The sequence below is a fragment of the Diadema setosum genome, chromosome 8 (assembly GCF_964275005.1).
Source record: "Diadema setosum chromosome 8, eeDiaSeto1, whole genome shotgun sequence".
Lineage (NCBI taxonomy): Eukaryota > Metazoa > Echinodermata > Echinoidea > Diadematoida > Diadematidae > Diadema > Diadema setosum.
This window is the reverse complement of record NC_092692.1, coordinates 4,059,120-4,163,514: the sequence shown is the minus strand read 5'-3', so window position 1 is coordinate 4,163,514 and position 104,395 is coordinate 4,059,120. Positions and strand designations below refer to the sequence as shown.

The 104,395-nt window shown below is 37.7% G+C and overlaps 2 protein-coding genes across 2 annotated transcripts; one reads left to right on the top strand and one right to left on the bottom strand.

The window, feature by feature from the left end:
- Positions 1–3,161: 3,161 nt before the first annotated feature.
- On the bottom strand, positions 3,162–20,381 carry LOC140231417 (ubiquitin carboxyl-terminal hydrolase 1-like). The gene is made up of 8 exons (XM_072311541.1): positions 20,352–20,381; positions 16,608–16,849; positions 11,446–11,809; positions 10,518–10,621; positions 8,253–9,538; positions 7,448–7,640; positions 6,189–6,401; positions 3,162–4,973 (listed from the first exon to the last, which is right to left on the bottom strand). The coding sequence occupies exons 2-8, from the start codon at positions 16,736–16,738 to the stop codon at positions 4,778–4,780; spliced, it is 2,487 nt and encodes an 828-aa protein (XP_072167642.1). The 5' UTR covers positions 16,739–16,849; positions 20,352–20,381; the 3' UTR covers positions 3,162–4,777.
- A 24,030-nt stretch (positions 20,382–44,411) lies between these two features.
- Positions 44,412–98,473, top strand: LOC140231458 (3-phosphoinositide-dependent protein kinase 1-like). The gene is made up of 14 exons (XM_072311587.1): positions 44,412–44,605; positions 72,392–72,637; positions 73,998–74,040; positions 75,964–76,101; positions 76,495–76,639; positions 83,327–83,433; positions 84,878–84,953; positions 86,147–86,215; positions 88,184–88,280; positions 89,011–89,181; positions 91,869–92,096; positions 93,312–93,409; positions 93,756–93,810; positions 95,323–98,473. The coding sequence occupies exons 1-14, from the start codon at positions 44,579–44,581 to the stop codon at positions 95,422–95,424; spliced, it is 1,602 nt and encodes a 533-aa protein (XP_072167688.1). The 5' UTR covers positions 44,412–44,578; the 3' UTR covers positions 95,425–98,473.
- Positions 98,474–104,395: the final 5,922 nt, after the last annotated feature.

The window sequence follows — 104,395 nt, the reverse complement described above, 5'->3', positions numbered from 1 at the left end:
TGGCGAAGGAGTGGCATTTTGTAGCCAGTGTACAATATAGGTCAAAAATCAAGGTCAAAGGTCAAAGAAGACAAAGGTCAAAATTCTGTGTAGAAGTTTTGAAGCCCTCACCTAGTGCTATCACATAAAGCAAACGGAATTGAAATCGGGTTAGAAATGGCGAAGGAGTAGCATTTTGTAGCAAAATGCACAATATAGGTCAAAAATCAAGGTCAAAGGTCAAAGAAGTCAAAGGTCAAAATTCTGTGTAGAAGTTTTGAAGCCCTCAACTAGTGCCATCATATAAAGCAAACGGAATCGAAATCGGGTTAAAAATGGCGAAGGAGTAGCATTTTGTAGCAAAATGTACAATATAGGTCAAAAATCAAGGTCAAAGGTCAAAGAAGTCAAAGGTCAAAATTCTGTGTAGAAGTTTTGAAGCCCTCAACTAGTGCCATCACATAAAGCAAACGGAATCGAAATCGGGTTAGAAATGGCGAAGGAGTAGCATTTTGTAGCAAAATGTACAATATAGGTCAAAAATCAAGGTCAAAGGTCACAACTGAAATTCTGTGTAGCTCCCATGTAGTGCTATCATATAAAGCAAACAGAATCAAAATTGGCTCATAAATGACAGAGAAGTAGCAAATTGAACATTTTGATCACACACGGACGCACGGACGGACGGACACACACACGTACGGAGCCCGTTTCATAGTCCCCTGCTCGAACTCGTTCGGCGGGGACAAAAATATGTTTCACCAACATGTACATACATGTATCTGCACTTGCACAACAAAGCACATCAACAATAAAACAACTCTATTCCTACACTTCCACAAATACATGTATCAAAAGAAATGTCGGAAGTCAAACAGCTGGACACTTTATGCTGAATTGCAGTACGTAACACTTTATTAGATCTGAAGAATATAAGAGTAGAAAAGTGAGAAAAAAAGCAACCTGTGCAAACGTACATGTAGAAGATACATACACCTGTATGAGGAAAGCATTACACATACGTAATACATTTTATTTCCATCAATGTTAATGCCAGACACATGTACATAACTATACTCTCCATTTGTAATACATCTACAGTAAAAGATGAGTATATTATTAAAAAATTGACTCTGATTATCTAGCAGTATGACCAAGGGGTATAAAACTAAGGCTGTTGTATATATACTCTACACATTTACATATGTACACTACCTTCTCTCCTTTTCTACATTTATAATTTGCCTTTTAATAGGAACTTACTACCAAAGTTGCAGCTGCTAACAAGACTCCAGTTTATTAAACAACTGTCAGATTTTGTGCTGATGTTGTAAAAAGCACACAAGAGATATTTTCTTAACCATCCATTCTAATCTCATTATTGCTCTTTTACAGATTAACTAGTCTGTGAAATGTCTACAGAGGGAATGAGAGCGAGAGTGAAAACAGAAGAACCTCCTAGATTCAAATGTTTCCTTTGCAAGTCACAGTACGTAAAATTACCTGTGTTTTTCGTGTTTTAATATTTTCTCTATTCCTCCACCTTCTGTCTGTCTCTTTCTTTCTAAACTCTCTTGCCCTTGCCCTTCAACTTTTAAAGTTTTTTTTTTCCATCCTTAAATACGCGGTTAAGACTTCTTTACCTACTAAATTTAACCTGATTGGCACAGAAAACCCTGTAGCTTTGTGTAAAATGTCCAAAGTCAATCACACTGAAAGGGTTAACGGCACTGGGATATCTCGCCAAGTGTTGTCACCAGAATTCTCCTATGTGCCACTAACACATCCTATACAGCTACATGGCAGAGATATAATTACAGAGAGGAATACTTGTCTATCTGCCCGACCAAAGTGGTCACTTTTAACACTTTGAGCTAAATACAATGTCAGTATTAAACAGTGACTGCTAAACTCTGCCTTCAGTCACAATTTACTATGAAATATGCACTTTAGACACTCATATCTTATAATAAGCCACTCAAACTTACATACACTGTAGAACATATGCAGTCCATATTCTATATCTATAACAAATTAACATTCAATTCACCACACAATATGTGTGAAGCGGCAACACAAATTTAGGCAGCAATAAGTTATCATTATTTTACAGTAATAAGTTATCATTACGTCATATTTGTGCACACACACAAATTTCCTCTTTTTTTGGCACATGTACAGTTATATGCATGAAAAGTTATATGTTGTGGTTGCTAATAGCAACAGCTACATCAAAGATGAAAGCCGGGGATGGGGACATACTTGGAATACTCCTGCTTTTAATTTGATATTTTAAAGTTTGTTTCTTGACACAATATAAAATGGCAATAAGTGCACATCATATCATTACATGGTACAATATACAGACAATAAATTTGATGGACTTTACTCCCATGGTCTACATTGACAGTTTGGCCAAGCTTCAGGGCATGTGCCTGAAGAATTTTCTCCACATGATATTGGAGACTACAAACTACCACAACTTAAAACTGGAATGTGCAGTATGTTGGAATGACTAGTTTGCAACCTGAAACACACAGTTGCGATAAATCCATTTCTCTCCCTTTATTACAATTACAGTAATTCAATATGCACAGCATCATTGAAAATAACCTAATTAGTAACATTACAACTTCTGTATAATAGCTGTTGGCTTCAAACTTAGTTTTCAAAGAGATGTCATCCATATTAACAGTGCAATCATACAGTGTTTTAAACTGTCAGTTTTGAATATTGTGCATGACACACACTTTAGATTGTTGGCAGTGTATGCAGCTCAAAACATATCAGTAATTGACAGGACAATGTTTGGCTCCAAAAGGAAGAGATTAGCTGACCTTGAGAATTTGCTTTTGCAAACTGATGGAACACAGTCATGCTTTTAAAATAGAATTTATTACTGGTGTTCAATTTTTCTGTACATTATTATTTCATTAGTTGTAATCTATCAAACATTGTCATGATTCATTTGCCATATTTACTACTCATAAGTTACTTTTTCTTTTATCATATTAGCTGAATTTTTGATCAAACAATTTCATATTTATTGTTAATTCATTTCTTATTTCATAAAAAAAAAGGGACATCTGCAAATACTACCTGAAACTGGATTGTACAAAAGTACAATGTCAATGATCCAATGTTACATATTATATCATTCACTAAGACTTGAATAAGCTCACATAATTTCTCCTCCCAATGAACATGCACTCTTGAATATGATGACAACAAAATCCTGTCCTATCATGTACACCATGTTGGCTGCAATGACTACAAAGGAAGAGTCTTTATTCTGTGGATCACACCATCAATTCAGTGCGGTTTGTGAGATGTTTCAATGTGTCGTGATGAAAAGTTGACATTTCTGTTCGACATCTTAAGTGCCATGCAAAAACAAAATGACAACATCCTTGCACATTTACAAAGACATAACTAAACTTGCAAACAAGTCAAATGTATCTACGAAATGACCAAAATCTGACTAAAGATTTTTTGCTTTTGTTTTTAAGTCCTCGCACTACAGCTCATTTGCCGTGGTCAAGTGTTAAAAAGAAATGGGGTTAAGATATCAACCGAGAGACCTAGAACCCCGGGCCTATCCACAATGGACTTAACGCTCCTCGCGTGCACTTTACGCACATATGATTCACACACAATATCAAGATGCCTTTCCATACACCAGGCTTAGATGTCAGCTCATGGCCCACCTTACAGTTAAACAAAGCACAAGTATGGCGAACAAGAACATTGTATGCAAGTCTAGTTGAAACCAAGTAAATATGAGGTATGATCCACAGCAAATGGCAGATACTACCATGCACAGACAAGTTGTCCCTACGTGATAACCTCTGCAGCTGCCCACTCTAACTCACAGCACAAAGATTGGGCTATATCAAAACAACCATTATATAACATAAACCTAAACTATAATCCCGTCTTTTCAAACACAAATGGAAAATCATCAACATGCACAAAACAGAACTGTCCACTGGTTAGAATAATGTTCTATGTAGTGTCTTTACCTACAATGACATTAAACAACAACAAATTAATAAACAAAGACCTCATTGTCGGATGAGAATCTAGTATGTGATTTGAGAAATAAAAAATGTGTTTACCCTTTGGAAAGTGTATGTGGTAAAGACCCATTCAGTTTTCATTGGCTGGAAAGGTAAATATCACATCTTATGAAAAAGACCAGTCACTATAAATATCATCTCATGCATCATAACAAAGGATAAACATACTGCTATCTTGGTCTCAAGATCAGCTACCTACTATGTAACAACTTCAAGTACTGCATAGTAAGTCAAATATGTATTGATTGATTTTGTGCTTGTTGTTCACTCCCTCTAATTTGACATCTTTAAAGCCGACACCAATTAAATTGACTGCGAAATTTAGACTTTTGGACAATGTTTAATCATACTAGGATCAGGTTATCAGTATGACATTGTATCAAGTTTTTGGCACTGAAAGCGCTATGAAAATGTTTTCAATGAAATGCTCTTGATTATGAACTGAACACTGAGCTACATATATGGGCTGAGTTGTTTCTGACTTCAAATAAAACAATGCCTTGTTAGAGATTCACTCTTAAGGATCTTTTATTCAGGACTGCCCTCTTTTTGATAAACAAACGTAACAAAAAACCTACACCCCCTAAAAAAACCCAACAACTATCAATGGTACATGCCCCTTTGAGGGTACACCCAATCAAGAGGTTGTCATGGAAACGACCAAATGTACTCCAATACCCGATGACCAAAGGTTAAGGTATCAGATGTCCTTTTGTAATTCACTTCATCTCAGAGGTTTTCTGCCGATAGAAAAGGAGGTATGGGGTGGCAGATGTCTCACTCCCTGGAAGGGGGTTGAGCAGCGACGAGAAGTCGTCCTCGGACATCACGTGGACGCGGTCATCATCAAAGTTGGCCCAGGACGGGCCGGGGGACGTAGCTGCGGCTGGACCTTGGCATGAGGTAGAGGAAATGCTAGACAAATGTTCAGCTGGTCCTGAAGGAGAGACATAAGAAGTTCACAAGTCATGATAATATCTTCCCCTTGGCCTTTTGCTTTTTTAAAGAAGTAGTAGACTCTATATTATGTGTGATATGAAAACTAAAGAAAGAGGATATGAAGAGAACTTCACTTCCAATAACCCCTTAATGTAACATATCATGTCAGAAACTTAACATGTGAATGAACATCACAAGAACACAAAATAATGTTATAATGATGTATGCATGGATGTATATGTACTTGAAAAGGTAAAAATTACACTTTTGATAAGCAAGGAGAGTGATTTTCTGTTTGAAAACACATATTTTCCACTTCAAACCAGAAAAATCACTCGGAGAGCGCAGACCTCTGCCAATCACTCGGAGAGCGCAGACCTCTGCCAAGCAGCTCATTTCCACCCATGAACGCATGCCGACAATCGCGATCGTCAAATTTCCCAAGATAAAGAAGCCTTTGTTTACCTCATTAGCTTTCTGCGTGCTGTGCAGCGCCTTAAGCAGAGCATATGCTTTAGTGCGCGTATGCAAACCTCAAGTATGCGCAGCTTGAATTCCCAAGTTCATTGACCCTATTGGGCAAAAGACAAAAAAATCCTTTAAAAATTAATAAAAATTCCCACATCACTGCTAAAATTTAATAATCTGTTCCTTGTGTCATTATCAAGTTTTCCTGTAAGTTTCATCCAAATCCGTTCGCAACTTTTTGAGTTATATTTACAAACAGGCTAACTAACAAACCTAAGCCAATAAAAACATAACCTCCTTGGTGGAGGTAAAAAGGTGGAGGCATTTCACTTTAAAAATTGGCTGAAAAGCAGACATCATTTGGACTTTGTACATATGCAAACAAAACCAAAATCTTAAAAGATTCATGGCTCTTGCATGAAAGTCAAAGGGTCCAAAATGTGTCACTGTCCACTCAAAGCACTCGGCTATCCATCACTGGAAAACTTGACAATGGGTGTGACCTGAGACCACATTTGTCCATGATCGAAAACTGACCAATGGTCAATACTTATAGGGGTATGATCCCACAATCTAGCAAAGGAGAAAAAGCTGACCCACACATATCATGGAAATTGCACAATCATATGAAATATGTGAAGACAGTGCTACACAATCACATGAAATATTTAAAAACTTATATGAGGGTAAAGTTATAAGAGTCCAGTCCGATGTGACGGACACTAACCTGATGGAGTGGTGGTCCTTTCTGGCACCCTGGCATAGGCCATGTAGTGACCGCTGGAGCTTGAGATCCCGCTGTGGGCGACCACGGCGCACAGTTCAAATGCCCCGCCCCTCTGGCTACATGAGCTGGCACACCATCTGGCCAAGCTGAGGGTCAACGGCACTGCAAGATGGTCATTGACCTTCGTCACAGAGCCCCCGGGGGAGAAACTACAGTGAGAACAAAGATTACTGGTGTGAGAAGTAATCGATCAAACAGCAACAAATATCAACATCTTCCATGCTTTTACTGAATTTAAAGGCATAATTTACCATTTGCTGATGAAACAAAAACCCAGCAATAGTGCTTCAAAATAGTTCTAAAATGTGAGTTAGCGATACAAACAACCCAAGTAAAAATTTGAACCAGTATCATCAATATTAAGTATTGTTAAATGTACAAAATGTGAATAGTTATAACAAAAATGTTTCCAGACTAAACTGTCTACAGTTATAATTTAATGAGAAAAATAGTGATATCTCCATATATTTCAGGCTTTGTTGCAAAAATTTCATATGGTAGGATGTTTTGTGATCCAACTGACATACACATATGCACAAAAAGTGATATCATGAACATTTGTAAATTACTGCTCCCAAAGGTAAACAGGACCTTTAATACAGATATTACCAAATTTTTACCATTAAATATTAAAAGCTGAAGTTAGTGGCTGAGAATAGCATTTGTATTAATGTTAGAGTACAGCGACCATTGACCTTGACCTTTGACTTATTACCATTGTCAATTTTTGGCATTCTCACTTTTTTTTTCACAAGCGGCAACCAGCAACGCCCATCCCTTTACTGAATTCATGTGCTCACGTCTTGTAATCATTGCATTTGAAGGACTTTATGTGAAATTGGAAATGAAATCTGTACTGAAATGAACAAATGGAATTTTTAATTTCTGATTGATGTGAAACATAGTTACCACATTACTTTCAAACCTCAGTTTTGGACAGATGAAGGTCTGAAGTCATCATAAAAACAACAACAACAACAACAACAATCCCTGAAAGATCAAAATTCTGAATATTAAAACCCCATACATGTGATATGGTTGTTCATATGCAGACAAGCATTGCAGAATCAAGCTCAAGTTGTCCCATTTCCATTTGGCAAATGAAACAGGACAGTGCTACACAAAACAACACTATCGGCAGAGAACAAAGTACCAACCAGCAAAACCTGTGCCTTCACTAAATTTGCCTTCTCACCAGTTGATGAATGCACTAAACCGCTTCAGCTGGATGATGAGCACATCGGGGAGCCGGCCGAACAGGACAGATCGTTCTGCCTCTGTGTGGTGGTGGCAGTGTTCGCAGTAGTACTTGTTGTCATCGGTCAGCCGTTCCACACTCGTGAATTCGGACAGCGCCCAACTTAGGGATAGGCTGGGTGGGTTGACATCTGGAGGATTAACGTGGAGACACAAAAGATTTACAGTCTTCACTGAACTATTGTCAGGTAAAAAGACCCTCATACAAATAGGGAGATAACTCATGAAGAATTTTCACAGCAGGAGCCAATCAGAGAGAAAGGGCAACATGTAAAGGTCGCTATAGAGTACCAAAGTGTGATGTCATAGCCATTCATCACCAAGGAAACTGGTTATGAACAACCTCATCCAACCTGGGTGTTTATGCGCGCACCTGATTCCAAGACACACTAAAACAAAAGACAGTGACAAAATCACTTTGGTACTATATGGAAAAAACATTTTCTTATACAGCTGGTCACTCACATAGGTCTTATTAATAGCATGTATACTAAACACATGTACATAGGTTATGACTGTGCCTCATAACCTGGCTGTGTTTCATAAAGTCTGTGATTGATATTTTTGAGCATCTGTTCAAGACAAGGGAACTGTTTAGAAGGAGAAATGATTATAATGCAGTTTACACCATTCTGTTATGCCTTTGATATACGGAAGACTATTTTGCTCCAAAAGATCACAGTATGGATGCTTTTTTAAAAAAACAATTTGTATCATTAATTTTTCAACATCAGTGTGCAAACCTGGCTCGTGGTCTTCATCGTCACTCTCACTGCTGCTGGGAGGGATGCTCTGCACCGGCACGCTCACGTCCTGGAAGTCTTCCCTCTTCTCCGAGCATGACTCGCACTCTTGGCATCTCGTCTGCAGGACCAGCGTGCCCCGGAACATCCTCTCCACCAGCTCCATCTCGCTCTCCTCACGCCTGGCGGTCTGCGTCACCTCCTTCTCCTCCATTGCCGTATCATTCACATCCTGTTCAAGCCCGCAGGGATTCCCATCTGTTCTGATGGGATTCTCTCCTGTACGCATTTGCTCATTGTTCTCAAGGATCAACTGATTCGGTTCCTCCTTAGATATTTCATTAAGATGGATTTCACTTGATACAGACTGCTCCTGCATGTTTTCACTCAGTTCCTCATTGTTGTTGGAATTATTTGTGGTGGCATTTCTCTGAATGTTCATTTCCGAGGTCCCTTGTAATTTAGAGGTGGAGTCAAGATCTGTAGAATGTCTTTCTGTATCTTGAGAAGTCTTTGAGGTGCGAGAACTGTCCGTTTCGTGATTGTCGCTGGGCTCACTTTTCTCTTTCTTCGAGACAGTGTACTTGAGGAGAGTAGACTGGTGGATGCGTCCAATCCCCAGACGTTTTTTCTTTGAGCTCAAGCAATCACTTTCTCCATTCTTGTCACCATGGTGACCCGGGGATGAGGCACTTCCATTGCACTCATTTCCAGGGGCATGTCCATTACTGAGACCACTCTTTTTATTACCACGTCTCCTCACAGAGTCATTACTGGGAGATATTTCTCCTGGCTGATTTCCGTGCAGTCTTTCCAGCTTGTTCTTGGATTTTGGCGGAAGGCCATTTGAGAGTTTGTTCTTGAGCTCACTGGGAGAGGTGATGCCATCTTTGCTGCCGTTGCAACTGGAGATGGTAGAAGAGTTGCCCTTACCATTTTGTTGACCCTTTCCCCGCAGGGCATCTTGGTCACTGTGGTTAATCTTCTTGAAGCAGGAACCCTTATCCACACTTGTGCGAGCTCCTCCCAACAGCCTCCCATCTCCCCCTCCCGCCATCTCCAATGGAATGCAGTCTCCCGTTCTTTCCATGTCCAGCTTCCTCACGGCCTTCACACACGGATTTGATGGAGTGGGGATCGGTAGTGGGTCGCTGCCCTTCCTGTGAGGTGTTCCCTGCTGCTGAGCACAGAGCCGCTGGCACGCCTCCTGGACATTGCTCAGGATACAACACAGCAACTCTTGGGCATCATGTTGGAGGTAGCCTTTGAACATAGGGTTCAAATCCCTGGATAAAAAGACAGAATTATTTATGCCAGACAAAATAAATAAATAAATAAATAAATAAAATAAAATGACCATGACGAGGAGGGCCAAAGAGATGCTGGGTACAGTACACAAAGCAATGAAAATCATCTCACTTTGTTTCAGAGGGGTTACAGAAAACCTCTAAATGTGAGAGCATTTTGTATGACACTGCATATCCAAATGTTACAATAAACAACCCTGATCTCACTGGACCTTAATTTCTCTTGCCTTAGTTAACTTGCTGCATGGTCAAAATGCAATACTCAATTGCAGGGAAGTTAGGTCAATTTTTTGACACTGCTATAGCTTCTGACCACCCGAGCATTGAGAATTAAGGGTTTGTGGGACAAACATTGTACTAGGGCTTTCTATAGCTCAGTCGGTAGAGCACCGGTCTGGCAATCCAGAGGTCTCGGGTTCGACTCCCGATGGAATCCCATTTTCTTTGCTCACTTTTCCACTAAAAGACAATAAGTTTTTGAGATACAAGAATGTTGAGAGTGAGCATAAACATTTTGTATCAATATGAATATGTGTGAGTGATATTGAGTCAAAAGCAAAGCATAAATATGTTCCAGGAAGACAAAGAAGCCAACTTCAATAGCTACACATGCAAGTGGTCATGAGATGGAGTAACTGCCTCAATGGAGCAGTTTGCCAGTATGGAGTAAGATGATGAAGATTTCAAATGCAAAATGATATATCCATTTTCATTAACTTGAGATAATTGAGATTAAAGCTGCTAAAAACAGAGAAAATAAGTAAAATATATGTGATCGTTTTGATATCACAATGAATTTTTGTTTTGTAACAAGTTGAGTACCATTGCAAAATTATTATCTTTTTTTTCTATTTGATGATGACATTACCTCAAAAACTTTGAGAATGAATCTGTTTTTGAATTTTTCAGATTAAAGCAGATAAAAGCATAGAGAGGTTGATAAGGCTGATGTTCGTACCTGATTGCTTCTAGGATGTCCTCAGGATACATGGCCAGCTCCTGGCCCGAAGGCATCATCCGATCCAGGTAGGACCGCTCCTTGTCTGACATGGTGTTAAACAACTAAAAATAGAAGACAGGAGACCAGTGAGAACAAAGTTGTGAGTCTGGCTGAATCTGTGATGTCATAATCAGCTGAATCGGTGATGTCATAATCAGCTGAATCCGTGATATCATAATCACTTGGATCACAGCTAGTTTTCACTATGCACACAGTTCAAATGTGCCTCTCTTTGATAAGCTGATCTGGTCATCACAAATCAGAATGATCCATTCACTACTTTTCAGCATAGAGAGTGAAACCTACATTTCCTACCACTTGAAAAGAAATTAAACGTTATTCATTTTGTAAATGCTTATTTGGATTAGACCCCAAAGAATGCATTTCGTTTTGTTAACATGTTTTGTTTTGTTTCTTCTTTTTTTTTCAAATTCAGGCCTGCAAAGAATCACGATCTCCATATTATGCAAGTTATTACCTTTCCTGATTACTTGAGTAATCATTCTTTGACTGCTTGATTACAGTGGAGTAATTGTACCAATCACAAAGTCTGTACTCAATGTCATTCAATAATGATGCCATGACTGCCAAGTTAACATGAAGAGACAGTAATTTTACAAGCTCAACTCTAAATAACAGACAGTAGCAGGGGCAGATCCAGGAATTCTGTAAATGGGAGGCAAAGAAGGGGCACGTGCCCAGTGCGCCCCCTCTGAATCCACCACTTAGTTGAGAAAACAAGCAATTTAATCTGCAAAATGTCATTACACCTTGTTTGTTAGTGATGAAAACACATACACACACACACACGCACACATGCACATGCACACACACACACACACACACACACAAAACAAAACATACTACCAAGGGGAAAGGCACATACCACATTGAGCTTGTGGACCAGCTTGAGTTGGCCTAGGAACTCCTTCCTGTTCCTCCTGGCCCTTTCCTCCTCCTTGGATGCAGCCTCCTCCCTCTCTTGGTCCTCTCTGACCTCTTGCTCCTTGACCTCTATCACCTCGGCAACTAGCCGCGACAGCCTCTCCATGTTCTCCGAGAAGCCCGGGCAGTAGCGGAGAACCTGCAGCACACTGTTCAGGTAGCAGGTGTTGCCCAGGTTGTGCAGACCCGTGTAGGGTGCCACTGTGACAACATACTCGCTGGGGATGCACGAAGATGATTCTGCCGCTGGTTGAGGTAGACCAGCCTCAGGAAAGCAAGGCTGGGTGTTGTCATCGGCCTCAGATCTACAATAGTAGTCCACACACATATATAAAAACTTTACAAAAGAAATCATTTTTCTTCAAAATAGTACAAGGTGAATACTTAATAGCATCTGAGAGCAAGAACATTTCAAAGATTTCTTTCATTTTATAAGTGAAGAACATACACTTGATTCTGTGGTTGCCTTTATACAACTGATACAAGCAAGAATTCCGGCAGCCAAGGGGGGTAAGGTTGCATTGGAATGTTATAGTTTTTTTTTTTTAATTGATATGACTGTTAAGACCTTCTCTTTTAACAATCCACATGCTGGAGCTCTGTCAGCATTGAGCAATTTGAGATATACGCGGAAATCCAAAATGGCCGCCGGCGGCCATCTTGAAAATGCTATTTACTTTCTTTTAATCCCCCTAGTACATCAAAAATGGGCATTGAATGTTTTTAGGGATGGAGAATTCATATCTGAGGTTAGTATCAGGATATTACTATGTTTTGATGTCTTAACCTATTCTAACTGGGGGGGGGGTCAAATTGACCCCCCCCTCGACGTTTCGCGCCACGATTTCGCAACGCGCAAAGATTTTGCCGCGTCGTTTCCCCGACTTTTTTCATTGAAGTATCCCGCATATTTTGAGACCAAAATTGCGACGTCCGGGTACACCGTTTTGAAGTTACATAATGTTTTGCATATGCATGTCAACCAAAAAACAGCTCAAATTCACGATATCGTGTGCAAATCCAATGCAAATTGTGTTTTTTGGTTAAATTGATATAAATTAGATTATTTCAACTTTTAACCATTGAAATTAATCAATTCTAGTGTAGATAAGCCTGAAAGAGTGCCTGCAACAAATTTTGGCAAAAAAACAATAGAAAACAAAAGGTCGAAAAAACAATAAAATACATAAGAAATTAACAAAACAATAAAAAACAAAAGAAATTGATTTCGATTGCGCTATTTTTGTCACCAAAATTGTGTGATGTGTCTTGAGGAATTCTGACACAAAAATTAGCAATCCTCCAGTCTTTTTAATGGAGTTATAGGTGAAAATATGATTTCATGCACAAATTTGCATAATTAATTTATTAAAAATAGAAAGGTAATATTTTTCGATTGTATGACCATGTAATCTTGGAGTTGACATCCAGCTCTATCTTCAGGCAAAATTTCGCGGCGATCGCGCGATCGGCGGCCGAGATCTGAAGGGGGGGTCAAATTGACCCCCCCTCAGTAAAAACTTGGTCTCAAATAGCCCAGTTAGAATAGGGTTAAAATAAAATGGCGGCCATTTTCAAGATGGCCGCCATATAACATACTGTAATGTAGACTACGTAGAATCGCGCAAAGACCTGACTTATCATTTAAGTTTTCCCCTTTTTTTTTTTTTGGACAAGGGAAGTGAATAATGTAACAAATTTATGAAGATTAAGGCCTGTAAAGCTTAGATTCATTGATAAAAATAATACAGGTTACCTGTTATAACGAAGTCGCTTATAACGAATGACCGCTTACAACAAAGCAGTGCTAGCTGAGGTCCCGATTCTCTGTACATACAAACCTATAGCACAGCGATTCGCATACAACGAAATTCGCTTATAACGAAGTATTTTATGTGATCCCAAGCATTTTGTTGTAACAGGATTCGACTGTAGTATTACAGGGGCCGCGGAACCAGGGGGGGGGGGGGCTGCAGCCCTCCCCCCCCCCCACACACACACACATACACACACATACTTTTGGTTCGTGAAAAAAAAGAAAAGAAAGAAAAAAAGGAGAAAAAAAATCGGGGGAAAATCAAAATTCCCATGAATATGAATATCCCAAGATCCGCCCTTACATAAAGTTCCCGTCTAAGCACCAGCATAGCAAAAGCGGGGGGAGGGGGATGGGGGGGGGGGGGATGTGGCAGTCGCCCCTTAAGATTCTGAATAATTCTGAGTGCACAAGACTTATCACTTACATCCCGAAAAAAATCAAAGTTCCGTCATGTACAAGGGGAATATCCCCTTTTAATCAACCCTTTCCTCTCGGTTCCCCGATCATTTTTTTAAAATACTTTCCCAAATATTCCATCATATGCGTATACGAAATATAGATCTCAATTTCAATTTCAAAAAGGCAAAAGCTCCCTGTACGGGGAGGGTGAGGATAGCACTCTCCCACGCTTTCTCCCCATCCCCCCCCCCCCCCCCCCCCCCCCCCCCCCCCCCCCCCGTGCAAACAAGTAGACTATGGCTTCACTTCGAGTTTTCCAAACATATACGTGTACCACAAAATGTGTACACAAAAACATTTAACTGCAATCAGAAAATACAGAATCTCCCTCATGTAGGAGGGAGAATAGGGCTTATCCCCTCCCACATCATCCTGCTATGTCTCCTTCTGTAGACTTGCACTTCTCTATTTGACAAATTTTCAGATATGCCAACAGAAGTGTGCGCCAGATTGTTGAATTTCAGTTCTACAAATGAAAAAAAAAAAAAAAAACCTCCCTCGAATATGGGAGAGGTATCTTGCCACCCTCCCGTTGATTGGTCCCCTTTATAGACTAAGTACACTTTGGGGAATGGCATTTCCGAATTTCCCACAAAAAGTGTGCTTCAGATCGCGTTATTTCAGTTTTAAAAACTCAATAGCTCCGTCGAGTGGGAGGGGGCATCCCCTTCCCACACCCTCCCCCTCTAGACTTTGTACATACACACAGGTGATGCACATACGGAATAATAGCTAAATCCCGTGATTTTGCTATTAACACTTCCCTGAAAAAAGCCCTAATTGTTTCCATTATTCTTTTTTTTTTGGGGGGGGAGCTAGAAAAAACTCCAAGTATGCAACAAAAGTTTGCACCAGATCGCTGAATTTCAGGTCTGAAAATGTAAAATCACCTAGCAGTGTGGAAGGAGAAATATCCCTTATGTACACCCTCGACGTGTGCATGCCTTTTCTGTTTGATTGCTTTACAAGAGACAGCGTTCATGAAATTCATTAATTAATACAAGAAGTTTATTCAAATGCTACCACTAATGTCTTTATAGGCAAGTTGTTCAATAATAATCGACATCTAAATATCCTGCTACCTTAATCAAACAAGTGTGGCCGTTTCAAGTCCATAAGACGCGCAAAAACATGCATCAAATTGCGCCATTTACAACATAAAAATGCAAAAAGTTCTCACCCTGGGAGGGGGACACACCCTCCCCCTCTTTTCGCTCGGCTCGCTCGGCTCGGTCATTTCGCTCCCTCATAATACAGCCGCCCCCCCCCCCCCCAAGAAGGGGGGGGGGGTGGCATGACCTTGACCCCCCCCGTCTCGCAGCGCCCCCCCCCCCCAAAAAAAAAAAAAAAAAAAAAAAAAAAAAAACTGGAAAACGTTTTCAAGGTATCTTTTTGATATGATTTTTTTAGATACTTCTTGATTGTTTTGAAAGTGATCTCTTTTGAGTGATACAATATAATGATCAAACTGGAACCCTAATGACGGTTGAAGATGTTTTTTTACATCACCCTGCTGTTGGAGGATCTGTCCTTGCTGAAGAGTAGTGAGAAACAATTCAACAATCCTACCTGAATGAAGTGCTTGTTCCTTGTAGTGTCACCATTGGTTATACTGCTACAGGCAGAGGTGATAAAACAGATCTTCTGTTCTAGCAAGAACCAAATATTTAAGTTTGTCTACTACTTTGTTTGGTTCAGATGTATGGATCATGTTCCTGAATATCAGTCTTTTTCCTGAAGATACTGTTTATGCATCTATTTCATCTGTTTCTTCTGGATGGCTGGTAATATCTCTTGTCTCTCTCGTTTGGCCATTGTGACAAGAATATTGAGCCGTTACAGAGCAGAAGTATTCAAAAAAATCATATCAAAAAGATACCTTGAAATTATGTGTATACCAATGTATACAGAAAAGCAACATGACTATTTTGAAATACTTCTGATAATACTACAGTCGAATCCTGTTATAACGAAATGTTTGGGATCACATAAAATACTTTGTTATAAGCGAATTTAATTGTATGCGAATCGGTTGTATTTACAGAGAATCGGGACTCAGCTAGCATTGCTTCGTTGTAAGCAGTCATTCGTTATAAGCGACTACGTTATAACAGGATTAACTTGTATTGTTTTTTATCAATGAATCTAAGCTTTAGGCCTTAATCTTCATATTTTTTTTTTTTTTACATTATGCACCTCCCTTGTCCAAAAAAAGGGGAAAACTTAAATGATAAGTCAGGTCTTTGCGCGATTCTACATATAAAGTCTACACTACAGCATGTTGATGGCGGCCATCTTGAAAAATGGACGCCATTTTATTTTAAGACATCAAAACATAGTAATATCCTGAAACTAACCTCAGATTTGAATTCTCCACCCCTAAAAACCTTTAATGCCCATTTTGGATGTGCTAGGGGGGTTAAAAGTAAGTAAATAGCATTTTCAAGATGGCCGCCGGCGGCCATCTTGGATTTCCGCGTATATCTCAAATTGCTCAATGCTGACAGAGCTCCAGCATGTGGATTGATAAAATAGAAGGTCTAAACATTCAATATCACTTAAAAAAAAAACTATAACATTCCAATGCAACCTTAGCCCCAAAATCAGGGTTTGGCTGCCGGACTCAACTGAGTGCTTTAGGTTCAACTAATTTAATATGTTGATGTTAAAGCAGGTGTATGATAACTACTAATTAAGTAATTTTACTTATGCTTCCACAAACTCAGGCTTCATCTTGCTTTGGAGGTTATAACCAGTCTTTGCTCCTAGAATGTGTAATGGGTGGTACACGAAACAGACTATGCAGTTTCAAGGAACCAACTTACCGTGTGCCCTCGGCCCTATCATCTTCAGTAGGTTCTTCCTTTGGCGTAGGGTGAAGCTCCTTGCGGATGAGCTTAAGGGAAAGCTTGGCTCTCTTTCTCGGGGGACTCAGAGGATGGTCCGAGGTGGCCATCCTCCCTCATTTGAGCTGACCTTTGGTTGACTATGCACCAAGACTGTGTATCAGCAGCTGACAATCTAGCACAGATTCCTGGGGCCACTTTCACAGTGGAGGCACCACCACCTATGAATACAACATCCTGAATAGAAAGGGGGGGGGGGGGACATTCACTACAATGTTGGTCACAATCAGAAAGCCACTTTTTTTTTTTTTCACTTACCACTGGATGATCTTTTTATCCCACTAACGCCTAACCATTTCTTTCGTTTATGTTCATGGCATTGTGCAATTGGGTATTGCTGTAACAGTATCTTTTAGAATCTTAACTTGATGACATTACATGAAGAAATGTACATTTTTTTCTCAGGCATTACTATTCCTTGAAATAATTCATAATCTCTCAAACTGGCAACATTGCAGGTCATGCTTTAATATACAGGAGACAGAGAGACACATAATTACAATGCATTCTGTGTATCAAGGTTGAGGAAGAAATGGTGAATGGGCAAACTGTCACATCATCAGCCCCAGAACACCTGTGCATTTCTATGTGAGGCTCATCGTGATAAACCCTCATCACCTTCAATCTACAGAGGGACCAAGGATATCATTTCACAGGAAAATATCTCTTATTTCTCTGCATTCTTCAGTATGTATGTTGTGATACTGTGACCATATATTTCACAAGTCTAAATTTTCACGAATCTGGAATTCCCGACGATTTCGCGAGTGGTTAAATTCGCGATCGAGGAGTCCTGTACTGAACGGAGAAGTGTACAAGCGTATGTCAGATTCACATCGGGATCAGACTCAATATTTTCTTGTGTCTTTAATTTCGCGAATAGCACCTGACTCGCGAAATTCACGAAAGTAAAAACCTCGCGAAATATTCGGCGTTTACAGTATGAGTGTGCATGAATAATAATAATTCTCTAACGTGAAATTTAAACTGAAAAGGAATATGGCCTTCACAATGACTGACATGATTTAGACATCTAGTAGGGTAAATTTGCCAGTATTCGGTCACCTACCGGAATTCGGTCACTTATCACTAATTACAAGCCAGCAAATTCTATTGTCACAACACACACAAATCACATCATATCCCATACTGGCACTGTTGTTCACAACAAGCAAGTCCCTTAGTCACCTCCAAAAATCCATCCAAAATCCCAAATTTCACTGTAAACAATGCAGAATCTGAGCAACTCTTCCAAAGTGCGCATGAATTAAGTCCATTGTAAAGAATCAGGGTCACTGAAAAAAGGTTAAAATTAAGAAATACACCGTTCTCTTGCGAGATTTTTTGCTTAAATTACAAGCTCAGAGTGTGATGGTATCCGCAAAATTGCAAAAGAAGAGCAAAATTTCTGTACATGCCAATGCAGTGACTACATGTACAGGGGTTGAATGCAAGTGCTGACTTGCCAGAATTCGGTCACCAACGGGTGCCGCAACATCCCCAATGCAACGCAGTGTACCACTGCAAAGTGATGAAGTATTAATAACCTCATTCAATATTATCGTACCATCTAGACAATTCCTTTTCTTTTTTTCACATTTCTAAACTCTCTTCTCATTTTCTTTATTTGATAAGCTAGATCAATAGCAAAGTTACAGTTGATTTGGGACTTTAAATACAATTGATCATGACGCATCGTTGGATCGTATCGAGGCTTCAGCTCTGCATTATTATATCATGTGCTTTTCTTTTTTTTTTACATTTCTAAACTCTCTTCTCATTTTCTTTATTTGATAAGCTAGATCAATAGCAAAGTTACAGTTGATTTGGGACTTTAAATACAATTGATCATGATGCATCGTTGGATAATCATGACGCATCGTTGGATAGTATCGAGGCTTCAGCTATGCATCATTATACTTCTTCTACTTCTACGAAGATACTCAGCAGGATCCATAAGTCAGGATGTAGTGCTAAGGAGTTGAACTTAGGTGCTCATTTGCAGTGCATGCTTGTTGGTGCATTAAAAATATATGGTGCGAGTAAAAATCCAGTTCCTCAGTCTAGATGCCGAGTGGAAGAGCTCCCTTGAAGGCCTCCAATGAAGTGGCTTCAAGGCGTTTTTAGGAAGCCTATTCCAAGCAGTTACTGTGCGTGGAAAAAATGAGTTCCGATAGAGTTGGGTTCGGGTAGGAATTGCCAGCAACTTGTTTGGATGGTACTGTCGTGTGTTGCTAACAATCATGGGTGATGTGTAGTGCTGTGCATTGATGGCTGCCATGTTGTGCTGAATTTTGTACATGAGGAAGAGGCTACAGGTTGTAGCAGCATTTCTTCTCCTCTCCAGACTTTCCCATTTAAGTTGTTCAATCATGGCAGAGACACTGTCTGGACGGTGATACCTCTGGAGGGTGAATCTTGCTGCTCGCCTTTGGATGGCTTCTATCATGTGCTAGCGTAGCGCGCTGCATGTGAGCAAGCTTCTCGGTAGCTAGACATGTGAACGGGTATTTACACACGATCATAGCTTAGCAGCGCCGCGAGACATGTACTGTGCTCAGAGCACAAAAGCACCAAAATATGCGCATTTAATATTCTCTGCCAAGGCAGCCGGCGAGCTGGGCTGTGCTGGAGGAGCATGGCTGCTCTGGCTGTGCTGCTGGCCATTGATTGTGGAGTTGGAATGGAAGTAAAATTTTTCAAAAAAAAAACATACAATTAAAACAGCTGAACATTTGTGACAAGAATGAAAAAAAAAAAAAAAAAACAAGGAGAAAAGCCAAAAAGAATGAATTTGAAACCATTTAAAGAAAATTACACAGCTTTGAAGTTAAGGAAAACGGAAAACTAGGTTACTTTCATTCAGAGCAGCACTTACTTGCGCTATCGGTACAAGTTAACTGTAAGCGGCCGAAGTCACGATGTTGGCACTAGTGGTACATCGGCCACTAGAACTTAAGTCAAGAAGCACCAACGATGTCAATCCGAAGTCCCCTAACGTTAGGCCTACCTAATTTTTAATAGTGACAATTGTAACTTTGCTATTGATTTTAAACCCATCAAAAGAATATGAGAATCATGAGAATAGAGCAAAAATACAAATTGTATTTGCAAGAAAATAACATTAGAAGGTACACTGTATGAAAATGAGGTTACTTTAATTGCTTTGCGAGACAAGAGCTGGTTGTGTGGCGACACCAGTCAACACGTCATGGGGGGGGGGGGGGAAGATCATTCCACGCGATCCACGCACCACTCCACCCACCAACACTAACCCAGTCCCATGCATAATAAGCCGTATGACGTATCGTTCCGGGCAGAAAAGAGTCTGTTATGGACTCAGTTATACCGATTATTGTAGGTATCAGGTGTGAAACGCCGACTTTAGCGGTCAGAGTTTCTGAGCTTGGTTAGTAACTGGGGATTCCCCTTGCCAAGGCTTTGCTTATGAATAAGGAAAACTGGCTACTGCGTGTACATTTACCCTTACACAGGAACGAATACATGGGACCGAATATTCCACAAAGAACCTGCACAAAACAACACGTGAATTCAATCAATAATAGCCCTCTACACAAATCATAATTTGCGGTTTTGATAGCCATTAAAATAGTATGTGGTGATGAAGAGTTCCGATTACTATGTAGTTTATGGGAAACTTACCTCTAAACTGGGCAGTTCAATAAGTTTCTGTCGTCCTTTGCACCGAACTCGTAGTGAAAACATTAGACGAAATTTAGCGCCAGGATACAGGGATGGCGGCCTCGCACTTTAGAGCATTGCATTGCGCATGCGCGAAGGAAACAATAATTGTACATATAAAAAGTGTGTAAAAACAAAACAAAATAAAACAAGACCGCTTTAGACAAAGCACGGAGCTTCAAACAGCTCCTTGGACAAAGGCTCACGACAATCATGTGTAGTGTACTATCAAGGAGCTTGAAGCTCCTTGGTACTATACTAGTAGTAGAAGAAAGCAAATAGTTTACGGTGATGTAGGGCCTACGTTTAGAGTGCGAGATGTAGGTGAAAGAATGAACATAGTGTAAGTGAATGACTGGCGAGTATTGTAGATAGATTGATGACAACAAAGCAACGTTTGGGCGTGCAGTGTGTTTGTAGCGTATCCGGGCAATTACCCCCCGAGGGCAATTACCCGCGGCTACATACTGGTTAATGGTAAGGTTAGACAGTAAGTCAAGTCAAGGTAAGGTTAGAGTAAAGATTAGGGTTAGGTTTAGGGCCACGGGGAGGGTCCGGGGTAATTGCCCAGGGAGTAATTGCCCTAAACCCGTTTGTATATAGGTATGTGCATGTTGAGAGGAAAGGTTCGTATGCCATATGGCCCATTCTCAGTAAAAGCGTTCAAATACGGAATTTTGGTGTCGCCGACATTCCATGACAGTTTGCGGTTCCCTGAAACCTATTAGATACTATTTAAATGTTTATAATACATCACGAGGACTTTATTTGTTAAAAATAAACACGATCAAATGCGGTTGTCTGCCTTTTTGTATAAAATTTTGCTGTTAAACTTCGTTAAGACCCCCAAAACGCAGTGTCGCCGGCTATTTCAGAATTATGTTTTATTGCTCCTCTCCGTCCACAAACACACTTTCCAAATATTATTTTCATGGACGATGAGCATATCATGTGTGCTAATCACAATACTCAAAAAGTTCCAAAATTTTTATTGACTTCTTTTTTTATAGCCTTTTGAAACCTGTCGCCAAATTCACCGCCAGATATGTTACCAGTTTCTTTCGTGTTACAGCATTGCGAAAATAACAAGACTATGCAATGACCCTGTGTATATGAAACCCTGAGGATATACTTCATACATTGCAAGTACTTAGATTTTTTGTGCAACAGCTCTTTTTTTAGAATACGGTACAATGTTCAAATATCGGTTTTCTACACTTTTATTTGGACAGATATAACGTGACATACTTTTCACGCCACCCACTGCGACAGATATTGCAATGTCAGACAAATTGTATGTTATACATTACTCCTCGGAATGACGCATCGATTCAACATTAAAGTTTAGTACAAGTGAGAAATATTTGGTAGATATCGCTCTCATAATAATATGATCGACCATATACGTTACCACAGATACGTTACCCCAGATACGTGACCGAATTTTGATGATTGGTCTTGTGCTTTCTGGGGATCAAATCTGGTCAAAATTCATCCCTACACATTACATGCTTCGTTTTGTTGGACCTCAGGATTATATTCTTACACCAAAAGGACAGAGAGGTGAAAAGATCAACACTTCCACATGATTTTTCTTGCTGCGTCAGTGTCTCACAATTTAATGCCAAGTTTTCCGACAGATACGTTACCACATAATCAAAATGCTGAAAAGAAATTGTAAATGTTTTTACAAACAAATCGTTGTGTGCTCATAAACTCCAAAGTTCTGTTCTATAAAACCCAGTCACTTTCATATTCTATGCAACAACTTTGAACGTTTATTTTACAGGACGAAGCTAAGATTCAGCATATCAGTTTTTTGCTTTTCAGATTTAACAGATACGTTACGTATAATTCAGGGCACCCACGGTGGCAAATAATGTTATGTAAAACAAAGTGTTCATAAAACAATTCTGCATAGAATGACGCTTCCATAAAAAATTAAAGTTATGTTCAAATGAAGAATATTCAGTAGAAATTGCTTTGTAACTTCACCGACAGATTCATTTACGGTACGCCAGATACGTTACCAACTTTGAAAGAGTAAAAAGTAGTTTATGAAACGCTTCCGAGAAAAGTTTCAGTGTTCTGTTGCATATTTATTCTAGTGTTTTTCAACATATGAAGAACTACTCAAGATTCATTGATAAGTTGAACAATTATTTATTCATTTTCATTAAAAGGGATGAGCCAAATACGTTACCATAGGTCAAACAACTGTTTAGCATATCGAGTTCATAGAGACTGTACCTACTTCCTTCTAAATGCCTGCAAAAATATATTTTTTAAACCTTGTTTGCATTATCCATCAAAACTTAATGAATATTTATAGTCAGATGGATAAATACATTCAGACGTAAGATGAGAATATTCTGTGAATGAAGAAATCAGCTTTCACATTTAGGGGTCTTTTCCACTACATTTGATAGTTTAAATATTACGTACAATGTTTAAAATGGTTAATTTGGGCTTACATCATTCATTTTTACATCAGTTCATGAGGTAAATAATTAAACAGGTGATATTTATTAATTCATACACAACTAAAATTATTACTTATATTTTACCAGATACGTTACCAAAGGTGATTCGATGTTTTTTAATAGTTATTTCCCTAGGAAAGCAATTCATATTTGTTTCCTGTGAAATTCCAAATAGGATCGTTCCCTTTGCATGATTTGTGGGATTCGAAACTTTATTTGTAAGCGAAATTTGCTAAAAATACAAAGTGAATCTTAAGGTTATATTTCATTTCAGCAAAAAGCATATTTCAACCAACCACACAGAAATAATTTCTACCAATTAGCAAGGGATGACAACATCTTTACCTCTTGAAAAACCCCAATATCTTTAGGGGGGACAGATGTCTTTTCCTAAACAGAAATTGGATCAAAACAATAAATTTAATTCAGAGTTAGGAGTCCATTACAACATGTAAATTTGCGGTAACGTATCTGATTGGTGATCAAAAATCATATATGATGCTCTATTTCAATTCATTTTTACTCAATGAATGGCCATCATTTAGAATGTTCCACTTTTTGTTTCGTATTTGACCGGTTTTGAAGTTTCCGAAAACACATCTTTGAATGTATTACTTTGTGGTTGATTTTTCGGTTTTACTCACATGGAATTGAACACTTAATCTGAGAATGGCCCATATGGGAAATTATGAGGTGCTTGACAGATCAATAAATTGTGTGCTTGCCGAAATGACAGGTACAAAACACAGAAATGAGGCAGTGTTGTCTGTAACCTCACCAGCACAAACTGCACAAAAGTGATGATGCTTCTGAAGACGCAAAGTAATAGGTTATCCACCCCCCCCCCCAAAAAGAAACCCTGAAATTGATTATGGTAAAAGTATATCACATTGCTTCCTTTTGTTTGTAATTATTGTATTGGTTCAAAGCATTGTTTACAATTTAACCTTTTATCAGAAAGAAAGGAGCCACATTTACTAGTAGATTCTTTCATGACATCATGCAGTCTTAGATATCTAGAGTGAGACTGTTGAAGAATGTCCAAATTCAGTCAGACAAAGACTACATTGTCCTAATATACTTATGCTGTGCGGCCATCACTCACTTGGAACAGCAGTATGATATAGGTGCCATGGAAACAAAATGCTTGTAGATAAAATGTGAAGAGAAATAGGTCTACTCATGCAATTTGTGAAACAGGATATGTATAATCAGGGAGGGTTATATAAACAGGATATTACATATCTATAATCAATCACCTCCCTGATACAATACACACACACACACACACACACACACACACACACACACACACACACACACACACACACACACACATACACACATACACACACGCAAACCTTTCTATAGCGGCCGGTAACATTTGCATTGGCTCCTTATTTTCTCCATAAGGACTTTAGGGCTAGGGTTATGTTTGTGTGTATAAGAATTTTGTTTGGCTTATCATGCACATATTTCATGGCAGCTAACGTAGCAGGAGCAAATGTCAAGAAACCAAAAGCGGCCACCCAATAAAGACGAAAAAAGTGGCCGTCATGTAAACATACTTAATATGACTATAGATTTTACTTACTTTTTATTAAACTTACGTGGCCAAAGAATATCTTATAATCATATTATGCTATATGATATTATGGTAATGTTTCTACTATCTTTTTCAGATGACATGGATACGGCCACACACAAACAATTTTCTCGCTTATATTTTCCCAGCGTCAACATCAGACAAACTGTCAATCATTACTAAAGTACCAGGATTTATTTCAGATAAACCTCGATCGTTACACTGTAAATTGACGATTCATCCACATTTACATCATGAATGATAAACGAAATGCCTTTTTATCTACAGTTTTTTTTTGTTTTTTGTTCTTTGTCTGTCAAACACTATATACAGAGAGTACATGTAAGAGTTTTCCTGGATGTAACCATGGTAACGACACTCATTGATTCATCATTTCCGACAGAAAAAAATAGTTCTAGTGCATGGGTCCAGTGCAAATTTTATTGGGATCTCGGTCGGTCAAAAATCAGTCAAAAATGTCAAGCCATGCCACAGCCTTCAGGCATGCACAAATTTAATTCACCGTTATGGTAAAAAAACAATCAAGAAGAGTACATTAATATACACGGTCATCTCTCTCCCTCTCTCTCTCTCTCTCTTTTAAAGGGGCATCAATCAAGAAGATTCATTCAATTTTCATCTCGATCCCTAAAACGATAGGATTACATTGCATTCACAAAAAACAAAATACAGAGAAAATTAAGGCTTACAACTTGATATACAATAAGCACGATAATTTTCAAAGTTATGAATGTGCAAAGTTTAAAAATTTGAGCGTTGATCTGCACACCGCCAGTTTACAATGAAATATAACTTCTGTTGTGCGTATTATTTTGTTTTAAGTAACGTTTCCGCGCTTCGAGGAAGATGGCGACAGGTATGGCTAGATGAACGGCTCTGTTTGTTGTTTGTCATTTGGCACTGTATAAACACACACACACACACACACACACACACACACACACACACACGCACGCACGCACGCACACACACATACAGATACAGTTTCTTGGCGGAATTACAGACATGATGTTTATCAGATTACCATTCAGGCATCGAATACGGATACCAGGGCGTGTCAAATACCCTGATGACCAAACGAGCGCGCTTGCGATGTTCGCGCGTGTACGTACAGTATATCACATCCCAACACCCAGGAGGGCTAGTCGACCTCGATACCTTGTGCTGATAATGACAGCTGCATCTGTCAGACGATTGTGACATTCCGCAAGTTACAGCGCTATCCGGGAGAGTTATTGGGAATCGTTTTAACACTGTCTGCCAGCGCATGTCCTGATTGAAAAAAAAAGGATACATCGTTGCCGATATCTAATGTCACCAACTCAGTCCAGAGCGACGGAGGTAGCTGTATTTCATTTGTTACCAATCCAACCAGGTGAGAGGATTTATGATTAATAATTCTTTCGACCGAATTTTCACTATACAAACATTATGTTAGGCTAGCAGAGTAGGATGATGATTTTAGGGTATAATGTGGTGATGTGTATGCTTTTTGTTGTATATCAAGATCGATACAATGTATTATAATTATGAGGGATCGTCATAAATTAGAACTCATACACCAGGAGCATTATAACACTGCCGAATTATAATCATTGTGTAACTAACATGACTAAGCGTTACTTAATATTTTCACTTATTTGTTTTCTGAGTTGTTTCGATAGCTCAATCATCCCCCTTTTTTTCGTTCGCTTTAGGTTCTCTACCTTAAAGTTTGTGAAGATATTATGATCTCGCCCCAGACCGGAAGAATGGCGAGTCCTCGTTCGAACTCGTCGCTGAGCAGGCAATCGAGTAGCAGTTCACGACCGGGTCATCCCATGTCGGCCGGAAGCTTCATGCTCCATGCCAAGGAGGAACCTATCCGGCTCACTCACACCAATTTTACTGCTGCCGCTCCTCTCACACCACCGCCGCCGGCACCTCCCCCACCATCACCACCGCCTCCACCTTCCACGGTCCCTGCAACTAATCCGGTGAACGTGTGGAAGGTCCGGTGCTTGGTCTACACTGCATTGGCGTTCGCGTTCGTTGGAGTTTGCCTCATCGTGGCCGGAATCGCCTTCCAGATCGACTCGTCGACATCGACGTCGAGACGGCATGGAATCGTCCTGCTCGTTATCGGCATCATTTTCCTGCTCCTCTCCTTCATCGTTTGCGGCCTTTTCTACGGACTCTATAAGCGGATGAAGGAGAAGGCAGAGAACTCAGTGGTTCTGACATCGCTGGTTAAACACAGGAGCCAAGAAGATCAGGAGAGGGACATCCTAGAATCTTCTCGATCTCCGAAACGCTCAAACGGTCGTCCGGATCCAGGGCCGGTTGTGATTGTAGACCGGAGCTAGGACAATCTGCGTCTTTTTTTTTTTTTAACAAGTTCAACTGGCTGCAATTATTATTACCATGTGGATGTCCATGAACACAAACCACGGGTGAGTCAACCATCCGAGCAGTGAATTCTGAAATTCCTAAACCTGACGCGAATGTTGTCTTCCGGCCCGGTGCCATAATGTCTTCAACTAACATCAAGACACAGAAAATCTTGCAGATTTTGTGTGGTCCGTAAAATCGTCCCCTTGATATGATAGCAAATAGATGATACAGAATCAAGATTTTAAATTGGAATAATGCCACTTGTATCAAAATTTCTCCGCCTTACAAAGACAGAGAAAATCGTGCAGATTTTGTGTGGTTCGTAAAATCGTAATGTCGTAATGTCATAATGTCTCCGGCTTTACAAGGACACAGAAAATCTTGCAGATTTTGTGTGGTCTGTAAAATCGTTCCCTTGATATACTAGCAAATAGATGGCATCCCTTGTGCACACGTTCAACTATGTTTACTGCTTTCGTTTTTTGTATTGATGTTATTTCTCTTGTATATCTTCATGCCTTATAGTCTGATGCTTTCGCCGCTGTAGTGGCAGACCACCATCAGTCAGAAAATTTGCCAGGAAGTTTCTAAAAATCATAAGATTAAATATCAAAGTTTTGATAACAATAACATTGCAAAGCACCAAATATTGTAAGATTGTAAATCACAGGAAATTAAAGGTTGTTATCATTGCAACCTTTTCAGAATAGATATGGGTGCATTAATCCTCGGGAGATGGGGCGATATCATTTCAATGTAAGGCTTGTTTGAACAACATACAACATAAACATTAGGATTTGAATCAGCACCCCGTGGAGTGCAGATTCTCACCCTGAGGTATAGTGAGTGAGAAATGAAATAGCAAGTTCACTTAAACATTTATAGGTTATTCACTACATGTCATCGGAAACTGAGCTCATGTTTTGTCCAAGGATGTGAAGACCTCACATCGGTAGCAATGAGAATCACTATCTTGTTGACAATGTCGTTTGTATGGCGCATCTCCTGTGCGCACGCCTCTGATGCGCAACGAGAAACATGACGACGAACATAGTCTTCCGCTCGGGGAGATCTTGCCCCTTGCGAAGAGTGCAACCGTCACCCGAGACCGACTGAAGTTATCCGATACCAACATGCGATTAAATCCGTCATCATTGTCGGCATTTCATACTGAGTTCAATATCGTGATAGTTTCAGATAGTGAAAATGATAGGGCTTAATAATTGCTGCTAATGTGCCCCATGCACTTACCACTGCGTAATACTTATCTTGTAAAGGACAGTCCGCCCATGAACAATGTTCATTACAAACACATCAGCGTTTTGTTATGGGAAGTGCTATCTGGCGTAGATGGGAAACAATAAAAACCTCAGAAACTGCTGAGCAAACAAACTTAAATAACGATTAGTGTCTTTTGATAAGAGGACGCACTTAATCCACCGATTCCTAATACTTTTATGGTATCCCATGTAATCTAGGTCAAGGATAAAGTATATTTATCACTGAATTCTTCGTTGTACATTCGTTTTTGGTTTCCGTTTAAAGTTTCGTTCCGTTTCCCGTTTTCAAACGAATCTGAATTGCTTATTCTTATTTTGCAACAAAATCTTGGAAGATCAAATTCTTATTTCTGTGCCAAATATTGGCAAATTTCTCTCAATTTCTTTCTTATGCTGTGCAAAGTTGATAACTTACCTTTTTTCATTAGTTTTTCTCCAAGATGTGCGGTGAAATTTAGAGTTGCCAAATGAGTAATGACCAAATGAAAAATTCTGCAGCCAAAGTATTCACAGATTTGACGAGTTAGGGCATTCATTGTGTTTGAGATTGGTTCATCAAGCATGTTGCTCAAACAGAGCGTGTGGTCAGTAAATTCATGATGCTGTGTCCAGAATCGAGTTGGTCAAATAATGAATGACCCTTAAAATCGGCCCGCAAAACATGAAGGGAGATGAGGGAAATCCGGAGATTTTATAGCATTTTGAAACGTTTTGACAAAAAAAAATAATAAAGTAAATCGGTCAGGAATAAGGGGTTTACAGCATCAATGGGTGGCAGCAGTAAGTGTCAGCGGAGTGGTGTACAACTCTTCTTTGTTGTGATGAGGGAAAATTCATGTTTGTCTCGACATTCAGGCTTAATCTATTTTCTTGAGCAACAACATGCACACCGTGCAGAAGTTCATATTCTCCGCATCATGACGATTCATAAAGTTGAACCTGAAAACAAGACTTGATGGAGAAGAACAAACCAAGCTTGTAATTACATTTTGTGTACAAAATTGATTAATACATGTTAACATCTAGTCACCAGCTTAATTAATGATCATTATTTATGGGACGATTCCTTGGATCTTGCCCGATTTTTCTTAAATTGTCAATGGTTTATTCAAAAATTGTGTGTGAACTAAACAATGAAGGAACGCTGTTAAAACGCGACGTTTGGTTTCTATTCAACAACATCGCGACGAATTCATTCGCGTTGTGACTTATAGCCTGACATTTTGAATGTCGTACTGCCAATATAAGAATGTGACATCGGGTAATTTATAGCAATGCATCAGGCAATTTGCAATTGTGTCGACTCGATTTAAGGAATTTTCTTCTCCGTGTTTCCTGTACACGGTACACAGAGAGAGAAAAAACGAAGGGGAGAAAGAGAAGGTGGCATGTGATACTCTCTCTCCCGCCTTCTCTCTTTCTACTCCAGTTGCATTAAATTTGATGGATCTTAAATTCTTCCCATTTCAAAATGCAGCCTAAACAATAAGAGAGGCGAGATGTAATGTAGGACTCTGAGATGAGCGAAGTACACCTAAAGCTCTTCACTGGATGCGCTTCCAAAACCGACACGGGGATTTTCCAATCTGCCTGAAAGCAGGGAGGCATAAAAGTCGTCTCACCTCCCGTTGAAAGCAATGAAGTCATCCACTAACACTTATATAGGGGTAGAAGTGAAAATCCCGCGCCATGTTCAAGCTGATCTGACAGATAGAGATGATATTATCCGGAGAGGCAGAAGCGAAACAGTGAGAATTTCGCTGAAATCATGCAGTATGAACAATGAAAATATTGCGAGAAAAACATAAAGAAGGTTCTGGTAGGCCTATATTACAGATTGTAAGAGTGACATCGAAGGTAACAAGTAAAATAATTTTGCAAATTAGAAGAAGATGATCAAGAAAACAAATATGTGCTACGTAGTCTCGTAAGTCTTTTATTCGCTTTAGAATACATTCAAACTGTTTCTGTATTGACAAGAATTGGAAAAGACTTTAAAAGTATATTAACGTTTTTTCTCACTTTGAATATGATCGCTCCAGAGTTGTCATGGTTAAGCAATGCTGTCTTGTTTCAATTTGAAAGGCTCATGATGGCAGAATAATTGGCAAAAAGAATGAGTGTTTGACATTAGTTTCACCTTACAGTCAATTAGGACTGTTGTAAACCGTTGGTATCTTCGCCTGGTGCGATTTCTTGTTGAAATATCATTAATAAAAGATTTTGATAGCATTTTTTTTTTTGGATAGCATTGTTTTTGCGAAGCACGCTTTTGAACTTCCATGATATAAGAAGAGTTTTTGTCTCATTTCAGCGACAATCTTTCTTTATCAACATCAACACTTCATTGCATTCAGAGTTTGATAACAAATATATAGTCCTTGTTCAAAGTAGGCCTATGTACACTTGTATACGCGGAATAGATTTATTTACCCTTTAAACGAGGATCCTCCTAATCCAGTTCGTCTGAGTATGTTCAGTTTGAAAAATTCGTGTAATCGCTTCGTAGCTCAGTTGTTTTATCGACTGACTCGTTCGGAGCTATACTTTGTCGTATAACCACTTTTGGTGTAAGAATCGAAGTAACATCGGCCCACTGTCTACTTCCGATGTTATACAAACGTACTTAATTTGATGTTTGGATTGGTCAATTACGAATGCATTTTGTATAGACTCCGTGTAACCGGTCATTGAATTATGTACACCTAGAGTTATTGAATTATACAATGAAGCAGGAAGTAGATTTGCTGACATATGAAAATCTATCAGCTCCATGGCATACGTGATGCTTAATTGGTAACCCTTCCTATACCCTCTGGCGGCTTTCTCTATAACGCAAATGTTCATTAATTGTATTAGATGCTAATCGTGATTGCTTTTGAACGCTCACCCAGGGGCGTGTTAACCCTTGTTACTCCCTCCCCATAGGCGCCAAAAGCACGACGCACAGCACGTACGATATTCTCATGCATGAGCTGTGTTCGTCTCTCGTTCGTCGAATGGGGGGACGGCCGGGGTAAGCTTGTGTGTCATGGTATGCATGTGGCGGATTGATTTACCACCCAACGGGGTAGGTTCATCACCGACAACATGCCGTGTCCTGACAACGTGATATCGCCCTCCGGTGAACCCCAGAAGATATTAAAGGGTTCTTCTCCCTCACCCCTCCCCTACCCTCCACTTCACATATCGGTAACAACGTACATTGAAGGGACTGCTTGGAGGAATGGGCGACATTGAGATTAACTCAGTAGGGAGGGGGCATGCAGGGATAGGATGGGGATGATGTTAGATGGGTGGTTCTTAATTTAAATGATAACTATCCCTTTCTGCCTCGTTTTTAATGACGTTTTCACCCAATTGATGGCATTGTATTTAACATGGTAGAATAACGCAGTTGGGTATTTCAAAAGCACGTAACGAATCGGCAAAATATAATGGAGAATATCACAGTCATAACCACACCTATCCATCCATTATCTCTAGAGTCATTTCATAAGATTGTGACCCAAGCACCCTGCTGACAGTCAGGTGAAACAAATTTCCACAAATTTTGATTAAGTTTACTTCCAGTTTGGTCATTGGCCGGAATTTCCTCTGTAGTTTCGTAATAAGTGTACATGTTATTATGCAAATTCGACTTCGCCATCACGCGTGCCCGACCATAACTCGTACTCTATAATAGAGAAAACTTATATCATGAACGCGCATGATCAAGGTAGGCGTATACACTTCGCGCTTGTTTTGTTTGAACGAGTTATCAAGAATTCCATAAAGAAATGAGTAATTTGAAAATGTGTGTCTTGATTGAAATTATTTGTTAAGCGGATAGATTTTATTTTCGTCGGTGCCGATATCTTACGTAATCTTTGCCAAGATCACGGTGTTTCAAGATACTAGTATAGTGCCTGAATTTATCAGACGCTCGAAAATTTACAAAGATGTTCGTCAATTCAAAAACAAAAATGTAAATAGAAATGTAACTAATAATGATTACAGCTGCCATACCAACCACATTTAAATGCTTAAAGCTGATTGGTTGCATTCCGACTGCCACAGTAATAACTGCAATCAATGCCGCTTATACAGGTAATTGTAAACATCTTCATGCTCTTGACACAGACTACATTATGCATAGCAAACCTCTTTCAGTCTTTATGCAAGACCTGTGGGAACAATTTTCATAAAAAGTTGATATGATAACAACTCTTGCCGGAGTGTCAATTGTCATGGTAACAACAAGAATCCATCTTCCTGATCGGCTGTTGCTATTGGAAGCTGCCATTCCAGCAAGAGTGACTATCCTAACATCTTTCATGAAATGGGACCCAGATTTGTGGCGTCTATTTAAGAGCTAGTCGACCCTTTAAGGATGGCACAGGCCTATTTGGCCATCGTAATACGTGTGGCTCAATTTCTCGGGGAGCTGACGGCATGTGGTGCTCGCATAGCCTATCAGAATGCCGCAGCATCACAATCCTGCATCCTCTCCTTTTCCCACGTGCTAAATTTGTCATGCATAGGCCCCTTCATTAAGTGCACGCATGGCAGGGCAGTATACCACTATTCGCTTCTCTTTGATCCCGTTGCTGTACAGGATCTTAATGTGTTGTGTGAGGTATATAAATATAATATTTGCGCATACTATATACCGCCTGTGTGTATTGTCCACAATGCATGATGACTCACGACTGTATGTAGCAAGAACAGTCACGTTACTTGATTTTACTCTATTATATAATTATAGCTTTAGTGCATACTATTTTTAAACCTTTTCCGATCGACATGATTCGTTATTCCAAACCTATGATACCAAAAAGTAACCCCGAATATCACAATCGACAAAAAATGAAGCCGAACTCATTCAGGATTTAAGAATATCATGACGCCCTGCGTCCTGCCGCCTTTGATCAAAAAAAGATATCGCTCGAAAAGTATCAATGTTGTTAATGGAAGAATATCATAATGGGTATATGGTTTCCCTAACTCGCATTAGTGTGTGTTGCCCATCATTTTCATTGCCTGGTTAGGTTTAATCAAGGGATACAGCTTTCTGTTCAACAGAGTGGATTTCGACCTAAGCTCAATAGCGATTCAAGGTTTCTTTTAAAAGGAATTTGATATCAAGGGTATGGATAATGCAATTTTCTGCATTAACAGAGAACCATTGATATTTTTTAGTGTCAATCACCCCCACCCCTTATTGACCAAGTCATTAGTTGCAACAAGATTTTAAGTGATAAAATTGGTCATGATATCAGCTTAAAAAAAAAAAAAATGGGTTTTTTTTTTTTTTTGCTGTTTATAAAGTTTCTTTATTCGTAGTTTGTCTATGTCTAAAATTGAATTATGATTCCCTTGAGATGCGTTTGGACTACGACTCTATAATTATCGTGAATTTCACTGACGTCAGGAGTGCGGAAATTTCTTAAGTCTTACACCAGATTAGATGGTTTACTTGGGACTTGACCTATAGCTATCTGCGATACTGCACATGTACCCAGATACTGATGATGATGTTGATGCTGCTGCTGCTGCTGCTGATGATGATAATAATAATAATAATAAAATGATGATAGTCACAGGAGCAACAACAACAATGATGATAATAATGATCGTAATAATACAAATAAAAAGATCCTCTTTATCCAGGTTTAGCCTCTTCAGTGTTGACACTGTAGGGCGCCATGCCATCAGTTCAGATCTCAGCAGCGTTTGAAAAATTCGCCTGAAGCGTCGCCATGCAAGCCCACTGCAGCTATATCCATTCACTAGATCGAGAGGGACATGGAGGGAAGCGCCTTGTCCAATATTAAGCGCTGTTCTGGATTCGTACTCGGGTGCTCTGATTAAATATCAAGAGTCTTATCCATATGCCACAGTGCCCCTATATAAAAGATGATCTTGTTGTTCGTTCGATTAGGCCATAATCTCAAGTAAAGTGATGCTTAGTAGACCGTTTCTGTAATGTATTACAATAGTTTTATCAATAGATTTTTTTCCCCTGCAGCCTACTAACGAAGCATTTCATTCACCTGCTCCTTCTCAATTAAGTTCCATAGGCTAGGTAGGGCAAGCCTCCGCCAAGCATTGTTGTTGTTATCGGCAACTTTTTTTTTTCATAAACAAAGCATGCATAGAATTCCAAATACACTACATGAGAATAAAATAAATCACATGTAATCACTTAATCCTCTTATCATTATTAAGGACCTATTCCTGAAAGTTTCAACAAAATCAGTGCATTCCTTGTTTGAGTAATATTGGTGAGACAAACAATACCACAACGCATCCCAGAAACATAAAATAATAAGCAATTCAAATTAAAAAGTTGCGGGTTGGTTTATAATTCGTTTGCTTAGCATGCCCTATTATAATATAGTACACTTGTACATTTTTTTCTTCCTCGTCAGTGAATACGATGCATCATTTTGTGAGACAGAGAAAGTCATTTCATGTTCGTACCATCCAGGGACTTGGGAGCATCGGGGCATGGTGAGGATTCCAATGAAGTCACTCCGTTTATGCCGTTTATTGTCTGAGACATTAATCATCCCCTTAGCAAAACATGTAATCAAATTTGGCAGTTGCCTACACGTGGTCTGTCTGTTCGCCGCGATATATTTCATTTTGTGCACATCCTCAAACTCATGCTCGTTTTAATTCACGTAATTTATATTCTTCCCATGACACTTCCTTTCGGCGAACAATGCGATTTGTTATTCTGCTTACGCTGATTAATAAAAGTAATTGTGATATCATGCCTTTAATACCGAGGGTTGCTGCTTCGATATCAACACAGTTCCCCCAAAGAGGGCTCCCTGTAGCATCGTCACACTGACTGGCAGCCTCATTAGGGCCGGTTATAGGGATAAAGCAAAGCGAAACAAAAGAGCAGTAAAGGTAAAAATTAAACCGTCAGAAATATATATATATATATATATATATATATATATATATATATATATATATATATATATATATATATATATATATATATATATAATTATGTCACAATGATGTTCTTTTGATTTCCTATACGTGCGTGCAGAGTGTGTGTGTGTGTGAGGGCTCCCTATAGCATCGTCACACTGACTGGCAGCCTCATTAGGGCCGGTTATAGGGATAAAGCAAAGCGAAACAAAAGAGCAGTAAAGGTAAAAATTAAACCGTCAGAAGTATATATATATATATATATATATATATATATATATATATGTCACAATAATGTTCTTTTGATATCCTATACGTGCGTGCAGAGTGTGTGTGTGTGTGAGTGTAAAAGCCTGTGTTGATTTTCTTTCGGGGAACCTACTCCTACAAGCATCTGCTTCTATGTAGGTTCCCTCCACACACAGTTTTATTCATCCGTCATGAATATATACCCTTGAGAATAATTTCAACTGATATTGTGCTATGTAAATGCTTTTGTATATACTGAACTTATAACTTATAATTTATGTGTCACTTTACATTGTCATTGATGGATGTTGTAAACACAACACTGTATGATTTGTGTGGAAACCTAATAAATGAAATGAAAATTAAATATACCACAATTGCATTGGTCATGGTTGGATTATGCTGATCCCCCCTCCAAAAAAGTTATACTTTTGTTTATTGCATTATTTTGATTCACCTCGTTCCGAACTTTACTTGCTTTGTTTATATCAGTATTGTTAATCTGAAATGTGGAAAGTGTGGAGATAATGTAGAAGTGGTAAGTATGCAGCTGGAATTGAGGCTTTCTAAAAGTAATCTGTTCTGGGATTTTTTTCTCTCTCTTTATCCTTTATTTCACAGGACGGACTCATTTTTGAACTATCTACCCATGGCAAGGTTCTACCAACATTTGCAACATTTTTGTCGATGTCCAACTTTATGCAAGCGCCCTTGAACAGAATTTCGCTTCCTATGAGGGAAGAACTCATCTTTGTGGTTTTACAGTCACTTCGTTTTTATCATTTCTAGCAATGGCAATTATGATAAACATAACGACTTATAGCAGTGTATGGTTGCTGCAATATTCATCTTCGTGTGATATTTTCTTTACAAACCTTCGATGATTTGATACGAATGATGTTACATCTTACTCTTTTATCGATAATTTTTAATATTGGAAAAGATCTGTTGTGTACGGTTCACAGAAACTTGTTTTGTAATGACCGCTGTCAATTTGAATGGTTGTGACTAATTACCTGAGATTTGTGAAAAAATGGGGAAGTTTGCAATTCCACAAGGTTCCTACTTTATATACGAGTTTGATGCCCCCCCCCCCCCCGATGCCCCCCCCCCCCCCCCCCATTCTGGTCGTCTGGTTTATCTACGTTCATTACAGCTATACAGTGAGTATGTACGCATCGTTTTCTTGGTCAGTTTACTGTAACTGGTGCCAAGAATCCGTAAAAACACACAAAGACAAAACAAAACAAAAACAGCATGGGTGTGTTCCACTATCGCGCCACCAAACGTAGATGGCGTGCGTCGTAATCACTGCAAGTCAACCAAGGAAGTATCTTTGTCCAACACAGCTGCTCGATATTGGATAGGGCCTACCCCTTTTCTTTTCCGTATGCTGAAATAAATATCAACCATGATCAACCAATTTGTACAACTCTGTATTCAAGTTTAGATCTATCAATCATTGTTTAACTGTGTCAGTTTGTTGTCATTTATCACAAATCTGAAAGGAGCTGGAGGCTCACGTCAGTCACAATCCTTAACACATTGGTGCCAAACTGAAGAGGACTGGTGCACGACATTAGTCTCTCCTGCACTTTTTAGCTGGTTTTGAAAAGAATTGTGGCCAGCCTTCTACCCATCAGTCATTGATGTGAAATATGATACGGCATTACATTGTGTTCCATAAAGAGTATATGGATCGTAAGGGCTTTTTTAAACCTTACAATTTAAGTGAAACTCTATCATGAATTTTAGTTGACTTTTTTAACTAGAGCAAATTAAGACAAGCGCCCAAATTTCCAGGAAATCTAGCAAACACTGTGGGCAAAATAGCAAATGTAGAACATTGAGATGTCTACGCAAGAGTGATATTGGTCACACCAACTAGATTAAATTAGACAAGACGATGATGGAATTCCTTTACAACTTTATGTGTGCAAACGAATAGGCGGACATGCTCTTACAATTTCATGTAATTGATAAATTTTGCATTATGTAACTGTCTAGGGAAACGTTCAAAGTTTTAGATGTGATTAATCATCTATCGCTTATCTGATTTTGATGAAAGTTTGGCAAACGAGAACAAATATTCTAGCTTTCGGATTCTGTATCCAGTGAAGGTAACGTTGGAAATGGATTTCCACTTCGGTAGAGCTATAATTTAATGAGTAAAGAGTTGTGATTTAGTGTGTGTGTTACTTATATAAAATCACTGTGCCTTTCAAAATGGTTTTGTGTAATTCAAACCTGAAAAGCATTTTTCTACCACTTGAGCATTGATTGGTAATAATTGTATGTCTATAGATTTTACTTTATCATTTTGCTTTCACTTTGCTTTTATTTTGTAAAAATTATTTATCTCCTTCATAATGGGTTTAATCTAACCATTGTTTCTATAATTATTATAAGCTTGGTATTCAATCAACCAAGGACATATAGCCAATATAATAAGATGTTTTTATGTGTGTTTGTAAATAAGAGTATGCATGCAAAATAAAATGACAAACTATCATGTGCATTCAATAGGTGTACCCGTGTTTTAGTGACATTGCGGCTACAGCATTAGTTTGCGTGATATAAAGTATATGACAGTAATAACAAATACCAAGCATACTAGTATACAATTACTAAATCATAACGACGGGATTCGTAATCATTGTAGAGAGTATGATATATCACCCTATCTCTCTCTCACTCTCTACCTATATTTGATGTACATATATATATATATATATATATATATATACATATATATATATATATATATATATATATATATGTATATATATATACATATATATATATATACATATATATATATATATATATATATATATATATATATATATATATATATATTGTATATATATATATATATATATATATATATATATATATATACAAACATATTGAGAATTCACGTATTGGCTCCAATATAACGAAGAATCAAAAAAATAAACTATAGTAATGCATAAACACAAATTGAACATTTGTGTTTTGGTACCGTTATTCCACGTCGAGACTCCTGAGGAAGGTGGAGGCCACCGAAAATTCGAGTACAATAAACTCATTCTTTATTGGAAAAAAAAAATGCATTGCTAGTTTATTTCTTGATTCTTCGTTTTATATATATATATATATATGGTGGTTCAGGAGTTACCTGCAAAACCGAAAACAATATGTATCTCTGAACGAGAATAACTCAAGTTTCAAATTTATTAAATGTGGCGTCCCTCAGGGTAGTATATTAGGTCCTTTACTTTTTATTGTTTACATCAATGATTTTTGCAGGTCATCTGATACACTCTCATTTATACTTTTTGCTGATGACTCAAATGTTTTCTTTTCCCATCAAGACCCAGTTACTTTAATTGACACCGTCAACTCTGAATTGAAAAAAGTGACTCAATGGATAAGAGCTAATAAATTATCACTTAATCTCCAGAAAACTAAGTATATGCTTTTTAGTAAATCCATAGAAACATTAAGCACAGATCTTATTTTTGATGGTACTCAATTAGAACGTGTATCCCACATAAAATTCCTTGGTATTACAGTGGATGATAAGCTTTCGTGGAGGCCACATATTATCAACATAAGTAAAATAATTTCACGAAATATTGGTATTATCAACAGACTTAAGTTTCACATTCCATCGTCGTCTTTGTTAACGTTGTATTTTTCTTTAATATTACCTTATCTTAATTACGGAATTTTAGCATGGGGTAGCGCCCATCAAACTTTATTAGATAAATTATTATTATTACAAAAGAAAGTACTTCGTATTATTTGTGGGGTTTCGCCACGTTCTCATTCAGATTCATTGTTCATTGAATATAAGATTTTAAAAATTAAAGATTTGTTTCTTTTTCAACTGGGCCAGTTCATGTTCAATTATAACACAAATGCTCTTCCCAATATTTTTAATTCAATGTTTCCACGAAATCAATCTTTTCATGATTATCCTACTAGGAGCTCTAATGAGTTTCACTTACCCCTTTTGAGAACCTTATTAGCTCAGAACACATTTATATACATCGGCCCTAAATTTTGGAATTCATTAGGTCCTGAAATAAAAAATTCTTCATCGTTATACATTTTTAAGCGTAATTTGAAATCTTTTTTGTTAAATTCTAGCTAAGATATTTATTTTCATTACCTATACAGGTTACAGCAAACATGAGGGTCATCATCGGTTATTTAATTCATTATTACGCAGTGAAAAACGGCATTGCTAGGCAATGAAATACGGCGTGTTATTTGCATAATTTCTACACAGCTGCGTGCAGTCACCAGCTGTTCGAAGCACCTCATCAATTCTCTCTTCCGTTTCTCTTGTTCAGCGTGTAGGCATTCTCTATCTTTCCTCTCCCTCCCTCTCCCTCCCCCTTCTCTCTCATTTCTCTCTCTCTCTCTCTTTCTTCCTTTCCCTTTCTTCCACTAATTCTTTTTTTGTCCCATTCCGTTCGATTGTATCTCCTTAGTTTAGTTATGCCATGTTGTTGTGCATATGTGTAATGTATTTGTAATTGTATGTGTATTTTTGGAAGAAATTCTTGAGTGGTCCACAATCTACAAGCACTGCTTTTTAGTGGACCTCTCAGTTCTCTTTTTTTTTTCTCCTCAAAATATAACTTTGTATTTTCCCGTATGTATACATGATTCATCTCTATTAGTTTGTTGGATATCGTTAATCCTTCGCACTTTGTACTGTATACATGCTTATGATGGATTTTCTGATTTACCTCGTGTTATGTTTTGTTGGAAAGAAAATGAGAATGAAATAAATGAATTGAATTGAATTGAATTGAATTGAATATATATATATATATATCAGGGCTCCACACTAACTTTTATTTTTGGTGGCCCAAAGGCAAACATCCGACCGTTTTTGGTGGCTCGATCAGGCCACCAAATTCTTCATTTCTGAAATTTTGGTGGCCCGACGTGCGTTTTTGGTGGCCCCGGGCCACCGGGCCACCGTTAGTGTCGAGCCCTGTATATATATATATATATATATATATATATATATATATATATATATATATATATTGAGATATTACGTATTGGCTCCACGAAAAAATGAAGAAACAAACTGGTAATGCATTTTTGGCCAATAAAGAATGAAGTTATTCGCCTCGAATTTTCGGCGTCAAACGCCTTCTTCATTGTCAAGACTCCTGAGAAAGGCGTAGGACGCCGAAAACTCGAGTCGAATAAAGTCATTCTTTATTGGCCAAAAATGCATTACCAGTTTGTTTCTTCATATATATATATATATATATATATATATATATATATATATAAGAGCTAATTTTTTTCTGTGAGATGTGTAGTGGCCTGAAATAAAAGCAAATACAACAATCCATTTCGAATCTTAGTTGTGCGATCGGAAAACCGAAATATAACTTTTTGGAAATTTGATGGTCCGAAATTAATATCTAGTTGCCCTGACCTGTAGTGTAGTTAGTATAGTTTTGGTTGAGATGGGACTTTAGGTTTTAAAGGGGATGGCTAGTAATCGATCAGTGGGAATCAGTGGGAATGCTGGGAGATGATTGTTCCAATCCTTGTGGGATTCATTTAAGAGGACATTATATATCTACTGTTGTGTGAAATTTATTTGCTTCAGAACGGTCTCATATTCAAGTAATGTGCAGATTAATGCCCCGTCACTGACCAGGCACGCTAACCTGGAAACATTAAACTGCACATTACTTGAATATGAGACCATTCTGAAGCAAATAATTTTCACACAACAATAGATATATAATGTACTCTTAAATGAATCCCACAAGGATTGGAACAATCATCCCCCAGCATTCCCACTAATTCCACTGATCAGTTACTAGCCATCCCCTTTAAACCTTTTGCAAGATAATAAGAAACCACTTGTGAAATACTAAAGAGCATTATTCTTAGAAGAATTTAAAGTTTATTTAATAAAAATCGATTTTGAAATGGGTGACATATCCAAAAACAAAGTGGTCACAATAAAAGGTAGGTCCCACCACCATCAGTTTTAATAACGTATTACAATCATGATGACATTGAATTCGTTAACATAATTCAATTCAATTCAATAGTTTATTTATTTCCATCATCACAAAGAAAGAAAAGAAAAAGTTGACATAATCCAAAGTGATACAATTTTTTTTTCATTTCTCTTACACTCGTCCGATAAAGGATTTTTTTTTCAATACAATATAAAGTATATTATACACGAATGGTGTCGTAAAAAGAAACAATGCACTTTGTCATGGCAACAAAAATAGTAAATAATCACAATGATGGAAAACAGTGTTCCACTAAAAAAGCCACGCTTGTAAAACGTGGAACACTGGAACAAAACAACAACAGCACCAATTTGTTATACCAAATAGACATATTCATTTCAATTCTTCTATATACTATTGTACATTTTACTAATTGATATAATGATGTTGATACTATGAACAATACTTACTAGGATAACATAAGGACGGCCCAAGTCCATAATATGATTATTTGGCTATTATCTTGGAAATCCCTTGCAAAAATCAATATGAATACAGATGATTATTGAAATTACTTCTTTACATTTCACTTTATATTCTACATAACATTGCCATAACTGAAAAATCAATAGGAATGATAATCATTAGGACGTTATTTTGGTGGGGTTTTTTCCCCTCAAAGTTCCCTTGGATGACTTTGGGTCTCTCCTATATTTAGGTACTTAATTGCTGATGATGACAAAATTAATCATGCCTACATTATCACTGCGATAAAAGTACATGTTCACAGAACCGGGCAAGAGAAAATGATTATATGAATATAAGCATGCACAATCTGCTTTACAGTAATTTGCTTTACAGTAATTTGCTGTACAAATTTATTATAAATATTATTCAGTAATGTTATCATGTTTAACAAATGAGATGTTCAGTACTTTTATAATCAACTTCTAATTTTTTCTTCCACAATGTGTAACAAAAAAAAAGAGATGAACAGGAAGGAAATACATTTTTATTGTGTCAAAACTATGCGAATATTACGTGACTTTGTATAGAAAAACCATTTTTAGAGTACATTATCCTTACATTATTAATGAAAATTGATAAATACCATCGGAAAAGTGTATATGTGTGTGTGTGTGTGTGTGTGTGCGTGTGTGTGAGTGTTTGTGTGAGTGTGTGTGTTTATGTATGTACAAAAAAACGAAAAAAAAAAACAGAACAAAACAAAGCAAAAAACCCAAAAATATTTCTCAGTGGGGAAGGAAAAGTACACTGTTGGGCAAGAATAAGCTGTCAAAGAGGGACTGGAGAATAACGTCTGTAGAGGGCAGCATATTGATTCCCACTTTCATCAGCTGAGAGGCCGAGCTGTCCAACTTGTGTGGGAAGGACCGACAGATGTTTGAAACGCACGCATGCGTGCCGTACGTTATGAATGCATTAATTTCTCATTTTTAAACTCTTAGACACTATGTATCAAAATAATCAAGTTATCAAGTAATTGACATGATTCATGGCAATAATCTCACAGGGAGTTTCTCTCCACCGGCCGTGAAAGGGGTGGGGGAGGGGGAGGTTGAAGCCTCCCCCTTCAGTTCTAAAAGAAAGTGGGGGGGGGGGGGGGTCGAACAACCGAAATGACAGAAATGACTTCTAAAACTGTAACAACAAAACTCATGACATGGGGTTGGTTTTGTAATTGACCTTTGATCCCCATAAGCCGGGTCCTCTCCCCCCCCCCCCCCCCAAAAAAAAAAGGCCCGTACTCAATATGTGATGGATAGATAGATAGATAGATAGATAGACAGATAGATAGATGAATAAATAAATGGATAGGTGGATGAATAGACAAAAGATGGAATACAGACATTCTGGAGCTCAAAGAGGAACTCTATTCCAAGTAAACACTGATTTTGATGACTAGAGCAAACTCGTTAATCAATCAGAAAAGTGAAAGTTCGATTTCAATTGAAAGTGAGTTATTGGCCTACTTAAAGCTAAGGAGTTGCAAACGATCATTTTCACAAACCAATAAAACTAAAGGAGATTTGAATGTCATCAATTTGTATGTCTTCAATTTCACTGCACACCAATTCATTTACTATATACTTCTATTTCTATACACTTTTTTTTTTGTTCTATTATTATTCCCACCCTTCACAAGATTCATTTTTACGTGTTTTTTTTTTTCAAGTTTCTGACGATATCTTTCGGTAGGGGAGTTAGAATTGTTTTAAAATGGGCCGAAATACGATTTGAATACATTCTCTTATATACAAAAGGGCAACTCAATAAGACTTAAGTGTCATCATTATCTCATCGTTTGATTATCCTCACAGAATTATTATTGATATCACAATGATTCATTTTAAAACACGAAAAATTTATCATTCCAAAAGTGTCACTTTGGTACGTTGAATACGAGTATTTTTAGTAAAACATTAATTGTTGCTTGATTTCACAATAAATCACTATCAAAGTAGGCCTACATGTAGTGGAGCTCCAGTGGAGAGCTATCAAAGCGTTTGGAATTTGACAATAATAATGCAGTTATTGTGATGTCACTATAATGATAAAGCCCCCAGATAGACCAACATGCTAAAGCACAAAGGGTGAAATAGAACTTGAATGAACGCATGTCAACCTCAATAAGTAACTTAGCAGTCTTCTCAGGGCGTTTAAAGTAGTCTACAGGAGCAAGCTTCATGAGGCAAAGATTTCAAGGAAACGCCTTCTCCTCAAGAATGCTTTGAAAACAATTACCGGTAGGGCCTACCGACATCTCCTTTTATCACTAATGCGTGCGCAGATTGCGTGGGTATTTGTGGCGCTTTCGCCTGAAAGGGGAAGACGTGTATAAATTAACAATGCCAAAGACTGTTTACACTTAAGAAATCGCACAGCCACGCAGCCATCACTTTTTCTTTCTTTTTTTTTTTTAAAGCAAGCAAAACACACACACATGCACACAACCGGATAAAAACACGAAAACAGCCACTGGGTGGGCAGATTTGTCATTATTGTCTGCTTTCAACGTTCGGGCTTTAAAGCCACCATAGTCATAAGCATCCGTAATTCGTCGACCTCTTCAACGTGTTTACAATTAGCGAGCCTCTGGCCGAATTACCGTGATAAGAGATACAAATACTGCACCTTTTCTCGGATTTCTGCAACTGCGTTGAAACTTCCTGATCTGCTATGAATTCTTCTAGGTGACTAAGACAGTTAGAAGAGTTCCTGAGATCAACTGACCATTTTTCGCGAGATGGCAAGTGTTAATTCAGCCGAATACGTGAGTATAGTAGCCAACCGGCAAAATATTAGACCCCCGACATTGGGTGATTTGGGTACGTCCGTGAGCATAGGCAATGCATGCAGTCTACTGTTGTCTTGCTAGACCTACATAGCGCTACGGCTGTCCATGTCCCGATGTAGGATCGTGTATGGGGCTTGAAGTCCTACGTGACACTACAGACAGCGTACGTTCAGATTAACAGATATTGAGCATTATGCGTTCTTCATGTTAGCTACTTATACTATTAACAGGGTCAGAATTATTCAATTATTTTCATATGTTACCGTTACGGCGTTAAGCTCCTCCGGTTGTTTGTTTTTCCAGCAAGGTGTGTGTGTGTGTGTGTGTCCAACAACTGAATCATTCATTACATTGGATTCATACATGGCATGGGGTCCATGTCCATGTATCATGATGTTCATGACATGAACATGATGAAGAATGATTGATATGACAATGTGATGTGGAAGATTGAGGCATAGAGAAAATATAATTATTTAAAAAGATGAGAGAGCCAATGAATAGAGAATAATTTGTGTGTGTTGGTAGATCTACACTACAACACACACACAAGTCATGTACCATATTAACCCCGGGACGCTCCGTGTACACAGTTACACACTGTGGGAGCGTCCTGAGTCAATAGAGTGCTATATCGGTAAGCTTGAAAAACATACACAGTCTGTCACAGATTTTCGCACCTCCGTAAGTTTCGAATTTCACTAGAAAAAAACTTACTTTTATAGTATACATAAGATTCTTATCTAATTCCTACCATACGTTCACCTTGTTCTTGTTCACACTGGTCCAATGATCTTGAAAAAACATTTTTTTTACAGGTCCATCTCCTAGCTCCCCATCCCATTCACCATTTTCGAAATCAGTATGCAGTACACTGCGCACGTAAATATTCATGTGCTGGGCGGAGTCGCAATGCTTTTAGCCTTCTGACAAGGCCTGCGCGCGCGTACCCACCCAGAAAGCAACGCAATATACAGCGAGAGGGTTTGCCACAACAGTATGATATGGCCTTGCTGTAAAGCTACAGCTGTACAGATGAATTGACGGCCAGCGCATGCGCACAAGTTTCAAATCCATTGACTGTATAAGATGTCGTTCTCCCAAGTTCCTTTCGACCGAGTCGTATTTAACTCATCAATTCGAGCAGAAATGGAATATTGACAGGACCAAAAGTTGAACGCAGTCAGTCTTCAACATTATAACTTCACCTGTAAGTCTTCATATTACAGAATTTTTGCGATTTCATATTGATATTTAAGCGCTATACTTCGCCTGTCATGATCATATCTGCTACAATGCGCAGCCCCAACACTGCGTGTTGGGGCTGGTCGCAGTTAGTACCATATGTAGTTTGACTGAAAGATTGGTCTGTATTTTGTTGCCGGGGATATGTTCCGCGGAGACTTTGTCTGGCTTCATGGAATCCCCTCACCCTCCTCGCTGTAAAAGCAAAAAATGATAAAAGACTCCTCCGGACAGACAGATTTTTCTGTAATGTGCATCTACACATCTATGTACACAATGTACCTAAAAGTGAGTTTTGGAGATCTGCACTTGTGACTGCTGTTTGATTGAGGAGTTTGTCGGGGGGGGGGGGGGGGGGGGGTTCACTCACATTTTCGGCAAGACTTCCGTATGTTCCCCCCCCCCCCCCCCCCCAACACAGACACACACTAACGTCAATTACGGTATGGTCGCCACTGCGGTAAGGTCGCCAGACATTCACATCGCATGTAACGCGCGCCGCGATCGGAGATCAGGTTGGGCGACGGATTTTCATCACTCTCAAAATACATTCGTAATTCACCTTTTTCCTCCGTAAAAACACAAATAATTTTAATCAAAATATATTTTACCATATGTAACAGGTGATAAAACCATTTTTAATGCGAGGATGTTTTTGATTTAGAATGGATTTCAGGTGGCAGATTAAGGGAGATTTTCAAACGCGGTGACCGACAATGCCTCCTTCATTGAAGCGTATGTATAACACACACGCTACATGTAATAATATGTGGCCGGCTAGGGGCGGCGAACTAATTCAGTGCCGATATTAGTTTGCCAGCCCGGACGTGCACAAGAATTACACACAAGTGGCGACCATACGGTAATTGATGTTAATAATTATATACCCATCACTTGCCAGATGCCTGTTCATCCCATCCATGCATACAAAGCTTGGATGATGTGGGATGGTATGGCAAAGTTATGTTAATTGGGGGGGGGGGGGGGGGGGAGGCATCCGGACATAAGAAAGTCTTTCCGAAGAAGATAATAATAATAAGAAGAGGGTTACATTGTATGTTTGAAGAATTTACTGTATCCAGGGAACAGAATTTTAAACAAGTAAAAAGAAATCATTTATACTTTTGGAACCAGACTGTATTATTGGTACAGTATTGTGATAACACCCTAATAATAACAATGCAATTGAGCAGTGCATGATTGTGACTAGGCATAATATTATACATTTGTGCAATGTATTATCTCATTTCTTAATCCTGATGTTCACAGCACTTTGTGATGCTTAGATATTTTTGTTTCACAGGAGAGTTTCAGAGAGACTGAATGTTTTTTTCCACTCCTGTTTATTTTTTTTCCCCTAGGGAGACTTTTCCTGTCATGACTCAAATCATGTACATAGTAGATTAGTACATGTAACTCTTGATACTTGGCACAGTATTTGGGGGACCCAGTTTATGTACATCTAAGGTAGTACTATGCTTACCTGCTGGGTTGTAGGAGAGTGTATTTTATTTCCAGATTCTTATATTTTGTTTCTCTGAATTCTGTACTCGGAGGATGACATTTTGAGTAAAAATAACACAACAAAGTCCTGAAGATTATGAATTTGGCAAAATTATGTGAATTGTTTACTCTGACACTTGGAAAATATCCTTCAAGTCAACCCCTCTAAAAAAAAAAAAAAAAAAAATATATATATCTGGTAGCATGTTGCAAAATTCAAATCGTATTACAATTCTTGAGACAATTTTCATCATGGAATAATCAATGTCTTTCATATCTTAGTCATAGAATGCATCAGAATCACTGTTTACACCCACGATACATGGTAGACATTTGTACTAAGTAGACAACAAAGAGGAAAATGGCAAATGAGGACCAACAAATTTTGTAATGTATGGTAAAAGATCTGACATGAACATTTTGAACAATTAACACAATAAAATCTTGTTGTAAATGTTAAGGCCTAAATCAACATCTTCTAAATCTGAGGTGAAATGTGAATTTCTTTGCATTTCCACATTTTAATTTTGTGTCACGTTTTTGGTGATTTTGGCTGATACAACGCTTAGTAAAGCTAGTCTACGGTGTCCTGCGCGTACAGAATGCCATTATTATGCACTATTACGCATGGCCATTATTATGCCATTTACCTGGTTGAAGGACAGTAAAATACAGTAAATAACAAATCTATTCACTATTTACCCAAATATTCTATATTCGTTGGATAGGAGGGGAAAATGTTAGCTACAGCAAGTGCAGGATCACATTGTGGTCATTGTTGTACCTTGCATGGTGTCATTGGAATCTATACCCTTGATGACATTTTCAAGTTACAGTATACCCTGGTACAATGTCATAAAAGTCATACATGTACTCAAACTGAAGTCACAATTTAATTGGCATTGATGCTGAATACTGAGTCCATCAAAGTCATATCTTTCATGATGTCATTAAAGCCAAATTATAGCCTGTATGCTGGCGTTGATACAGAACACTCACCATTAGATTATACCGTAGGGCCATCTGTGATGTTGGCATCAAGAACATCATCTTCAAAGTCACTTTCTTCGTGGTGTAATGGGAACTATACCCAGCTGGCAGCTGAAGTTACTAAAGTTAAATCCCTGTGCGTGGATCCATTTAGACCGGTCCTATTGCCTTGCCTTGAAATATCTTCAATGCCAAATCTCTTGTGCTGTCCATGATGCTGAATGCCGTGATGGGAGTTTTGAAAGCCATGTGTTGTATTTGGTGTATATGTCTCTGTCTTGTCAACTGTAATGTTTGTTTGTGCAGGGCCCCCAGTAAGAACAGTACTTGCCTACTGAATAAATAAATAAATAAAATGCTTGCATGATGTCCATAACCCAAACCATTTGTGATGTCAAGAAAGTCCTGCCTTGCATTATGACATCATTGAAACTTTACCCTGCATATAGTCTCACCAACCCCAAAGAATCCCTGGATGTCTTGATGGCATCATCTTTCTGGTATCGACATCACTGCTCAAGGTTGTCTGCAAGGCACAAAATCAATTTTAAAGCCACATCCACTGTGATGTCTTCAAAACTTTGCTTACTTCCATTTTCCACAACCTACATGTACACTATACAGTTATTATCCAAGTTGAACATCCATGATGTCATTGAAGGCATTATCCTTTGTCATTACGCCCAAACGAACAAAAACAAAACCACTACTGTTCTTGAAGCCAGTAAAGCCAATGCTGTATCTGTAGCACAATTTCTTCAAAACCCGGCCTTCAAGATGTCATCAGAGCCATACTTGGCGTCACGGTCCTTGCAGTTGATAACTCAGAACAAAGTCACAAAAAACCAACTTCAGGATGCTGTCAAAGCCGTTATATACTGGTACTGCATAAGTTACTGTATGAAGGCTTGCAAGTTTGCTGAATGCTGTTCATGCTGCCATCCTGTGTGATGGAGTCATTGAATATGATGTGAAATACCTCATGAGATTTTCTTTGTTTACGTAATGCAGTCGAAGTACCATAATACCGGTAGGTCATTTAGATAAATGTCTTCGAAGGGATACTGTACTTTGTCTCATCAAAGACATATATTCCTGATGTAATACTGACATAAAAAACAACAACTTGTATGAAGTCTTTGAAGTATTTGAAGGCATGTCCTTGAGTCAGTCATCAAAGAGACATGCACTCCAGATGATATCACCATAGCTGAATCCCTTCTATGACATCATCAATATCATGCCCCTGAGTGGTTATTATGATGCCATCAGAGCCATGCCCTGCAAGCTACTTGTATCAGTGAAGGCACACAATACATTTTAGTGAATACAATCTAGATGTCCTTGATGTTATACATTTCATGTGTACATTATGTAGATGGAAATGTAATTAGGATATGTAGAAGAGGTGTTTCCCTCTGGCTCCCATTTTTCTTTTGAGGGTGGGAGGTGGGGGAGGGGGAGCAGAGCATAAAAATGAAGTGCTACCTTCCTACTTCGTAAATTACCTACACCTACGGTGCATGCACTTTCAAGAACCCTGTATGGTTTACAAACTAGTTTCATGCGTCTGTCTGCTACCTTTTGCTGCTAAAGCTTCCAAATGTGTGCCTATTTCATTCCTTTGTGAGACCTGTTGTCATATTGACTTGCAATGCAGCATTTTGAAAGCAAAAGAAAGCTCTAATTTCTGTCATTTTTTTTTCTGTCATAGAGGAAAGACCTCATGCACAATTTCCAGCAGACTTTAGTTTGTCAGTGCATATGTCTGATAAATGATTTGAGAAATAAAAACTTGTGAAATAATGATAATATGTTTATTTATTTTGAAACAAAGTATATTTCTATACCATGTACACACTGTACAGTGTTGTTTTTTTCTTGTACAAAATAAACAGTCTTATTCTATTCAACGTAATTAAAGATGTTAATGCTGCTGCAGTAGGGAGTAAGTATTGATGGTCAGCTGTATGACAAGTCAAGTAGAACAGAGAATCAAATCAGCTTTGTGCTTTTGATAGTCTCAAAAGTTTTTGAGATAGCCATTTGTATTATCTTGCTTCAACATCTTCTACATGTACATGAGGAGGTGTTGTAGCTGTAGATAGGACAAGCCGTACTATCACTCTCAAGGTCTGTGGTTGAAATCCTTTAGCTGTGGTGGTTGTGTCCCTAGGCAAAGCACTTTATCCTCCCTTACCTCTCCCAAAGGGTGATTGTTGCTTTCTTACAAGCATTCATTTCTTCCTTTACTAGTTACAATTGTACCTCGTAAAACAAATCATGATTTACAGTGTACAAATAGTTTAGATTAGTTCAGATTTTAATCCTGGTAATCTTACTTCTCTATGTATATATACTTGTATGTAATATCAGTAAAGGCATCACAGAAATACACTTAGTTTTGTTAATAGGAACAGGACAGCTTCATAATTTGATCAAGCTGAATCAGACTTGGCAGCTGGCTTTATAGAGGGTGTGCTATCCAATCATGGATTGAAGATAAAGTTTGAACTGCCATTATGTCAGGCATTGGTGCACTTTAGTTGTACAGATGACCTACAACATACTCCATGCAGTGTTTAAAAAACAAAAACAAAAAAAAAAAAAAAAAAACCGAAGGTGCACAATAAAGAGGGGCTCAGAACTGTGGACCTGAAGATTGAGGTGTAAGTTCCTTTCTGATGATCACATACTGTATACGCCATATATTTCGCGAGTCTAAATTTTCGCGAATCGGGAATTCCCGACGACTTCGCGAGTGGTTAAATTCGCGATCTTGGAGTCCCGTACGTAACGGAGTAGAATACACGCGTACGTCATATTTACATCGGGATCAGAGTCAATATTTTCGCATGTCTTTAATTTCCTGAATAGCACCCGACTCAAGAAATTCGTGAAAAATTCGGCGTATACAGTAATTTGCAATTGGACATGAAGTTGTTGGAAATTACAGTAATCTGATGGATCTATGAATGGATGGAACTTTAATTCATCTAGCTGGTATCTGGTGATGAAATATGAAAAGAGAGAGAGACATATGATGAGATATATCTGTCATGTCTGTAGTAGGTCAAGACATTTACTTATCGTCATGTCACAGAACGAAAGGAGATTATGAAAGAAATCATGGCAACTGGACGTGTGCAAAAGCTATTCCTCTGTGAGCTGCCAAACTTCAAAATTATTTTTCTCTCCTTTCTCAGTCTTTGAATGTGAATCATTTCAAATCATCATCATGAGTACTTTGATACAGTTGACACATGAGTCTTGATTTGATTCAGTGATTAGGTGCATGAAAAGAGAATTTGCCTTTAAATTGATAAAAACCTGTGCTCAATTATGCATGCAGCATTATAAAGGCAGTCAGTAGCTAACAGAATGTGATGAGTGGATATTTACTGTTCAAAGAGGAGGACTTCAAATTGTAGACCCGTGACAAGGAGATGTGCACTGGTACGTCGTGCAGTAGTTTGAAAGTCAGAAACAGATCTGACATGACATTGATTCTGCCCATAGCAGCACAGCCAAGCTGTCTGTATTACAAAAGGCATTGCCCTGATAGCTGTGACGCTTCTGTCATCAGCTCAAATGCTACTCACAAAGCAAGTACAATTTGATCGCCATCAGAGTCTTAAGTGTACTCTCAATTCAATTATTGGTGTCCCTGGGCTGTAACTTCGTGTATGTCTGACATCATGGACATGCTACTGCTCCTACGAATGAGGGCCTGTGGTGTTGGTTATTGAAAAAGGTATTTGATGATGCTGAGCGCGTCAACGAAATCCTTGATGCCACGCCGTGAGGATGTTGGGATGGAGATGGGATCGTGCCAGCGAGCCAATGCTCGTGTTTTCTACCCAGTGCGCTAGTGACGTCAACAATTTCAGAAGATATTAAGGTGTGTGAGTTGATTACTGTGGCTGTGTGCTCTGCTTGTCTTAACATGACTTTTGTTAAACACTGAGGTTTTAGTTTATTAGCTTCATATCTTTTTCTTTAATAGCTTCTTTTCCTTGGTTGTAGGTTCCCACGTCAGCTGCAACCATTAACAATTTACAATCATTATAAAGCGTGTTAGGGGTCCCATGCAGAAATTTGGTCACCACAGCTTTTAAAATGATTCATTTAACAAGTCCCAAGTAATATGAGCACATTTTTAAGGCTGTTTATATGTTGGAAATTTGACACATTACAATTTATGTTTGTAACCCTAGATGATGCATGGTGTATGTCTTTGGCGTTTTCCCACAGTAGAAACATACAGTGGCTTCATGCTATTCCCATTTATTATTGCCACCTACAAGCACATTAACTATCTATGAATGTTATAAAATTAAGGAGGGTTTTCCAAATAAGGTTAACGGCTTGTAAATTTTAGTACCTGATCTCTCAAGTACCTGTATCTTATATCAGAAGACGTAGTGCATGCTAGGAACAACAATGTGACATTATTACAGTAATTGGTTTTGTTATAAATCTACATAGATGCACTACATAAGAATTCCACCATTTTGTTTATTAGAATGATAATTTCCGTCTTGGTACAGATCTTGCCTTCATGAACATATTTTTCTTTCCAAAGTTATTTTGATTATATATAGCATTACAGCTGAATATCAAACTAAAATATCCAGGACTCGGAGGTAAACAGGCAACATTGGCATGAGATGAAAACATGTACAAAGGTGAAAACAAGGGACAAAACATATTGAGGGAAAAGAAAGTGAAAAATAAGATCAAGTGTTTGAGAGAAAATAAACCTTGAATTCAGTGTGTGCAATGTCTGAAGCAAATGATGTTTCTCAGTATGTAACTTTATAATCTTATGATACTTTTGGCATTTATGCTTCATTTACATGCACATGCATGCACACACACACACACACACACATCTTTATGTGTTTGTCTCATCTCTGAAAAAATATATCAAAATATATTATGTGTGTGTGTGTGTGTGTGTGTGTGTGTTTGTCTTTTTTCACCACCTGAGTTGAAAACAAGTCTTCCATCAGACGGGATCAATGTGTTTATCAGCACAGCTGTGCTTGTTCAGACCTCGTCCAACTCTATGGATTTTTAGTCTGTTTGTAACATGTGTGTGTGTGTTTGTCTGTGTGCACATGTTTTGCAGTAACGGTACACTGTAGTCACACCCATTGCACCACAGTACCAAAGTACCTATAAAAATATCTTATTTTTCCTCTCAGCTGTGTACAAAGATTGTATGTGTGCACTGTATATATATATGTGTGTGTGTGTGTGTGTGTGTGTGTGTGTGTGTGTGTGTGTGTGTGTGTGTTTGCATTGTTAGTGCATGTGTATCTGCTTGAAATGCTGAACAATTTTGTACTCTATCATGCATACACTGTAAAAGCAAGTTAATTTCATTTATACTGCAAATAGAAAATTGATCATGCTCTTTGTCTTTAACCCGTTGAGGACAAGTCCCAAATATACTCGGGCAGGTGTCTGACTATGGGAAATGTGTGTTGTAGCAAAATCAAATAGTTCTCAACAGGTTAAAGGAGACCTCCGGATGATTTTCAAATTTTTACATTTAAACATGTATAAATTAGTTATACTGGGTACAGAGTTTCAGGATTTATAATGATTGGGATGAAAAATAAGAATGTTTTCGAAGTTTATAAGAAATTGCAATGAACAAGGATGATGACATGGCAGCCTCACCATAAGAATGCATGAGATGTGGCTCAAGGAAGCGCACAAAAGAAGAAGGCATGCATAGATTACACACAGGTGAGCTTGCAAGCATGCGGTATTGTAATGGAATGACACTGCTACATTTCTGAGATATGTGAGGCTCCTATGTCATCATCTTTGTTCAGTGTAATTTGTTTAAGGTTTTTGAAAGTACTGTTTCTCTGCTTAAGAACCACAATAAATTCTACAAATCTATACATGAAGCTGTTGATTTATGTACTACATGATGTGAAATTATGAAAATCGTCCGGAATGCCCCTTTAATACCATTATTCATTCATAATGATAGATCTACTAAATATGCTGCAGATCAAAAGCATTCTTGAATGCAAGCAGCTGTTTTTGGAGCATCCACGTATGTGAAGAATAGGAGAGTGAAGGAAAACTGTTTTGACGGGTAATCTGCGGTTATACAAGTAGGTGCTAATTGCGACTACATGTGTATATAAAGACTAGCAGCACGTCAGCAAAAATAAGTGGATGTGAGCCTTGGCCTCAGGCTACACACAGACCAGCATTCTTTTCACCACCCCCCCCCCAATACTCTCAGCTCACTGACTTTCCCACAACATGTAATGCAAGCGGCCGGGCTTACCATTTGGGTACATCATGCAAGCATGACTTCCTCTGAAAAGGACTGTGTCACCTGTGTTTCACACAAGGGTTTAGAGGAGAAAATACTCCTGGTTCACACCAAATTCAGGAGACTAAAATCAATGATTGCAATGCGATGCACTCCTTCTTTTTCTCAAAAAAACCCCTCAAAATTGATGACATGTAGCTGCTCTAATCAGAGTTCACAGTTTAAAACCACTGTTTATTCCTCACTGACTGCTCAAGGAATGTTGACCAACTTCCCTGCTTTTCCAAATGTTGCTATCTAATATACAGGCAGTGATTGATTACAATGAGTCGAAATTCTGGATTATTGCTTTTCATTTGTACCTTGTGAGCTATTGCAGTCATTCATTTTCTGGCGTGTGGCATGTGTCGTGTCATTTGTTGTGTGTAAACCTTAAAAAAAAATACTTTTCAGCTTCTCCTTGAAAACCCAGTGATATATTACCAACCTTGGGACTTGCACTCGCAATAAGGTCTCAAATTTAGGATAGAAATTTTATTCAAATGGCCACCAGCCCATCCCAACTGCCAAATTAAGGAATCTTTTCAATCTTTTCTGAAAAAATCAGAAGTGATAGAGCTAAGTTAATGCTCTGAGTAAGTATGTACATTGGTGTCTGTAGTCTTCAGCTTGTTCATGGCTTTTCACATTCCTTAGAGGTATATGCTCAACCAAAGATGCCAAGGTTATTTAAATCTAATCCTTAGCTTCGTAGATATCTTCATTCCTCATAGGGCTGAAACATACTGTAGCACAACCCAAGAAAGCCTGGTAAAAATGCAGGCCCTCATCAACAGATAATATACTTGTATATGTGCAGGTGTGTAGTGGGATGTAAAGTAAATCTTGGACAATCAAAAACACCATCATGACACCTTCAGCTCAAACGGATGTCGTACTGTGTGTGATATTACCCTACAAGTACAAAATCATGAAGCAATACAAGAAGTTAATATAACTGTCAGCCTCAGCACAAGTACTTGAAGATGTCTCAGATAGTGGCTGGTTGTTACTTGGAAAAGTACCTCCCGTTGTGCATACTAAAGGTATATCCTGGTTCAAGCGTAATAACAATGTATGGGCTTCAGATCTTGATGATTTCTTTGAATTTTAGTTTTTGGTTCAGGTTCAGCTAGTGTAGTTCAGAAAATGCCTTCTATTCTTGGGACACAAATTTTATGCACAAACATACAATGTCTTGTACATACCTATACAGTGTAAATCTGAGACAAAGGTCTGTGTAGGACCTACAATGTACACGTATATGACATGGTATTGTTGGAACAGATCGCAAACACCAGGATGTAATTCTCACACTAGATTTAGCTATCTGGCTTGCTATCTACCTTCACTATTCAGTTCTGAGTAAACAACAGTTCCTTCTATCAACCCTGCTTTTTCCCTGTCTCAGTTCTTGTTTTTTATTGTTTTTAGTGAATACCTGTAGTACTGACATGCCAATACTAGACAGTCTCTTGTCTAAGATAAGACGAATCATCAATGCTCTGCGCTGCAGTGCAATCATTTGGTCATGAAATGTATCGGATATGTTGTGCGTTCAACACTCCCTGAAGTGTACAGTACCGAACCGTACCATGCCAAAAGTGACCGCTTCCTGATGTGCTCCAAAAATGTACCATACCAGAAATTGGCATGAGAAGAATGCAAAGCGAATGCGAATAAGAATGTAACATGCGCTACGTCATAATGCGTAGAGTTGATTCTCTTCGTTTGGGACACCTGTATTTAGCGTAAGCGCACAAAGTGCATGATCTGTTGTTACGAATCGAGATCTCTCTGACACAACAAAAGTAATTCATGAGGTACACTATGGTATCTCCATACAAACGTGCACAGTGCTCAAACGTCCCCTATTCAGCATGGTATGGTACGATATGGTTCGGTTCTGTACAGTTTGGTTCACTTTTGAGCACTCGAACACAGCCTTAGTCTCCTCTGTGACCAGCTGCAATGACATTCCATCTACAAGCTGTATGACACTGTGCGTAAAATTACATACATATCCTGCACACTCGTAATGGAGGAAGTCAATACAATTGTGTACATGTACATGTAGAAAGTCAAGCTAAGTTCCACCTACATCCAATCCTTGATGTCACCTTGTTCATACAGCAGACATGCACCCAAAACTGAGCAAAACTCAAATGAGAAAACACTTCAGGATGGCAATTAGACAAATACGACTTCGCAGATTGGTTCCAGATTGATTAAGTAGAAAATAGAGTTATCAGTTTGCTTTCAGACTGACTAACAAGTAGTTTAACTTGATTGGCATGAAAGTATTTGTAGGCAGGTCTAAAAAATTAGTTCTGCAGTAAGTGTGAAACCCCATCATTGAAATATTTTATTTTGTACAGTGTACATATCTAAAACCAACTTCAAACTCCAAAAACCCACTGTAATGTTAAAGGGGAAAATCCGGTCCAAATATAAGTTAGCCTGATTAAAAGAATAAAATCTTACGAGTTCAGTGGTAAAAATTTCACTGAAATCGGATGAAAAATAAGGAAGTTATGACATTTTGAAGTTTTGCTAATTTCTGCAATAACAATTCAATGGGGTGAGCTACGGTGTAACCGTGTCACAACGTCATAATTTTCCATTGATCGTGTAAAAAAAAAAATGATGAACGGAAAAATGTCAGTGAAGTCTGAAACATGATTTTATTCCAGATTGAATAACTTAAGAATAAGGGAGTTCATGGTTAGCGCATGTCTCATTTGACCCCTACACCACAGACTTTCAAATAATAATAAGTACAGCATTTGTAATGCGCCTTCGATCTAGTATTCTATTCTGAGGCGCAGAGGGATGTAATTATAAAAAGAATAGCATACATCGTAGCGTGTACATAAGAAGGTTGAAAAAGAAGAAGGAGATAGATAGAGATATACCCCAATGAACAATTCGTTGAAAATTCAATCAAAACAAGATGCAAACATATGTGATTTCAGAAGCTTTTTAAATGTTTCAATGGTCTCTGCTGATCGGATCCTCAGTGGAAGAGCATTCCAGAGAGATGGGGCTGCAGAAACAAAGGCTTTTTCTCCGAGAGTCGAGATCGTTCTTTTAACTGTTAATTGTTTACTATGACATGAACGGAGATTTCTGCCAGGGACGTATTCTGAAACAAGGTTTTGCAAATATTTTGGAGCTGAAGAATGTACTGCTTTCCATGTATGAAGAAGAATTTTAAACCCTATCCAAATAACATGGAAAGGACCTGTGACAGAGCATTTTTTGTTGAAGCATGCCACCTTTGTAATCAATGTCAATGAAATGCGTGTGCAGCTTTTGTTAAACATTATTGATGAATCACTTTCACCCGTGCATTCTAACAAGGTGAGACACACAACTTTACATTCTAAATCCTCATTTGCCTAAGGATTCTTTTCGTTTGAAGGTCAATGGCAAATACACAAACATTCTCATTTGACCTTTATTTTGCACACGCGCAAATAGCAACCGCGAACTCCCTTATAGTGATCAGTCAGATATACCAGGATTTGAGCCTCGGGCATAATTGTGTTTGAGTGAAAAACTGGAAATTTAAAAATTTAATGTACAAACTATATTGCAAGTTGTGAGGGTATGACACGCCCACTTTGCCATTTGCATGTACATTCATATTGACTGTTGCAGAACTGTTTCCTGAAAAATTAGCGAAACTTCAAAATCTCATAGTGTAACATCTTTATTTCTTACTCGATTTTGATCAAAATGTTACCATCGAACTCATATTATTTTATTCTTTCTTTTCAGATTTACTTATATTTGGACTGGATTTCCCCTTTAACAAAGAGAAAGAGAAATCGGCTGCTTACTAACTGTATTACAAACAAACAAATCAATTAATTAGAAGATTTAGCAAAGAAGAACAGAAGGTCTTGGAATAAGAGACAAAGATCAAGAGTCTGTATACAAGTTGGATGTATGGAAGACCATGTTAAGCCACTCCTCGGTATCATGAAGAGGTTTTCTGCAATGAGAGCAAGTCTTTACTGACCTATTTCTACCCTCTCTATATTATGATTAATGAAATTCATAGCATTTCATATAAAAGTATTATTTAATATCATATTGTAATGAAATTTCTGCCATTTTGCTTGTTTGATTTAAATCCACGTGTAAATGAGACAAAACGTGGAATAGAACAGTCTCTTTAGGCAAATAGACATCTAAACCAAATCAAGAAAGGGTCTCTCTACCCTCCTTTACAAGCCATAGATGACTTGATATGAAATATGACACACGCTCCTCCGTTGCCAATTTAGGGATCTCCAGGTAAAGAGTGCAAATTGATAGGGTACAAGAGGGCACTTTTCCTTGTTTTGAAGCATATCATGTTTATAATGCGTGCAAAGTGCTCAAAATCAAAATCTTTTCCTTTGCTTTGTCTGTCTGGTCTGAGCTGCTGCAAAGGTGTCGGGAAATTTGATATACTGTTCAACTTGTGGAAGTTTGATATATTTAAATATTGTAGAACTTTATTGGCTGAGAATTTTTGTTTAGAAATGATGTTTCTAAATGGATCAAGAAATCATACAAAAGTTTTGAAAATTATGCTGTCACTCCAAAGTGTTTTGTTAACAATACCATGGTAGTGAAATATTTTCATGCCTCTGTTTAGAATGTTTCAGTCAAATACGGTTAAATACGGGGAAAGCTGGGTGTGGTTTAATCTGGGCCCCGTTGCAATAAAGTGGAAACTAAATCAAACCAAATGATGAACCCATACAATTATAGTTGGGACAGATTCAAATAAGATCTGGTTAGGAAGGATGTATTTCTAATTGTAGAACCTGGCAGGGCGGGTGAAAGGTGTTGTTCCCAAATGGCTTAGTAAAACAGTTCCTAACTTCTAAGGACTGACATATCTCAAAATTGTCACAAAGATCAATTGAAATTGAACTTGGGATTGATTTCAGAGCTTAGTGAAACATCCCCCTGGTCACTCCCTTCTCATCAGCTTTGTTACATCATAATTCACATATTTAAAGCATTTTTAAGACCACATTCTACTTTCACATTCAATTTTCAAAATGTTTTAGTGACCCGGGTAGCATGTATATGGAGGATGCTGTTCAGATTGATTAAACTACCAGAAACATTGTAACACAAAGCCAAAGAGGCTGTTGTTAACATCCAGCTAGTCTTCTTTATTATGCAAATGGCATTCCTTACGTTTCAATACCACACATCTAAATCAGGGTTAAAGTTACCCCAAAACAGACGAAAGTCAGACAAAAAGGTGTGTAGACAGTGATGTCTTTCAAAAGGCTACTAATACCTGTAGATCCAAAGGAATGTGCTAGTGAGAGCAAAATTTGCATATGAATTATTTCTTCACATGGTGGGGGGGGGGGGTGAGGGGCAGGGATTACCTTTGGAAGGTACGTTCAAGGAAATTATATGATTAAAGGGATTGAGCTGTCTCGGCTTTTAATGAGTGAAAGGATTCAGACTCTGATGAAATTGTAGGTTCTCGTTTTGTTGATGAACATGTGGATTTATGTACACTTACAGATATGTACATCCATATTGAAATTTGTTTTTATATGGGGGTATCAGTGAGTGAAAGATGTCATTAGATCTTTACTGCCCTTGAGCTCTATGCCCCAACTGGCAGTTGAAGTTGAAAAGATTGTTACCTGGGTTTAGGCTGGGCAATTGGGATTCAGAGGATGCTGGTCTCCATAAATTTGCATACATTTTACCCGTATGTTTGTGATGATTAAACAGATTTACATGCATACTTAATTTCAGCATCCTGAGATCATGGAGCAGCCTCGATGCTTTTTCGAGTGTAAAAGAAGAAAGGCACTTAATCAAAAAATTGTAAATGATTTTGTACCTGGTACCAAATTTGACTAATGTTGCAATAACCATAGCATTTTTGATTAAATTAATTATTATTAAATATTAAATTATAATTAAAATATTAAATATGATTAGATATTATTTAATTAATTAAAAGGTAGTAAGGTGGTGAAAGTGGCAGGACTTCTACATCTTTACACGTGTACATGATACAGTCTAGATGTGGGCTGCCATATTGGGAGACAGTATTGAACTGCCTTGTGTAATAGCACTACACACCTGGATGCCATAAAAGCTTGAGGTATCGTTTGTACCTGACATGCAATGAACCAGCTAAGTCTGTGTTTGTGTTTGTGTTTTTCTTCTTAAAATTCCATTCCAAGATCATCAGTCACGCTGTAGTAGGTGAAGCTCATGTATTATGCAATGTGTTTGGAATAATTGGCTTCCACTGACGTCAGTATTCTGCCATACCCCAGGAATTAGACTCGTGGTGAGCCTTATAAACAACTGACAAGGAGACTGAACGTTGTCGTAGAGTTATAAACATTTTTTTTTCTTTTTTTTTTTTGAGGAAATTTACCTAATGCTTGCATATCACAAAGCTGCCTCTCCCAATACATAATACAGCTGCCCTGGATGTCTGTTGTGTAATGTATGATGTTAAAAAAACAAAAAACAAAAACCCAAACAAATAAAACATAAGAATAACATTAGAATAACGCAGAATAGGAGGAATAGGATCAAATGAGAAATACAGTGCTCACCCGTTAATCGGGAACCGCTTTAGCCGAAACCTCGCTTAAGTGCTACAAAACTTGATGTAACAAATTTTTCACGTGTTAATTTTATCTGCTTAATCAGAATCTGGAACCACTTTATCGGGACAAATCTTGCTGAAACACTTCCATTGTTTTTCATTAATTTAAAAAAATAATGAATAAATCCTTAGAAAAAAAATTGCAGGGATTTCATTTACGTACAAGAAGGATTATTTTCTAACCAGTTCCCAATAGATTGTGCAAACTGTAGTCTAAACTCTTGCCGTTCTAAGGCAGTGAGACGTAGTTGCAGAGGCGGTCATCTTATCGAGTGTCGTCAGCTTCTACTCGTGCACAACAAATTTTACAGTGTACCACCCCGTCAGTGCGATACGCAGTCACCTTCCCCGCGTGCGGCTCATACTTGTTTACGCTCATACGTGTTTAAGTGTGGCAGCATAACAAGGGGAAATGAATATGAGAAAAATGTGTTTGTATGATCGTCGCAATCAGTGTCGTCGTAATGTGCATGTTGTTAACATGTTATAACAGCGTGTGGAAGTTCAGCATAGCTGCCTCTCTCATATCTATGCATTAATAAGGTAGGCATCGCAACATTTACATGTGCTTTGAACCCTGAAAAGGGGTTATTTTGTGGATCAAATGAATGAACGTTTGTTCCGATGATGCATTTGCCAAAATTATTAGACTGCTGTGTATTTTCCTATCGCTGTTTTGTGTTTATGTGACTTTTGGTAATTTGCTAATTTTGTCAGGGGTATTTTTATAGTATCATTATTACTATTGTTATTAACATGATAATTATCATTATAATTTTTTTTTTAATTACCGTTATTGTTATCGTCATCATCATCATCTTCATCTTCATCTTCATCTTCATCTTCATTACTACCATCATTGAATATTGCATCATAGCTCCTCCTGTGTTCTTCATCCTCGTACTGTCCCACTTCTTTTGGTAATCATTTATTTGCCCACATGATGTTTGTGTAAACTGTCCCAGTTTTTTGTTTTGGAGTTATTTTGTAATCATTCATTCGTACGCATGATGTTAAGTGTAAATATTATGTCATTTGACTACTTAATTGCCCAAGGTACCGAAGTCCATGACGCAAAGAGAGTGAACCCTCAAAATATTCAAAGAAAGAGAGAGAGAGAAGAAGATATATTCTAAAATCAGTACATGTACCAGAATAATTACTAGAGGAGATACATACAACCAAAGGTAATTACTTGCAAGATGTCAATATACATCTGCTTAGTACTGCCATTTTGCTTTTGTTTTTGTCTTGTTTTTTAACATCCAAATGTCACTGATATCCCTGAGAATCATCTATAAAGACAGGGTCTTCCTACATTGTTTGATATGGAGAGAGAAAAACATCTTATGTCATCACCTGTACCTTCATTGAAAGACCTCAAACTTGCCTCAATAGCCAGAGCTGCCAGGTCTCCCTGATTCTGCAGCCGGTCTCTCTGAAAATGTCAAAATCTGTTCATGTCTGAATAAGAGAATATTCAAATCTCCCTGATTTGGGAATTATTTTCGCCCATTGAAATGCATGTTAAACTCACAGATATCTTCCTGATTACTGTGTGGAATCTCCCTGATTTGGATGTGGGGATTTTGGGAGACCTGCAATAGCAACCTTTACATGTTTGCCTGGTTCAAGGATAGAATGGAGAAAGTTGGAAGAGGGATAGGAGAACTTGGGGTCTGAATCGTAGACCAAAGTGTTGGGGGGGGGGGGGGAAGGGGTTGGTAAGTGAGTGTAAACCCACTTGACTGACGGTGAGTCAGTGAATGTCATGATGAGGCTTGTTGGAACCTCCCGAATTGGCTGCTGATGACAGTGACAGTGTCATTGCAAGTTCTTAATTAGCCCGATTAGCTTGACTCACTTTGACGGGCTTAAATTTGTTTGTTCCTACTCGCGATGGCTATTTTTAACTCTCTCGCTCTTTCCTTTGGGGATGTGCTTTTTTTTTTTTTTAAATACCAAAACAGAATCGTTTAAAATATGTACAAGCCATCGTAACATGGTACTTGATTGATTGATTTGATTTAGGTCCGTCGTGTAATGCTCAATGCTGAAATCTCGTACCATTTTCTTACAGAGTAGTGCCCCCACCTTCTCATGAAGGAAGTTGGTGAGGGTTGGTCAAACAGAAAAGCATTTCGACCTTGAGATGGCAAAACAACGTATGTTGAAAATTCATGAAAATTGACTTAGTCACATATTTCAGCTTATTTTAGTATAATCTATTAAACTCTTGACCAAGTCTTGAATCAGAACCCATTCCATTACAGAGATATGATGCTCTCTCCCAGTGGGAATTGTTCAAATTTTGTTGGCAAAACAACTTAAGCATTGATATGCTTGCCCCTGTTTAACACACATTGAGCATGGACTTGGCAGAACAATGTATCTACACTTGTATGCAATATGTCATTTTGCCATCTACATGTTTATGCAGTAATAGGCTGCGCGCCGCACGCAGCTGCAGAAGCGCGTGCACACTGATGTTGTAGGACATTATACGCTTGCCCGTGAGCGAGACTTACGTTGTTTTGCTGTAGCAATGGCAATAGCGTGGTTAGATGTCGTGATGGCAAAACAGCATTTGTTTTGATTAAGTGCAAATTATTATAAAAATAAAGGGTCTAGTGAAATCAATTTGCACTCACTGCATTACTAATACTGTTGGGTAAGATATGAAGTGTTGAACGAAAACAGAAAAAGGGTTGTAGGTTTGGGAAACTTCAAACTCGATTTACTGGAAATAGTGTTAGATGTAGATACATTGTTTGCCATCTCAAGGCCGATGTGGCATAAGAATAGTGCATTATCATCAAGAAAGGCAGTGTGCATCATTTGGCCATTGCATATCCAAGATATTATTTTCTAGTAGTCAGTCATCTAACACTATCCAATATCATTATAATTTATACATGCTTTGATAGTTTGTATTGAAACACACTTCACACATGGGATAGTTGATAAATGCAATCTTTGACTCAAGCGACACCTGATTCTCGCAAGGGGTTAATGTGTGTTTTTTCAACTCACATGATTTTCAATATTGCGACTCTGTGAAGCTGTAATTCCACGTGTGAGTCTGTATCAACCCATGTTTTGGCATTTTTCTCTCCTATGTTGCAGTTGCCTGTCCATCAATTGTTCACACTTCCCAGTGAGTTACTGTGCATTGATTGGAAATTTTTAACATGGAAATGAACTGTGTAATGTACTACAGAATGAGCAAATGCAAATAAATGCATTATATGTGAATCTGTGTTGTCTACGTGTGTGTGTTATTACAAATGTTTATTGCAAATCATTGCTGTTTTCTTCATCCAATGTCTAATCATGGAGCTACTAACAGTCTCTGTTAGTACAATTGTAGCTCCATGGTCTAATTTAGACGCCATGGCCATGTATACCAACCTTGCCAGTCCTCATAATCTATCACATAATGGCACCCAGCTATCTGAACTTTGTTGTTTTCATGATTAAAATTAGAGTATATTCGGATAACAGAGACAAATAACAAAAACACTCCAGTTGTTGATTACATGGCTTTGTGTGGACACATGATATCTGTCATCATCCATTGTGGCACATGAACAAGCAAACCCTCTAAAAACTCCTCTGGATTCTGTATAATCGGGATTGAATGTTCACATTGGGTCTAAACTGACAGATGTGATATGCGGCCGAAAACAAGGAGGGCGATTGGAGCTGGGTGTACTACATGTATGTAGCCCCCAATATTGAGTCATTCAAGTTTGCATTCTTAAATTTACTGGACGACTCTGCCACTTTGACTCATGCGATTGAACTCCCATGGTTGTGTGAAAGGGACTAGATGCTGCATTTAACTCCACAACTTTGACTCAGGTAGATTTTGATTTGTACAGTGGAATCCCGTTATAACAAAGTCCTTGGGACCACCAGTTTTCTTTTGTTATATTGAAATTTCGTTGCAACCGAACAAATAAACAATAAAAATGCATATAGTTGATAATGTTGCAGCCTGTAAATTTTACTTCGTTGTAACAGGAATTTCGTTATAACCGTGTTCGTTATAACAGGAGTGCACTGTATTGTTTTGTTCTGTGTTTGTACGTGAATTCATGGGGAGGAATTGGGACTTTTCTTTTGTATCTGAGTGCAGAACTTTTCTAATCATGATGCAGAGTTTATGCTACATATTGGTAAACTTCATATTCCAGGGGGCCACGGCAATCATGTTTCAGGCCACCTAGGACAATTCAGAATGGATGTGTAACCACGATGTGGGACGGGATGTTCAAACATGACAGACCATGATTGCTGTGGATGACATGTCAGATTTTTAAACTGTCAAGAAGTTTGTCACGGCAGTCAACATGTCAGGGTGCTGATGAGAAACCTAATAGGCTGTAATGAATTTGGGTAAATGCGACAAAACGTGATGTCACATAGTATGGGCCGTAAAAAAAACTTTGAAGCGGTCCACGGTGGCACATGACGGGAAATATGTTGTATGTGTAGTAGTCTAGCCTGACCAGATGCCATGAGAGAATGGCATCTAATACTGTATACGTCATATTCGCGAGTCTATATTTTCACGAATCGGGACTTCCCGACAATTTCGCGAGTGGTTAAATTCGCGATCGTGGAGTCCTGTACTGAGTGGAGAAATGTGTACGCGTACGTCACATTCATATCGGCATCAGAGTCAATATTTTCGCATATTTTTGATTTCGCGAATAGCAGCTGACTCGCAAAATTTGCGAAAATAAACACCTCGCAAAATATTCGGCGTATACAGTAGCTCAATGTTTAATGTAGCAAGGACTGGAACGAACAAGACTAGAATACAGCAGGGGGAAAAAACAGGAGAATCTATCCCACCTACCGTACCCATGGTGCACTACATTTCGAGCACGGGGCTGCTGTGGCTGCCAGGAACATCTAGTGTAAACATTGCATACCTGTAACTCTTAAAATATTGATACTGTTTGGTGCAAAATTTAATGGTATTTTGCCCTTGGTTTGGGGCAGGGATGAGCACCAGATGCAGCTGTCCCTCTGGGGTTTGATATCAGAGCATCAATTTGTTTCTGTGAAAGTCACTCGTGTCATGTCTATTTGAACTTGTGTGTGTTGTATAGGAATTTGTTGTGTGTGTTTTTGTGTGTCTGTGCTTGTTTGTGTTCAGATGTGGTTACCAGTATCTGCCAACAAAGCGTACCTGTTATGGGATAGTGTTAGGTGAGTGTGCCATACTATGTGTGTGTGTGTGTGTGCGTGTGTGTGTGTGTGTGTTTAAACATACATAAATCTTGAAATATTGATACCATCTTGTGCAGAATTAAGTGGTAATTTGCTAGTGATCTCGAGCAGGGATGAGCACAAGATGCAGACGTGCATCTGGGGTTCATCAGAGCATCCATTTATTTTTGGTCTTTCTTTGTGTATAGACTATGAAAGGTGTGTGTGACTAGAAATTTAGTGATTACTTTCAGGGTACCTAAACAGCATGTTAATATTCTAAAAAGGAAAAAAACAACAACAAGGAAATAAGTTTGCATGTGCAGCTATAACATAGAGATTGTTTGTACAATTTCTTAATTTTTGCATTTGTTTGGGGGGGGGGGGGGATTTTGCCTACCTATTTTTGTTCTTTCAATTTTTGAAATAACATTTCGGACCTGAGGAACTGCACTGGTTCGTACCACTTTACATAAATGGGATTCACGAGTGAGTTTGAGGGGATTGATATTGTGCGAAGCTGACGTATGCAACAATCAATACCCAGACAAGTACCCTATTGCCCTTATTCAAAGGTATCTTAATCACTAATCACCCATAGAGTTGTAGCACCCACATACATTGAGAAACACCGGTGGTACATGTAGTAACTGTGTAGCTGGGTGGCTGTGGTTGTCTCTTGCAGTTGTTGTCTTCTAGGAGTGATTCCTTGCTTTATCTGGCGTTGTGCGTACTTCGCCTGATTGTGAAACCATACTCACGTAATGAGGTGATAAAATAACACAAACAAGTTGTTTTTCCCTGTTACCTGGAAAGTACATTTCCAGCAAGCATGTCATCTGTCAACTGGATAACTGGTTCTACCTCAACTCTCATATATATAGAATGGCACATGTATTAATACAATGTACCTACATGTGTGCGTCTACATTGTACAATGTTTATACCATCTATTCATACACTGTAATTTTGTCTTTATTTTTTTTTTTCTTTGGGGGGGGGGGACAGAGGGGGAGGCATCTTAAATGCAAATCACTTATATTTTTTTTTTTCCTAGGATATTATCCAAAGTTATCATAGAGATCATCTTGTGAATCTAAGAATATCTTAGGATATTATCCAAAGTTATCATAGAGATCATCTTGTACCGTGTAAGAGAAAGTATGAAATTCTGAGTTAGGATGAGTTCAGTGAATAAAAGCCCTCAGCCCAGATAGTCAAATATTACACTGATTGTAAATTTGTTTTGTCATTGCTAAGGGTGAGGAAGATCTGTGTCTCACGGAGTGAATAAACTTATTCTCCAAATCACCTAAACAGTGGCCATCAGAATGGTGATCTATGCCCTACATGGTCAATTTGACTTCAATAGATATATAAGCTACACTGTAGATTAGTTTCCATCTTAAATTTGACCTTAAATGAAGGAGTTACAAAGTTTTAGAATCACACTTGAGGAAATGAGATGAGATGAAAATGTTATCACCTGACATCAGAATTGCTTTTGAATTTACCATTATTGAAGTGAATGCACCAACAACAAATCTAGTCTTACAAAAAAAAAAAAAAACAGTGAAAGGATTTTGCTGACAATACAAACCAATGGCTTGCTTTCTAGGGGTAAGGAGATGGTGCCATTGTTTCATCTAATATACATAATATTTGATTGTGACTAATATTCTTGACTTAGGGAAAGCACGAGAAAGATGTTTTGTAACGCTCATATTTTTTCCCATTGTTGTTCAACCCACACCCTTTTATTACAATGTTTTTGTTTTTGTTTTATTTGTTTTGTTTTTCAACTAAAATCACCTTTATAATGCTGTGTAATTCACTGCAGAAAAGAAATATATTAAGTTATCCTGGTACCACACCCTAGCCTTAAATGAGTTATCTGACTAACCATCACCAATCTTTACTAGTACTTTGATAGCATTTTTAGAAAAGATGAAAAAATGCATTCATATTCTTAGATTCACTCAATGGAATGCTTTTATTTCAGAAATGATGATTCAAAAATGTTTACATGGGTTCATAATACCCCAATGGTGCACTACAGGTGAAAGGACCCATACTGCTGATCAAGAGCAAAAAGCCTCAACAATGGCAGACTATGATTTGCAGAACGTAGCCCCGGAAATAGCAAAATCAATATTTCACTCCAGAGAAGGGAATCATAGTGAAAAACAAATGAGAGAAAAGAAAAGGGAGGAAAAAAAAAAGATCAGTCAGCCTTGTATGATGTGATTTTCTTGACTCTTCATTAGTGACAGGGTACAGTATACTCTCACCAGGCTGCCGTTCAAGTTCCGGATGCTATTTATAATGCCTGCATCTTGTTTGTGACATTGCTTATCAATTCTGTCTGTCGGTCGGTGAAGGATCGCTCCAACTCATCGCACCTGGAAATGGGAAAGATTTTTCCAGCGAAGCGTGGCTCTTTGCTTTGAAAGCTTGAGCTGTCTTTGAAGTACATTGTATGGCCATTTTTTTTCCCTGCCTCTTCTGTTCATGGTAGACCTTTGTAAGACATCAAACGATATGTAAACAAGTGCTGTGTTTGAAAAATTTGTAATGATAGAAACTTTCAGTCAAATACGTATTTCAATATATATTGATACCAGGGTACATGGTACATGTTCAGTTATTGGAGAGAGAAGTACAGTTATTTTATAAAAGTTGCCATCCTACTGTAGAAGTGGAAATTTTTGTGGTGTTGAAATTTTTGTGCATTTCACACAACCTGGAACTAGCATGAAGATAAAAGTGTGCGAATATTTTTGCTTGCCATATATTCCAGTAGTTGATGTCTTGATTCCGCGGAATTCAAAACATGCGAAACTCTTCTTATCCGGCCAAGCGCGAAAAATTAGTCGCTCGAAAATATCCACTTTTACAGTATTTGAAGCTTGCTTAACTTTGCTCCCTTATTGTGACAGGTCCAAGTCGGATGAAGGAGAGAGGGAAAGACATTGTATATTTACACCGTCTGGTCCTCAAATGTACCAATGGTGCCTTCTTTTCCTTGAAAATGCTGTGCATGTGTATGTTGTCGAGTCGTTGTTGTGTGTTTTTTTTTTTGTGTGTGTGCATGTCTCTGTGAGTAAATGAATGTTTTTCGCTGTAAGCACTGTATGTAATCCGAGTGCATTTTTATTCAGCAAGTGATTTTTATATCAAATCTAATGTCATTAGAGCACGTAACGGAGGGTATCAATTAGATAATTGAGTTTACCAGGACCTTTCTTCAGCGTTTTACAGCCTTGTTCTATCCAATCTTCTTTCGCTTTGGTAACTCCCTTCCTCTCAGTGAATAGGAGATCCCTGGCAAATACGACGACATAGAATGCAATTGCTTATGCATGCTGGCTTGGAGTGAGCCTGTGAGACATTGCTATCAGGTAAACAGTGTCTCCGTGATGGGAAAACAGTGCACACTTTAAAATGCAAGGGGTTCATGTTGTGCGGGAGAACATTTATAAACAGTGACGGGGAGGGAGAATGAGATGGGCCGCTGCCCCAGTCCTGGATGAGTTCACAGATGGCTGGAGATGGGGAGTGGGTCAGGGAGAGAGGGAGGGAGAGAGATGGAGAGACAGAGAGTGACATAAGGCACCCAGAAAAAGGCAGACCAAAAGAAATAGATAGGTAGATAGATAGATAGATAGATGGATAGACAGATAGATAGATAAATAGATAGATACGCAGATAGATAGACAGATAGATAAATAGATAGACAGATAAATAGATAGATAGACAGATAGACAGATAGATAGATAGGTAGATAGATTGATAGATAGATAGATAGGTAGATAGATAGATAGATAAATAGATAGACAGATAGATAAATAGAAAGGCAGATAGATAAATAGATAGACAGAAAGGCAGATAGATAGGTAGATAGATAGATAGGTAGGTAGGTAGATAGATAGATAGATAGATAGATAGATAGATAGATAGATAGATAGATAGATAGGTAGATAGACAGGTAGACAGATAGATAGATAGATACTGTAGATAGATATATAGATAGATAGATAGATAGATACGTAGATAGATACTGTCGATAAATATATAGATAGATAGATAGATAGATAGGTAGATAGGTAGATAGATAGATAGATAGATAGATGGATAGATAGATAGATATAGATATATAGATAGATAGACAGATAGAAAGACATAGATAGATACAGGGGGAGATGTCTATGCAAATGAAAGAGAGGGAATAGAGAGCAGGGCAGGGAAAGAGACAGAGTAATAAAAAGAGATAGGAAGAGATGATTAGATAGAAAGAATTATTAAGGACACAATGGAGGAGGAGCGAGATATCATGAGAATTAGATATAGAAAAAAGGAATGAGGTTTACAAGATTATATAGACAAAGAGTATGATAGAATAGAGAGCTGAGCAGGGAGAGAAAAGAGAATGTCAAAGAGAGATAAGAACACATACATTGTAAATGAAATGAGATTGGAAATGAGGTTACAGGTTGAGATAGATCATAAAGATTACCAAAAAAAAAAAAAGGAGAGATTAAGGGAAAAGATGAGAAAGAAAAAGAAAAAAGACTGGTAGAAATAAAGAATGAAGCAGCAAAAGAGACAATGATATACATGAAGGAAGACAACAATACATTGAGAGATGGGGAGAGATACGGGCGGAAATATATAAAAAGATAGAAAGAGAAATAAATAAGTTGATACGTAATAGACGAGAAGACAACAGAAATTAGAGAATTGAACAGCAAGGGAGAACAAGTATGAGACAGAAGGAGAAAAAGTCTTGAAGAGATATTAAAGGGAAGATTCAGAAAGAAAAGGAACTGGAACTATATTGTATATTGAGAGGGAAGATGAGATTAGGTCAATGACAATGTAGAGAGAATTATAAAGATAGGAGAGTAGATCCACAAGTGGCAGAATTATGTGGGGAAACACAAAGAAATAGAGAAAAAAGGTAGAGGAAGAAAGAGATGTTGACAAAGAAATTATGATATACAATTGTAGGAGAGAGAAGAATGAAGAATAGATTGATGTAAGTAGAAGGTGAGGCAAATAGGGAGAAAGAGAAACATATCGACAGGTGTAGGAGTAAACAGAATGAGATGGACAAATGTAGCGTAAATGATGTATAGAGATAAATTGAAATATCAAATAGACCGAGATAGAAAGGAGATAGGAAGAAGGGATAAAATTATCACTGAGAGAGAGGGAGATAAGTATAAAATGCAGAGAACAAAGCAATTCATAAATATCTGCTTGCCTATAAATCACTTTTATAGACTTTGTCAGTGATGGAGATATCATTGTGCTCATTGACATGCCAAGTAATACAGTATTTCATGAGGTGATTATACACCACTTGTCAAAATCTGCAATGAAATTCAGCTTTTGAAATACATTGTTAACTTTCATTAACATTAGTGTAACTTGTGTACTCAAAGCTTCGGCTGTGAATTTAATAAAGTTTTGTGATATATATATCCATCGTGTTTTGCACTATTGGCAAGCTCATTAGCGTGTTTACATATTGAAGTACAAACTATGCAAACAATGATATTTTGTAAACTGATTTAAATCCCATGCATTGTATTTTTTCTTTAGCTGTTTGTTGCTGGTTTCGCTCGTAATAGAAGTTTTACCAGTGCAAGAATATATATTGTGTAGACGAGAAATCTGTTGCTGACTTACTCAGGAATAGATAAATATGTTATTTTGGAAATTTGTCGCAATAGAAAGTGGTGCTATTCTTATTGTCACATTCATTTTTGTTGTTTTTCCATATTTATAGACGGATTGTAATAAGCACATCAGCCATACATCATCGGTGAGTCGGTCATGTCACCAAGAAGCCATGTCCAAGGGCGAGACGCAACCGCAGAATATCCCCCGCTCTAGCCGGCCAGCTAGCGGGGGCAGCTCCTTCCCCACCAGTCCCCAGTCAGCCTCCTCTCCCAGCGACGCGGCGGCGCGGGTGAAGAAGCAGCGCGCCGACTTCAAGTTCGGCAAGATCCTGGGGGAGGGCTCATATTCAGAAGTGAGTTGACTCCAAATCGGGACGTGATTTCTAAGAATGCAATGCTGGTTGTCTGCCACTGAAGAGATTTTCTGTTGTTAAGATGAAAGACTTTGATTTATCATTTATTTAAACTCAAAGCAAGATGATTGCTTTACAAAAAGTAAAAGTAGTGGCATATTGATTTACAAGGTCAAATCTATAGTTCGGGTGAGTTTTTCTCCCTTGTAGCTAAGTTGTACACCTAGATGATTTGAACATGAAAAGCTTCCATCTGAACGGAATGAGGAAATGGTTATCCCATCACAACATAAAATGGGTTGTGTTTATCTTTTCATTTTATCCTTTGAATTTCCATCAAAACGTGTATACAGGAGTGTTGTTTGTGTTTGGTTCTAAGGTGTTATGCTTTTGCAAGTGTTCTAACTTGTGTGATATTTGATTTCTCAATATGATGCAATAGTCTCAATGTGAGTTAAAAATGAGGATGGCCGTTCTCTTGTTGATCTTGTGTTATGTCACCTTGACACCCACTGAATAACAAACAGAAACTAATGTGTGGTCAGCATTGCCTGTCAACAGTTTCGTGTGGATGATATCTTAGAAATTCCACAAGAGTTTACAATGTATCCGTGGCAACCCCACAGGTGCCTTAGCTTTGCATGTGGCTTGCCTATCATAATGGGAAATCATATCAGTGAAATTGGCTTCCAGTTCACAAGAGTGCATTAGTAGAAGTAGATTATATATTATAATTTGAATTTAAACAAAGCAAGCACCCTAAAATTATTGCTCATCACCAGACATATGAACCACAAACACCTGTTTGTTTGAAAACGTGTAAATTGGTCTACTTGATTCATTATATTGTCAGTCCAATAGCTTTTTAACCCTCACAAACCAGCTAGTCTTAGCTACCACTAATAGTTTGCATCATAGTTACCTGTGTTAGTGATAGACTTTGAGGCTGTTCTTTACTCTTGTCCTGTTTGAAGACATCCTTAACACCAATGGGAAGAAACTTTCTATGTTAGGACGGTCAGCGTAGTGGACAATGAGCACAGTGGACAGTGACGCCAAGCAAACATGCAATCTCTCTTTGCCAAATTTAGCCAGTGCCATCTATCTCCTGCTGATATTGAGAAGTGTTCTTGGCTGAAATAATTAACTAGACATGTAATGTAGTATAGAGCCAATTTTGAAGTGTGGGGAATAACATGACCATCTCGAATGACAAGTCAGCAGTTTCTAAGTCATTCTTATTGAGTGTCTGGAAGACCACAAAGCCAGTTCATTTTAGAATCCTTATCCAGTGTATTGAAAGCTCACCAGTAAAATGTGACCAACAGACTGTTTTTCAAATGCATTTTTGGTTTTGCAGGTTGTATTAGCAACAGAAATATCAACTGGCAGGCAATATGCAAGTAAGTATATATATCTTTATGAAGGGACACAAGATATCAAATCTGTATTTCTCTGAAAGTCAAACCTAATTCCTTGATTAAGTGGTGATTCCGGACTTGATTTAGCACTTATTTTCCAGCTGTTAAATGGTGTTGATCCTATTGCTTTGATTCACACTCTTTGTTTAATCAGGTCTGTTTGTTTGTTTGTTTGTTTGTTTGTTTGTTTGTTTGTTTGTTTGTTTGTTTCCTGAGGATTACAAGCTCATCCTGGCCCTTCCAAAAACTTGAATTTAAGCATTTTCCCACCTATGGTAACTGACTGTAGTGAAGCCGTAGTGTGGTTACTCGTGTGATTTGTTTAATGGATACGACGATGCCAGCCACTAGAGTAGGAAACATTTGTTTTTGACAGTTTATTGAAAGTGCAGAATGACTTCACAGATCCTGAACTGTCCAATGCACTTGTTGCCATTTCCTGTTTTCCTTCTGCCTCCAGATTGCATGCAAGATCCATAAAATGTATGTGGTTTACACAAACCAGCAGGGCTAAATTGTTGTTCAGTGGCTGAAAATGCAGCTAGAGTGGCATGATTTCTTCAGCCAGGAGGAAAGTTTCAGGGGAAAAGAGAACTGTGAAATACGAGCATCATATAAATGAATCCTTATCACCTAATTTGATGAAAGACATGGAAGTTACGACCACCATTTAAATTATGAGAATGCTTCCCGAAGGCAGGAACATAGAAATGTGATACCGTTCAAAAGTTGTATCAAGGGTATCTCATCAGAGTAAATTGATTCCAAAATTATGATTGCGGGCAATATGATACTTTGAGTTTGTGCTTGCCAAGTTATACATTAAGTGGTATTGTCCATGATACAATGTGTACATTGTAGTCATTAACAACGATGGATATGTTTTGCTGGATGTTAGAAGCCTTGTAGATCAGAATTTGATTCAAATGGCCACAGACTTTTTTTTTCATTTGTACTACTTGTATTCAGATGTGTGGGATTTTTTTAGATGTTCATTCATCAATGCTTATTCATTTATCACTGCTTCTGACAAGAATGTAAAATCTAATTTTGAATTGAACAAATTCCTCTCCATTATCCATATTATCATTCAAGATGAAATCACTTAAGTCATTATGATCATCAAGACTTTTAATTGTCTATTTTGTTTTGTTTCAATTGAATAGAGTGCAGTGTATAGTGGCATTAACCCGACATGTTCACATTAAACTTCAGTAGAGTTTTAAGTCACAGAGCAGTGCTGCAATAGAAATGTGTTCCATGCGGTTGATCATGCAGTAATTTTGAATATACAGTAGATCTGCTTTTATTGTATATTTTATAAGTGGATGAGCCACATGTGATCCAAATAGCACAACTGAAGCCTGCGAACTCTTTGTAGGACAGCTTCAGAGAGAGAGAGGAAGTTGAAACAATAATATCCGAGCTAATGCAGCATTTTCACAATTTTTATTGTCAATTCTCATGATCTGTGTGAAAAAAGATTTTCCACTGCACCTTGAGCATCATTGAAGTTTGCATCTTATATTAAGCCCACATTCTACTTCTGTTTCTTCTTTAATTTTATTTCATTAACTATGAATTATGAATTTATCGTTAATATCATGAATAGCATCCTTATTATTATTTTTTTTCTTTTTTTATTATAATTATCATTACCTGTAGGAGCACTTGGTATCTTTATCATCATGACAATCGTCACTTTCATTATCATTAGCATTAATTAGCATTATTGGATGCATGTTTTCACTTTGACTCAATGAACTCCTAAAAATCTGTATGTAGATATGTTCGCCTTTTCAAATAAGTATATGATATGTGCATCCTCTAATGATTATTTCTGGTCCCTCGTCAACCCTCCTTCCACCCCCACCCACCCCCCCCCCCCCTTTCCCTGGACGACAGTCAAAGTACTTGAGAAAAAGCACATACTCAGGGAACGGAAGGAGAAATGCGTCATACGGGAGCGCGACATTCTCAGCAAGCTGGATCATCCGTTCTTCGTCAAACTGTACTTCACATTTCAAGACGCGAATAAGCTGTGTATCCTTTTCCAGTGCTCTCTTCAAAAGACGAGTGTGTATGGTTAAGATATGAAACCAACCCCTTTGTACGATCAACGTTGGTTATTTGCAGTAGGTCAGGAAGTACTTTTTGGGCGATGTGATGCATCTTACGTTGCTGCGCATACATACTGTTAAGTTACAACTGATTGACAGATTGTCCTTCTTTGAAGTTGATAAACACCGATTGTTAAGTGTTTTGAGAAATAGCCATGATAAAAATCATGGGCATATATATCTAAATATCCTTCCCTCTCTCTCTTAATGTTGCACCTTTTTCCAAGAGCACAAAGAATTCATCACATACATGTATAAAGAAGCAAAGGAAGAAAAAAAGAATATGTCAAAGTCCTTAACAAAACCCACTGCACAGACTTTGGTTTGAGTTTAGCAAAGCGGGGAGAGCTACTTCCATATATCAAGAAGCTGGGCTCATTTGATGAAAATTCGTCACGATTCTACACTTCGGAGATTATCCTTGCCCTGAAGTATCTGCACAGCCGTGGAATCATTCACAGGTAAAAGAAAAATAAAGATGATTTACGGAAATTTAGAATGAATGAATGAATGAATGAATGGAGGAACGAAGTGAATGATTTTATGGAATTCAATAAATGCATGTGCTGTTTGATTTTTTTGAGAATTTTTAGAAATCAAACCACTTTTTATTCAAAGACTGGTGAGTAGAAGTAGAAATCATAGGTTTGACTTTATGAGAATCTTTCAAAAATAAAAATATGCATATGTGTTTATAAAGAATCTTTTCAAAGATGTTTACACTAAGGAAAGAATTTTATGAGTTAGAAAATATGATTTTCCATAGTTTATGTTGTGCTTTTTTAAATTTTTCTTTTTTTGTCTTTTTATATATGGAGATCACCAGCTGAATTTAATACCCAGTATTGAATTGGTCATGATTAGATAAACAGCTCACAAGTTTGTGCAATTATTGATGGAAAGCATGCTTCAAACTGGATCTTTTTTCTTTGCATATCATTATTTTATTGATCAAATGAATTGTAAGTAAAACAATTTTGTGAAAGCAAAGCACTGATGTTATAGGATTGTGCAGTTCGCAGATTAGCCATATTGAAATCAGAGATGTTATGTTCTCATTTCTTTCAGTATGTCATATCTAGATGTTATTAGATGCAGCAGATATACAGACATACATTGCTTGCATTTGTCAGTCCATAATTAAAGTCCCAGAAGAAGTTTGTGGCAGAAATTTAATATTGTGTCGTCATTGGCACATCTGAATTTCACTTCATATCTTTTTATTGGAGAAAGAGTACTTATAGATGGAACTGATTCAATTCATTAAATTAGGGAAAGTGTATAAAAAGATTGCCAATTTGAGAGCTTTAAAGGACAAGTCCACCTTCATATACAAGTAGATTGAGTGAATGCAACAATATTAGTAGAACACATCAGTGAAAGTTCGGGAAATCGGACATTCTGTTCAAAAGTTATGAATTTTTAAAGTATCTGCCCAGTAACTGCTGGATGAGAAGACTACTACAGTGTATGATGTCACATGCATACAACGATATAAGGAAAATAAAAAGAGAATTTCACAAAACTTTACTTTTTGAATAAAGTGCACATTTCTTAGACTTGTTACTGATGTATGTTAAGGGTAATATTATCCCCCTACCTTCTGAAAGAGAGACGTCGAGTGCTCTTTTGCTATGCGAGAAAATTAAAAATATGTTCAATTTTCTTTATTCTTTCTTTATATTGTTGTACACATGTGACATCACAAGCTATTGTAGTCTTCTCATCCAGCCGTGACTGAGCAGAAACTTCAAAAATTCATACCTTTTGAACGGATTGTCCGATTTTCCTCAAACTCTCACTGATGTGTTCTACTAATATTGCTGCATTCACTCAACCCATATGTCTATGAAGGTGAACTTGTCCTTTAATCTTTTCAGAATGTGTTTGCCAATGGAAGGATCATCAGTTTGCAGATTTAGCAATTTGAAGGCTTTTTGAGAATCCTGCAATCAGACAAGGCATTATGTTAATATAACAGAGGGCCCAAATGAGACATAGTTTTTGTACCTTTTCTTTTTGAACACCAGCAGTGAATAGTGAAAACTGTAATAAAAAGAGACAACACTAAACAATGGAAATTTGGTGTTACGGACTTTGTTGTTGACAATTTTCGAAGAAAATGAATGGAGAATGTCCCGTGCCAGCTTACATTAGATTGTAGTGAAAAACAAACTGGTCATTGTCAGATTAGTTTCCCAGAATAGTTTCCTAAACTCTGAGAGGAGTAAGTCTTCCTGAAATCATTCATCATCTGACCAAACTCTTCTGGTCCGCCATCAAAATGACTTCTAACAGAAAATGTCAGTAGCTGTCAGTAAGTGATATATTGGGCTCATCTGAAAATTTTGTGTTTGTAAGAGCATTACGAGGTCAGAGGGATTCCTTCACACAAAACAAGTTGAAATCTGATCAAGCATAGACACTATATTTCTTGCAGATAATACGTCAATGAGATTCCCCTTAGCAACAGCGTGTACCTTATTTACAATTGTTTTCTTTTTTGGTGGTCATTGTATTGCCTTGGTTCTTAGAAAACTTATGTCACAGTTCAAATATAAATCGTGACATAATGTATACGCCGAATATTTCGTGAGGTTTTTAATTTCGCGAATTTCGCGAGTCGGGTGCTATTCGCGAAATTAAAGACACGCGAAAATATTGACTCTGATCCCGATGTGAATGTTACGTACGCGTGTACATTTTTCCGTTCAGTACAGGACTCCACACTCGCAAAATCGTCAGGAATTCCCGATTCGCGAAAATTTGGACTCGCGAAATATATGGCGTATACAGTACACCCTATGCTGGAAAAAAATACATATATAAGAGTAGAAGAAACAACACTTATATGAAGCTTTGAAATATATGAAGTTTTGCAGGAATATTCAAGTTTTACATGCCAAATCAGAAACAAAACAGATAAACACTGAAAATGTTGTTCTTTGGGGGTTTTCATACCACAACAAATTTGTGTATTTTATTGGTATCCCATTTTACTCCAGTATAAAAGTGATAATGAAATTACAGTAGGCCTGTAGATGTTACTGTCAAGACTGTTATACTTAAACTAGATGAGACAGGTGTAGTATTTCTTACAGAAGAACCCTGCTTTAGCTGAGTTTGAAGTTGGCATTGGAATTTGTCATCAGTGTATGTAGCACATTTCCAGAATATGAGCAAAGTGTGTATGAAAATGTACTGTGAGTGTAGTCTGGAACCCTCTGGCAAAGATTAGCTTGCACTTTGCACTTTGAGGCCACCATACACTGAAATGCAGAGAAAGAGTGTGTGCTAGGTGTGGATCAGTGTGTACCTAGCACTCTCTCAATGGACTGTACTTGTGTGTGAGCACCTGCATGTGTTGTGTTGGTGTCTCTGTGCTATCCGCATCTGTGTTTGTGTGTGCGTGGGTGTGTGAGTGTGTCTCAGCTGTGTGCTCAATATGTTCCTGTGTATGTATGTTGTATAGTGTGTGCAATCCTGCATGTTCTGTGTGGGATCCTCCGATGCTGTTTGTAGTGCTGTACGTACAAGCCGGTGTGTATGCATATGTGTGTTTGTGTGTATGCATGTACAAATGCCTGTTAGAGAGAAAAAATGAATGACGGGCAATATTATACATGCGATAAACACAAGCTGGTTGTTGATCTCATATGTGATATCATTGACTCGTGATTGGGTTAGTGATATGCCTTCCAAATAGGATGTTTTTCTGATTCCAACGCCTCGCGCTCTGTGAAATGGAGAAAGGCATCACGGAGAGAGCATATAATATATTGCCTTTTTCAAACGTTCAGAGTGGTGCAGAGTTACTTTCCGTCTCGTTGAGGTGGATTCTCATTGGCCGCGGTATCATTGTCTGTAAGACAACACTCTACGATGTGTATACCTGTAAGATTCCTGTTTAGATTTGATGTGATGTGAGAGTTGTTTTTTTGTTGGATTGCAAAGCTTTTAATAAGTCTATCAGTAGATGTGAATTCATGAGAAAAAGGAATAAAAAATCATCGTTTCATGTTGATAGCACCACCAACAAAAAATTCATCTGGGGATGTGTTGACGATTAGTTCCTTGGTAAAATGTTGCAAAGACTTCCTACTTCCAATGTTGTTCACAGTACGCAAAGGATATAGAAGGAAGAAATATGAGACTTGCCTCAAACAGCGCACAGGGAAATGAAATTTGCTGAATATAAACATGAATGATCAATTTAATTAGTATGAAAAAAAAAGGTAAACCAATGTTATTACAGTTAGTGGAGTTTATATTTTTAGTCTTTAAAGGACAAGTTCACCTTCATAAACATAAGGATTGAGAGAATGCAGCAATATTAGTAGAACACATCAGTGAAAGTTTGAGGAAAATTAGACAATCGATGCAAAAGTTATGAATTTTAAAAATTTTTGTGTTGGAACTGCTGGATGAGGAGATTACTACAGCTTGTGATATCATATGCGTACAACAGTATAAAGAAAATGTAAAGAAAATTCAACATATTTTCACTTTTTTTGCATAATAAAAGAGCACTTGACTTGCCTCTTTTTAAAGGCAGGGGGGAATAATATTACCCATAACATATGTCAGTAACGAGTCAAGGGAATGTGTACTTTTTCCAAAAGATGAAATTTTGTGAAATTCTCTTTATATTTCCCTTATATTGTTGTACTCATATGACATCATACACTGCAGTGGTCTTCTCATCCAGCGGTGGCTGCACAAAAACTTCAAAAATTAATAATTTTTGAACAGATTATCTGATTTTCCTAAACTTTCAATGATGTGTTCTACTAATATTGCTACATTCTCTCAATCCTTATGTTAATGAAGGTGAACTTGTCCTTTAAAGTACCCCAATAAGCAGCAAATTAAGAGAGATTCAGTAGGATCACCCATGTCTTCCCACACTACTAGGCATTTAACACATGACTTTTTTTCCCTCCGTACAGACCTGTACATTTAAAATACATGTAATAATCTTTTTCACAAAAAAAAAACTTTGTTCTTTGAGACCAAAAAGTTCAGTCAAAGTGTATATTAGCTTGCCTCAATAAGGGTCACGAGTCAAAGGGGTTGAAGGTCAAATTGATTTGAATTCCTTTAAGGTCAAACTGGTTTGATGATTTCTTCTTTTTTTTTTCTTTTTTTTTTTTGATACTTCTTCACTATTGAAAAGTGGACAACACAACATTAAAATATCAAAAATATTGTGCGAGGGGTTGTTCTGAGTATTTTGTGTGTGTGTGTGTGTGTGTTTCGTGGTTAGTGTGTCTGCGTACTGTTCGGGCACAGACATATCAAGATTCCCATTTCTGAAGTGCTTTGTTTATTCTGTACCACGCAAAAATAACACTGTTTTTATCTGTTTTGAAGAAATGTGTTTTTCTCTTATTATCTTGCCATCAATTGTTTTAGAGATGATCCTTATTAAGACTGAAGAACATGCTGACTTGTACACAAATTCAATTGAGAATGTAATAAAGTACTGTTTGATTCATGGACAGCTCTTAGATTTGAAAACAAACCAGTCTTGGCATACTTTCAATATTATACAAAGTGTTTTGTTTTCCACTGTTGTGCACCAAAATTGAATATACATGTATCTCTCAACCTGAAACTTTTATTTTTAGAAATTTACTTATGTTTAAAAAGATCAATATTCGTTAAAAGTAAAACTACTGATGTCGATTTAATGATACAAGGAAATTTGGTACATGTCCAATTGCTTAGTGAGGTTGAATAAAGTAAACCTCACATTGCTGATACAGGATTTCAAATGCGATAATCCCATCTGTATTTATTTTTTATTAAGTATTTCCTTGAGCCAACTTTAATATCAAGAGATATTCCGTTAGTTGCGGGGCACTCAAAGGTTTGCCAATACCAGTTCAGAACTTTGAAGTCAAACTCTTTCTTTCCGGCCTGTTCATACACACCTGCAAATAACTGAATTTAGAAATCAAGTTTTTGCAGTGCAATGCAAAAACTGATAGTTCTTGAATGTAGATACAAAAAGGAATGCACCAGCCATGGTGATCTACAGCAAATCAGCAAAAATGAGTAGGTCTTGATATCTTTCTTGAAACCCTCATGATTGGTTAAACTTGTACACCATTTTAAAGGGATTGTGTAGTTTTGGTCCAGACCTAATTTCAGATTTCTAACATTTTTTTGTGAGATAATGAGAAGCCTCTTATGAAATATGGAAGAGCATGTAATTCTATGAGGAATTCAATGTTTATTTGATGAAAATTGGTTTTGAAATGGCTGAGATATCCAAAAAAGAATGATTCTAATAAAGTGTGGGACCCACACTTTATTACGATCGCTTTGTTTTACTTTGTTTTTGGATGTTTCAGTCATTCCAAACCCGATTTTCATCGAATAAACTTTGAATTCCTCTTTAAATGGTATGCTTTGTACTATATCATAAGTGCTTTCTTGGTATCTCGCAGAAAGTTAAAAGCCCAATTCTCATCTCCACCAATACTGTACCATCCCTTTAATATGTGAATGCCACACACATCAAAAGATTCATTAGTTTTAATCCCCCAAGACACAATGTGTCGCACTAGGCCATGGATGAGTGTGTGTGGGTGGGGGGGTTATGCTGTGGTCATTGTTCAGGCATATACGCGATGCAGATTTAAATTGTCACATATGCAGCCAAGCAAGTTTTTTCTTCTTTTTTTTTCAGCCATTTTGTAAACAATGGCAAATCAAATGCATCATGATCCAAGAGAAGGAAAGCAATTGAGTATGAATGGGCCTTGTTTATCAAAACATGCAACAGTAACTTACACATCAGGGTGTAAACAAATATATAAAATCATGTGATGTGTTAATGTCTGTGTGTATATGTTTGTCCATCATTTGTCAGTCACGTCGAGACAGACACAGCTGAATTTTCACGTTGTCTCTTTACAATTACATTTGGCAGCCTTTGGTGTATGAGATAAATTGTAGGACGCCATCTTTATTTCTCCCTCAGATTTTCGTATAAATTTGAGCATGGTAGTTTGGTTATGTCACATGTTTTCACCAAGTTTGCGGACTCGCTGACCCAGTTGTTATATGTTCCTAGAAATTTTGCTGTGTTGAAAATCACGGCTTCATAGTATCCCATCTGTCTCCTTTCTCATCCACAGAGATCTGAAGCCAGAGAATATACTGCTCAATGAGGACATGCACATACAAATCACTGACTTTGGGACGGCAAAAATAATCGGTACTGACGATGCCGAAGAAGGAGCCGGTAAGACTGCAGTCAATTTTGCCTTAAAGCCCCTTTTACGCTTTCATGGATCGCATCATGGATCTGTGTCGTTCCGGGATCATCCGTACTGTTTCCGTCATGACCATGTTGACTCAATGAAGTCATCCGGCATGATCCTTGTTCTTGCGGCATGTCCATGGGAAAAAATTAAGCTTGCTTAATTTTTCATTCTGGGCATCTCAGATAGAATCAATGCTACACCTCTGTATTGTGAGAAGGAAAGCTATTGTGAGTATGAAAATAAAATAATGGTGTACTGGAAAGCAAGAAATATTTGTGGCATGAAATTTTTTTTGCGGATTTGAGCCGATGACCTCTTTCGCAGCATGGAATTTTCATGAATTGCCATGGGTATTCAGTGCATATAGCATAAATAGGAACTTTCTGTGTGCATTTTAATTTCATGAGTCTTGGCTGTCATTAAATTTTTGTCAAATTAAAACACATGCAAAAATTACTGGTCTTGCAGTACTGTAAAACGTGATATATTCGCGGCATAAAATTTTCGCGAATTGGAGCCGACCAACTTTTTCGTGGCATGAAATTTTCCCAAATTGCCACTGGCGTTCAATGCATATAGTGTAAACAAGAAATTTCGCGTGCATTTTAATTTCGTGAATCTTGGCGCTCAAGAAATTTGCGAAATTAAAATACACGCGAACATTCCTCGTTTTACAGTATGTTGCAGATGGTAATGTGATAATAAAACTGAGAAAGTGAAACAACTAAAGACAGATGGATGATGGGTTAATGGGAAGAGGAGTAGAGATTGGATGGATTATAAACATTTAGGGGTTTGAAAATGGTATTTTTAAGAAGAAAAGTTTCTTCTTTTCCTTCCTTTTTTTTTCAATGACTGGACAGCAGTAGCATCTGTCTTAATCAAATAGTTGGCCGCTAGTCAATCATGTGACCGGGTAATCATCTTGCCATACATAGTGAAGTTACCGATGGCTTGTCAGTATTTTATCCTGGCGACTGGTCTTTTGTTTTTGCCAGTACTTGGCCTCACCGGAGTACCTGCAACAAAACAAAAACTCTTGGTGAAGAAAGCAAAGACATGGTGACGTTTTGATGTGATACCATTTTAAAAGCACTTTAGATGAGTGTCAGCAGACTACTGTAAAACGTGAGATTTTTGCATGCATTTTAATTTCATGAATTTTGTGAGAGCCAGCATTTCTTGAAATTAAAATGCACATGAAAGTTCTTATCAACGCTATATACACTGAATGCCAGTGGCAATTCGCAAAAAAATTCAGGTGATGAAAAAGGCAGCCGGCTCCAATTCACCTCTCGTCTTGGGACGTAATTTATAGGGTTTATGATGCAGTAAAACATACTACACAAATCTATGCTGATGGTAGTGATTACGTTTGTTTTTCTTTTGTCAATGAATGTTGTTGCCTTCTCCTCTCTGCAGTCCGTGCAAATTCGTTCGTCGGGACAGCACAATATGTATCCCCAGAACTCCTCACTGAGAAATCCGCAACGAAAAGGTGAGAGCCGACTACTAAGGACCCTGTCAAACGATATACAGGTCAACCTTGCTTAAAGTCGACTTATCGCCTAAGTCAAATGTCTGTTTAAGTCCTCTTTTCCTGAAATTCCATTGATTTTTAATCCCTCCAAGTCAAATTTTCTCTAAGTTGAAGCTATTTCTTCAGTCCAAATAGATTTGACTTATGCAAGGTTGACTGAACTTTCATCAAAAAGTTTGTCAGAACTCATTTTTTCAAAGGTGTTGTTTTGCACATAGCATAGTTTAATGGACTCTATCACACTAAACTTTTTCCCACTCATATATATTGATAAAGCACTCCATGGTAGAATAGGGAAATTAGACCAAATGTTCATGAATTGTAAAGTTTTGATTAATGTCATGTGCTACTCTTTGCAGATGGACCACTGAAACAATTTCAATGCTAGGAGATTTCATTAGTACATTGAAATTATGAAGAATTCAACAAATACTCATATTTAGTGACAAGTAAACACTTCTTCATCATGTAACATATTTTAAGGCAAATCAATTGTTTCTGGAAAAGCTAGGTCAAGTGTTTTTTCAGTGTTATGGTACAATTATATATGTGAAATTTTAAGTACATATTTTTGTTTTTTTATAGAGATATACTTGAGAGAGGGCAGCACATAAACTTAATTATCAAACTTAAGAAAAGCGATACTTTTTGAATGAATTGTGTACTTTTTTCCATACTTTCACTGAGTTTTCCAGTATTAAACCTTTCTACACTCACTGAATCCATGTGTATGTTTGGGGAAGTTGAACTTTCCATGGCCTCTTATTCTTAGGGTAATGCAAGTATTTCCAAAAATATATAAATAAATAAATAACACTTTTTTCCCAGTGAGTATCTTAGTAAGTTGATGAACTGGTAACAAAGATCACACCAGAGGAGCCAGAAAAACAAAAGAGAACTTTCAATCATAATTTATTTTATGGAAGTCCCCGCTTGTCTGGGATCATAGAGCCAATGCAGACTTAATAGAAGAATCCCTCGTCTTGATAAAGTAGTCAAAGTTGGCTCATTGATGGGGAAAACAAATGTGACTGCCCAGCTCAAGTGAGGAGATTTATCTGTTTGGGAGAATGACATATACTTTATGCCATGAAGAGTTGTTTTTCATGTCATGTGAATGCTATATGCTCCTTGTTTTTTCATTTTTTCAGCTCTGATTTGTGGGCTCTTGGCTGTATAGTCTATCAACTACAAGCAGGTCTACCTCCATTTAGAGCAAGGTAGGTGCAGAGAACATACTTTTTTTTCTCTCTCTCTCCCAAAGAGAACATAAGAAAATATGATCTCTCTCTACGACAGTTCCCATTCGCATTGTGAATAAACCCTCTAATTACCATTACTGTTGACTCACATTTAAAGTGTATCCTTGGTAGTTAACAGTCTAGTGATGATGAAATTCAGTGTGTTAATTTTTGACTCCTTTGGTACCCCTGGCCATCTATTTTACATTGAATTTCAAGAATTTTGAGACTTTCAGACTTAATAAGATTTCAGGTATAAGGTGATTAACCCGAGAGGGTTGATAGTGATCTTGTATATCCTGCCAGCCGCATGCTTTCATCACCTGTTTTTGTTTTGTTTTGTTTTGTTTTTTACATATAACATGTTTTGTTTTGTTTTGTTTTTTTCTTTTGCTGTTTTTTTCTGCATTGTAGTGCAGCCTGTATTTAGAAGTTGTGTTCTCCTCAAAGCAATAAGCAGTAAAATGAAGATGTTTTTTATAATTTCAAAAATATGAATCAAATCAGATGTTTTCCTCAAAAAAAAAAAATACAATAGCATAAAAGAGTTGCATTGTATGGCTCCCAGTGATTTGCCCTATTCATGTAGACTGACATTCTTGTTATTGTATCTTGATTGATGTTTGTACCAGGGGCTTTGCTCAGGCTTTCAGTGATTGGTAGTTCTCATTTCATCGCTGGTATTTGCAAAAAATATATACTTTTTTTCCCTTCCTTTCTTTTTTTTTTTTTTTTTTTTTGAGAGAGAGACAGAGAGCAAGAGGCAATTGATCTGTTGTTGCAAACCAGTAATCCTGTCATGTCATTCTTATATTTTCTCTTTTCTTGAGATTTCATATTGTGCTATCTTCTTTCACTGCGTTCTCATGATTAATGAATCTTTCTTGGAAGAAAACAACTTTCAATGACTTTTTTTTTTTTCCTGTAATAAGAAAGGAAATTCAAGTGCATTTTCAATCATTAAATTTTGAAGATATTACATCCCATGATTACTGACCAACAGTAAGATTTCTACCTCATTTCGCTTCAGTCGACAACTTACTAATGATTTCCAGTCAGTTTGTTTTGTGGTTATGGTTTGCATGAATTTGTTAGAATGCTCTTTTGGAGATATTTGATCTATTGTACCACAGTTTCACAGATGTAAGATTTTGGCACATAGCATCCGTGGGATGTAACCTGTTCACCTTGGCAGAATTGTTTATGTTTTATCTATTTGATGTTACTCATGATGTTACCTATTGTTTTCCTGAAAAAAAAAAATGGTTAGGAGATATCTAACATATCTAGGGGAAAAAAAAAGAAGAATTTATAGCATTTCCAGAAATACAGTCCAAATAAATGTTCATTTTGCAACAGTATGGTAATGCCTGTACAGTGTCGGGGCGATCCTTAACAGCCTGTTAACGATCGCCCCGTCACTGTACAGGCATGCTAACCTGGAAACATTGAACTGCACATACTTGAATATGAGACCATTCTGAAGCAAATAAATTTCACACAACAATAGATATATAATGTACTCTTAAATGAATCCCACAAGAATTGGAACAATCAACCCCCAGCATTCCCACTGATTCCCACTGAACAATTACTAGCCATCCCCTTTAAACAAGATAGATTAAACTAAGTTGTTTTTTTGTTTTTTTTATGATCAATGACACATGCATACATATTTTCTGAGATTCCTGTTTTTTAGATATACAGGTTTTTACATACAGCAAATGAAAAAGCAGGAAGCTTCAAAAATTCCTGCACAATTTCCGAAGTTACTGGTACGATTGTAAATGTGGATCATGTTTCTTGTTTGTAAATGCCATGATATACGTGAGGAAGTCATATCGGCAAATGAAAGATACAAAAAAATCTTGTTTGATGCAGAAATCATGTTTCATTTCATATTGATATTTTTCTCATCCCCCCCCCCCCTTCTCTTTCGTGCTTCAGCAATGAGTACATGATATTCCAGAAGATTATCAAGCTAGAATACGACTACCCTGATGGCTTCTCAAAGAAAGCGCGGGATCTGGTGTCGAAACTCTTGGTAAGATCTACGTACCCTTACAGCAGGATGTGTGTATTGCCATTTCTTCTTCCAAGTGCTTAATTGTAAATCATTCTTACAGTAGCGAGAGCTATGAAATAAATTCATATTTATGTGTGCAGCTGCAGTTGCACTGCAACACATCATAAAAACTACCTGGTAGTTTTGCATCATCCTTGGCATGAATTGACAGCCAAAATGCAGACCTCCCAACCATTCTGAATTAGGAGGAAAAATCTGTACTTCTTACCATTCACAACTCTCGTTTCTGTAGGAGTTTCCTATTTTTTGTGATAATTCTACCACACACTTGTACGGGACTGCTCTTTCTTTCCTTTTTTTGAGCCAAATCCCTACTATTTTTAGTCAGAAAGGTTGGGAGGGCTAAAAATGTCATCAACAACATCTCAGTGCCATGTTTTATTTCTGTTGTCTACTTATTCATGTTTTTCTGTATGATATACAGTTGAACAGAAACAAAACAAAGTTATGTTTCAGATATGAAATCTGTATTGACATTCGTATTCCTAATCTTGTGAAAGGCATTTCCAAGGTGGATGTGAATTAATATAATTGGAAAACAGACTAACTTTCAAAATAAAGACAGAAATTTGTATAAAACATCCATATCCTCATCTACAAGAAATTTAAGGGTTTGTGTAATCATGTGTTCCATGTATCATATTGTAAGAGGTTCCCTCTTTCTCCCTTTCTTTTTTCTCTCCTCCAGGTTATTGACCCCAGTAAGCGGCTAGGTTGCGACGAGTGTGGGGGCTACCCCGCCCTGCAGGCACATCCGTTCCTCGACGGGGTGGACTGGGAGAACCTCCATAAGCAGAAAGCTCCGGAGCTCAAGCCCTGTACCGTTGTGGATGGGAAGGAGATTCACAGCGATTACTATGTGAGTGTTCCCATCCCCCTTTAAAGGGATGGTACAGTATTGGTGGAGATGAAAATTGGGCTTTTAACTTTTTGCGAGATACCAAGGAAACACTTATGAAATAGTGCAAAGCATACCATTTTAAGAGGAATTAAAAGTTTATTTGATGAAAATCGGGTTTGAAATGACTGAAACATCCAAAAACAAAGCAAATCAAAGCGATCGTAATAAAAGGTGGGTCCCACACTTTATTAGAATCGCTCAGTTTTGGATATCTCAGCCATTTCAAAACCAATTTTCATCAAATAAACGTTGAATTCCTCGTGGAATTACATGCTCTTTCATATTTGATAAGAGGTTTCTCATTTTCTCACACACACACACAAAAAAATGTAAGAAACCTGATGTTAGGTCTCAACCAAAACTATACGATCCCTTTAAGTGCTCCTTTGCTCTATCATCTATTCCCTCTCCTTCTCTCGTCCTCTTTTTCCTTGTCATATTTTCATGTTTTCATGTTTTCCATCCATTTGCCTCTTTGTCCATCCCACATCTTGTTGAACTCGCGTTTCAAAATAGAACACTCAATGGAAATTCTCACTGCTTGCCATGGTATGCTTCATGAGGTATAGTAAGTATAGTAAGTATACTAAGTACTCAAGATCAATGTCAAAGGTCATTAAAATTTGGCTAAAAGTAACACTCTCCAGCTGTATCTCCAAATAGGACTGTCCAGTTATAGTTTGATTTGGTAAGAAGAGTGAAAATACATAGATGTTTATTTCTTAAACATGATAGTTGTGAGAGGTCAAATGTCACTAGTTTTACCTCAGAAATAAAGGAAAAACATGTCATTTCCAGTTATTACCTCAGCTGGGAATATCCTAAGGTCATAGAAGATTTTGGACAGGGTAGAAATAAATGGACACTTATTTGTATTGATATGATAGTGACAATAGTTCAAAGGTCAAGGTCAGCAGTCACTTCACTTTGGCCAAATTAGCATTCTTTACACAGAACTTCACTTACAAGTGTCAAGTGATAGTATTGTATGGTAAGGAGGATAGATATGGATGAGTAATTAGTTGTCTGAAATGACAAGGTGAAAGGTAAAGGTCACAAGTCACCAAACTTTGGCTTAAAATTCATTTTTGGCTATAAAGTCCATAAGCTATATAAAGTTGTATGACAATGTTATTCTGTAGAATGAATAGAAAAATTGGAGGTGATTGTAAAATGAATATGAAAATTGGAAGGTCTTCCTTTATGCTTAATGGGGGGGGGGGGGTAAAGGTCAATCCTTTGTCAGTTATCACTAACAATGAGTGTGATCAAGAGGTAAGTGAAGGGCTATTTTTTTTTGTCTATTTTCCTCATCTGAGGTACTTTATTTTTCCACATATCGTCGCATATTTACAATCACATTGTCTGTAAGTATCCAAAAGGCATTCAAAATAATCATTATGACAGGAAAAAAATAATTGAAGGGTACATCAATGGTACCAACCAAAATAATTGCGTATTCTTCTTAATCCAATATCATCGAATCTCGTTTGGTTGCACTTCAAACTGATATAAAATCTTAATTCCGCTTTCAAATCTTCTATTAAATGATGTACATTGAACAAACATTTGTTTCTTTCATTGCGTTCTCTGACATAATTCCTGTAGACAATGAATTGGGCATAAATCAAAAAAAGGTTTACTAATTTCATCTTTTTGTTACCTATATCATATCCGAGAATAATGACTTTTTCATTGATATCTATTACAAGATCGAAAATATTTCGAATTAAAACCGAAACCACTCTCCAATACATTTTGATTTTTTTGCATTTCAGCAAAAAATGACAAGTGGTTTCTTTACAATTACATACAGTACACAAATTATCATTCAAAATTTCCCATTTAAACAAATTTTCTTTACTGGGCAGTATTCGATGAAAAAGCTTAAAATTAAATTGCTTTATTCTGTTATCATTAATCTGATGAAACTTATATTGCAATACCTTTTTCCAATCAAAATCACAGGGTAAATTCAAATAACCTTGCCAGAGGTATAAACATGAAGGTTATTGTTTTTCTTATGCCAAAAAAAAATCTATAATAATGTTTAGCTGACGTTTTCTGTACACTTATTTTATCACCTGTTGACAACTCAATAGCATCAAATTCTTCTGTGTGCAGCAGTACAGGAGTCTGTATATTATTACGTAACTTGTCTAACCAAAACCTGGGGAATGCTTTTTTTAACTTAGACAATTCAAATGAGGCGAGCAGCTGCCTGTCTCGGAAGGTTTTATTTATGAATGTAACGTCTTTCCACTCCCCATCTTCTATAATCTGTTTCACTGTGATAACATTTTCCTTTATCCAGCTCTGGAAACATAACATTTCATTGTCATATCTAATATGACTGTTATTCCAAACAACTTCTTTCTTTATATCATTAACATTAAACATATCTATGTACTTTAACTCAGACCATGAACAGAAAAGGTCAATACAAAACTCAGGTATTTTTCTCCTTCTGCATATTCTTAATATATCATTTTTCTTGCAATTAAATTTCCAACACAAAGGCATTTCCGCCAATTTTCTGAGTCCAATATTGAAATAAAATCTTCCAGGGCTATATAATACTTCTCTCCTCCTTGCTATTCCAGGTAGTGATTTTTTAATTTTCTGACCCTAATTCATTCACACAGCTGGATGACTTTGACTTGGAGTCCAATCCGACCAGCCTCAGCGATTACCTGAAACGCATCGAAACCCCAGACAGACCGCGCAGCCCGACGCGGGACAACAAGTACATCGTGGACCTGACGTCCGCAGAGCGGGCCAAGCGGCTAGAGAAGCAGCGCAAGGAGAACAAGTGGCACCAGTTTGTGGAGGGCAACCTCATCCTGAAGAACGGCTGGGTGGATAAGCGGAAGGTAAGCCATTTGGATGGTGTAAAATATGAAGTCTCCGCGTCCATGAAACTTTTGCAAGGAGCCAAGATTCACAAAAGTAAAATGTACACAAAAGTCTTTGTCTGCACGAGGTGTCAAATGCCAGTAGCAGTTCTCGAAAATCTTATGCCGTGAAAAAGGCTGTCGGCTCCAATTCGCAAAATTTTTATGCCGTGAATGTTTCTGATTTGACAGTAGCAAAGCTATCAAATCTTCTTGTTCAGCATGAAGTAGATGATATATTTTCATGCCATGACAAGAGAATATAAGTTTCAGAGATTAGCGAGTTGTTTCTTATATATTGAGAAGTTGTGCAACACAGAAGTATTTCCCCAATGACAAAAACATGTTATATCATTGTTTTATTCACAGTATTGATGTGGGTAGTGGTGATGATAGTGATGGTTGTAGAGCTATTAGCAACTTGAAAATGTTCCACCAGGCTTTGTGTATGCTAGATGAAAGATTAACCACTGATAAAAATATATCAGAACTATTTACATATACATTTCAAAATTCTTACTGACTCCATAAAAGTACAATATTGGTAAAATCATTTGCTAGGTTGGTGTTCTGTGATGAGATATCACTTGTTGCAACCATGTAAATGTAGAGCGATAGATATCACTGGCCCCTGCATGCATCCAGTTGCATGTTTGATGACATAGCCCATCCACATCTACTGTATGTCCATGCCAATGGCTTTTTTAAAATGCTTTGCTATTGTTCAAACAAATGACACAGTACTGTAGAAACTATATGCATTGAATGGACATGCTTTTAATAAATATGCACAAACAGACGAGAGTTGTGCATTAAATGCTGATAGTCACATCTTTGTCTTTTTCTTCATAGCAGTGCAGGTAGTAGAGCCAAGCTTTGGATATTTCATTGGTTGCGTCCTTAAAGCAAGAACAGAATAAACAAGGGTCTTTCTTAGCATGACAGTCCCTTTAACATCATAAATGACAGTGATGATGATGTGGGTAAAATTAGTAATTATTAATCAATCAAATGCTAAATAGATGAGTGGATCAAGGATTTTGTTGTTGTTCTTTGTCATGAATAGACGTATACATGAATAAAGACAAGATATGGAGAAAGACAATGTAAATAGCTATCTAATTTATAGATCTTAAAGAAATCCATTGAAAATACAGAGTATACACAGTGTCATATTTTCCACTATCCATTTAGGGTCTGTTTGCGAGGAGGAGAATGCTACTACTAACGGAAGGCCCCCACCTCTACTATGTCGACCCAGAGAACATGGTCTTAAAGGGGGAAATCCCTTGGTGAGTTTCATTTGTTTCATTTCAACATATCACTCATCCCATCGTATACACGCTCAGCGGCATTGCAGGTCTATAAATCTCATTGCACATGATATTACTTTCAGTTTTGTTTCTGTAGTTGGAAATTGTTTTTTGGTAGTGCTTGATTGCAACATCATATGGCAGGTATATGAAACCGTCATTGTAAACTATCTCATTTCTGAGAAAGATGACAACAATAGCAAGCTGAGTTACCTTTGGACTGAAGCAAGAATGGGATTCTGTAACATACGTTTGCAATATATGACTTTTCACGACGCTTGCTTCTTCTCTCTCCTTCTCTGTTTTTTCCGGTACACATTGACAGGTCACCACAGCTGAGAGTAGAAGCTAGGAATTTCAAGACGTACTTCGTGCATACAGTAAGTTGAATGTTGGCAAGCATGTACATTTCTTCAAACAAAGGGTACCTTTAGCTTCAAATAACACCCAAAGCAGAAACTCGAGAGAGCACATAATTGTGAAAACCCAGATTTGTGTGGAATGATCTCTCTTTCTCACTCAGCAAAACAGCTGACTGGCTTGCTACAAGAGCATTTAAAGAGTCTGATAAACTTCATGCATTCGTTTCTGCCTGTGGGATTGACGTTTGTTTACAGAGTTTCTCAAATGTAGTGTGCTTTATCAGCCTGAGCTGGAGGAAAACTTGCCCAATTAGGCTTTTCTGCAACTTCTTGCTTATGTAAAGAAAAAACAACTTTGCCTCTCTCTGCAGTTGGTCGTAATTGAGCAAATCCATTGAGCTCATGTTTAACTCCTTGGAAAGAATATGTGACCCGGCATCATAAAACAAACAAGAAGTCGCCAGGTATGGATTTTTTTAGTTGAGGACAGATTCTTAAAGAGCAGACTCTAAGTTTTGAAATGATATGTAACTCATATCCAATGGACTCCCCTAACATATCTAAATACTAGAAAGAAAGTGCACACTCTGAGAAAGTGCAAACTGAGAAAAGAGGCTCTGAAGTACAGGGTTTATTCAAGCGCTTAATCTTTACCGAGCCGTGCTAGCTGTGCAATGAAAGGGACAAAACACAGGATGTAAACCACCGGAACAACAGCAATGAAGGGACTATCAGATTAAGCTGAAATTGAGCATGTTCTATTAACACATTCTACCCATGATTAATGCCAACTTTCAAAGCAGAAGAGTTATCCTTTCAGAAGTTATTAGACTTGAAAGTGAAGAGTGTGTAAAGGATTTCAAGAAATGAAAAGGGACGCTGAGACATAACTGATCTTCTATTCTCCCCCAAAAATGGGTTGTAGAAAAACTGCTGAAAACACATTTTCCCATTCATGTTATGATCCCAAACTAAAGAATAATGTAGAAGGATAGCTCTTTCAGAAAATAGGAAAAACTCAAGATTGACTAGGTTGACCCATTTCACCTTTTTTGAGTCCTCACATGAAATCAAGGGGTGCGACTTTTTGGTCGTTTTGTGATGCACGGTCACATATGTTTACATTTATCAAAAATGCATTAGTTAGTCTCACAGAAAATAATGTATTCTTTCATCCTCAAGCAAAAAACAACTACAAAAAAACAACAAGAAACAAACAAACACAGAAATGAAAGCACACTGACAAACAATGTTTTTCCAAAATTCTAAAAATGTATTGAAGGAGAAACTAATCACACGATTCAAAATGCCTGTGGATGTGTTTGTGGTGTGTGATGTTGCATTTTTGTACTTGATCATGCAAATGTCAGTTTTCACTGTAAATAGGGCGTCTTATGCAAGCACGTGTTTAGCCGTCTGAAAATACACATCAAAGATAACATTATTAGCAGATAAACGTAAATATACTGCTAGGGTCAACATATTTGACATGTTTTTTTCGTGAACTTGTTTTGCTTTGTCCTTCTTCAGCCAAATCGGACATACTACCTGATCGATCCAGAGAGTGATGCCGTCGAGTGGTGCCAGGCCATTAAAGAGATGTACAGGCATACATATCAACAGTCTATATAACACCCTGGACCCTCTACCCTCTCGCGCCCCCATCGCCATTCAACACCAGTGCAGCAATGGCCGTGGAGGAACATTTTTAAGAAAAGCGTGCACAACAAGAATGACAGTGAGTTTAAAAGAATACTCCAGAGAAAATGATGAAGTGAAGTTGTGCTGCTGTTTCTTGATTTTTTTTTTTTTTTTGCCATAGATTCTAAGAGCAAATGTGCATCTAATACACTACATCTATGATTGGATCACAAGCATAGGACGGATAAACTCTAGCTGTACTGTGAAAGAGCAAGGAGCTGTGGATGTCAGTAGATTGAGCTTCAAGTCTGAAGTCAGAGACTAGCTTCTTCCCTTCCTTTCCTGCGCTGTGCCATCGAGGAGAAATCCTGTGGTCACCACCCCCTTCTCAAATCCTCATGGCTTACCCCTGAAGTCTTTGAGAGCTCTTGGAAAAGAGAGGGAGCTGAGGAAGAAAGAGTGAATACAAAGTTAATGTGGAGGATTACTACTCTAGTGATTATTTGAAACATTCATTTGTACCGAGAAAGTGATGACTGTTGTCTAGCATTGAGACTAGATTGATTAGAATGTAGATGCATTTGAGTGGTTTCCTTGTGAATGGTTATACACAAGTATCAACTAGACTGAGACAGCAAAAATAATATTGTTTTTCACTAGATGTTGATTAATAAATGAACTAGTATCTAGTGATTGTATAGTTCCTTCTGTAAATAATATGTACAATGGAGATGTGTATGCAATAAGGTATTGTACATTAGTCTGTGAAGAGTTTGAGAATAAGTGTAATTGTCCTTTTCTTTTTGTCTTGTTGACACAAGTCTGTAGGCAGAAGCATCTGTGTTGAGCATGCATTGCCAGTCTCGCTCAAGACTTGGCGCTTTAGTACTGAGGGGGAAACTTTAGAGCATTCGCTGTTTCAGCCACAGGCAGTTTAGTAGTGAGCAGTAGGTGGAAACTTCTGGTGTGATCGATATGCAGGTGGATATAGCTATCGTGGGCAGTGACGGTCAATTTTGATCCCTCACTGGTCAGCTCGTGCCACCATGGAGCGAACCTGCGTAATCATTCTTTTTTTTTTTTCCATTATTCTCAAGTGATGAAGGACAGGTGAATCGTGAGACCTCTAGTTGTGTAGCATTCTCCTAGTCAACGTGAAGGAAGTATTCTCATGAATTTTAGAAGAGTTTTCCTCAATTTGTTCATCTATCAAAACTGTGAACCGACTGCAAGCCACACAGTCATAACAATGTACAGTGAGTGTATGGCATAGGTGTTTTCTTTTTCTGTCCATCGTAGCAAATAATTTTCATAGCGTTTCTTGTGTGTTACATGTTTGTTGATCACATTATTAAAAAGAAGAAAAAGATATTACAAAATTTCTTCTTTTTTTTCCCCGTTTGCAGTGGCCCTGCGGAAATTTTTCTGTTGTTGCATATGGTATTTTTTCTCATTGTTAGTAATGTGCATGGGTATGAAGTAACAAATGCATTTGATTTCGATTTTTGTGTCTGTCTTGGGTATCCTTCAAATTTCTTTGGTGATGCTTTATTCAAAAAAAAAAAAAAAAAAGGTATAAAATCTTTGATGTGCATCTGAGCAACTTCCTGACAAAGGTAATCTGTATTCCCTCTTGACTTCAGTATTCTCAAAGGTGACAATTCAAACAAATGTTTTAGACACAACATGTATTGGCCTTTTAGTGGGCAGTGTTTACACTAGGAACATAAGCCCAAGCAGCCCTGTTCTAAATGTTATGGACGTGATCTGTGCTTAAGCTCTGTACAAGAGTACAGGATTACGTCATGTCTCCCCTCAAAGCTAGGCTGCATCACCGGTGCCTAGCCAATTTGCACACCAGTCTTAGGCAGCGTTGCATATTTTCAACTAGGCACTACATTGCAATATTGTAAAATCCCTGCATCGTCTTTAAACTCCTTCAGCCCAATTGGCAACATGTTTATATTCGATGTTAATAGGAGTTTAAGTCACAGGATTTGAAAGGATTAATGCACTCACCAGTTTCTGGACGGGATGTTTGGCTTTCTTGTTTTCAAAGATATAAAAAAAAAAAAATGGTCGATGCTGAATCTATGTAATATTGTGATTTTTTGATTTCATGCAAAGTCACTTCACTGTGCCATGCAACCAGTCAATGTTAAAATGACTGCTTGCCATTGAAGTCCTGTTCTAGGTTATACGCCAATAACAGTAATTATGATTGTTATATCTGGAAAATTTTCCAATATGACTTTCACAATATTATGAATATTGAGCAACTTGTTTCATTTATTTTTAATTCGACAGTACAGTTTAGCTTTAAAATTGCTACAAGAAATGTGCAAATTTGGCTCTGTAGTGATTCGTATGAGAAAATTCTACTACATGGATAAGGTCACATGCTTAAATGGCTAGCCCTCTTTATCGTGTTATATTTTCTCAGTTTAGCGACATAAGGTGTTTTAAGAAACCCGCAGCAGTGCATAATGATTGCATAATGAAAGATGAAAAATGAATATTTATGAATGATATATCTCAGGCCTCCAGTGTCTGGTAGTGGCGTAGGCGTCATCCGTGTGTCATTAAAACACCAAAATACTTGCTCAGAAGGACAAATAAGATATTGCTTGACTTTCTCCTAGGTAGAGATAAGAGTGTAGGACTTACGTTTCATATTGTTATACTGTATGTACAAACTGATAACTTACTTTATGTGATAGGGCCCAGTGCTGATGACGTAATAATCACACACCTTCATGGGACAAATGGAAAGGATGTACTGTATTCTCGATACCTTTTAAGGATGTGAACCGCCACGGTTAACTACGTGGTTATGAAATCTCTCATTAATATTTCCTTATACCTTTATAGATATGCCATCATTCTGCAGAGGATATATGCCTAATTCTCTAATTGTGTTTTTTTGTGAGCATTGTAGATGCGAAGATACAAAACTGCATGCTTTTTATCACACACCTTATAGTAGCATCATATGTTTGATAATAATGTGGAGATCTGCAATATACGGTGATGGCATCTCGTTTGATGGAAATAGCTTCTAAAAGGAGATAAACATGTATCACAGACTTCAGCACTTCTCTCAAATACACTAGATCCCAGAGCAGTTGGTTTGCAAGACATCCAAACAGAATGTCTATATATCATCAATGTTTCTATCAGTGCAGCCCAGCTATTTCCATCTCTTTATTAAAAGTATATTGACTATATGAATAAGTATCTTTGCATCCGTAGAATCCATGAGGGTGTGTGCCAGTCATAAATTCAGCTTTTGAGTGGAAGCTAGACAGTAAAATCTCATCATGTATGAACATCAGAATCTTATTAGTACTTACATGTATGAAGAGAAAAGTGAAACAGGTCGTATATGTTGTGTTAGTTGCAAAGAGTAGGTCTTGAATTCCCTTTTATTTCCTTTTGATAGAGTGTTTGCAGATCAAGATGTGTTTTTTTGTTTTTTTCTGCCATGATACTGAAATGGTGTAGGGAAGTAAAGGTATTAATCCTGTGTGAGTCTTCTGACATTCAACCTCTCATGTGGCTGCATAGAGGGGTCTTTGAGGGGAAAAAGAAAGTGAGAAGATTTCAAATTTAATCATCGGCAGTTTGAATGAGTGAAGGGCATATGTGCATCACAAACCCAACAAAAAGTAGCATGTCCTGATTTTACATGAGGACATAAAATCGGTGAAATGGGCCAACCTATTCAATCTTGAGTTGGTTTTTTTTTTTGTGTATTTTCTGCAGGAGAAATTCTTCTTCTACATTACTCTAAATTTCAGGATCGTAAAATGAATGGGAAATTGTGTTTTTAGCAATTTTTTCTTGGACAACTTTTTTTTTCTTTTTTGATACAGTTGTAGTTTGATTTTTGTGCATTTCAGAGGGCTCTTTTCATTTCATAAAAATCCTTTACACTACACTTTCGACTCTAATAACTTTTGAAAGAATAATGCTACTGCTTTAAAAGTTGGCATTGCTCATGGATAGAATGTGTTAATTGAGCATGCTGAACTTTGGTTTACTCTGACAACCCCTTCATTGTTGTTCCGTTAAAGGTATTTTACATCCTACTTTTTGTCCCATTTATTGCACAGCCAGCATAACTCGGTGAGATTAAGGGCTTGAATGAACACTGTACTTTAAGAGCCTCTTTACTCAGTAACACTTTTCCAGAGTGTGTGCTTCCTTACCAATAAAATTGGATTAGTTAGGAGAGTCCATTCAAATTGAGTTGTACATCATTTTAAAGCTTAAAGTCTGCTCTTTCAGAATCTGTTCTTGACTAAAAGATCCATGTCCGGCGACCCTTTGTTGGTTTTGTGATGCCGGGTCACATGTACATTCTGTTTTACCATCCATTCATTACTCTGTAGATAAGTGGTTTTTCTCTTTTTCACTTACTTTGAGCTGAAAAGAGCCCTTTCCAGCCTTTTGGGGATTATTTTGGCAGCTTGCTATTCTGTGACATGAGTCAGGCAGCAGGGTTTGCTCTTGACTGTGCTTTTGTTGGTACCTTTCTTCCACCCCTATGATATGAAGTCAGGACATGTCATACTGTATTCAGCTACCGGTATCTATATCTGAAGGTCTTCACCCTCCCCCCCCCCCCCCCCTTGGACACATGCACACACACATACACATTCTCATGCACATAGGCCTATGAAAAAGGCACTTGCGAATGACACAGAGTAGATTCAGTATCTGATGATGTGTGAAGACATTAGTGCAGATCTGATGAAAAGAGATTCATTATTTGACACTTAGCAAGTAAGACAGGGTTTGATTCAGGGCAGTTTTTCATGATCATTGGACTAGTTTGATGGCTGTCACCCAAATGTGGCCCAAAGATAGGTCCAAGCTGACAACTACAATAAGAAGTTTGAGTTTTGTACAGCTTGGTTGAGATTTAACTGTGTAGTTGGTCACGATTGGCATTTTCTGTCCCCACATCATGTTTTGGAACACCGTATCGGTATCACATGGAACGTTTTTTGTGTGTGACATATAGTTATTGTGTCAGTTTGTGTTCGGTATAACAGAGGATGTGTAGCAGTGGGTAATATTGTGTGAGAGTATACTCTGAAATTCAATGTTTCCCTTCAGTATGTGATTTAATTTGGTTTAAAAAAAGTGAAATGTTGTGAAATGGGTCGTGACGTAACACAATTTTTTTTCTTTCATATCTTTACATCAGTGTTAGCTGTTAACAACAGGAGAATATGTGTGTGAGTTAGCTGCTTCATGTAGTATGTAAGAGAATACAACCACTAGCACATAAGACTTAGAGCAAACTGAAATGCTTTTTTTTTTTTTTCAGTCATCGTAACTTGCGATTTCTGGTATACGGTATTGTGGCTTGTGATGATGCTGTGGATTGAATTGATGAGATAGTTGAGCCACATCCTCTGTTGTGTGTATTTATAGTTTTGTTTCATTTATTTGCTCTTTTATTTGAAAGCTCATGGGTCTTAACTCTCGTAGACTTGACACCATATGAATACTTAATGGGAGCTATGAATTGGACATGTAAGAGGGCACGAGTTGAGAGAAGTCAAAATCTAGTTTAATACTTTCATGTGCTGAGTTTGTTCATTTCCAAGCTTCATTAAAGACATCATCTTCCCATGAGATCTGTACAGGTCTTTTGGGATAGTATTTTTTTCAATTCAATTGAAAAGAAAGATTCTTCAGTGCATGAATAAATGAATGAATGAATGAATGAATATCAACATAATATATTTACAAATTTTGCCAGATCTCATTGACGGTTGTAGCCTGTGTTTGTTACGCATTTGGTCTAACAAGGAACAGGGAAAGGAAGTGGCCACTGGGTTCAAATGACGCCAAGACAGGTGCATTGAATAATCTGTTTGCATCATGCATACTGTAACCAGTGGCAACACTGCACCCATGACCTATGGCTAAGCATAGTTAATGCCCTATGTAGTGTTGATATATAATCAGCATCTGTATAGAGAGAATCTCTGTTGAAGTCTGCTTTGATAAATGTGTGGTGATCCCAATGTTCCATGTATTCTTGAATCTATGAACCAGCTAGATTATTTGTACTTGCAACAAACGAAAGAAAGTAAAGAGAAAAATGCCAGAGACCACACAAACACTGATAGAGTTACGGGCATAATATACACATTTATATTACTGTGTGATTACTACAGTTAATTGTTTCGTTTCCAAATAACAATAGGTCAGTACTTTTATAGGCAGTGTGTCTTAAAGAGCTCCTCTTGTCTTAGCTGTAGTTTGTAACTATTCTACAATATCTTTGTTCAGTGATCTGAAGAAGAATAGAACAAGTATTTATGATGTTCTTCTTGCTTGTAAAATGATGTTGGGCGTAATAGTGAACGCGATACAGCATATATTATGCCAAGCATACATCAAGTCTCTACTAGCAACTATGCCAAAAATGTGTCTCTTTCTTGCTGTCATTTTACTCGTGTCTGTTGGTGTTGTTGTTTTTACTAACCATTACCATACCAATTCTACACAGCAGCAATACTAGTTAGAGTTATTCCTGTAGTGCTGGGTATGTACTTTCTCTCGTGTTCTTGACACAAATGTGCATTGGATTGTTCATCCGCGTGTGTATCATAATCACATTATATAGTTTATACATACACTCCGTACTTCTTCGATTTAGTTGAAATAATTATGATAACATCGTTCCACTGTGATGACAGTTACATGTAGTAGAAACACTAGAGAGAGAGTGTGTGCGTATGTGTGTGTGTGTGTGTGAGTGAGTATTAGTGACTGAATATACTGATGGGAGGTAAGATATGAAGTGTGTTCTGTAGGTCAGACGCGTGTCGTCAAACAGGAATAAGAATAGAAAATAGCAGTGAAGTACGAGAATGGTTATCATGGCTTAATCATGTATTCTATATATATTGAGAAATGGAGAATTGCTGATTATGCTGTGAAGTGGTGAGATTTGATTTGACAGTTGAAGAGCATTGAGATTTCAAATTCTATTAGAAATGCCGAAAGTTGCAAAGTTCTCGAATTGTGTGCCATGTTCGTTTTCATTATTACTTCGTATACAAATTCATAGTCTTTGTTCCTTCGGGGCAAGAATATCTATTGTGTTTTCCATATATGTTCACTACACTCTTTTTAAACTGTCTGTGAAAGAGCTAAAACAAAGTGAAGCAGTACAGATTCTAATGAAGAGCATTGTCTCAAATCAGTATCTTGTGCAAAAAAAAAAGTAAGATAAAAGAGAAAATATATACAATGAGCTGTATTTTATTGAAATATTCCTGCTATGGATAGATGTGTTCATAATAATATGCAGTGAATATTGCTATATATTGTGTCTCATTCATTGCTACCCAACCGTTACAAATATAGAAGTTTCTTTTCCCCCGATTTCATTCAAAAGTTATATTACCGAGTATGCTATTTCTCCACAGGATACAGAATTCTGAATGATAGTTACCTTAGTGTTTCTGTTGAATATATTTTGTCAAAAGTGTTATGGCGTGACTACAAGTGTAGAGGTGCTGAAGAGAAGGGCGAGGAATTGATCCCAGATGGTATATAGTAGGTAGTCCTGCCCGGGTTCGGCCGACATTTTGTGATGTTGTTGTTCTTATGTGTCATCGTAGTAGTTGTAATTTAATTGAGAGAGAAATTAAGAGACATTAAGAGAGGCGAAATATTGTCACTTCACTTGTGGATCTCAAAAGGTATTATTTCACGATTCTCATTAAAAGACGATGTTTGATTTTTTACACTCAAGATAGTGATTCTAGGTTTGTGTCTGTCTCCTCTGTGTTGGGATTATTTCACTTTCTTCATCAGGAAAGCTTTTATCGACTAACACACACACACACACACACAGACAAGCAGACAGACAGACAAATAGACACACACAGACAAACAGACACACACACAACATTTTATGAAAATCATACCATGTATACAAACATCTGATATAATACACGCGTACACGGTAGAATCACACACGGACACATCCGCGCAAACGGAGTCACACAAAGCAACCGAATGATCATAATTAAATATAATCACCACATCAAGAAAGTTCTTCATCGAAGGGCGTGGCATGAAAGATTTTTCTCTAAATAATTATGTAGGCCTACTGTGTGTTATAATTATGAAATCAGTTACCCCCACACTTGAAAAATGGTAAACAGTAAACAAACCAGACAAAAGACACAGTGGTTGGACGACTTCAGCTTCTCTCCATAATAGCTGCAGGGCAATATCAATCAAAATTGCACGAATATCATTTATTGTTGCATAAACGTTATATAGTCTTACTGAGGGTAGTCCTGGGTATGTCAACTGTCAAGAAAAAAAAAATGTAATGCAGTGCATGGTGGCTCCTTACAAAGTGCTTAGCATCAGATATTACGAGACCCATATTTTGTTTGTTTTCATAATTTCGCTGCTTCTGGTTTTACCAGAGACTGGAACGGTTTCAAAAGGAAAACAATCCCCGGACATTTCGAGAAGCATACTGTCTTCCTTCTTCTTTTATACTGCCTACTGAGCCTACTGAGACGGATTGTGAAAAAAAAAAAAAAAACGCTCAAAACCCGTTTCACTCTTTACTGTGGGATATAGTCGACAGAACTATTGCAGTGTAAGGCACATAAAACTTGATGTTGTGATAAAATACTAGTGTACAACGATGAGACTGAGCTACCAAATTTTCGTATAATTATGGTCTGTTTGGTAATGACAGAAAGAGCCACATACCCTCAATGTTTCGTAAGAAAATCCTCTAAAAACACATTTTAATGTGGACACTGCGTACACATTAAGGTCATCGGGCAAATTGTAGGCACTTAATATTTTGTTCATCATATTATCAGGAATGTTGTACCAATGATATATCAAACACTTTTCTTTCTTTTTTTTTCTTTTTTTTTTTGCCGGAACCGCAATTGCC

Coding starts and splice junctions, on each gene's coding strand:
- LOC140231458 (XM_072311587.1), top strand. CDS start 44,579: ATGGCAAGTGTTAATTCAGCCGAATAC. Junction 88,281..89,010: donor ATCTGGTGTCGAAACTCTTG/GTAAGATCTACG, acceptor TCTCTCCTCCAG/GTTATTGACCCCAGTAAGCG. Junction 92,097..93,311: donor GCTGGGTGGATAAGCGGAAG/GTAAGCCATTTG, acceptor CTATCCATTTAG/GGTCTGTTTGCGAGGAGGAG.
- LOC140231417 (XM_072311541.1), bottom strand. CDS start 16,738: ATGGCCACCTCGGACCATCCTCTGAGTCCCCCGAGAAAGAGAGCCAAG. Junction 10,622..11,445: donor TGGTCCACAAGCTCAATGTG/GTATGTGCCTTT, acceptor TTCTATTTTTAG/TTGTTTAACACCATGTCAGA. Junction 4,974..6,188: donor ACCACCACTCCATCAGGTTA/GTGTCCGTCACA, acceptor ACATTTGTCTAG/CATTTCCTCTACCTCATGCC.